A 144,179-nucleotide genomic window follows, 5' to 3' on the forward strand; every position below is an offset into this window, starting at 1 on the left:
AATCTGGTAACAGTCGAAAACTGTTGAGGTTAATAGTCATAAATAAATAACTGGATATTAAGAAAAGTGGTAACAGCACTAAATATGTCAGAATCTTTGTGTATGATTTAATGCATCATATGTGTAAAACAGTAAAATTAAGAAATTCAGCAGTTTTTCTGTTCAGTAGTATAACTAACTTACGGGGTGCCTGACCGAGGGCTCCTGAGTGAACAGCGGCATTTCGGATGGGAGTCTATGTTCGGACGCCGTTGGAGCCGATGAGGCTGTGTTAGTCTGTGTTTCAAGAAAAGTTTTATTTGAATAGCGGAGAAAGAGCCGCTAGTTCGCGCGAGTGAATTATTCATGTTGCCTACTTTCGGACACAGAAATTTTTTTGACTTCTGGTGGACTCGTTATTTTTCAGACTGCGTGTGATACAAGCCACATTTAGAATGGTTGAAATGACTCTGAACACTATGGGACTTAAGGATTTAACAATAAAATTAGGGGAAGTGGAAAAGATGTGTTTGCCAGAATTCATACAGCTGAGGCTGAATTGATGGTTGAGATTGGTTCACTTAGGCAGTTGTGTAATGCAAGGGATTAGGAGGCAGGATGTGTTCTTGTCGGATAGAAAAATTGTGGCTAGCTGTGATGAAAAACTTTACAGACAATTGGCAGGGCACAGTGGCTGCCTCAGGAAAGAAATTGAGAATGTAGTTGCTGTTAATAATAATGAAATTATAAAGGTGAATTTGTAGGGTAAGTAATTTAGAATTATGTGGTGATTCTGGAAATATAGGGTGGCTTATGTTGCAGGCTCCAAATGGTGAAACCTCTTCAGGGGAGAGTAAGTACCATGCTGTACATTTTTTTGCAGCATGCAAAGGATGTTTCATCCAGGTAATGAATAATAATGGTAAAATTAATTTTGTTAATAGGTTGTTGGAGGATTCTGCTCACACATGAACAGATCAGTGTGCTGAACAGTTCACCTCATATCAAGTGTTTCAACAAATATGTTTAAATAGATACTGCAGCCAAGTAAAGCAGAGTAGGCTACAGGTTAATTCCTATGTGGACCAGTGTGTAGGGGTGGTAAATGTTCAATGTGGGAATTTTGTCAGGAAGAATTAAGTAGGTTGGTACTGGTAGACAGACCACTGGGTGATGATTCTATTGAAAACTTTTTGGGTTTCATTGAAAGGATGGATCAGTCAATGTGCTATAACCCAGGTTCAGGGGTTGTAATATAAGGAACAGTCACAAGCATGGGGAGAAAAGGAACATTATGAGTTGGGGTAACAATGACCAAAATTCAAACAGAGATAGAAATCAAAATGGAAACTGGAAGGACAACAGAAATAGGGATAGAAATGAAAATCATAGAAAAAACAGGGAAATTTACAATGATGAAAATAAAAGCCAGAGGGTTCCAGGGGGAATGACTACCAGAATGGCAATGGCCAGTGCAGGAAGACAGAGGGAAGAGAGTGGAGATGAATAATAGGGGGCAAAAGGAACAGAATTCTTTAAACTAGGATATGGTCCAATTGGGGTCTGATCTGGGACAAAACACAATGACAGAAATAGGACTAGGTAACAGGAAAATAACTATGGGAAAACTAATGGGCGTATCAAATGAGTATGTAAGTAAGGCAGTAACAGAAGAAAGGATATATGGTATGGAGGCCATCCTAGGCCATAATGATCTATTTTGGGGGTGGTTTAATCACCATAATGAGATGAGAGCTCATATAATAAAAATTAAACAGAAAACCCTGGAACCAAGTGGTGTAAACAAGTGTTATCACAATATGGTAGATAGTGAAATAGATAGCCATGTTAAGTAATGAAAATGTATCAGCTGCTCAGTTGGATAAAGTGGATGTGTCCGGTGAGGAAGAGAATGAATGTGTGAATGAAGACATGGAAAACATTGAATTCAGTGAGTTTCAGACTATTTCAGTGGAAGGTGGTGGTAATTATGTGAAGGCAATAGTGCCTGTTTTTAATGTTATTATGGTTGGGGATCAGCAAGAAGGTATATGTTTTAGGTCTGTGAATGATAATAGTGATAAGCAGGCTGGAGACTCTCCATTAAATATTATTATTGACAGTGGTTTTGATGTGCAGAATAGGGCTGCGGAGGATAATGCTGTGATAGAAGCTGTGAGCAATTCTGCAGCATACAGTGACATAATCTCTCTTGCAAATGTTGTGACTGAAGAAGTGAAGCATCCACATTTACTTAAGGAAGCTTGGGAGAGTCAAAGTGATTTTGATGTGAACAGTAGGGTAGCCAGAGCCAAGTGGTTTCAGATCTGGGCACCTGAGGACTGGTAGCTAAGCAAGCAAGATTATGCTAGGCTAATTAGGGAATTAAATTAAGGAAATCATAAGTATAAAACTGCAATTAGAGAAATATTCAGTGAGGATACATATTCTGAGTTAGTGGGGCAAAAATGGGTGTTCGTGATAGGAAAAGGTAGTGTGTGCAATGATGATGCAGAATGTAATGATTTAATTAGTAGTAGTGATCAAGATGAGGATGAACTTAGAACCTACCTTACTCTAGTGATGAACAGCAAATGGTTAAAGGTAAGTGTGATTTAAATAATGAATGGATAAGGAATAAGAAAGAATGAGTGTGATTATGATGCTGATGATTGGACTAACTCTTCAAAGTCTCACCAGCAGTTAATACCAGACACATGGGAGGAAGAGACCTATATGGTTCCAGGAAGCTGGGGGGGGGGGGGGGGTTGAATATAGGAAGTTTAAAATTTAGAGAGGCTTTTGAAGTGACATTTACAGGGGATGAAGATACAGAACCTTATGGTGAAGACCACATGTGTACTATGACTAATGACTTTGTACATGAGATAGAACTGTTAGTTGAAACTGAATTGAAGCATGAGTTTACTGAAAATGAAGTGGAAAGGGTTTTTGAAGTGCTCTGGTGGACAATGGAAGTTCTATATGCAGGGAGGGAGGGTGTTTTTATGAATGCATTGAGAACCAGAAAACTTGATTTTTCAGTTATGGGGATGAGAATTAAGAATGCCACATGGAATTACTCTAAGCCAATAGGAAAGCAGGTGATACTAGATGTAATTATTGGATGGAGAATTATTTGTCATGCATTTCTGGTTGTCCCAAATTTGAGTATAAATCTGGTGTTCAGGACTGATTTTTTGAGGTAATATGAGGCATATGTAGACTGCAAGGATCAGGTGCTGGGAGGAATAGGGTAAAGTTTGAAGCTGCACTCGATGATGAAGTGGTGGCTAGTCTGCATGTGGCACAGTTCTTAGTGGATGAAGTGGAGGTTGAGGAGGAGATAAGGAATAAAGTAAAAAAAAATACTAACAGAATTTCTGAAATTGAGAAGGCAAAGTCATATCATTTATTAATTAGAGACAGAGATATATTGTCAGAATAATCAGAGAAGGTGATAGATTGTGAATACTCACTCAGGGTGAAACGACATGAACCCATTAAGATCAGGCCATACCCATTAGCATTAGCAGACAAAGAGGCAGTTAGAACAGAACTACGCTGGAGTGGGGAACTGTTGGACAGTGCACAAGTGAGTGTAGCAACCAAATAGTAGCTGTCAAGGAAGAATAATCTGTGCATTTGGCTCTACAGCCCAGAAGGCCAAATAAAATAATTGTAAGGGAAACAAACCATCCTGAAAATATGGATGAACTAATTATAGGTTTCAAAAATGTAAAATTGTCAACAGCTATGGGTGTGAGCACTGGATTTTGGCAGATCCCATTAAAAGCGGAAAGCAGAACATATACCGCCTTTCTGTTCAAAGGCAGGGCATACTAGTACAAAATAGTCCCGTTTGGACTTTGCGTATCTGTTGGTATATTTGTGAGGGCTCTAAGCTACATGCTGGGAAATGAGCTGATGAGAAGACTGACTACATATGTGGACGACATCCTGATTGCAACTCAACTTGGAGGGAGCACTACTGTTTGTTGTAGGCTGTGTCTGCAGCTTTGCGAAATGGTGGTATGACTAAAGTTTAAAAAAAAAAATAAACAAGGCAGAAATAAATTTCTTAGGACATGCGTTGTTGTAAGAACGTCTTACACCTCATGAAGTCAAAATAAAAGCAATAACAGAGTGTGCCCTGCGAAGGAATCGTAAGCAGTTAATGTCATTCCTTCGAATGGTGAGTACCTACGGGAAATTCGTGGGTGATTTAAGTCTAAATTCACCAAAATGTCACGCTTGCTTAATAAAAATACACCGTGGGTGTGGACAGCTCACTGTGATAGGGATTTTAATAAAATAAAGGAGAGTTTGAGTTACAGTAGTTTCCTCTATAACCCGGGCCTGTCTCTACCATTGTACCTTGCCACAGACGGCTGAGTCTATGGAATAGCTGCTGCTCCGTTTGAGAGGAAGTGAGTGGAGGGACAGATGAAACACTGGAGTATATTATTTGGCAGCAGGGTGCTGACAAAACTTTAGAGGGCCTAAGGCATATTGGGAAATGAATTACTGGCAGCGGTATGGGGATTCTTGAAATTTTGGATATATCGGGAAGAACATGAGACCGCTGCAATGACAGATCAAAAGGCTATTAGATACTTACAGGACTGTAACCTGCTGAATAAAAGGCTCATTCAGAGGGCAATATTCCTGCAAGATTTCAATATTAGGTGGAGTATGTCAAGGGCACTGCTGATGTGCTCTCATGCTTGCCAGTTGGAAATCACGGGAATAATAAGGAAGGGGAAGAGACGAAAGAGTTTAGAATGATGTACATGGGGGGTGTAGAAGAGGAAATAGAAATATATGCAAGGACATGAGATGGATACAGAAAGCTGAACCTAAGTTGAAGTTAGTAAAGACTAGTTTTGGAACCAAGACGCATAAGTTAGACAGGTTTTATAAGATTTAAAAAGGGATGTTGTTCCGCAGGAGGAATGAAAATAAAGAGGCTTGGCAACTGTGCTGACCTGAGAAACATGTACTGCCCCTCATAAATTATGTGCATCTGAGCCACGCACATTATGGGGCACAGATATGTGTAAAACGACTAGGTAGTGTTTAACAACATGGACCGTAGAGTCAAGTGGAAGTGCAGAACATTTTGCCCAAAAATGTGAGGGAACTTCTTCTGACTGATGCGTTCGGCCTGTTGCCAACCAGTAGGGGTGGGTGAAAATATATTTTGCTTGCTGCAGATGTGTTTGCTAACCATGTAAAGTTGTGTAGAATGGAAAAGACCACTAGTAGAACTATGACAAAGAAATTGGAGTCTTACCTTAAGGACCTATGTAAGCCAAAGTCATCTCGCAGGCGTGGAGCAGTCAGGTGTGATGCACGTCAGGACCTCAGTTCGGATGAATGATACATGTGCGAGCTTGGACGTTTGTGCCAGACATACTGCAGTCACAGACACACCACCTGGGGAGAATATGTAACCACAATTGAGGATGTGATGAATAGTGTGAAATGTAGTGCTATGGGGTCCACACCACATGATAGCTGTGTCAGTGATTTTGCCACCAGGTACACCTGTATCTGAACTGGAGAGACGGAAATTAATTGCGGGGCAAATGGCAAGAAGGGCATTACAGGGGCAATGCAGGCATGATTGTAGGTATACGCCAACAAAGTACGAGTTTGGTGACCTGATTCTAGCAAAAACAAAGGAACAGTCAATGGAAGTCGATGGTGAGAACAAAAAGCTTCTGTAGTAAGCTGTCCTTATCCAAATGCCTACAGGTCGGAGTACCCATAGTGACAGAGACGACTGGCACTCAGGAATGTGACTGAGGCCTGGCTGCACACGTAGCCAGTATAACGAGTGGTACATAATTCTGATGATATGAATTATACATGTTTGTTAAATTGTGCATGTCAGGTTAATATTTTAGAAGTTGTTTCGTCGTGTGTATGTCAGTTTAATTTGTTTAGTGATGGTCACTTTAGTGTCTATATGTGTGATTGACTTAAAAATTTTGGAAATGGGAATTTGTTTGTTTGCTTAAGGGGTAACATTTATTGTGCAACCTAGATTTAAGAATTTCTGAGGGGATAGATATATTGGGGGATGAGAACTGTGGAGTAACAGATGTGAGGTGCAGCTAGTGGAGAACATAAGACTGGTGCGCTACGAGGAACCGCAGTTGCGGTTACTGTGCAGCACATGAGTATTATAGGATATGGAAGAAGGTCGTGGAACTTTGCGATGTAATTTTACTTATTGTTATTTTGGAATTTGAGAAATACAGATAAATTCTTATATAGATGATTATTTTGGTCGCACCAAGCTTCTTTTTGGTGCATGGGTGTGAAGTTTGTAGTTCAGACGGGATTTACTGGTCAGAGGATGGGAGTGAAATAGTGTTCAAGTTAAATGAATAGAATAATTTTTTTTTGTGTACAGTTTTCTGTCTGTACGTTCATGTGTTACTTAGTAAGGTTAGAATGATATTCTGTATTGTGTTGTGTAATGGTATATTTATAAATTTTTTACTTTTATTCTTTTGCATAAAATTTACATTATATAGTAATGAACTGCAGTTAACTTAATGTTTGCAAAAGGAGTAGCCAAAATCGTAGCTGACACCTACCATGAAACTGGAGTGTTTCAAATGGCTCTGAGCACTATGGGACTCAACTGCCGTGGTCATCAGTCCCCTAACACTTAGAACTACTTAAACCTAACTAACCTAAGGACATCACGTACATCCATGCCAGAGGCAGGATTCGAATCTGCGACCGTAGCAGTCCCACGGTTCCGGACTGCGCGCCTAGAACCGCGAGACCACCGCGGCCGGCTGGAGTGTTTATCAGTAGCTGATGACTGCTGTATTTAGCTTGTGCGGCGATGTTTCGACTGCTCGAGCAACGTCTGTTTTAGATCTATTACTCCAAGCAGCTACACGTGACACCGCCGGCTCAACACCCCCTTACTAGCCTCGCGTAGACATCCACCCTTGCAATTCTTGTGATTTACCTATGCTGTGCACTGTTCTTCCTCGGCATCGAACTTTCTTCCGTGAAGCTTTCTATAACCAAAGTGGCTATAAAGCCAAACACTGCTTCTCTACTTAAACAGAGTGTACATCGGTTTCAATTAACCCTTCCTACTGCCACAAACTTTCACAAAAAGGTTACTCGTTACAAGGGAACCAACTAAAATTACTGTTTCAAAAAGCTTTGTAAAACTTATTTGTTTTGAAGTGTTTCAGTTGTTTCTACATGGCAGGGATGCTTATTGCTAGTTCGGCCGTACTGGAGTGTGTACGAGGGTCAAACGTCGGTATGTTTGTACGATTCTTCTGCCTTAACTATTTCACAAACGTGAAATTTAATACTTCAACTGCCAAACCAGACTGCTCAACGAGTGACTGATTGGCGTACAAAACAGCTGGTCGGCTCCATCCAACCACTCTTCTCGCCATTTGTGCGTCACCTTTGCCTTCGAGAGAGATGTGGCAGCGTGCAGTGTGTGACGGACCAAGCAACGTTAAGCTTTGTCACGAGACAGATTGTCGCACGTCCTCAACTACACACCCATAGCAAGTGATCAATATTTTGTGCCATTATTAGATTAGATAAGTACTTGTTCCATAAATCATGAATACGACACTTCGCAATGATGTGGAACGTGTCAGGTTAATAAAAGATGTCTATACTAGATATTACACTACACAGAGTATTACATGACACTCAGTTTTTTATTATTATTTTTTATTATTTTAATTTTTTTGTGGGTGTTGGGAAATTACCCACTTACTATATTCAAAAATTCATCTAATGAGTAGAAGGAGTTGCCACTAAGAAATTATTTTAATTTCCTTTTAAATGCTATATGGCTATCTGTCAGACTTTTGATGCTATTAGGTAAGTGACCAAAGACTTTTGTGGCAGCATAGTTAACCCCCTTCTGAGCCAAAGTTAGATTTAACCTTGAGTAGTGAAGATCATCCTTTCTCCTAGTGTTGTAGCCATGTACACTGCTATTACTTTTGAATTCGTTCGGATTGTTAACAACAAATTTCCTAAGTGCAGCCATTAGTCTGATTACACGCTTTTGTGCAATGAACACTCTTTTACTCAATAATGAGTTACCCCAGAATATGATGCCATACGAAAGCAGAGAATGAAAATAGGCGTGGTAAGCTAATTTACTCAGATGTATATCGCCAAAATTTGCAGTGACCCTAACAGCATAATTAGCTGAACTCCAACGTTTCAGCAGATCCTCAGTGTGTTTTTTTCCAGTTCAACCCCTCATCAATGTATACATCTAGAAACTTTGAATATTCTACCTTAGCTACCGATTTCTGATCGAAGTCTATATTTATTAATGGTGTCATTCCATTTTCTGTGTGGAACTGTATACACTGTGTTTTGTCAAAGTTTAATGAGAGCCCATTTGCAGAGAACTACTTATTGATTTTCTGAAAAACATCATTTACAATTTCACCAGTTAATTCTTGTCTGTTGGGTGTGATAGCTATACTTGTATCATCGGCAAAAAGTACCAGCTTTGCATCTTCGTGAATATAGAATGGCAACTCATTAATATATATTAAGAACAGCAGAGGACCCAAGACCGAACCTTGCGGCACTCCATTCTTGATTCTTCCCCAGTTTGAGAAATCACCAGTTTTTTGGGTTTTATGTGAATTGTTCATTTCAACTTTCTGCACTCTTCCAGTTAGGTATGATTCAAACCATTTGAGCACTGTCCCATTCATACCACAGTACTTGAGCTTAGCTAGAAGTACTCCATGATTTACACAATCAAAAGCCTTTAATAGATCATAAAAAATCCCAACGGGTGACTTCCGGTTACTCAGAGCATTTAATATTTCATTAGTGAAAGTATATATAGCATTTTCCGTTGAAAACCCCTTCTGGAAACCAAAGTGACATTTTGTTAAAACTTTATTTTTAGAGAGGTGTGAAGCTACTCTACAATACATTACTTTTTTAAGAATTTTGGATAAGGCAGTCAGAAGAGAGATTGGGCGGTAGTTGTTGACATCAGACGTATCCCCTTTTTTATGCAGTGGTTTAACAATGGCATACTTCAGTCAGTCTGGGAAAATAGCCTACTTCAGAGAGCTATTACATATGTGGCTAAGAATCCGGCTTATTTCTTGGGAACAAGCTTTTATTATCCTGCTGGAAATGCCATCAATTCCATGTGAGATTTTATTTTTGAGAGAGTTTATTATCTTCCTAATTTCAGAAGGAGAGGTGGGTGGAATTTTAATTGTATCAAATGGTGTTGATAAGGCCTCTTCCTTAAACTGCCTTGTTTCTTCTAATGAACATTTAGATCCTATTTTGTCTACAACATTTAAAAAATTATTATTCAATATATTTTCGACTTCCGGCTTGTTGTTTATTAAGTTTCCTTTCTCTTGATTTTATATTTACGTATTTCTTTTAGTTCACACGTTAAACTTGCAAATAAAATGTGTTGCATATGTATTAAAGAGGAGGAGAAGGCGGCTCGGTGGCAGAAACTGACTAGCAAGAGCCGGCGGAAAACTATCCCCTGATATTATGACACACACCTGGCCGCTCGTAAACGCAGCGGCAGCTGCGCGCGAAAAGTGTACTGTTGTTATAGGCACTAAAAACGCCGTTCTGTTGTCAGTGGTAAACGTTTCCAGAGTGTTATGGTATGAGACTACCGGAAGCGATGTTGATCTTTCCGTCATAACCCGATCATAGCTGAAACAAGATATTGAACCATAACTGATGGAAGCTACTAACATGTAAGGGCTGAGACAAATTCTGTGGATTCTATTACGTGAGATCGTATAGGCGAATGTGTGATTCTATTTGTGGACGATTTAGGAGACAATCTGAGCAGCTGTCCTAGATCGTTTGCAGCTGACGCGCTGTCGTTGATCGACTAGTAAAGTCATCAGAAGATCAAAACAAATTGCACAACAATTTAGAAAAGATATATGTATGTTGCAAAAATTGGCAATTAACCCTAAATAATGAAAAGTGCGAGGTCATCCACATGGGTGCTAATAAGGAATCCGTTAAACTTCGGTTTCACGACAAATCAGTCAAGTCTAGAGATTGTAAATTCAATGAAATACCTAGGAATTACAGTTACCAACAACTTGAATTGGAAATAACACATAGAAAATGTTGTGGGGAAGGCAAAACAAAGACTGTGTTTTACTGACAGAACACTTAGAAAATATAACGTATCTACTACAGAGACTGTCTACATCACGCTTGTTCGTCCTCTTTTGGAGTACTGCTGCGCAGTGTGGGATCCTTGCCATATGGGACTGACGGAGTACATACAGAAAGTTGAAAGAAGGGCAACACGTTTTGTATTATCGTGAAATAGGGGAGAGAACAGGATTTGGGATGGGCACCATTAAAACAAAGGCGTTTCTCGTTGTGGCGGAATCTCCTAACGAAATTTCAATCACCATCTTTCGCCTCCGAATGCGAAAATATTTTGTTGACGCCGACCTATAGAGGGAGAGACGATAATCATAGTAAAATAAGAGAAATCAGAGCTCGCACGGAAAGATACAGGTGTTCGTTTTTTCCGCTCTCTGTTCGAGGCAGAAGTAATAGAAGAATTATAGTGAAGGTGGTTCGACGAACCCTCTGCCAGGCACTTAAGTGTGTGATTTGCGGAGTATATTGTAGTTTTAGGTGAATTTAAGGAACCTACTACTATCGGAAAGCAACGTTCTTACTCGCCCGGTAGGGTAGTTAGATCGAGTTACCATACTGTGGTGTATTAAATCGTTGGGGACGATAGTAGTATAGACAGTAGCCAACGCCTGAAGAGGTTGAGATTTGCTAAAATTTCAATAACGAACAGGGTCAAAGTGACGCTGGCAATCATTTATTTGTTTCTTTAGCATAGGCTAAGTTATAGTACGATACGTTGAACAGTGAGACTCGAATTCATCAAAATGTGATGAGTGAATGGCTAATAAATTTCGTTGAGCTTATTGCTTTAAGAAGTAAAAGAATGGTAACTTTTTAAAGCTGCAACTAATCTGAATATAGCTTTAGTAATAGAATTCACTCTACTTGATAACAGTTTAATGTTGACTCTAAAAGAAAAGGCGAATTAATGTGAGAGAAAAATAGAAACAAAAAAGCGGGATCGTAGTCACATTAACGAATAACTAACAGGAATTCTTTCTGAAAGAAAACACTAGGAGGGAACAAAACTCTAAAAATAATTTTGACAAAATGGAGAGAAACAATTACGTATGTTTTATACGATATTCTCGTTCGGTATAAAGATACCTCCATGGTAGAAAGTGACTGTATCTTAAATGGTAACAACTCTAACAGAATCGGTGTTAGATCTTTGCCTTATTGCTCTGTACGTGGGAAAAGGTTTTTTTACTTGAAATTAGGTAGGCCCTATTTCATTAGAAGCTACACTGTTAGCAAGAACCTGCCGAGTCGTGCACCATCCAAAAAGCATGATAATGCGTGTGATCATTTCAAGGTTTATTGTATAGCAGCAACAGTCAGAGAATGCTTATGTAGTACCGCAGTGCGTCGCCAAAATGTTCGCGTAAAGCAAATGCCTGTAGTAAGACTTTTCCCACTAACCGTTGTTTTGGAATTCGGATGTGGAGAAATTTCCTATTGCAGTTAAAAACGGTCCTCTCTGTAAAGAGAAACGTATTAAGTAATAGGTTTCGAAACTGACATTCTCTAGCTAGTCATAGGCTTGGCACACAGGGAACAGTAGGCTAGTTACGTTACAGGGACAGCACACGCACTGAATCACAAAGGCCCCTCCACATGCTTCGCTGGCTGCTTTGTCTGCAGCGTCGTTTCCACACACCACAACGTGACCCGGTAACCTAGCAGAACACCACGCCTTTGCCTCGGTCTTGATCTGCTGCATGGCTTCTCGGACAGACTGAATTCTCTCTCTCTCTCTCTCCCTCTCTCTCTCTCTCTCTCTCTCTCTCTCTCTCTCTCTCTCTCTGTCTCTCTCTCTCTCTCTCTAACAGATACAATTGTACAGAGTGTGGGGCACTGACAGAGTTGGAGCAGATGAGAAACCCTCTACTGTGGTGGCGTTGCACCTGCTGAACTAAGGTTAGCACTTAACATCTCGTCGACTGCCGCTTTCAGTTATCACAAAATTACCCTATGAGGTAACGAATCCTCCGCCATGAGTGACGCAACTGGCCCGTCGAATTTCGGGGAATTACATCCCAAATCAGGCGAGATGCTACTCCTCTGGCCAAGACGAGCCAAAAGATTAACACTTTCTTTGGCATAAGCGGCGCCAACTCATTCCTGACGACATTTAAGCTCTATATAGTTCAAAACGGCAGATAATATTACTCGTTTATCACGATCTACTGCTTTGGCAGGTATTTTCCATTTCTGATTATATCGGACCACTGCTATAAGCAAACGAACTCAAAAAATCGCAAGCGCAAGATTCGAAACAATTCAAACATAAGTTTGTCAAAAATTGAAAGACAGTTCTAGTTTCCATTCTGGCTGTCACATAATCACTGTCATTTACACAACGATCAGCTGTTTTCGGCTGTTTATCATCTTCATGCGCGAACTCCTATAACTGCCCATTTACACCGCAGACTTTTGTGAGTGTACATGTTTGCACATCTCTTACTGCAATACGTAACTGCCGTCATAGTAGACGCAAACCATATCCGCCAACGCTTTACAACAACACAACTAACGTTGTGAGTTACACTATTGGCCGTTAAAATTGCTACACCAAGAAAGAAATGCAGTTGATAAACGGGTATTCATTGGACAAATATATTATACTTGAACTGACATGTGATTACGTTTTCACGCAATTTGGGTGCATAGATCCTGAGAAATCAGTACCCAGAACAACCACCTCTGGCCGTAATAACGGCTTTGATACGCCTGGGCATTGAGTCAAACAGAGCTTGGATGGCGTGTACAGGTACAGCTGCCCATGCAGCTTCAACACGATACCACAGTTCACCAAGAGTAGTGACTGGCGTATTGTGACGAGCTAGTTGCTCGTCCACCATTGACCAGACGTTTTCAGCTGGTGAGAGATCTGGAGAATGTGCTGGCCAGGGCAGCAGTCGAACATTTTCTGTATCCAGAAAGGTCTGTACAGGACCTGCAATACGCGATCGTCCATTATCCTGCTGAAATGTAGGGTTTCGCAGGAACCGAATGAAGGTTAGAGCGACGGGTCGCAACACATCTGAAATGTAACGTCCACTGATCAAAGTGCCGTCAATGCGAACAAGAGGTGACAGCGACGTGTAACCAATGGCACCCCATACCATCAATAAAGGTGATGGGTGATACGCCAGTATGGCGATGACGAATACACGCTTCCAATGTGCGTTCACCGCGCTGTCGCCAAACACGGATACGTGCATCATGATGCTGTAGACAGAACTTGGATTCATCCGAAAAAATGACGTTCTGCCATTCATGCACCCAGGTTCGTCCTCGAGTACACCATCGCAGGCGCTCCTGTCTGTGATGCAGCGTCAAGGGTAACCGCAGCCATGGTCTCCGAGCTTATGGTGCGTGGTGCTGCAAACGTCGTCGAACTGTTCGTGCAGATGGTTGTTGCCTTGCAAACGTCCCCATCTGTTGACTCAGGGATCGAGACGTGGCTGTACGATCCGTTACACCCATGCAGATAAGATGCCTGTCATCTCGACTGCTAGTGATACGAGGCCGTTGGGATCCAGCACGGCGTTCCGTATTACCTCCTGGACCCACCAATTCCATATTCTGCTAGCAGTCATTGGATCTCGACCAACGGGAGCAGCAATGTCGCGATACGATAATCCACAATCGCGATAGGCTACAATCCGACCTTTATCAAAGTCGGAAAGGTGATGGTACGCATTTCTCGTCCTTACACGAGCCCTCACAATAACGTTTCACTAGGCAACGCCCGTCAACTGCTGTTTGTGTATGAGAAATCAGTTGGAAGCTTTCCTCTTGTCAGCACGTTGTAGGTGTCGCTACCGGCGTCAACCTTGTGTGAATGCTCTGAAACGCTAATCATTTGCATGTCACAGCATCTTCTTCCTGTCGGTTAAATATCGTGTGTGTAGCACGTTATCTTCGTGATGTAGCAATTTTAATGGCCAGTAGTGTATGTACGCAAACATAATACCTCAGTTTCACTAGGTGGAAGATGACGCAACTCGCAGATCGAGAATTCGTATAGAAACCATGAACAGGAAGTGGGCAAATATAATCCCTGTTGTGTGGGTGCTCACAGAAACTGATAGACAAGCTGGACAAAAGAGCTTCCAGGTGTTCCAGCATCTCATTGTAGCGGCAATGCGAATGCTGGAAAATCTGAACACAAAAACGGGTAGTCTAGACAGAGCGATGACCTTAGTATTAAAGTGTAGCCACTACTTTGAAAAACATACAGTCAGGACGAGCTAAACAAGAGAGAGACTAGGGTGTGTCACATGAATTATGTTTTCAAAGAAGAAAGCTGGCTGTATAACTCGCAGGATTTCTTCATATAGTTCGTCGTTTGAGAAATGCGTTTCTGGGAATTGCCAGTCTGCATTTTATATCATCTCTACTTCAACCAAAATAAATTAAAACAAAAGTAATGGAATATACTCGAATTAAATAAGACGATGCTGAGAGAATTAGATTAGAAGTTGATACATCAGGGAATAATGGTTTTATAATTTGAGCAGAAAAAATGACTTGATGTTCACCTTATAACACTATCTATTTCGCTCGACTTGTCTTCCAAGTCCTTTGGCGTCTCTTACAAAACTACAACGTGATCGGCAGAATCTCAGTTTTTGTTTCTTCTCCGCGAAGCTTAATACCTTTTCCAAATTTCTCCTTGGGTTCCTTTACTGCCGTCTGAATGTGCAGATCGAACAAAGTGAGTAATAGGCTACAACTCGTCTCAATGCCTCCTAAACTTAAGGTTTTCTTTCATGTCCATCTCTTACAAACGCAGACTAGGCCCAGAACGAATTTTTCCTCTGCAGCGGACAGTGCTCTGATGTGAAACTTCCTGGCGGGACTTGGTTTCTTCCCGCAAATTTTCGCAGGAGAACTTCTGTTTGGAATGTAGAAGACGAGGTACTGGGGGAAGTAAAACTGTGAGGACGGGCCGTGAGTCGTGCCCGGGTAGCTCAGTTGGTAGAGCACTTGCCCGTGGAAGGCAAAGGTACCGAGTTCGAGTCTCGGTCCGGCACACAGTTGTAATCTTCCAGGATGTTTCACTTGCGGTCTAATTCCCCCACACGTCATAAACGATCTTTCTCTCCCCGTATTGTATGCCAGTATAATTTTAATTAATATTGAGTTTATACTGGTTCCTGGTGAGGAGGAAAGTTAGTTATTAGTATTTTATAAATGATCTCATTCATAAGCAGCCATATTACAGTCATCACAGTCTCTCAAGAAAGTTATAATTAAGCTTTAGTTCTTTAATCAGAATCGGACGATGACTCTCCTTGTCTGCAGTCTCGATGATTCGAAGCGATCTGCAATCCTGTGTAAATAAAATGTCTTGGTTTTCTTGCGTTGCGTAGTCAGTCGGGAAACCTCAGATCAAGCGTATAGTTTTCTTTGGTAGAGTTTAATTATCCGATGAAATAATGGAGCTCTTGGATCCAATAACTGCAGGTTCGTTTCCAATTCATCGGAAGTTCTCTTCTGATTACCAACGAAACGACACCTCCGTGCAAATTACCAATTAGAGAACACATATATAATGAAATTCCTTACACACGTTTGATGTAAAGACTCAGCATATATTTTCATGAGTAGCATACCATATATTTTCAATCCGGCTATTCGGCACGGAGAAGATCCTAGAAGTCCTCTCAACACACCAGGGAGAATCTTAGAATGAATAATTATGCGCTCATGGAATAGTAATAGTACTACACTCCTTTGCGCATCGATTCTGCGAGTATATAGATGGTCAAGTAAGAAACGTAATTCACTCATAGAATTGTGCAGGGATGATTAGTAGAATACGAGTATAAAGAGATATTATACCAGGTACCTTCAGGATCTCGAGAGAGAGTATTCCAGGCAACACTGTTAAAAGATTTTACAACTACTGTAAACGTCGGTTTGAGCCTATCTTTCAGGATAAGTCGTACTGTCAGTATTGGCTCGCGTTTTCTTACATTTGTCTGGACCACGAATTGATTTTCTTCGAAGTCAGCTTCCACTAGTTTTTCCCAGTACACAGTTTGATATACACAGAGGGAAAAAGCTGTAGGATGTTTCACCAGTTTAGTAGGTTTGAGTAGGGTATATGAAGGGAAAGTGGTGTTGCTTATACCGAATACGAGGCGGAAAAGAAAAAGGGCACGATGACAGGACTGTTTGACTGGCGAGAGGGTGTAAAAGTGAAGTTAGAACGAGCTAACCGCGTCACCCGCTGGATGAGTTGAGCTAACACCAGCCTCTCCACAGTTAGCACACTGTGGTCTCGTGTTGGCTCAACGCATATATCCACGTGACGCAGCTCTACGTGTGGTGGAGAGGTTCCTTTACGCTCCCGTTCTGTGCCAGTGGCCGTAAGCAGTCGATGAAACTTCGACATTTGAAACACTTGTTGATGGTCAATCGCCGAAATCAGCTAATTAAAGTGAATAATGAATACGAAATCAAATAATATCCATACTAGCATTATTCCAATGTATTCTGTCACTTCTCTTTCGTTTTGCCTGCTCGCCACGCAATGTTATAACATTATTCCCTAATAACTGAACCTTTAGTTCTGTCACGGGAAAAGCTACGCATAACATTAACGTGCCGTGAAACACGCTAATGCTATCCTTTGAGAGGATTTCAAAGTTCGACCGTGCATGTGTCTAATGGAAAAGAGTATCGGACTATAATTTCGAATTTTGTGAAGTTGACAGTAAAACCAAACAGGCCTTAATATTGGAAGTTAAAAAAAGTGGTAAAATTATAAGTTAATGAAAAAAATTAACGGTCGCCAGCCTAATTAGGCACTTTAATTTGCAAATATATATTTGGCAAAATTGGATATTAGTTACTGAAGTTACTTTTGTTGAGATTTCCCTTTGAATAGCAAAAAGGATACAAACTGAGACAGTGCACTCTGTACACTGTGTAGCAGCAGTTACCAACAACACACACAGTAATAAATTATGGGGGGCAAAATTGCACATACCAATGACCGCCACGATCAATAGCATTGCTTAATCAAAATACTGAAACATCACTGCGTGAAGTGCAGAACTAATGTTGGATATCATGGGCTTCTATCTTGACTGACATGAATAACACAAAGATGAATAACATCTTAAAACGGTTCACATGGCTCTGAGCACTATGGGACCTAACATCTGAGGACATCAGTCCCCTAGAACTTAGAACAACTTAAACCTAACTAACGTAAGGACATCACACACATCCATGCCCGAGGCAGGATTCGAACGAGCGACCGTAGCGGTCTCGCGGTTCCGGACTGTAGCGCCTAGAACCGCTCGGCCACTCCAGCTGGCAATAACATCTAAAATACAATGTTTAAGCTCCTCTGCATATACACTACTGGCCATTAAAATTGCTACACCAAGAAGGGCGTGTACAGGTACAGCTGCCCCTGCAGCTTCAACACGATACCACAGTTCATCAAAAGTAGTGACTGGCATATTGTAACGAGCCAGTTGCTCGGCCACCATTGACCAGACGTTTTCAATTGGTGGCATATCTGGAGAATGTGCTGGGCAGGGCAGCAGTGCAACATTTTCTGTATCCACAAAGGCCTGTACAGGATCTGCAACACGCGGTCGTGCATTATCCTGCTGAAATGTAGGGTTTCGCAGGGATCGAATGAAGGGTAGAGCCACGGGTCGTAACACATCTAAAATGTAACGTCCACTGTTCAAAGTGCCGACAATGCGAACAAGAGGTGACCGAGACGTGTAATCAATGGCACCCCATACCGTCACACCGGGTGATACGCCAGTATGGCGATGACGAATACACGCTTCCAATGTGCGTTCACCGCGATGTCGGTAAACACGGATGCGACCGTCAAATGGTTCAAATGGCTCTGAGTACTATGGGGCGTAACTTCTGAGGTCTCCTAGAACTTAGAACTACTTAAACTTAACTAACCTAAGGACATCACACACATCCATGCCCGAAGGAGGACTCGAACCTGCGACCGTAGCGGTCGCTCGGTTCCAGACTGCAGCGCCTAGAACCGCACGGCCACTCCAGCCGGCTAAATTTTTGTACTTACACTTTCTACCTTAACAAATTTACTTGGAGTAGCCCATAAACAAAACATCCAAATTTAACTATCTTTACCTTTAGCATCCAAATTTTACTATCTTTACCTTTAGCTACTCCTTTTACTTTAGACATAAAATCACTTTTAAACACATGAATGCCAGAATTGTTCATTTAAATCAGGATACTCCGTTTTAGTAGTACTTAGGTGAGGACCCTGCGCCAGTTCGTGATCAGGATTGAAGTTATGGTTTCGAACACGAATTGACGTTTTACGTGATTACTATTGAAACAGCACACATTACGTAACTGAATGCAGTCGCGAAGATTAGTGGCAGGCGAAACACCGGCTAACTCTACTCACGGCTCTTGACGCGCCAATGCTCTATAAGATCTCTTCTTGGCGTCAGATCTTCAACATACTAGAGCCATTCCATTATTCCGTGAATACCAAATAATAGCCAGATCCACATCCGAGGCAAATCCCTTCTAATGCAACTTCCAATTGGCTCTCTTAGCACAGTCGAGCTGTACCGTGCTAAGGCTAGTCACACACTGCTTGTCGTTCACACAAAGCAAACTTTTACATCGCGTCATGCCACTTTCGTTGCGGAGGGGCTTCCCTACAGTGTTTACATTTTACAAACACAAGTGCCCTAAGCGTGAACCCGCTTTCAACAAACACACTTCTTTCATAAACATATTCATATTACAATAATTTAAAATTTCAACATATTTCTTTGCATTTTTCTTATATATACATTGCAAAACATTTCTTGCCATATATCAAGGAGTTCAAACAACACAGAATGCACACATTATAAATTGCAGATACACAGTTACTTAAATAAACCTACTCCTAATCGATATAAATGTTACACGCCTCGTACAGTTCCTTCGTTGTCCCATTAGTGTAAATATCTTTCCATCTTTATCACAAGCATGATGTGCATGTCACTTTTTCCCTATCAGCTCCATGTAAATCTTGGCCGCTTTGTTCCTTCTCTTTTCACAGATAAGAAATGTCTTACCCGCAACGGATTTCTACAACCATCATGCCCGTGGCATCGTCGGACTACTTCTCTTACTTCAGCTGTTTGTACCGAAACTCGCTATGTGAATGTAGCGGAACACGTGAGACGGCTAAAGACATGAAACAGTTAGAAGCAGCTGAACTTGGTGAAGCTGCATTCTTGAATACGTCTGAAAGTTGAGGCAGCCTCCGATTATTGGGGGCCACTAATCCACAATTACGGATCATAATTTATCCATTTTGCTGCTTACTGAGCACTGCGGCTGTGGATTATGCTACTTTAAGAAACACAGAAACCTACCACTTTTTTCTGTACTTTTATTGACATCAGAGTGCGTTTGGAGCTTTCATCCATCTTCAGTTGGCGTATCAGATATTTACATTTTCAATTAGCACATCGTTAAAAACGTTGGCTGAAAATTGCATGCTGGCTGGTTCAAATGGATCTGAGCACTATGGGACTTAACATCTTAGGTCATCAGCCCCCTAGAACGTAGAACTACTTAAACCTAACTAACCTAAGGACATCACACACATCCATGCCCGAGGTAGGATTCGAACCTGCGACCGTAGCAGTCCCGCGGTTCCGGACTGCAGCGTCTAGAACCGCACGGCCACCGCGGCCGGCTAATTGCACGCGCTGCTGCCCTTATATTCTGCTTGTTGTTGCTCCGTTTTTCGGCATTTATAACCTTGGGAGAAATACTTTTTCTTTGCATGTTGCACAAAAGCAGCTACGTTCGTAAATATCGAAAACTGGAGCAGCGACAAGCTGAGTAGAAAGGCAGTTCCAGCGTCCAGACTTCAGTCAACGTTTTTAACGATGTGCTACCTGGAGATTTAGATATGTACAGTATTACGCCATCTGATGCTGGGCGAAAGCCCCAAACGAGTTTAGCTACAAATAAAAATACCTACATAATAAAGTGACGGGTTGCTGTGTGTGTCAAAGAAATGCCAGATTAATACTTGAAACAGACCTGTGAAACGCGGGACATTGTTAGAACAGGAAATGATTTAAAATGATGCAGCAGACCTATTAACTACCATGCTTGCGTAAGAAATTTTGTAAATTGTTCTAATTTTAAATGCACTTCAGGAGAAATGTGTTCAAATGTGTGTGAAATCTTATGGGACTTAACTGCTGAGGTCTTCAGCCCCTAGATTATCCTAAGGACAAACACACACACACACGCCCGAGGGAGAACTCGAACCTCCGCCGCGACCAGCCGCACAGTCCATGACTGCAGCGCCTGAGACCGCTCGGCTAATCCCGCGCGGCGTGTCATTTGTACTCCGGTGATTCATGTACAAAGGTTTCCGGCGTGATTACGGCTGCACGACGGGAAATAGTAGACTTGGTGCGCGAAATAGTATTTGGAGCTAGACGGATGGGACTTTTCATTTCGGAAATCGCTGGGGGATTCAGTGTTCCCAGTTCAACAGTGTCAAAGAGTGTGCCGAGAAGCCACATTTCAGGCTTTCACTTCACGACCGAGAACAGCGGCGTTTGCGTAGCGTTGTCACTGCTAATAGGCAAGCGACACTGAATAAAAATAAGCGCACAAATAAGCGTACGGGGTGTACGAGTTACGGATCCGTTAGGACAGCGCGGCGAAGTCTGGCGTTAATGGACTGCGGTAGCGGATGTCCGGCGCAAATGCCTTTGCTAACAGCACAACATCTCCTGCAACGCCTCTGCTGGGCTCGTGACCCTATCGGTTGCACCCAAGAGAACTGGAAAACCGTGGCCAGATCAATGAGTCCCCATTTCAGTCGGTAAGAGCTGATGACAGGGTTCGAGCGTGGCGCAGTCGCCATAAAGCCACGGACCGAAACTGTCAACGAGGCACTGTGAAAACTGGTGGTGCCTCCATAATGGTATTGAAAGGTCTCTGTTCGATTCATTTTAATTTCTTAAATCTGTTGCCATTTACGGCATACACTCCACTTCTAAATTTACTCTAGTGTTTCTGACTATCTGGGAGGAGACTGAGCAGTGGAACGTGTTACTTTTACACATAAGCAAGAACGATCTGTCACACTACTACACTTTAAAACACAGTTTATATGTAATTCATGTCACACAGTCTCATACGGAACCCACATCCGCTTTCTTTTATATACTGTATATGATATGGTACTGTCATCCCCCTTCCCTTCTGTGTGAAAGGATAAATGAACAAATGTATTTCTAGTTGGATGTTTGATGGTAGCAGACAAACCTGTCTGCTAGAGAACAGTAGGACCAACGTCGGAACAGGTAGCTAGGCTTTCTAAAAGCAAAGAGGTTTCTCTTTTTGGTATGGTCCAGTCCGTCCCTTGTCATGTTGGTACAGTTAGCTGCCCCTCTGGTCACTTCCGTTTGTATCTGTGAAGCACCCTCGGTAGGGGCCCACGGCAGTCTGCGGCGAGTGTCTGAAGTGGTAACATCTCCGGCTAAGCGCGTCTCTGCTAACTCCGTAGGACAATGGATTTCTTAAGTTCAGCCTAACTGAAAATTTAATCACCTTTATTTCAGGTTTAGCTCTAAAATATCTAATGTTATCTTAAATTCCAAAGCAGTGTAATTCGAGTGTGAAGTTCAGAAGATCTTCCAGTAGTTGCTTTGTCACTACTTTGTGAGTAAAGTGGAACCACGTGTTGAGGATCCGTAACTCTAACTAAGATCATTAATCTTAAACGCGAATGTTGCGTGAGATTATAACGTCTCGTCTTGACAGTATTTTTAAATATAGCAACTTTTCTTTATGTTTAACCCACGTGGGGTGTACTTTGTGAGGCCAGTACCACGTGCTTATACAATTGTTTGACCCGTCAGGTTAATAGTAAGATTATAGTAACCAGTTCGAGGTTTTTTCTTTGGTAAATTGCGTTTCAATGTAATTTATTTTAATTATCAAAATTACTGTGCAGTTACACTCTTTTTGTAAACCAAGTTGACCACGTGTAGCACGTGGTGTAAGCATCAAAGTAGCCCTCAGCTATTCTTTTCGGAAAGATTTCACAGAGAGTTAGTATGAATTTAGTATACCAGTGTGTGGTAATTTCATGACGGACAGGATTGCGCTACGAACGTAACTTCTTTGGGTGAAAATTGAATCGGTTGGTTGTGGTTAATTTCCTCTTGCATATGTTTCAACGTTCTTCGTGTGTTATTTTATGAATGCTGTGTTGTATGCAGTCTCCCAATCTTGGCTCCATATTTGATGTGTTCCGTAGGATTACAAACTAACATTTTCTCAATCCTAAATAAGGCACCATTTTATTTATGAATTAAGTTTAATATGATGAAACTTTAAAGGAACAATGATCAATGTTAAAATAAATGTCCAAATATAAACTGATTTATTTCTTTTTATTTAAATCCTCTTTATATATATATATATCACCGGTTGTCGTAAGATGACTATTAAAAGATTATAATTAATGTTAGTCTGCTTGAGAATTTGGTAGGCTAGACTCGACATCTGTTTTTTAAAACAGTTGCTCAGTAATGGAAGGTTAACTTCCCCAGATAGCTCACAGCTTTTAACCCGCTTTTATTATCTTGAATATCAGCACCGCTTTCAGAACAATTTAATGCATCAACATTATAGTACGGGCCGTGCTTAAATGGAATGTACTGGTTCTCTGGTCCAAATGCACCGACCATTGACTGGAAACGGTTATGTTTGGCTACTTGGAGACCATTTGCAGTCATTCGTGGACTTCATGTACCCCAAAGAACGATGTAATTTAATGGATAGCGGTGCACCATGTCACCGGGCCACAATGGTTCGCGATTGGTTTGAAGAACATTCTGGACAATCCGAGTGAAGGATTTGGCCACCCAGACCGCCCGACATCAGCCCCGCCTAACATTTATCGGACATGATCGAGAGGTCAGCTCGTGCATAGCATCCAGCACCGGCAACACTTCCACAATTGCGGGCGGCGATAGAGGCTACACGGCTCAGTATTTCTTCAGAAGACATCCAACGATTTGTTGAGTTCATGGCACGTCCAGATACCGCAGTACGCTGAGTAGAGTGAGGTCCGAAACGGTATTAGGAGGCCCCCACGACTCCTGCTGTCACCTCAGTGTACCACGCTGTGCTCCAGACGTACAGCGCATTCTGAGAAATTTCTTCCCCAAATTAGGGCTACACTTCGTTTAGCCACTAATGCCCTCTTTGCCTTGCTTCTATTGCCGTGTGTCATTTTCTAGGCCTTAATGTGCCGTTTTGTTTCCAATGCAGCAGCAGAGTCTCTCCACTTTGTGTACTTGTTGGTCACAAAGTTTATCGGTATTGGTTCTTCTAATCACTTTCGTCCCTCTTTGCTTTTCTGTCTTCCATATTCTGTGCTTATTCGACTGTTCGTTCTATTCAACGGGTTGGTGCAATTCTTCCTCACGTTCAATGAATTTTAATCCCACTCTTCAACCCTTTTTTTTTTAAATTTCCGTCATGGCTTCTTCGGTGTACGGTTTGAACAGTGTTGGTGAAAGACTACACCCGTGTCCTACAACCTTAGTAATAGTTAAAAACAGTGTCGGTTGCAATTTTATTTTTTTTATTTTTCAACTACGCGTTTCGCCTTATTTAGGCATCTTCAGGTTGATCTTAATTCTAGTTACTCACGTCCATCTAGAAAGGTTTTTACTGAGTTTAACGAAGGCGATGCCCTTCGGCTACACTGTCTAAAGGATCGTTCTAAGAAATATCAAATTAACGTCAACCCCAAGATGCCTAAATAAGGCGAAACGCGTCGTTGAAAAATAAAAAACTAAAATTGCAACCAAGACTGTTTTTAACCAATACTGTTAAGCACAAGTTTGCGGTATGCCACTTATGGATTGGAAGAATTCCTACAACCTTTTTAATTTTAGCACATCGTTCTTGCATTACTACAGTTCCCTCTTGGTTTCTGTGCGTCAGTACTATTATAAAGAAAACCAGTTATTTGCCGTTGTTTACAAAAATCTCGTTAAGTTCTTAACCGTTGCACTTCCGAATTTTCACACGATGTACAAAAAAAAAAAAAAAAAAAAAAAAAAAAAAAAAAATCTCAGAAAGCCATGGACCGGCGTACTTCAGATTTTTACACGTTATTCTGAGAACTGTGTGTTTCATAATATTTTAACCGTTGCACTTCAAATTTTTGCGCTATGTACAAAGATCTCTAAAAGCTATGGAGCGGCGTACTTCTAGTTTTTACACGTTATTATGGGAATTGTAAGTTTCATAATTTTACACGATACTCTGATAAACGTTCTGGAAGGAGGAAAGTTGTTGACAACACATAGGGCTTCGTCAGTCCATTTCAATCGGAAATAGACTACTAATTTTCGAAGCAATAATGTGCAAGTGGTCTGCCAAAACCGACTGCGAGAAAGAAAAGGCTGGGCTCCGTCGTGAAACTGTCGGTTTCGTTTTGTGTCTCACGGTTAATTTTAACGACAATGGAAGGCGTTTAACCATCAGTCAAATGGTTTCTCCTAAATATTTTCCTCCTCTTTGTATATAATGTTAAACAACAACTGTATACACAAGAATATGCTGTTTCGTTTTTTCCCTCACCAGTCTCTTTTGAAAGAAAACTGGGAAGCAGTTTTAATGGATTATTGTCTTGCGTTTAGAACACTATTACGGAAACTGAATAGTCCGAAACTTTGTAATGCTACCTATTCCCAGATAAAATTATGCGAAATACTGTCGTTGAAGGTATTATTTCCGCCGATGAAGCTGCTAGAGAGGTCTGTTTCATACCAAGGATACCAACTGATTTACTCATTTACTTATTTACTTGAAGTAACTTAAATTTCCAGTCAAGTATTCGTTTGGAATAACAGTAAAACAGTCTCAAGGACAGAGGCAATGGAAGAGGACTTGCTCAGTGAGAAAGTGGATGAGGAGGAGGGAAGGCCTAGAGAGTAGGAAGGAGGAAGTGGAGAAAGGAGGGGGGGGAGGGCAAAGAAGGAGATCGAGAGAGGAGGAGGAGAGAGAAGGAGGAGGAGGAGGAGGAGGACAAAGAGATAGGGAAGAGGTTGCGGTAGACAAAGAGATGGAGCAGTAGGAGATTGACAGAGAGGGGTTGGAGATAAGGACGTACATCCAGTTCCCATGCATATTTGGCAATTGTGTTCTATTGCTCGATTCGCTAGCCGTTACCATCCGTTCGCTATAGCCTACGTGTATTTTTTTGAGAATTAGAATCATCGTGACATTATTGGTCATGTCCCGCTTCTATTATTAAGTGTAACGTCACAACTGCCCCTCTGGTGATTTTGCCAAACTGGCCGCCGGAAGAGTTGTGAAAGTAGAAGAGCTGTGGCAACGCTTTCCGGTGTTCCCTCTGACTACCATCGCTCGCACGCCTTAGACGGCTGCGGTACTCTGTTACCAGATGACGGCGCGCCGTGCCCGTCCTTGCGGGCCGTGCGCCGCTGATCACGCATGTAGGAATGCGTGTCACCTGGTCACGCACGGCCGTGCCCACGGCGGCAGTCACGCACAGCAAACGCCCCGGGAAACTGCCTCCCCACTCGGGTACGGCCACCTGCTGGTCACACGTAAAAAAAGGCGCATGGAATGTTCTGGAACGAGAGAAGGAACAACACAAGCTGACCGGACTAAATATCAGACATCCCCGGGAAGAGAGCGAAACGGTGGCCCTGGACCGCTTGAAACGTCTCTGTAAAGTCGTTTCATAAGACGCTTGTCGAATTTGGTACAACCTATTCATTCTACTAACCTGATTTTTAGCTCAATTCATGAACTCTTCCAGAAAAGACTGAGCACTCAAATGAGGCCTATTGATTATTATATGTGTGATTCTTGAGTTTCTCCCGGCGTATTTGATAATCAAAATATACACGAGTCGAGATACTTGGACAGCGTTGTTAGAGAGGCCATCGAAATTCCCACCAATGACGACCTCATAAACCGTGACTGTGGCTATAATCTTAGCAAGGCTTGGGAACCAGAGACTGGGTTAATTAAGAGTAAATCAAGCAAACGTATGGTTGTGACGACCACGGCGGACAGAGCCATCACACCGACGTCATCTCAGACGCCGTCGCAATCTGCTCCACCGCGCTACCGTGGCGCGGGGCGCGGACGGCGGAGGGAGCGCGCCGCGGGCGGAGGGTATTTAAATCGCCCGTCTCCGCGACCGAAGGCAGTTCCCTCTGAGCAGCCATAGCGTACTGATCTCCGTGCCGGCACGTTCACAGGAGCTCAGTCCGTCAGTACAACTGATGATGGCGACATGTATGATCGCCGAAATATTGTGCCCGTTGGACACTGTAGATCGGCAGTACACCCGTGGATATTTTGATTATTATATGTGTGTTTTAACGTGGGTTTCGGTTTTGTTTTGTGGGAAACGCTGAGTTGGTCATCGTCTGCTGGGAGCAGACGATGTTGCTTCTCGTTCGAAGGAGAGCACAGGATGACCACATTAGGTTTCCAATACCTGAACAGAGAGGTTTACCGATCTTAGTCGAAGGCTGTGTCGAAGGCTGTTTTTGTGAGTGAGGTTGGTAAGGGAGGGCTACCCGTCTGGTAGCTTCTGCTGCAAGGGGGGCTACGTAATCTCCAAAGAGAAAGCGGCACTCTTTGGTGAACGCTTGGTGAGTACGGATCGTAGCATTTAAGGGGGGTTTCAGGTGATAGGAAGTAGGTTGAGTTAGGACTTCGTTATGTTTAACTGTTGAAATACTTGAGAACTTGAGCTTAACTGAAGCGTGTGAAGCGAGTTATTATTTTTTTAATGATTTTTAATCTTATATTTTGTGGAAACTGCTTTTCTCTTTGTGTGTCGATTTTGTGGCACGTGATTGGTAATCAATGACCCTTCTGATCCACCACGACACCGCAATAGGCTTTATTTTAACAGTTTGCTTGTTTAGTGAGCTACAATCTCTGCAAGAATATCTGTTCTTTCGTGCGCTTTCTACAAAGCAGCACAACAGTTCGATTCGGAATGCACCACTTGCTCTAGTTCGGCCGTTTGCAAGCAGCAGACCCAGTTAGTATGTTCAATAATTATCGCACAGCCTTGTGTATTGGTTAAACCTCTGTCCAGAAAAGTGCAAGCGTAGAATCGTAATGCAAATCTCACTCAGATATATTTATGGTATGAATGCAAAGGAGATGATAGTATAATTGTCTCCCACCCCCGTCTTCTGTGTTTCTTCTTGCTGTAGCTAAATCGTGCTCTGTTACATTCTAACGTAATTCCTACTTAAATATTTATAGTCAGGCACCTGTTATGTGTAGTTAGGATGTGCAACCAAATACTTAGATACATCAAATAATCTACGTGAAAGATAAATTTTGTGGTGTTGATCTTACCCACTTACTCCGATTTCCAATCCTGAATTAATGAAGTTGCTTCATGCACGACATGGACTGCTGTTTATCTGGCTACTTAATGAAAATTTCCATACTTGTAATTAAATTATTAAAGAAATTAAACTAATAATTTTCCAGCTCCGTCTTTTTCTAAATGGTTAGGAAAGGTTTGGGCTGGTGGCGACCCTGAATTACTGAATTTTTTATCATTATTTGTGGGAGAGAAGCAGCGAGAAATGCGAGATAAGGTATATGGCTCAATGAGAAACGTCGTAAAGATAGTAATGCGTTAGACGCTGTACACGGCGTCGATATGGTTCCAGGAGCTCGGTGGCACCTCCACTGTTTACACGGCAACAAAATGGTGAGCGTGTATCCGGCAGTTGTATCGAAGCAGTGCACTAAGATGGATCGACGTGCAGACCCGACACAACGGCACAAAGGAGCTGCTGCGTTTGGACGTGCCCGTCACCAAAGTGTGGAGGAAGTCTCCGGATTAATTACTGGGACTCCGCAGTGTGTCTGCAAGCAATGGTGTACCACTTGCAGGCGTGTAACATGGCGGACGGGCAGAGGAGGCAAAAAGATCTCTTTAGGCAGAAGCCAGTGCAAAGACACACACACGCAAACATAACTTGCCAGTTGCAGTTTTAGATGTTATAAAACCAACTGCCAGGTAACTAGCGAATCATGAACTACAGCAAACATGTGTACATGCGAAAGTACAGAATACAAGTGAAAGATACAATCACCATAGGTGGATGCGTTGTCCAAATACAGTATTTGTGTCTTCTGTTGTTGTGAAGATAGCTACATGTGATGCCTGTATAGCGTTCAGTAGCGGAAATACAGAGAAAGAGAAAGAAGATTATGGATATTGAAATAAAAACTTTAATTGCGAACTACCAGGAACTAACTTTTTTCAGCTACAATGTACCTTTTCTCAGGAAATATAAAAGCTGACACCATGAAATTTGGCCTAGTTGTTCAGGATTACTTACTGATTATCCTGTGCAGCACTTTTCCGTTCACTGACAAAAGTTCGCCCTTAGAATTCGAGAAATATACAACAGTCCTGGGTAACATAAAACTGAAATATTACACTACTTGCCATTAAAATTGCTACACCACGAAGATGATGTGCTACACTACATAGGTGAAATTTAACCGACAGGAAGAAGATGCTGTGATTGGCGAATGATTAGCGTTTCAGAGCATTCACACAAGGTTGGCGCCGGTGACGGCACATACAGCTCGCTGACATGACGAAAGTTTCCAGCCGATTTCTCATACACAAACAGCAGTTGACCGGCATTGCCTGGTGAAACGTTGTTGTGATGCCTCGTGTAAGAAGGAGAAATGCGTACCATCACATTTCCGACTTTGATAAAGGTCCGATTATAGCCTAACGCGATTGCGGTTTATTGTATCGCGACATTGCTGCTCCCGTTGGCCGAGATCCAATGACTGTTAGCAGAATATGGAATCGGTGGCTTCAGGAGGGTAATACGGAACGCCGTGCTGGATCCCAACGGCCTCTTATCACTAGCAGTCTAGGTGACAGGCATCTTATCCGCATGGCTGTAACGAATCGTGCAGCCACGTCTCGATCCCTGAGTCAACTGATGGGAACGTTTACAAGTCAACAACCATCTGCACGAACAGTTCGGTGACGTTTGCAGCAGCATGGACTATCAGCTCGGAGACCGTGGCTGCGGTTACCCTTGAAGCTGCATCACAGACAAGAGCGCCTTCGACGGTGTACTCAACGACGAATCTGGGTGCACGAATGGCAAAACATTTTTTACGATAAATCCAGGTTCTGTTTACACCATGATGATGGTCGCTCCGTGTTTGGTGACATAGCGGTGAACGCGCATTGAAACGTGTATTTGTCATCGCCATACTGGCGTATCACCCGGCGTGATGGTATGGGGTGCCATTCGTTACACGTCTCGGTCACCTCTTGTTCACAGTGGCAGCACCTTGAACAGTGGACGTTACATTTCAGTTGTGTTACGACCCGTGGCTACATTTCAGCAGGATAATGCACGACCGCATGTTGCAGGTCCTGTACGGGCCTTTCTGGATACAGAAAATATTCGACTGCTGCCCTGGCCCGCACATTCTCCAGATCTAAAAAAAGCATATGATTCGATTACTAGAGAATCTCTATTATCAGTCCTGGAAGAAATCGGTTTGGGTAAGAAAACAACTAATATTATAAAAGCAACCCTTAAAAATACATTTTCTGTAGTTAAAGTTATGGGCGAACTATCGGAACCCTTTGAAATAAAAACGGGAGTGAGACAGGGGGATGGCTCACCGTTGCTGTTCAATTGTGCCCTTGAGAAAGTAATCAGAGAATAGAACACAAATAGTAAGAGTGGTGTAAGACTGGGTTGCAAAAAGAAGAACCTTGAAGTAAATTGCATTGCTTTTGCAGATAATATGGCCCTGTTTGTGGCCACTTATAGACAAACTGCCTATTGGCTTCTGTCTCGGGTTCTTCGGCCGACTTTCGTTTGATGATTTTTCTGACGTTTCGCCAGCACGAGTAGCTGGCATTGTCAAAGCTACACCCTCCACTGCCGGTGGTGAACACGTCACTAAAATCATTAGATGAACGTCGGCCGAAGAACCCGATACAGAAGCCAATAGGCAGTTTGTCATGGCCCTGTTTGCTGAAACAATGGAAGAAGCAGGGGAGCAAATCCTTGAACTAAAGAAACAAGCAGCTAAAATAGGTCTTCACATCTCCTTTGAAAAAACTAAGATATTGACAAACATCAAGCACTCATGTAAATACCTCAAAGTTCAAGAACAAAAGATTGAAATGGTAAAAGAATTCAAATATCTCGGAGAATGGATTAGTTGGAATGCTGAGGAAAGCAAATCAATGGAATCCAGAAAAAATAAACTTTAATTGGCCTTCCAACTAACAAAAAATACATACAACAAAAAATCCTTTTCATAGGGGTCCAAAATTACACGTTACATGACAGTGGTTAAGCCAAAAGCACAGTTTGCAGCAGAAACACTAAACATGAATTTCAAAGGCCAAATGGAGAAACCTGAGCTAAAGGAAAGAAAAATTTTAAGAAAAAATCATAGGACCAAAATTTTAAGATAATACAATTATTTACATCAAAAATGAAACTCTCTGCAAGAAAACTGAAAAACGTTCAGATACCATGCAAAAAAGAGGGATACATTTTTATGGACATCTTCTCAGAATGAATTCCAATAGATTAAACAAACAAATCTTTGGCTTTTTCCGTAACCGTAAAACGAAACCCAACTGGTTTAAAGAAACTGAGAAAGACCTAGTAGAATTAAAGATTTCAGAAAATTCACTTAGCGATCTAACAGCTAAATTAATTACTGAAGATGAAACATAAGGTTCCAAGACAAATCTACACAAAAGTACAAACCCTTCATCTCGGAAGAATAGAGGAAAAGAAGATCAGAAAGAATGAAGAAATACTGGGCCCTAAGAAAAGAACAACGCACGAAGAAATGATTGATCCAGCGCACCACAAAGAGGGCGAAACGAAAAAAGAAGGAAGTATTAAGTGTGTTGCTCATGATGGCTGTTTTTACATTTTTCTCCATTTAGCTAGTTCTTTTATAAGGGCTGCAATAAATGATTAATTCGCTTTCACAGCTCTATATTCTCCTAAGTACCACTTCCACCAATATGACTGATGCATTAATAGAACCGTAAGCTTGAAAAGTCTGTGAGTTGCACTCTGCAGATGCTCCATGAGTGTCCCCGTGGACACACGACACACAAGTTCGTTTCACTCAATATTTAGTAACATTCTGTCAGTGATCATCGCAGCAAAGGTGATCAGTTCTCAGAGCTGGAGATGGGGGATGGGAAGGGGGGGGGAGGCAAGAAAACAGAGCCACGTCACCATCACCATAACGACTAACATCGATACCACAAAGACAGTGTGCTCCCTCTTGCTGGAGGATGAAATTTTCTGAAGAAGCGGTCACTTGTGGAAACAACCACAACTGTAACACATCAAGGTAAGAGAAAAACCGTCCATGCAGCTTCATCTGTGACTCTGTGCAGGAAACCTTAACCTCTAGTGAATCTACTTCATGAGCCACAATTCCATGACGATTTTCACTGCCTGCACTCTCATAATGTCGCGATCGGTTTTTGCAGGTAACTCGAAGGCGGCTTTGTTGCTGAAAGTCGGTCCGGAGGCGACAAACTCCTCTCTTGCTTTGTCGCCATTTTGTGAAGGCGCTGCACTCGTCACGGTGTCTGGGGATGGCGGTTATCTAGTGAAACGTCCGGTTTTCGGTTGCACCCGTTATTTTCATCCACAGTTCAACCTGACTGTTAAAGTCGCTTGAAATACCCGGTTTCTGAAATAAACAGTTTTCGGTTTTTTACTGCTATTCATTTCCAACAAATACGTAGACATCGCCTAAAGATTGAAAAATTTCACGACCCCTCAAGGCTTTTGGTTTATACGTTCCTAGGTACATAGTGACAAAATATGGGAAATACAAAAATAGGGAAATATAAAAATAAACTAATTGTGTTTGCATAATGCTGATCACCAAAACAACCCAGTTTTTAGTGACAAAATACAAAAAAAATGGCTCTGAGCACTATGGGACGTAACTTCAGTGGTGAGTACTTAAGCGGTACTCGGTGTTACGAATGGTTCACACGGTTTAAAAATAGCCGGACGGAAGTTAAAGGTGACCCTCGTTCAGGACGCCCTTCGACGTCTACCGACGACGCTCACGGCAGGGGCGTCAACGAAATTGTTCGTGCCAATCGAAGACTGACTGCCGGAGAGGTTGGGGAAGAATGCAACATTTCAGTGGGATCATATGATGATATTTTGACACAGCTTCTTGGAAAACATCGTGTTCAAAAATGGTTCAAATGGGTCTGAGCACTATGGGACTTAACATCTGAGGTCATCAGTCCCCTAGAACTTAGAACTACTTAAACCTAACTAACCTAAGGACATTACACACATCGATGTCGAAGGCAGGATTCGAACTTGAGACCGTAGCGGTCCCGCGGTTCCAGACTGAAGCGCCTAGAGCCGGTCGACCGCATCGGCCGGCAAACATCCTGTTAAAGCCAAGTTCATCCCATGGCTCACGAGTCAAGGCGAGAAAGACATTCGCCACGGTCTCGGCGAAGAGCTTGTGGATCGTGAAAATGAGAGCGAAATGCTCCTTAATAGAATAAGAACTGGTGATGAGAAGTAAATGATGTTGAGACCAAGGTCCAATCTTAACAATGCGTCGAGGAACGTTTTCCAACACCAAAAAAATATGAAAGCGATGCTGAAAGTTCTCTTTGCCTTTGAAGGATTAGTATCATGAATTCGTGCCACAGGGACAAACTTGTTCATGATGGCACTCTCGGGACACGTTGCGATGCCTTCGAGAACTGTGTGTGTGTGTGTGAGAGAGAGAGAGAGAGACAGAGAGAGAGAGAGAGAGAGAGAGAGAGCTCCGTCTTGAGACTACGAGTGGCTTACCAGACCATCCGACCGCCATGTCATCCTCATCTAAGGTTGCGGATAGAAGGGACGTGGTGTCAGCACACCGATCTCCCTGTCGGTATTCTTGACCGAAGCCGCTACTATTCGGTCGAGTAGCTCCTCAATTGGCATCACGAGGCTGAGTCCACCCCGAAAAATGGCAACAGTGCACGGCGGCGTGGATGGTCACCCATCCAGGTGCCGACCACGCACGACAGCGCTTAACTTCGGTGATCCCACGGGAACCGAGATATCCACTGCGGCAAGACCGTTGCCAACTGTGAGAAGCAAAAGGTCTAAAATGTAGCGAGACAATTCGTGGCTCTTGCGTCACAATAACGCACCCGCACATTCGTCCCTGTTAGTGTGTGACTATTGGACAAAAAAACGAAATCACTCTGCTGCCTTATGCTCCGTACTCTCCAGTCCTGGCCGCTGCTGAGTTACGTTTATTTCCAGAATTGAAATATCCGTCGGAAGGACGAAGATCTGCAACAGTGGACTTGATAAAAGAAAATTCACAGACGGCACTTCACGCGATCCAGCAAGAGCCTTACCGAGACTGCTTCCGGGAGTGAAAACGGCGTTGGGGTGTCTCAATTTTGGAGGTGAATGTTTTGAAGGAGACCATGCACAATAAGTAAATGGTAAGCATAGGAAAATTTTGTGGACAGAATTCCAGAATTTTTTGAACAGACCTAAAGTGCGCGTCATTTACGACAGCGGCCGAGTTTTGGTTCGTACTGCGCCTCTGACGTCACAAAACACGGCCAGCCAATGAACAGAGAACGACATTGCCAGAGTCGACTGCAGTGCAGAGCACGAACGAGTGTCTTCAGTTTTAGAAACGTTCAGTCATAAATAAAGTAATTAAACAAAAGCAATCTCTTGATAGCAGACTTTATTTTATAGGAAGTTTGGTAAAAGCCTTCTTTACAGCAGTTGCTTCATATTCTATTAACTAATTAAACCAAACAAGCAATAAGCCTCCTAATTCAGGCGATAGCAAGGAAAAGGTGTTTGTATCATTCTCAATGGCTGCTTTTTCACATACAAAGAACAGTGGTACTTGTTTATTCCTATTGTACTTCGACGAGCCAAGCGGAAGGGTATCAGTTCAAACCTTGCATAGTGTTTAATATTTTCTTTATTTAAAAACAATATCGGAGTGTCTTACTTAATGAATTTTATTCGTTTGAATGTAATTTTTTGAAATTTCTAGTGGCAACTAAAATCGACCATCGGAAAGTTTACGCTATGGACTCTCACCTCTGCAAACTCTTCAAAATTTCGTGCAATGGTTTATTACATTTAATGCTGGACAGTAACTGCGTTGAACATCGAATCAAAATTAAGTCATTTATCGGGCGAAGGTATCAGTCAAGAAGATGTGTAAAAATCAAATTTTTGGGCCAATAAGTGTGTCAAAGCAGTTGGAACACCATGTGTCTGCAGAGGCGAGCAGTGCAGTGCTGACAAAATCGCTCACAGCGCGGAATGCGGGGAGCACGTCTCTGTAGCAGCGAAAGAGTTAATGCGGCCGTGGTGGCTCTACTTCATGAGCTGCGCGCTGCCCCCCAACCGTAAGTTTGTGAACTATACTATACTATGGCGCTTCTTCTCTTGGCGCGTGCAACTGGCAACGCAGCAATCTCCCGCGTCTGGGCGGGCATGAGCGAGCCGGCGAGATAAAAGAACTGAACTGTAGGACATGGGGCGTCCTGTTTCACGCGTCGCGAGTTGAGAAGCCATGCGAGCGCCCACTGAGTGGTTGTTGGGACGGGTGTTCCGTGGCCCAGCACACCGGCGCAGTGGTACGTAAGACGGAAGAGCGCCCTTCTGGCCGCGCTCTGTATTCGCCCAGACTTTCTCTCGACTCCTCGTTAGCTGCCGGCGACGGCAGCGAGTGACCTTTCTGGCGCCGAAACGGTTTCGGCAATAGGCGCGGTAATGGTCCGATGGTGGACGTACAGTCCTGTTTGGTTAGCTGGCCGCTTGTCTCCGGCACTCACTCATCGCTGCTGAAGGCAGAACTGTGGAGTGTCAAACCTCTCCACAACAACAAGCAGATGCGGGGTACCTGAAACGTGGAAACGTGGTGCAAGTCCACTGGAACCTTGGCATCTACACTACTGGCCATTAAAATTGCTACACCAAGAAGAAATGCATATGATAAACGGGTATTCTTGGACAAAGATACTAGAACTGACATGTCATTACATTTTCACGCAGTTTGGGTGCATAGATTCTGAGAAATCAGCACCCAAAACAACCACCTCTGGCCGTAATAACGGCCTTGATACGCCTGGGCATTCAGGCAAACAGAGCTTGGATGGCGTGTACAGGTACAGCTGCCCATGAAGCTTCAACACGATACCACGTTCATCAAGAGTAGTGACTGGCGTATTGTGACCAGTCAGTTGCTCGGCCACCATTGACCAGACGTTACCAGTTGGTGAGACATCTGGAGAATGTGCTGACCAGGGCTGCAGTCTAACATTTTCTGTATCCAGAAAGGCCCGTACAGAAGGGTAGAGCCACGGGTCGTAACGCATCTGAAATGTAACGTCCACACCATCCTCGGAGTAACGTGGAAGGACCGAGTGACCAACTAAGCAGTGCTATCTAAAACTAACTGCAACAGTATTTCAGCTATCTTGAAGCAGAGACGACTCCGCTGGCTCTGACACGTCCACCGTATGGATCGTGACAGATTACCGCGTGAGGTGATGGTCGGAGAGCTCTCTATAGTCAAAAGACCTGTAGGACGTCCTGTATTGAAGTTCAAGGACTCCTGTAAACGAGATACGGGGAGCTTTGGAACCGACACAAACAGATGGGAGGCACGAGCTAGCGTGAGACCAGAGTGGCGTGACGATATATCATCTGGAATGTCGAAGCACGATGAAGGCTTGTTAGACAGATTAAGGCAGAAAAAGCTTGGCAATGCTATCACCGCTCCTGACTCAGCAGCCAGACACACTTGTGACAATTGCGGCAGGAGATGCCGTGCTGCCATTAGCTTGACAAGTCACATGAAAAAATTCAACCCATAAAGACACAGACACTGCAACAATCACCTACCAAGATGTCGTGGCCGACATATATATATAATTCTGTTATCATTTTGCCCTCCGATTGTTTTCTGAACGAAATCTGAATAATGTGTCTTTTGCGGAGTTCTTCCGAAGTTTTCAGTACCAGAAACTTTATTTCAGAGACGGGAACTATTAACGTACAGTGGTTACCGTTGCCGCAAGCGTACAGGTAGCAGTCATCTCGCGCTGGGTGAGGAGAACCCTACGTCATAATGACGTAACGCTACGCCATCGTGACGTCGATAACCTAAATCGACTAAATGAGTACGTATATCGATCTTTGTAGCTGTACCGATGACGTCAAAGCTAAATGTGAATACATGTGTACAAACGAAGTGGCACGAGTTGTGTGATATGCTCATCTCAACTGAATGAATTGTTAAATGTAATCCCAACGATTTGCGATGTTATTGTGTAGTTTTGAACATAATTAATGTCTGAGCGAAGGAGCCATAACGAAATTAAAAAAAGCTTGTCGTTCTTTTTAAATCCGATGAATCGTGCATAAATCGTGTGGACAGAAAAATGAAGTAATTAATTATTAAGCAGAAATCCAAAGAATGTGGGATGTTATTGTGTGTTTCGTGAACGTAACGAATATCTGAATGAAGGAATCATTACCATAACGAAAGTTAAAAAGTGACTAGTCATGTTTTCAATCCGATTAATATTGAATAAATCGTGTGGATGAAAACGTGAAAAAGGAAGAAATTAAAGTGTTTCGTATTTTTATAAAATCCGATGAAATGTACATAATTCATGTGGGCAGAAACGTTAAACTGAGAAATTGAAGTGGTTCTGAAGATAGTTCCGAATGTTGCTAGAAACATTAAACCATCTAGTTCCATTTAATTTTGCCTTCGTGTTGTAAATCAACTAAGAAAGAGAGTGACATCTTTCAGACTATCTCCGTGGATCTGCTCGAAAGTTCTCTCATCTCCGTTAGAGCCCGTGTTCAGAACGACGTACACGATAGCAACAGTGGACAATACGACAATGAAAGCACATAAACAAATAACAATACAGATTGAAGCCGCACACAACAGTTGATATACAGAGTGTTACAAAAAGGTACGGCCAAACTTTCAGGTAACATTTCTCACACACAAATAAATAAAAGATATTATCTGGACATATGTCCGGAAACGCTTGTTTTCCATGTTAGAGCTCATTTTAGTTTCGTCAGTATGTACTGTACTTCCTCGATTCACCGCCAGTTGGCCCAATTGAAAGAAGCAATTGATCGGCGTCTTAGGGAGCACGGAACATTCCAGCCTATCACTCGCGGCTGGGGAAGACCTAGAACGACGAGGACCTAGAACGACGAGGACACCTGCGATGGACGAGGAAATTCTTAGTGCAGTTGACGATAACCCTAATGTCAGCGTCAGAGAAGTTGCTGCTGTACAAGGTAACGTTGACGACGTCACTGTATGGAGAGTGATACGGGAGAACCCGTTATTTCCGTACCATGTACAGGGTGTGCAGGCACTATCAGCAGCTGATTGGCCTCCACGGGTACACTTCTGCGAATGGTTCATCCAACAATGTGTCAATCCTCATTTCAGTGCAAATGTTCTCTTTACGGATGAGGGTTCATTCCACCGTGATCAAATTGTAAATTTCCACAATCAACATGTGTGGGCTGACGAGAATCCGCAAGCAATTGTGCAATCACGTCATCAACATAGATTTTCTGTGAACGTTTGGGCAAGCATTGTTGATGTCTCGATTGGGCCCCATGTTCTTCTACCTACGCTCAATGGAGCACGTTATCATGATTTCATACGGGATACTCTACCTGTGCTACTACAACATGTGCCTTTACAAGTACGACACAACATGTGGTTCATGCACGATGGAGCTCCTGCACATTTCAGTTGAACTGTTCGTACGCTTATGAACAACAGATTCGGTGACCGATGGATTGGTAGAGGGGGACCAATTCCATGGCCTCCGCGCTCTTGAAAGCTCTTGTCTACCCAACCCCGGTACCAAATGTAGAGACTCTTCGTGCTCGTATTGTGGACGGCTGTCATACAATACAACATTCTCCACGGCTGCATCAGCGCATCAGGGATTCCATGCGACGGAGGGTGGATGCATGTATCCTCGATAAGGGAGGACATTTTGAACATTTCCTGTGTTTCCATTCCACGATTAATGTGATTTGAAGAGAAGTAATAAAATGATCTCTAACATGGAAAGTAAGCGTTTCCGGACACATGTCCAAATAACATATTTTCTTTCTTTGTGTGTGAGGAATGTTTCCTGAAAGTTTGGCCGTACCTTCTTGTAACACCCTTATACAGAACGCAGACAACAGTCGATAGGGCAACTCGTGAAACTCATGATGCCGCGTGCCTACGTCACTATGACGTAGGCTCTCATCGCCTAGCGTGAGATGGCTGGTACCCCATGCGTACACGCAGCCACACGCCGCGCGCCGCAGCCGTGCGCAACGGCCGACTTCCGCTGTCGCTGCCTGCCGTGCCAAGGGGCCTGCCTGCGTGTACGCACTGCGGACAACGTGTTGTTAACAGCCGCATCGGGGCTGCCTCCAGGCGGCGGCAATTTTCCAGTTTTCATATTCGCCGCAAACCGCCAACTACACAGCTTCTACGTCTGCGCCTTTACTCCACAAAACACGTAACGGTGCGTGGCAAAGGGTACTTTGTATACGGTACCAGTGTCACCCACTTTTCCTGTTCCAGTTGTGACTGGTGCGCGGGGAGAACGATTGGATTTCACATTCGCGATATTTTTGCGAGATATACGCAGGGGGAAGCATTAAGTCGGTATTCCACGACGCACCTGGCGTGTACAGGTGAAGTGCAGACGGCATGCCACCTAGCGGCAGAACGGGTGAAGCTGCCATTTCAGCAGACGTTTTATCCCCTGCGAGGAAATAAATGGTTCAAATGGCTCTGAGCACTCTGAGATTTAACTTCTGATGTCATCAGTCCCCTAGAACTTAGAACTACTTAAACCTAACTAACATAAGGACATCACACACATCCATGCCAAAGGAAGGATTCGAACCTGCGACCGTAGTGGTCGCGCGGTTCCAGACTGTAGCGCCTAAAACCGCTCGGCCACCTCGTCCGACGCGGGGAAATAGGAGCCGTTCTACACTGACATTGATCTGTGCATGCACAATAGGTGTACGGGCGCAAGCTCAAAACGTAGCATTTCGCTCGTGTTTTTCTGCTTGCATTGTTTTCACCTGCGGTCTGCAAACGAGACATACGTGACCCCCAGAGAAAGAAGGCTATTGCGCAAGATGGTCTACGCATTTTTCAGTGAGTAATATCTTATAAGTGCAGTAATAAAGCAAATGAAACAAAATCTGAATCTGTCATGAATGAGGGAAAAGACAATATTTACAATTGTATCGCCTCTGTTTGCAGCAACTGCCTGCGTTGTTATAAACTTACAATGTGCGCGCGCGCACACACACACACACACACACACACACACACACTAAACAATGGAAAATCCAGGATGGAAAGTAACGATATTTTGAGAAGATAAGCTATTAGTTGCTACTTACCATGTACCGGATATGCTGAGTGGCAGATGAGGCACAGCAAAAGGACTGTTACAGTTAAAGCTTTCGGCGGCTATAAGGGCTTCGTCAACAATAGACACACAGAAAAACGCACGCGCACACACGTGTGAAGTCTCGTTTCAGTTGCCTGAGACTGCAGTCGTGTGTGTGTGTGTGTGTGTGTGTGTGTGTGTGTCTGTTCTTGACGAAAGCCTTATGGCCGGCGAAAGCTTTAACTGTAAGAGTCTTTTCGTCGGGCCTAATCTGTTGCTCACCATCTCCGCTATATGGTGAGTAGCAACTTTTCTTGTCATAGTATATATTTAGATATGTTACCATGACATGTCCCAAATGTACAAGGTCTTGACCTCATCTAGAAATATATCGTCACACCAACAGTTGTACCCGATGTCAGCTTGAAACTCTATGTACATCAACTAATGGCACAAATTGTAGATCTGTCTGCATATTTTAAATCATTAGCCAGTGCACTGCCCCAAACCTTTACGCAGTTATTACATGTAACAGGTAAAACCTTAGGAACCCCTGCTTTGGAAAGTTTGCTCTGATCCAATCTCTGCTTCTAGTCTCTCTCTCTCTCTCTCTCTCTCTCTCTCTCTCTCTCTCTCTCTCTCTCTCTCTCTCTCCCTCCCCCTCTCACTTTCTCTTCCTCTCCCTCTGCCTCCAGCCTGTTATTCCTATCTGTGAATCTCAATCAAAATACGTATAATATTACCACTGTAGGCAGCATTATTATTGTACTTAAAGTTTGCAACATGTCACTTGATTATATAAACGAATATGAAGTTTAAGCCATATAAACTTGAAAAAAAACCTAATTTACACATTGATCACCAAACAGCTTTACAACTTTTTCTGTAATAATGTTCTAATGATATATATTTTTTGTTCTTTGTGACAATGTTTCTCTTCTGTTATATGATCCTTGCACCTAATACTTTCCAGACGTTCCACAAAATATGACAGTATATATGTGATGTGTTACGACAGTGTGAAACTTTTCCATTTGAATGTAAAGAAAGACTGTGCTGGTAAACTTCTGCGTTATTTGATACTGAAACAACTGAGTAAAACTGAAGGTACTCAGACAGTTTTCTCTTTACTTATTCTAATCATCATTAAACTAACACACAGGATTTTTTTAGGGCAACGCAATCCCACTTTCAGTAATCCCTATAAAAGACCGCCAGCTAAATAAAAGATTCTATCTACTGAAGGCAGTAACTACTGATAGGCATATAGTTAGCAAATGAAGGATTTTGATAGAGAACAAACAATGTTGTTGTTGTGGTCTTCAGTCCTGAGACTGGTTTGATGCAGCTCTCCATGCTACTCTATCCTGTGCAAGCTTCTTCATCTCCCTGTACCTACTGCAACCTTATCCTTCTGAATCTGTTTAGTGTATTCATCTCTTGGTCTCCCTCTACGATTTTTACCCTCCACGCTGCCCTCCAATACTAAATTGGTGATCCCTTGATGCCTAAGAACATGTCCTACCAACCGATCCCTTCTTCTAGTCAAGTTGTGCCACAAACTTCCCTTCTCCCCAATTCTATTCAATACTTCCTCATAAGTTGTGTGATCTACCCATCTGATCTTCAGCATTCTTCTGCAGCACCACATTTCGAAAGCTTCTATTCTCTTCATGGTCCAAACTATATATCGTCCATGTTTCACTTCCATACATGGCTATACTCCATACAAATACTTTCAGAAAAGACTTCCTGACACTTAAATCTATACTCGATGTTAACAAATTTCTCATTTTCTGAAACGCTTTCCTTGCCATTGCCAGTCTACATTTTATATCCTCTCTACTTCGACCATCATCAGTTATTTTGCTCCCCAAATAGCAAAACTCCTTTACTACTTTAAGTGTCTCATTTCCTAATCTAATTCCATCAGGATCACCCGAATTTATTCGACTACATTCCATTATCCTCGTTTTGCTTTTGTTGATGTTCATCTTATATCCTCCTTTCAAGACACTGTCCATTCCGTTCAACTGCTCTTCCAAGTCCTTTGCCGTCTCTGACAGAATTACAATGTCATCGGCGAACCTCAAGGTTTTTATTTCTTCTCCATGGATTTTAATACTTACTTCGAATTTTTCTTTTGTTTCCTTTACCACTTGCTCAATATACAGATTGAATAATATCGGGGAGAGGCTACAACCCTGTCTCACTCCCTTCCCAACCACTGCTTCCCTTTCATGTCCCTCGACTCTTATAACTGCCATCTGGTTTCTGTACAAATTGTAAATAGCCTTTAGTTCCCTGTATTTTACCCCTGCCACCTTTAGAATTTGAAACAGAGTATTCTTGTCAACATTGTCAAAAGCTTTCTCTAAGTCTACAAATGCTAGAAACGTAGGTTTGCCTTTCCTTAATCTTTCTTCTGAGATAAGTCGTTAGGTCAATATTGGCTCACGTCTTCCAGTATTTCTACGGAATCCAAACTGGTCTTCCCCGAGGTCGACTTCTACTAGTTTTTCCATTCGTCTGTTAAGAATTCGTGTTAGTATTTTGCATCTGTGGCTTATTAAACTGATAGTTCGGTAATTTTCACATCTGTCAACATCTGCTTTCTTTGGGGTAGGGATTATTATATTCTTCTTGAAGTCAGAGGGTATTTCGCCTGTTTCATACAACTTGCTCACCAGATGGTAGAGTTTTGTCATGACTGGCTCTCCCAAGGCCGTCAGTAGTTCTAATGGAATGTTGTCTACTCCGGGGGCCTTGTTTCGACTCAGGTCTTTCATTGCTATGTCAAACTCTTCAAGCAGTATCGTATCTCCCATTTCATCTTCATCTATATCCTCTTCCATTTCCATAATATTGTCCTCAAGTACATCGCCCTTGTATAGACCCTCTATATACTCCTTCCACCTTTCTACTTTCCCTTCTTTGCTTAGAACTGGGTTTCCACCTGAGCTCTTGATGTTCATACAAGTGGTTCTCTTATCTCCAAAGGTCTGTTTAATTTTCTTGTAGGCAGGATCTATCTTATGCCTAACGAAATAAGCCTCTACATCCTTACATTTGTCCTCTAGCCATCCCTGCTTAGCCATTTTGCTCTTCCTGTCGATCTTATTTTTTGACGTTTGTATTCTTTTTTGCCTGCTTCATTTACTGCATTTTTATATTTTCTCCTTTCATCAATTAAATTCAATATTTCTTCTGTTACCCAAGGATTTCTAGCAGCCCTCGTCTTTTTCCCTACTTGATCCTACGCTGCCTTCACTACTTCATCTCTCAAAGATACCCATTTTTCTTCTACTGTATTTTTTTCCCTCATTCCTGTCAATTTTTCCCTTATGCTCTCCCTGAAACTCTGTACAACCTCTTGTTCTTTTAGTTTATCCAGGTCCCATCTCCTTAAATTCCTACCTTTTTGCAGTGTCTTCAGTTTTAATCTACACGTCATAACCAACAGATTGTGGTCAGAGTCCTCATCTGCCTCTGGAAATGTCTTACAATTTAAAACCTGGTTCCTAAATCCCTGCCTTACCATTATATAATCTATCTGATACCTTTTAGTATCTCCAGGGTTCTTCCATGTATACAACCTTCTTTAATGATTCTTAAACGAAGTGTTAGCTTTTGATTAAGTTGTGCTCTATGCAAAATTCTACCAGGCGGCTTCCTCTTTCATTTCTTAGCCCCAATCCATATTCACCTACTACGTTTCCTTCTCTCCCTTTTCCTACTACTGAATTCCAGTCACCCATGACTATTAAATTTTCGTCACCCTTCACTCTCTGAATAATTTCTTTTATTTCATCATACATTTCTTCAATTTCTTCGTCATGTGCAGAGCTAGTTGGCATATAAACTTTACTACTGTAGTAGGTGTGGGCTTCGTGTCTATCTTGGCCACAATAATGCGTTCACTATGCTGTTTGTAGTAGCTTACCCGCATTCCTATTTTCCTATTTATTATTAAACCTACTCCTGCATTACCCCTATTTGATTTTGTGTTTATAACCCTGTAGTCACCTGACCAGAAGTCTTGTTCCTCCTGCCACCGAACTTCACTAATTCCCACTATATCTAACTTTTACCTATCCATTTCCCTTCTTAAATTTTCTAACTTACCTGCCCGATTAAGGGATCTGACATTCCACGCTCCGATCCGTAGAACGCCAATTTTCTTTCTCCTGATAACGACATCCTCTTGAGTAGTCCCCGCCCGGAGATCCGAATGGGGGACTATTTTACCTCCGGAATATTTTACCCAAGAGTACGCCATCATCATTTAATCATACAGTAAAGCTGCATGCCCTCGGGAAAAATTACGGCCGTAGTTTCCCCTTGCTTTCAGCCGTTCGCAGTACCAGCACAGCAAGGCCGTTTTGGTTAATGTTGCAAGGCCAGATCAGTCAATCATCCAGACTGTTGCCCTTGCAACTACTGAAAAGGCTGCTACCCCTCTTCAGGAACCACACGTTTGTCTGGCCTCTCAACAGATACCCCTCCGTTGTGGTTGTACCTACGGTACGGCCATCTGTATCGCTGAGGCATGCAAGCCTCCTCACCAACGGCAAGGTCCATGGTTCATGGGGGCAGGACAAACAATGTATTTACATTAATAGCGTTCAAAAGTCATAATATATATAAATTCTTGACATCTATTTTGACAAATTTCCTTTTTCTGACAGACGCACGTCCAGATCGTCCGCTCATATTAACCTCTCAAGACTCTGGCGTCCCTTTCCCAAATCCACCACTGCTGGCGGCTCACCTCCAATTGCCCAACGCTACACGCTCTTCACACCCAACTGCCCAACACCACACTAGCGAATATTTCAACCATGAGTCCAACCATCCACAGATTGTGAGAGGTTCCATGTGCTCTTTGGCACGTCTCCTCTCATTTTCATCAATTTTATTAATGTTCTATGTCACTGCACGATGGTAACAGACCGAATAACGTTATTGTAATGAGAGTATTTGTACTGAGAGCTCAGAAAATACTTTTCACTTGATTCCTATGCATTTTGTTTTACTTCCCTTCCTTCCTCTACCACAACCTATCGGGTACGCAACCCAGGATAGCGAGCGCTACTCGGTTTTATAAGCTGCTTCCTTCTTGCGTTGGCTGGGATTTAAGAGGACTCTTGCAACCAATCCGACTCTCGTGTCTGCCTTATCTGCGATTAGTTTTACGTAGTCGTTCGACTTTAAATCGCCCCGTATGAATATTGCCAGATACTTTGTTGACGTTACTGATTCCAGTGATTTTTCTGCGGTTTTGTGATCATCCAGTAATGGACATTTCTCTCTATTTACGAGCAATACGGTACATGTATTTACGTTCTGGCACAACTAACAATTCGTGCACCAAACGACGATTCTATACAGGTGTTCGTGTACTGCGCTACAATCCTCTAGCGTCGCGACTTCTCCGCATAGAACAGCATCATCATCCGCGAATAGCCTCATCCAACACCCCACGCTAACCACTAGGGCAGTGGCTGGCAAACTCATTAGTCAGAGGAGTCCATATATCAACAATACAACGACTGAAATCTCTTTTGAGAGCCAAACTTCTTACACCTCAACTACACTCCTGGAAATTGAAATAAGAACACCGTGAATTCATTGTCCCAGCAAGAGGAAACTTTATTGACACATTCCTGGGGTCAGATACATCACATGATCACACTGACAGAACCACAGGCACATAGACACAGGCAACAGAGCATGCACAATGTCGGCACTAGCACAGTGTATATCCACCTTTCACAGCAATGCAGGCTGCTATTCTCCCATGGAGACGATCGTAGAGATGCTGGATGTAGTCCTATGGAACGGCTTGCCATGCCATTTTCACCTGGCGCCTCAGTTGGACCAGCGTTCGTGCTGGACGTGCAGACCGCGTGAGACGACGCTTCATCCAGTCCCAAACATGCTCAATGGGGGACAGATCCGGAGATCTTGCTGGCCAGGGTAGTTGACTTACACCTTGTAGAGCACGTTGGGTGGCACGGGATACATGCGGACGTGCATTGTCCTGTTGGAACACCAAATTCCCTTGCCGGTCTAGGAATGGTAGAACGATGGTTTCGATGACGGTTTGGATGTACCGTGCACTATTCAGTGTCCCCTCGACGATCACCAGAGGTGTACGGCCAGTGTAGGAGATCGCTCCCCACACCATGATGCCGGGTGTTGGCCCTGTGTGCCTCGGTCGTATGCAGTCCTGATTGTGGCGCTCACCTGTACGGCGCCAAACACGCATACGACCATCATTGGCACCAAGGCAGAAGCGACTCTCATCGCTGAAGACGACACGTCTCCATTCGTCCCTCCATTCACGCCTGTCGCGACACCACTGGAGGCGGGCTGCACGATGTTGGGGCGTGAGCGGAAGACGGCCTAACGGTGTGCGGGACCGTAGCCCAGCTTCATGGAGACGGTTGCGAATGGTCCTCGCCGATACCCCAGGAGCAACAGTGTCCCTAATTTGCTGGGAAGTGGCGGTGCGGTCCCCTACGGCACTGCGTAGGATCCTACGGTCTTGGCGTGCATCCGTGCGTCGCTGCGGTCCGGTCCCAGGTCGACGGGCACGTGCACCTTCCGCCGACCACTAGCGACAACATCGATGTACTGCGGAGACCTCACGCCCCACGTGTTGAGCAATTCGGCGGTACGTCCACCCGGCTTCCCGCATGCCCACTATACGCCCTCGCTCAAAGTCCGTCAACTGCACATACGGTTCACATCCACGCTGTCGCGGCATGCTACCAGTGTTAAAGACTGCGATGGAGCTCCGTATGCCACGGCAAACTGGCTGACACTGACGGCGGCGGTGCACAAATGCTGCGCAGCTAGCGCCATTCGACGGCCAACACCGCGGTTCCTGGTGTGTCCGCTGTGTCGTGCGTGTGATCACTGCTTGTACAGCCCTCTCGCAGTGTCCGGAGCAAGTATGGTGGGTCTGACCCCCCCCCCCCCTTGTCAATGTGTTCTTTTTTCCATTTCCAGGAGTGTATATACGTACATACGTTGTTATTAACTTCATTTGAAAACTGCTAATCTGTTTTTTTTTTTTTTTTTCAACACACCTTCGTCAGTACTTGGCAATACATCATCTTACACTCCACAACAGTCCCTAAAATCAATGTAACAAACTTTACTTGAAGTTTTAAATCTTACTTATACCTTACATACGTTGAATAAAACTTGATATTACACTTCATAACGATATTATTTGTTGATATAATTAGATTGTAAACTTTCCACAAAATTAAATCATGACAGTGACTGAGAAAATCTCATGTGAACAACGGCCTTACGTCTGCTTGGGAAGTTTGGATGAACCAGTTTTCTATGTTGTTTTTTAATTTTATTTAAGATTTTTTTTACTTTTGATAAGGTTCATGCCTTAAGTCACCACACAGTCACACGGCAACCAGGGCCGTTATCGTCTTATGAGCACTGATAGCACTTATAAGTACTGACAGCATGCCGTGTCCGCATCCACCGTCTCTTCGTAAGTATGCTGTACTGATGGAGGAGATATTTTAATTTTAACCACTGACGACGCCTTTGGCACGATTGTTTTATGCAACTTCACAGCAGGGTGTGATTTTAGCGTATTTTTGCTTGTGATGAAGGTGTATTCAGATATACCGAAACCGTGATCAAGGATTTCAATAAATCTTAATCCTGCAACTATTTGGCTGTTATCATTTACCGTGTAAGAGAGAGATGATTATATATATACGTACGTCTGATAAACCCCTAACCCTAAAAAATGTTTCTCTCCTTCATACCTCCTCTGTGTTACCACATATTTATCAGTGATCTCATTTGTACTGCGACTGCAGTACACGTGAGATGCCTATTTGCTTCCATCGCCCGGAGTGGAACGTGTAAGTTCCGTGCGCAGAAAACAACACGTTGATCGTGAGTCCTTTATCCTGAGATGTAAGAAACCCTTAGTGAAGAACCGTTATTTTAGAAATAACTAAATTTCCAATGTTTGTTTATACGGGCTGTCACTCGCTTTTTATTAGCAGGACACGAGAAACTACACAATTACATTACACTTTAGAGTCACAATTTCTGTTCTTCAGGAAATGAATTGAGTATTTTACGTGATTACTACCATACTGTTCTCAGTTACATGTCTGAATAACCACATTGCTAATAAAGTCTTGACACTGACTGCGACACACAACATGTCCGTCCTACGAACCTACCCAACGAGCTCTCGCGTTTATAAACTGGACATTGCAAATTAGGTCTCAAATGAAACCGCGGCGGCCAAGATGTCCGTCCTCCGATACTGCCGCACCAGCTCTGATCTTACAGCCGAACCACTTCGCCCGCCATCCAATGTACGCCCGATCCGAAGATCCCCGAAGTGCTTTGTCTGCATTTTCGTTAAGCAGTTGGTTATTAAAGGGAGATTTACTATATTTTGGTTCAAAAATCGATTTTTTTAAAATTTGCATTTTTGGATCCATAAAAGTGTTTTTGAATCCATCACTGAAACGGTTTTTCCGAATACGGAAAGGAAATGTTTGCTATTCGCGGTTGAACAAAAAAATGCAGCTGCCTGAAATCGGCCTTTTTCGCGCACCAGTTTTTTTTCTTTCGGAGGACGAATTATTGTACCGGTGTTTGGGAGGAAACACACAAAATTCAAAAGAAAGTTCAGCGTGTGTTTGGAAGTTAGCCCCCAAGAATTTGCATTCTGGTGCGACTTTCCTGGCAGTGAACAGCTTCGACGAAGCGTATTCAGCAATTCTGAAGACCGTGACAACCATGGACGTCACCCTGGGACTCTCAGTTCTCCGAGCATTCGGACGACCACCGGATTCGAGCGGCGGAAGACCGTTTGTCACCGGCCGTACGAGCGGCTCTGGAGCAGCGCAGGATGGCCCAGGTCGAGCAGAACGCCCTCTGCGAAGAAGAGGAAGGTCTAGTTTATGGACCCGGAATAGCAGATTGAACCTACCTTGCATAATGTTGTATTTATATGTAGTTAAAACTTCAAACGCGTTTTCCTCTAAATGACTTTCTTTTTATAGTTCGGTGTGGTAACTTCAAATCTACTGAACCGATTGGCACGATTCTATGTTTCCGACGAAGCTAACTAAATTGTCTATGAGTTACACCACTTTTATTCTGGTCCATCAACTATAAATATTTTTACTTGGCCGACGAAGTCGGAAAATCGATGAAAAACCCCTATTATTTTCAAATGGCGGCCATTTTGTTTCCTATGGTCCAAATAACTTAAGCGAAGTACAATTTCTAAAGAATCTTATATACTTCGCTACCGTCAACTTAGTTTTGATTTCAGCCGAGCCGGCTGACCTGTGACATACCGCGCGTGGAGGTCTACATCAAAATTTTGTTTCCTTCCCACGCTACTTCTGCCTTTGGTCTTCGATATTTCCGGTCGAAAAAATTCCAGTTTGTAGAGGAAATATCAATAAACATTTTGACCAAATTTGACATTGATATCAGTAACACATCCCGAGAAAAAAATTCTGAAGGAACATGCCTTTTTCGGTCCAAAGTAAGTAAACCTCCCCTTAATACTTGTTAGGCCTAAATAGTAGAACTATAGCTCGTTATTGGGAGATGTATTAATTTGAAAGTCAAGTAAATACGCTGTTTAATTTTCGTAATAAAATCGTATAAGATTGTCATTTTGGTGCGCAACTTCCGGACGTAGAAGCTAGTCGCGGAGGAGGACCACAAATTGGGCCGTCGTTCTGACGATACCAAACCATCTGCCATCGCTACGTCGTACCACATTACGTTATCTTGCCACTTCTGCCTTCCAAAATTGCTCTAAGAAGAGCTCGTTTTACCTGAATATGATTGCTGCAAAACCAGAAATATTACAAGCACATGGTGGCTGGTTGAATGGGTTATCTCCAGAGGCATACAGATTAAAGGAAATACACTAGTGGCCATTAGAATTGCTACACCACGAAGACAACGTGATACAGACGCGAAGATGCTGCGATATGCAAGTGATTAGCTTTTCAGAACATTCACATAAAGTTGGCGACGGTGGCGACATCTGCAACGTGCTGAAACAAGGGAAGTTTCCAACCGATTTTTAATACACAAACAGCAGTTGACCGGCGTTGCCTGAGGAAGCTTTATTGTGATGCCTCGTGTAAGGAGGAGAAATGCGTACCATCACGTTTCCGACTTTGATAAAGGTCGGTTTGTAGCCTATCGCGATTGCGGTTTATCGTATCGCGACATTGCTGCTCGCGTTGGTCGAGATCCAATGACTCTTAGCAGAACATGGAATCCGTGGGTTCAGGAGGGTAACATGGAACGCCGTTCTGGATCCCAACGGCCTCGTATCACTAGCAGTCGAGATGACAGGCATCTTATCCGCATGGCTGTAACGGATCGTGCAGCCACGTTTCTATTCCTGAGTCATCAGATGGGGACGTTTGCAAAACAACAACCATCTGCACGAACAGTTCGACTACATTTGCAGCATCATGGACTATCAGCTCGGAGACCGTGGCTGCGGTTACCCTTGATGGCTGCGGTTACCCTTGACGCTGCATCACAGACAGGAGCGCCTACGATGGTGTACCTTGGACGAACCTGGATGCACTAATGGCAAAACGTCATTTTTTCCGATGAATCCAGGTTCTGTTTACAGCATCATGATGGTCGCATCCATGTTTGACGAAATCGCGGTGAACGCACATTGGAAGCATGTATTCGTCATCGCCATACTGGCGTATCACCCGGCGTGATGGCATGGGGTGCCGCTGGTTACACGTCTCGGTCACCTCATGTTCGCATTGACGGCACTTTGAACAGTGGACGTTACATTTGAGATGTTTTACGACCCGTGGCTCTACCCTTATTCAATCCCTAAAAAACCCTACATTTCAGCAGGATAATGCACTACCGCATGTTGCAGGTCCTGTACGGGCCTTTCTGGACACAGGAAATGTTCGACTGCTGCTCTGGCCAGCACATTCTCCAGATCTCTCACCAACTGAAAACATGTGGTCAATGGTGGTCGAGTAACTGGCTAGTCACAATATGCCAGTCACTACTGTTGATGAACTGTGGTATCGTGTTGAAGCTGATCTGTAGAATCCATCCAAGCTCTGTTTGACTCAATGCCCAGGCGTATGAAGGCCGTTATTACGGCCAGAGGTGGTTGTTCTGGGTACTGATTTCTCAGGATGTATGCACCCAAATTGCGTGAAAATGTAATCACATGTCAGTTCTAGTATAATATATTTGTGCAATGAATACCCGTTTATCATCTACATTTGTTCCTAGTGTAGCAATTTTAATGGCCAGTAGCGTAAAAAAGTTGACGATTCTGAACTACGCGGGACTTGGGTACAATTGGGGCAAACGCCGCATCGCGGAGTGAAGAGGTTAGGCTATGTCCCACAGGGCCGACCGCGGTCCTAGGGTCAAAGCTCCCAGCTGCCAAGCGTGATACGGCGGCCGGCGCTTGTCTATCAGGACACACGCTGCCACGCACGCACTTCCTCCGCCAGTACAACTGCCGCTCTCAGCCATAAGGTCCGCACTCATTAGCTAACACTGCTCAAGCTCATCCACTAAACGTCGGCAGAGCAGCCGCATGAACTTCGTTTCTTCTTTTCCTAATGTTTCGGCCGGAAATCTCACACTCATCTTCAGAGTGGGACAACTGAACCTACACTAAGCTACAGTACTTGTTCTGTCACTTTAAACCAAAGAAAATACAAAGTACTTCTAATTTGACTGTGTGGCTGCGCTGTCGAGCCACACTGGGCTAACGTTGTGTCGTTATTTGCTGCACAGTAGCGACCACTTTGTGCGTTTACTAAAGAAAGCGCCGGACCGCACGGTTTTTTTCGCCTCGAACCGGTATCTTTGTCAATTAAATTCTTCTCCAACTGAATTTTAACTGCTTCTTTCATCACCGAGTCCCCAACAGATGAAGAATATCGAAATTTTCATCCCGCACATAGTGTGGCTCGTATGGATACAGCGCAGTACCCACAGACGATTTATTGGGCTATTAAGATCCAGGTGTAGCTGCGATGTTCCATGCACCTTTCATGTACTGTACGATGATGATGATGATTATGATGATGAATAGTTTGTGGGGGGTTCAATTGCGTGGTCACCATCGCCCATACAAATTCCTAATCTCTACGCAGCCGAATCTAGCCACTTTCACGAATGATAGAGAAATAATGAGGACATCCAAAACATCCATACCCGTACACAGAAAATACCCAACACGGGACACCGAAATCCACAAGCTGGACTGTACGAGTCTGTATACCCGACACACAATTTGTACAATCCATAAAAGCTGCACTGAACGTCGCAGGTACAGCCAGTAAATCGGCTGTTCCAAAGGAGCACTGCATACACACCAGTCACACTACATGGGGGATGAAAAGGTTGATGTTCAGGTGTCGATTTCCTTTTTTTTTTTCAGGATTCGATGGTAAAAGAACCAGCTGAAATTCGTTTGGCGGAGAATTTGGTTAAGAAACAAAGCGGTTTGTAGCTAAACAAGCCGTGGCACCCGGCGCTTTCTTTGATATAAACTCACAAAGATGTCGCTGCAGTGCATCTACACTACTGGCCCTTAAAATTGCTACACCACGAAGAATTGCAGATGATAAATGTATTCATTGGACAAATATATTATGCTAGAACTGACATGTGATTACATTTTCACGCTATTTGGGTGCATACATCCTGAGAAATCAGTACCCAGAACAACTACCGCTGGCCGTAATAACGGCCTTGATACGCCTGGGCATTGAGTGAAACAGAGCTTGGATGGATTCTACAGGTCAGCTTCAACACGATACTACAGTTCATCAAGAGTAGTGACTGGCGTATTGTGACTAGCCAGTTGCTCGGCCACCATTCACCAGACGTTTTTAATTGGTGAGAGATCTGGAGAATGTGCTGGCCAGGGCAGCAGTCGAACATTTCCTGTATCCAGAAAGGCCCGTACAGGACCTGCAACATGCGGTCGTGCATTATCCTGCTGAAATGTAGGGTTTCGAAGGGATTGAATAAAGGGTAGAGCCACGGGTCGTAAAACATCTCAAATGTAACGTCCACTGTTCAAAGTGCCGTCAATGCGAACATGAGGTGACCGAGACGTGTAACCAGTGGCACCCCATACCGTCACGCCGGGTGATACGCCAGTATGCCGACGACAAATACACGCTTCCAATGTGCGTTCACCGCGATTTCGTCAAACATGGATGCGACCATCATGATGCTGTAAACAGAACCTGGATTCATCGGAAAAAATGACGTTTTGCCATTAGTGCATCCAGGTTCGTCCAAGGTACACCATCGCAGGCGCTCCTGTCTGTGATGCAGCGTCAAGGGTAACCGCAGCCACGGTCTCCGAGCTGATAGTCCATGCTGCTGCAAACGTCACCGAACTGTTCGTGCAGATGGTTGTTGACTTGCAAACGTTTCCATCAGTTGACTCAGTCATCGAGACGTGGCTTCACGATCCGTTACAGCCATGCGGATAAGATGCCTGTCACCTTGACTGCTAGTGATAAGAGTCCGTTGGGATCCAGAACGGCGTTCCGTATTACCCTCCTGAAGCCACCGATTCCATATTCTGCCAACAGTCATTGGATCTCGGCCAACGCGAGCAGCAATGTCGCGATACAATAAACCGCAATCACGCTAGGCTACAATCCGACCTTTATTAAAGTCGGAAACGTGATGGTACGCATTTCTCCTCCTTACACGAGGCATCATAACAAAGCTTCCTCAGGCAACGCCGGTCAACTGCTGTTTGTGTATTAGAAATCGGTTGGAAACTTTCTCATGTCAGTACGTTGTAGGTGTCGCCACCGTCGCCAACCTTCTGCGAATGCTCTGAAAAGCTAATCATTTGCATATCACAGCATCTTCTTCCTGTCGGTTAAATTTCGCGTCTGTAGCACGTCATCTTCGTGGTGTAGCAATTCTAATGGCCAGTAGTGTAGTTTCTAGGGCGCTCAACTGCGTCGTCACCAGCGCCCGTACAAATTCCTAGTCTCTACACAGCCCAATATAGGCACTTTCACGAATGATGGTGGAATGATGAGCACAAGGCAAACACCGAGTCTCGGGCAGAGAAAGTCCCCAACTTGGCCAGAAATCGAACCCGGGACACCGTGATCCACTAGCGGGACTGTAGGAGTCTGTTCTTTTTCGTACATAGGGCACACGACTCGTACAGTCCATGAAAGCTGAACGGAACATCGCAGCTACAGCCGGGTCTTAACAGAGAATAAATCGGCTGTTACAAAGCAGCACTGCGTACACACCAGTCACACTACGTGGGGGATGAAAATGTCAATATTCCAGCGTCGACTTTCTTTTTTTTTTACGATTCCGTTGTAAAAGAAGCAGTTGAAATTCGTTTGGCGAAGAATTTAATTAACAAAGAATGCGGTTTGAAGCTAAATAAGCCGTGGGATCCGGCACTTTCTTTAATACGAAGTTCACTCCAAAAGAAATCCACACTTTTTTTGTTGTTGTAAGAATACAGTTTTCATTCTGCATGAGTGAAACTTTTACAGTGTGCAGATACATCCTTCCCGCTTGTTTTCAAACTTAGTTCAACCTGTTCCCGTGAGTGGCGCCGTCACAGCATTACTTCAAGATGGGTGCTACACTGGGCATTCGTCAGAAGCAACGTGCTGTCATAGAATTCCTGTGCTGTGAAAACGATACAGTGGGAAACATCCACAAGAGGTTGAAAAAGGTGTATGGAGATGCTGGTGTCGATCGCAGTACAGTTAGTCGGTGGGCAAGCAGGTTACGTGATGGAAGCGGGCACGGCAATATTGAGGATTGTCCTCGCAGCGGCAGGCCTCGTACTGCACACACTCCAGACAATGTGCAGAGAGTTAACGAATTGGTGATTGCTGACAGACGCATCACAGTGAGCGAATTGGCACGCTACGTTGAGATAGGGAAAGAAAGTGTTTGCAGAATACTGGAAGTGCTGGCGTTAAAAACGGTTTGTACCAGGTGGGTTCCCAGGACGTTGACAGTGGCTCACAAAGAAACAAGAAAATCGGTATGCAGCGAACTTTTGGAACAGTGCAAGAATGGTGGAGATGAATTTCTTGGAAGAATTGTGACAGGTGATGAAATATGGCTCCATCATTTTTCACAAGAGACGAAGAGGCAATCAGTGGAGTGGCATCATGCAAATTCACCCAAGAAAAAAATAATTCAAAACCACACCTGCTGAAAAAGTTATGGCTACGGTGCTTTTCGATTCCGAAGGGCTTTTGCTTGTGGACATCACGCCAAGTGGAACCACAATAAATTCTGATGCATATGTGACGACACTGAAGAAACTTCAAGCTCGACTGAGTCGTGTTCGACCATATCGGCAAAAGCAGGATGTTTTGCTGTCGCACGACAATGCACGGCCACATGTCAGTCAAAAACCATGGAAACGGTCACACAACTCGGAAGGACAACACTGAAACACACGCCTTACAGTCCAGACCTGGCTCCATGTGACTATCATCTCTTTGGGAAACTGAAAGACTCTCTTCGTGGAACAAGGTTTGAAGATGATGACTCCCTTGTGCACGCTGCCAAACAGTGGCTCCAACAGGTTGGTCCAGAATTTTACCGTGAGGGTATACAGGCGCTGGTTCCAAGATGGCGTAAGGCAGTTGAGAGGGATGGAAATTATGTGGAGAAATGAAAATATTGTTCCCAAAGGATGTATCTACACACTGTAAAACTTTCAAACATGTATATTAAAAGATGGATTAAAAAAATAATGTGCAGTTCTTTTGGAGTGACCCTCGTATAAACTCTCAAAGACGTTGCTGCAATGCAGCTAAATAACGCAGCGGTAGCCCGGCATGGATCGAGCGCGTAGCCACAGAGTCAGTTTATGCACAGTCTTTGCCTCCCCATAAGCGGCTGTGACGCTTGTTTTTCCTGTAATTTAAAACCTGTATACCCTCACGGTAAAATTCTGGACCAACCTGTTGGAGCCACTGTTTGGCAGCGTGCACAAGGGAGTCATCATCTTCAAACCTTGTTCCACGAAGAGAGTCTTTCAGTTTCCCAAAGAGATGATAGTCACATGGAGCCAGGTCTGGACTGTAAGGCGGAACAAATACGGTAGAGTGCCGTACCTTCAGTTGGCTCATTCTGAAGATAGCGTGGAACATATACGGCCTGAATATTACAAAAGCAAGAAACAAATTTTATGCGGCTGGACTATCGAGATGTAATGGATGAATTACTGCGCTGCGGAAACATAAAGACGCTCACTTGTCAAGCTATTTACCAAAGTAAAGAAGGTTATTTTGAATTTCTCGCTCTAAAACTGCGAAAGTTTTCAACGTAATTTTAAGAAGTCGAGGATTTACAACTTTTTAAATATTTTTGAAAAATCGTGATGTGGCACAGTACTTGTATATCACTCTACGAAATACAGAGGAGTAAAAAAAAATCCACTGTTTAAAAGGCCGTAACTGACAAACTAACTGACGGGGTTGTCTCATCCTTGTAACAGTTTGTAGTTCCGGCAGTCGCCACACAGGCGCTGTATTGCGTTGTTTTGTTTTGTCAGATGACAGTCGCCAGGTAGTCAGTGTTTTGTTCTTAGTTACACCTAGTTACTCGAGTAAACATGGCTGGCGCAATGCTTACATTCGATGAAAGGAAGTCAGTTTTGAAGAAGTACGAAAACGTCAATGAGGTTCAAGAGCAATTGCGAAATGAGTATCAAACAGAGCCACCGACACGTTTAACGATTCGTCGCTTTCGAGACAAATGTGAAGTCGAAGGCTGTGTTAAAGGTGTAAACAAACAACGATCTGGACGACCTGTAACAGTAACAAGTCCAGCTGACTCCCGTCGGCTGTTGTAACAGTTCACTCGCTCGCCACAGAAGTCTGTGAGACAGTGTGCTCGTGAAACTGGAGTGAGTCGCTCAAGTATTCGGCGAAGTTTGAAGAGAGCAAAATGGAAGTGCTACATGCCGCGATTGCTGCGCGCAATGAACGAGGACGACCCAGATCGTAGAATGGAGTACTGCGAGTGGTTTACTAACATGGTGCGCAACGATGAAGAGTTTGTAGAGATGATTGTGTGGTCTGATGAGGCACAGTTCAAACTCAATGGTACAGGAAATCGCCACAATTCCATCTACTGGGCAGCCGAAACATCCGAACGTCCATGTAGACAGAGCCGTGAATTTGCCAGGAGTAAATGTGTGGTGTGGGTTGTCTTACCGGGACCCGATTGGGCCATTCTCCTTTGGCGGCACAGTTACCGGTGAGGTGTACCTTGAGAAGCTTCAGACATCCATTTTACCTGCCATCCGAGACTTGTAAGGAGACGGAAGAGTTTACTTTCTACAAGATGGTGCCCCAGCCCACTACCAAAATCGTGTTAGGGCGTATCTCGACGAAAATCTACCACGAAGATGGACAGGCCGTAGAGGTGCTGTGGAGTATCCTCCACGTTCGCCAGACCAAACTCCTCTGGACTTTTACCTGTGGGGAACACTAAAGGACGATCGACAAAAGCCACGCACACTGTATGAACTTCGAGAATCCATCGTACATTCGTGTGCAAATATCCAACTGACCACGTTGTAGTCAGTAGTTCGTGCTGCAGTTTGGCGGCATCGTTTGTGTGTGGGTGTTAATGGTGACCATTTCGAACACCTACAGTGATATCTTTAAGTTGGACTTTAAGCTACACTTTCACCAAAAATAAGACAACTCCGTCATTTATTTTGCAAGCTGTGGGCTTTTAAACAGTGGATACATTTTTTGGACCCCTCTGCATACCTGTTTCTCTCAAACAATTGACCATATTCAGGCTTAAGGAAAGAACATTAATTACAGGAACGCGTCCAGTCACGATTAGTTGTACCTAGGTCAACGTTACGTATTAAATGCATCTAAAGTAATGAATGAGAAAAGTACCCGTTTCATAAGTCAGACAATATGCCAACATAAGGTACACTGCTCAGCCAAAACAACACGGCCGCAGCATTCTGTGTCATCCCGCGCCACTGGTTGCAGACCAACAGCAGCCAGAGTAGAGAATCATCGCCTCCGTGCGTGGACTGCCGCTAACAGCGCAACAGAAACGGCTGTGCTTGGAGCGCTGCTCGTGGATGGTGTCGTACTGTGTCCAGTGATGAACTGCGGCTTTCGGCGAGTGTGGCAGCCATCTCGCTCGAGGTCCAGTTCTCGCAGTGTTTTGGGGAGGCACGGCTGTGCTGTTCCCGGCACCGTGGTGTGGGTATCCACCAGGTAACTACTGGCAGTGACGGAGGGAACTCTGATGGAAGCAGCATAAGTCGCAGCACGCTGTGTCGTCGTGTGTAGCCTCTCAAGCGACAGTAGCTTGGTGCCATTTTCCAACAGAACAACGCTCGTTCAAATATGGCACGTGACTGCGAAATACCTGCCTGACGATCAGTTACTCCTGTGGCCAGTAAGATCCCCAGATCTGTCGCCGAGAGAACACGTGCGAGGGCAACTGCACATCAACTACATCCCAGGGCCAGTGTCCACAATACAGAGCGTCGTTTACAAAAGTTGTGGGCCAGCTCCCGTCAAGTGAGTATACGATCCCCTCCGAACTCAATTAGTGCATCCATCAGTGCCATATTAATAAGCAGGCGCGTTCTGTGAAGTTCCTCACAAAAGTATGAGTCGATTTTGCACTGAAGAGCCAAAGAAACTGGTGCACCTGCCTCATACCGTGTAGTGGCCTCCGCGAGCACGCAGTAGTGCCGCGAAACGACGTGCCATGGACTCGACTAATGTCTGGAGTAGTGCTGGAGGAAACTGACACCACGAATCCTACAAGACTGTCCGTAAATCCGTAAGACTACGAGGGAGTGGCGATCTCTTCTCTACAGCACTTTGCAAGGTATCCCTGATATGCTCAATAATGTTCATGTCTGTGGAGTTTGGTGGCCTGCGGAATTAAGATCAGAAGAGTGTTCCTGGAGCCACCTTTTACGAATTCTGGACCTGTGGGGTGTCGCATTGTCCTGCTTGAATTTCCCCAAGTCCGCCGGAATGTACAATGGATGAAGGTGATCAGACTGGATGCTTCCGTACGTGTCACCTGTCAGAGTCGTACCTAGACGTATCAGGGATCCCACGTCACTCCAACTGCACGCGTCCCACACCGTTACAGAGCCTCCACCAATTTCGACGGCCCCTGCTCACATGCACGGTCAATCCATTCATGAGGTTGTCGTCATACCCCTACACGTCCATCCTCTCGATAAAATTTGAAACGAGACTCGTCCGACCAGGCAACATGTTTCCAGTCGTGAACAGTCCAATGTCAGTACTGACGTGCCGAGGCGGGGCGTAAAGCGTTGTGTCATGCAGCCATCAAGTGCACACGAGTTCGCCTTTCGCTCCGAAACTCCAGATCGATTATGTTTCGTTGAATGGTTCGCACGCTGACACTTGTTGATGGACCAGCATGGAAATGTGCAGCAATTTGCGGAAGGGTTCAGCGATTCTCTTCAGTCGTCTATGGTCCTGTTCTTGCAGGATCTTTCTCCGAATGCAGCTATGTCGGAGATTTGATCTTTTACCCGATTTCAGATATTCACGGTTCACTCGTGAAATGACCGTACGGAAAATCCCCAGTTTATCGCCACCTCGGGGACGATGTTTCCCATCGGTCGTGCGCCGACTATAACACCACGTTCAAATTCAGTTAAATGTTGATAAGCTGCCATTGTAGTAGCAGTGACCGATGTAACAACTGCGACAGACACTTGCTGTCTTATATAGGCGATGCTGACCGCACCGCCGTATTCTGCCTGTTTACATATTTCTGTATTTGAATACGCATGGCTATACCAGTTTATTTGGCGCTTCTGTGTCTAATAATCAGAACCACTCATCACACCCTTTCATCGCATGTAGATTCATTTCTTTCAACCTCCGTTTCTGCATGCTTCAGCTCTTTTATCAGGCAGTGTCGAGTGAAGCCATGTCTTAATTTCGTAATAACTGTTGCTGAAGATTTAGTTGGCACTAAGTCGAAAGATTTTTCAAAATTTATTAATCCGGAGCGAAGCGTTCAGCCGTTCTCATTGCTCCGTTCACGACTTGAAAATTGTTCGTCTAACTTCAGCCACTTCTAAAGCCAGCTTGTTCCGTCGCCCAGTGACAATCTAGTGTTTCTGTTGTGAAGGCGGTTGATATAAAAAGCAGTTGTCCGACACGAGTCTTTGATATCTCATAATGACAATAGGATTGTTACGTCAATGTCACTGGCTTTCGGAATAAGTTTCTCAGCCGACACTCATGCGTGCTGACGTAAATCGATCGCAAACTCAGAAGAGATGTCTTCTGGGTAGGTGTAGATTGCGCGATAAGATAAATTTGCACTTGATCAGACCATACCTAGGCAAATTAAGAAGTAATATCGGTTTTATCTTTGATATTATGACACAAAATGGGATTTCGTTTGGTATAATACGCAGAGAAACAGATGATTGATTTACAAGTCGACCAACTAGCAAGTGCCTCAGAGTATCTACTGAATGTTACAAACAAGTTGTTTTCAGTTTGTTGAGTCTTTTAGCCTTTAAACTTCGTTATCTTGATTTATAAATTGTGTAACCATACATAACATTGCCAGAAGTGTGGAACTATTGTTAGAATCAAAGATCTGTTCGTGTTTCCGAGAAATGAAAGAACACGCGAGACGCCTTACCTTAGAAGTAAAACTGAAGAAAGAATAAAATCTATGTTTATAGCATTTGTAGACTCAGAGAAAGCGTTTATCAGTGTTTCCACGCATGTGCTGGTTGAAGTTGTGAAGGTAGTAGGGATAAAATACAGGCAGAGAAAGTTAACCGGACTGCAGTTACAAGAATCGAATGACGTGAAAGGGAAAGTGTAGTGGATATGAGAGTAGAGACAGCCTTTAAACCTATTCCCAATATTGTTCAGTGTATAGGTTAAGCAAACTGTGCAGTAGCTAAATTGAAATTTGGAAAGAGAATTAAAGTCCAGGGAGAACAACTGAAAACTCTGAGGTTTTCCAGTGACATTGTAATTCTGTTTGAGACGGTAAAGGAGTTGAAAGAGCAGTTGGACGGAATGTATAGTGTCTTGAAAAGAGATGATGGGATGAACATCAACAGAAGTAAAATCAGAGTAATAGAATGTAGTCGAAACAAATCAGACAACTCCGCGGGCATTAGTGTACGAAATACGACGCTAAAAGTAACAGATCAGTTTTGCCATTTGCGCAGCAAAATAACTAACGACGGTCGAAGCAGAGAATATATACAATGTAGACTGGGAATGGCAAGAAAGAGAGTCAAAACGCCTTCACACCACGAAGGAAATACCGGAATGGGACGGAAATTGGTGATGTGATGTACATATAGAGACAAACAAATGATTACAACTTCAGAAAAACTGGATAACTTATTCAAGAGAAAAAGCTACATAACTTGAGCAAGTTATTAACGCGTTGTAGATCTTCTGATGGGAATTGTTGGATTCTTCCTGGGGGATATTGAGCCAGATTTTAAGTGGCGCGTTAGATCGTCAACATTACGAGCGGATTGGAGAGTCCTGCTCGTAGCGATCCAAAAGATCTCAGTTGGGGAGAGATCCGGCGACCTTTCTGGCCAAGGTAGGATTCGGCAAGCACGTAGACAAACAGTTGTGTGCGGGCGGGCATTATCTTGCTCAGATGTAAGCCCCTGGATGGCTCCCCACGAAGGGTAACAAAACGGGGCGTTGAACGTGGTCGACATACCGCTGGGCTGTAAAGGCGCCGCTGATGGCAGCCAGAGGTGTCCTGCTGTTGGAAGGAATGCCACCCGAGACCATCACTCCAGGCTGTCGGGCCTTACGTTGGGCGACAGTGAAGTTGATGTTCCACCACTGTCGGGGGCGACTTCATACACGTTTTTGGCGTGCAGTCTCAGGACCGAAGGAACACTGTCTTCAGTGATGAGTCCCGCTTCGAACTGAGCCCGATGAGCAGAGAAGAGGTGTTTGGAGACGCTGCAGACAGCGGTGGGATTCCAGTATGACTGTCGCCTGCCAGGAGTGGTGCTCTGGGGTGGCATTTCTTTTCACAGCAGGACCTCTTTGGTTGCCACCAGCGGCGCCCTCACAGCACAGCGGTACGTCGACGATATTCTGCGCCTCGTTTTGTTGTCCTTCATGACGAGCTATCCTCAGCTAACATTTCAGCAATGTAATGCCCTCCTGCATACGGTTAGACTTTATTCTGGTTGTGTTCGCGCGTAAAACTACCTTGGCCAGCAGGGTCGGCGGATCTCTCCCCAATTGAGAATGTTTGGAGCATTATAGACAGGACCCTCCAACCATCTCGGGAGTATGACGGTCTAGTGCGCCAGCTGGACGTAACATGTCACGACATACCTCAGGAGAACATCCACCAACTCTACCAATGAATGACAATTGCCAGCCATTGTGGCCGAGCGGTTCTAGGCACTTCAGTCTGGAACCGCGTGACCACTACGGTCGCAGGTTCGAATGCAGCCACGTGCAAGGATGTGTGTGGTGTCCCTAAGTTAGTTAGGTTTAAGTAGTTCTAAGTCTAGGAGACTGATGACCTCAGATGTTAAGTCCCATAGTGATTAGAGCCATTTTGAAAAAGTTTCAAGGAAAATGAGTCACCAACTTTTCGAGATTAGATCTTCCCACTGTTAGAGTATGCGGCCGTGGTCTGGGGGAAAGCCGCAGATGCTCGCACTGTCACTGTGCTGCGGATACAGAATCGCGCCCTGAAGACTGCTGTGCATCTTCCGAGGCGCTTCTTCTAACTTTTGGGAGACAAACGGCTAAAATATTTGTGGTCGGCAGCACCACGTTGATGTCACGGGTCGCAAAGCCAGCGACACCGGCTCGCACTGATGTTGATGATGATGTTTGGTTTGTGGGGCGCTCAACTGCGCGGTTATCAGCGCCCGTACAAAGTCCCAATTTTCGCAGAGTCCAATTTTTACACAGTCCAATCTAGCCACTGTTACGAATGATGATGATGACGATGAAATGATGAGGACAACACAAACATCCAGTTCCCGAGCATATAAAATCCCCAAGCCGGCCGGGAATCGAACCCGGGACCCCGTGATCCAGGCCGGCTCGCAACTGGTGACCCAACAGGTGGCGAAATTTGACGCCGACTGAGGTTCCGTAGACAGATCGCGCTGTGTCGGGAGCAGCAGATGGTAAGCAGCGAAGTCACGTCTGGAGTGAGCTGGAGAAAGCGACAGTTCGAAAGCTACGTCCAGGGAAAACCACGGCAGCGGATGTGCTGAGCGGGAAAGGTTCTCTCTAGTCCAGCAGGTACCGCTTTAGGCCAGCCACAGTGGAGGTGGGCACTTTATCTCACTTCTCAGAGTCCACTATTCCTTTAGCACTGAACTGAAGCCGCGCCTCGACCTCTTAGCTAGGCTGCGAACTCGCCATTTAATTTTTGGTATTACGCACGTTATTTTGAATGGAGCCATCGACTGATGTACGGGGCGACACTCGGAAGTCTGGCGGTTCGGACCTGCTTAGTAGTGACAGCGCCGTGGCGGGATTAGATCATGCTCTTCTCCATACAGGAAGCCATTTCAGTTTTAATGGAGCGGTGGGATTTGCAACGTCGTTTGTTCTTCTGTGGCAGTTTCGTTAGAAGTGGGGGAGTTTGTTACAGCTACAAGGCGAATATTTCGTGTACAACTCAATGTCGGCCGACACAGAATTGTTCTGGGTCGTAACACAGTCCTCAGATGGCTGCAATACTTCAGATCAGCTGGGAACACAGCAGATGAGACGCCGCCAGTAAATGTGGCAAGCGTAGGGGAAGCCATAGTAATAAGCGTAGCGCTGTCACCTAGGCGTCATTCGACTGAGCTAGCAATCGATCGTGAATTGGTGAGACGAGTTACGCGTACATTAAACTTCGATCTGTGCAAACTTCTTATTGTGCAATAACTGTAGCCAACTGATTTTGCTGTACGCGAAGACTTTGCTCACAGAAAGCAAATGATTATGAGTGATAATGTGATCGTATTGATGATCGATGAACATTATTTTCATTGAAACGGTACTGTCAGTAAACAGAACCTGCGTTACTGGGCTCATGAGCATCCACATCTCTTTCACCGGCGTCCTTCGCACTCTGAAAAAGTTACACTCCAGAGTGCTCTGGGCTCTTCCGGCACTTTTCGGCCGTAGTTCTTTAAGAAAATGGGGCGTCAGTCACTGTTAATTTGGCTCGATAAATCCAAGTGTCTTGAAAGGAGGATATAAGATGAACATCAACAAAAGCAAAACGAGGATAATGGAATGTAGTCGAATTAAGTCGGGTGATGCTGAGGGAATTAGATTAGGAAATGAGGCACTAACTGATGATGGTCGAAGTAGGGAGGATATAAAATGTAGACTGGCGATGGCAAGGAAAGCGTTTCTGAAGAAGAGAAATTTGTTAACATCGAGTATAGATTTAAGTGTCAGGAAATCGTTTCTGAAAGTATTTGTATGGAATGTAGCCATGAATTGAAGTGAAACGTGGACGATAACTAGTTTGGACAAGAAGAGAATAGAAGCTTTCGAAATGTGGTGCTACAGAAGAATGCTGAAGACTAGATGGGTAGATCATATAACTAATGAGGAGGTATTGAATAGGATTGGGGAGAAGAGGAGTTTGTGGCACAACTTGACTAGAAGAAGGGATCGGTTGGTAGGACATATTCTGAGGCATCAAGGGATCACCAATTTAGTATTGGAGGGCAGCATGGAGGGTAAAACTCGTAGAGGGAGACCAAGAGATGAATACACCAAGCAGATTCAGAAGGATGCAGGCTGTAGTAGGTACTGGGAGATGAAGAAGCTAGCACAGGACAGAGTAGCCTGGAGAGCAGCACTAAACCAGTCTCTGGACTGAAAACCACAACAACAAATGTATATCCTTGGAACCAAAAGCTAGAAGACGAAGAATATGTTTAAAAGCTGTCTAGTTCCAGCACGGTGGCGCTACGTCACACACCGCGAACACTTGAGTGGCAATTCGTCGTCGCGTGTCTCCTGGACACATTATCTCACGTTCTGCCAACGTTCCTTGGCCTCCCAGGACTGCAGATTTATCAGTGTGTGTCTTTTTTCTTCGGGTGTATCACAAGAGCCACGCCTATAATCAGAAACCGTGAAATTCGGACAAGGTGAAGAATTCAATCATTCAGGAAACAGCTGTCATCTCTGCGCAGACATTCGTCAGATTGATGGAAGTTTGGGGAAGAGCCTTGAATCGTGCACTGAGAGGAACGAAGAGACGGGAGTCTGAAGGCGCTACATTGCGACTGTACGGTGTTTGTGGTACGACAGTCCAGCCGCACTTTGCAATGAGTTGCGTGGTCGGAAAACTGGCGTGGGGGACTGACGTTGTCATGTTGCAGGTGAGAGTTGGTCTTCTTCTCTGGCCTGGCGTTCGGGCTTTCAGCTTAATCAGCGTCGTCTTGTAGCGTGCTGAGCTGACAGTTTCTCCAGGCTTCAGTATATGCAAAAGAACCGCACCCTGGCTATTCCAGAAGACTGTGCACGTCACTTTGCTTGTCGTCTGTTTTTTGGATGCCAGATCGAGGTGGTATCACACTGTCTCATCTCTGGTGACGATGCTATTCAGAAAATTGTCACCTTCAACTTCATATTGGTCCACCAAGTCCCGGCAAATTTCCATTTGATGAGTTTTTCATCTTCCTCTGTAAGCATCCCCGGAACCCGTCCCTCACAGGCTTTGCGATAACCGAGATGTTCGAACTTTTTTTTTAAGACATTGCAGTCGACATTCATGGTGGTGGTAGTTGGTTTGCGGGAGGGCACCAAACAGCGAGGTCACAGCGTTACTACTGCCAGTAAGTGGTCTCCAGGCTGTGAGGACGGGGCGTGAGTCGTGCTTGGGTGGCTCAGTTGGTAGAGCACTTGCCCGCGGAAGGCAAAAGTCCCGAGTTCGAGTCTCGGTCCGGCACACAGTTTTAATCTGTCAGGAAGTTTCATATCAGCGCACACTCCGTTGCAGAGTGAAACATCTCATTCTAGACCCTGAGGTGTTTGCTGAGTGCAGGAACGAACAAAGAAACAAAATAGAATATTTTCTGTACTCACAGCGCACCACACTGCACATGCTTCCACTTGCACACGTGACGGCGTACCTGCAAGCAAAAAATAAAAACCACAACTCATAATACGGTACGAAATAATGTGTGATCATTCTTACACAGGAAATGGGATCTGAAATTTTAAGGCTGCAGCACGCAGCTATTAGCTACACTGCTGGCAACACCAGAAAGGATACTAAATAATCCAACTTCCTACGTTATGAATACAGTGGCGTGTATGCACCTATCAGAAAGTAAATGAAATGAAATGTCGTGTGACGAGGGCCTCCCGTCGGGTAGACCGTTCGCCTGGTGCAAGTCTTTCGATTTGACGCCACTTCGGCGACTTGCGCGTCGATGGGGATGAAATGATGATGATTAGGACAACACAACACCCAGTCCCTGAGCGGACAAAATCTCCGACCCAGCCGGGAATCGAACCCGGGCCCTTTGGATTGATAGTCTGTCGCGCTGACCACTCAGCTACCGGAAAGTAAAAAGTGGAGAAGCCACATGGTGGAATGCCAAATGGAAATTGCCTTACAATGGGAACTGCCTCACCTCTCGTATCGTTTAAAAGCCATGCGGAGTTTTCAATGTGCACATCGCACCATTTTGGGCTCAAAAAACACTGGTTCGTCATTACAGCGCCAGACACAAATACGAAACGATGCATCTGCCTTCTGTTGAAAGACAGTGAATGTTGGTTGAACTGAAGGCAGCCATTAGGGAAAAAAAGCTGAATTAACCGTAAGCAGAACGGTGACAGTATCTTTTGAGGTCAACATCACGTGTTACTGGAATTTGTTAAGCGGAAACGACAGGGTGACGGTCGAAAAAATTTAAATTTTTTTTTATTTTTGGATTCGAATGTATAATATTGAAGAATTATTCCCCAAAATATCATACGTGAACTCCAAAAAGTAACGATTGTGTGAGCGTTTGAAATGTTCAAATGTGTGTGAAATCTTATGGGACTTAACTGCTAAGGTCATCAGTCCCTAAGCTTACACACTACTTAACCTAAAGCATCCGAAGGACAAACACACACACACCCATGCCCGAAGGAGGACTCGAACCTGCGCCGGGACCAGCCGCATAGTTCATGACTGCAGCGCCTAAGACCGCTCGGCTAAGCCCGCGCGGCTGAGCGTTTGAAGCCAAGCGTGCACGGCACGTCTCGGCGTTAGATGACCGGTTCCTACAAGTCATTATGGATGCCATAACCCGTATTTATACTGATTTGAGTAAACCTAAATTGCTGGAGCGTTTTTTGGGGCACTTTTACTCGAAATGTGAACGAAAGTTTCAATAGTCTTATTTGGAGATACGCTCCAAACCAAAATAACATCCAGCCGAAGCGAAAGCCGGCCGCTGTGACCGAGTGGTTCCAGGCGCTTCAGTCCGGAACCGCGCTGCTGCTACGGTAGCAGGTTCGAATCCTGTCTCGGGCATGAATGTGTGTGATGTCCTTAGGTTAGCTAGGTTTAAATAGATTTTAGGGGACTGATGAGTACAAATGTTAAGTCCCATAGAGCTCAGAGCCATTTGATCCATTTAGAAGCGGAGCGAAATTGTCAACATTGCTTCAGATTTGGCAGCATGTCTACTCAAAGTAGGCCATACCGCATTCATGCACGTGGCAGATTCCCAACAAATCAAAAGCGGCGACGAAGTGCACCGATTCTGTGAAGTTGAGGAATATTTTCGTCCGCCACCCTGTCGTTCCCCCTTCCACAGCTCAGCGACGCAAAAGGACTTGACGACGAAAATCAGGACTTATCAAGTCAAAGTAACAGAAAGCGGTCATTAACTAACCGGTGCGATAGTTATTACGGACCAGGCATCGATCAACCTTTGTCCCTTGTTTCATGTGACCAACATTTGTCAAACCTTAAACCCGTTTTTCTCGAAACCATGTTTTTCGGCATTGACGCGTTGCCCGTGCTACAATTTTCATCCGATTTTAATGATTTTTGGTCTCCCTTGAAGCAAATAGAATTCTCGTTATCATAGCCATTTTTTTATGTTGATATTTTCTATTTTTTCGGCCAAAAAAGAGACATCCAAAAATGCCTGTTATTCCATATGTCTATAATTTCGCCAAAACTTTTTTTACAACTCCTTACGATGAATTACAATTACACCTGTAAGGATCAGGACCATATGTGAATTTCATGTTTTAGATAACCACAACAGCTGTTACAACGACAAACGTCGATCTATCTCCTTTCAGAGCTACCTTGGGAAAATTCCAATTATTCAATGAAGGTACTAATGTTTTTCAATATAAACACACAAATAAAAACTTCCATGCGCGCTTTGCTGATTGAAGAAAATCCGATATCTCTACTACATTCCAGGTCGTTCTCCCTTACCTGTCTCAATGCAAAGGGAGAATCGTTTGGTATCATATGGCGGACAAAACTGATGACATCAAACAAAAAGTAGTTGTATGGAAAAATGAGCTTCAGGTTCGTGACATGGAACATTTCGCATAATTCAACAGTCATTTGTGGACCAGACATCACAGACAAAGTATTAGTAATGTAAGCATTTCATCACAATTTGTCAAAGAAATTCCAGGACATTGCATGACTGGAGACAGATATCGATTTGTTCGACAGGCGTTCTCGCTTTTGACTGCTAGAGTACATCATTACTTGCAGCTAGAGCTGACAGACCCACAGCATAGCACCCAGTTCAACGAACTGTTTGTCCACTATAGGTATTTATAACACTTCTATAAAACGTCACCCCAAGAGCAATATCTTTGACTGCACAAACACAGTGCTAAAGTTATTTCAACGTTTGGTTCAACACATGTGTGCAAACTTCTTCTATTGTGAAACTTATAATGTCCCACCAACATACAGGTTTAAAGTATTTTAATGTGCGTAGCTCCACGTGTTCGACTTCATCACAAACCATGTTGTAAGTATAATACATGTTACAAAATCGAAATGTATATAAATTTATAAACACCGCAGTTTAATGTTATATACCTGTACGCAAAGCTTTTTGTAGTTCTTCTTACTGTATTAGTACTATTTAATGTACATATTTAATCAAGAAATAAAAGTTATTGTTTTGGAAGAAAAATAAACGACTGAAAATAAACACCCATGATAAAATCCATTTTACAAAAGTATGCTGTAATTTTCACATTTAGAAGTAGATCTGCTGTGTTGCATACATGGCCGGCCGTTGTGACCGAGCGGTTCTAGGCGGTTCAGTCCGGAACCACGCGGCTGCTACAGTCGCAGGTTCGAATCCTGCCTCGGGCATGGATGTGTGTTATGTCCTTAAGCCGTCGGCACACGGACCGTGCAATCTAACGTTGGGCGTTGAGCGTACCGAGTTTCCGACGTCATAGCGTGGAATAGCACGTTCGGGAGTCTTTCCGAAAGTGCAGAGCAATATCTGGCATGCCAGATACTCTGAGCGTGCGTCTGAGCGTTGACCAATGGGGCGGCACAACGCCACCTACGTCACACGCACGCCGTCTCCCTTCAGTACAGCGTTGTGAGGCGCCATATTGGCATTCATTTCAAGCCTCTATATATATATATATATATATATATATATATATATATATATATATATATATATATATATATGCTTTTTCTGAGCACCAGAAAATTGAGAATCACTGAAAAACCCGTTGTTAGTTGTGTTATTCGTTCCAATAAAATAATGAGAAACATCATATTCATGGCAAAAGAACTATTGTAACTTGCGTATTATGAGAGTAGGCTGTTTGAAGGCAGCGACACACTGAAGATCCACCTAAAACTCATTTAATATAATTTGTTATAATTAAATTTCAATTAATAAGAATTATCTACAATTAACGCTTTTAGTAAGGGGTAAAACAATGTTTTAAGGAGTATCAGCCCGTTATTGGTTTAGAGGTCGGCACGGTAACTCAGCGTGTTCGGTCAGAAGGCTAGCTGCCATGTGTAATAAAAAACCTGAGTTCATCGATCAACAACGAACTGAAACGGGTATCTTTTTTAAGCCGGCACGGTAGCTCAGCGTGTTCGGTCAGAGGGTTTAACTGCCCTCTGTAATAAAAAACTGAGTTAATTAATTAACAACGAACTTAAACTGATGTCTTACGACGTCCGCCCCGAGCAGATGCAACGAGCAAAAGAGAACAAAATAAGATTTCGAAGAGCGCCGTGGTCCCGTGGTCAGCGTGACCCGCTGTGGAACCAGAGCTGCTTGGTTCAAGTCTTCCCTCGAGTGAAAATTTTATGCCCGCATCTCGTGGTCGTGCGGTAGCGTTCTCGCTTCCCACGCCCGGGTTCGATTCCCGGCGGGGTCAGGAATTTTCTCTGCCTCGTGATGGCTGGGTGTTGTGTGTTGTCCTTAGGTTAGTTAGGTTTAAGTAGTTCTAAGTTCTAGGGGACTGATGACCACAGATGTTAAGTCCCATAGTGCTCAGAATCATTTGAACCATCTAGCCGGCATGGTAGCTCAGCGTGTTCGGTCAGTGGGTTACGTACCCTCTGTTAAAAAAAAAAAAAAAAAAAAAAAAAAAAAAAAAAAAAAAAAAAAAAAACCTGAGTTAATTGATGATCAACGAACTTAATCGGATGTCTTACGACGGCCGCCCCGAGCAGACACAACGAACAAAAGCGAACAAAATAAGATTTTAAAAAAAAGAAGGCTAGCTGCTATGTGTAATAAAAAACCTGAGTTAATCGATCAATAACGAACTGAAACGGGTGTCTTTAGACGTCTGCAACGAGGAGATGCAACGAACGAAAACGAACAAAATAAGATTAAAAAAAAAACCGTAATGGATAGCGTCTCTGTCCGATAATGAGTCTTTGATAGGGCAGTGGTTCGGGTCGTAACACTCCCAAATTTTTTTTCCTAACATTCGCGTTTTTATTTATTTCTGATACTTTATTATTAGTTTAATAAAAGTATATGCTATAATATTTGATTTTATGTAAATATAAGTTCACCTTTTTTTCAGGGGTGACTTTGTTCGATTGGCTTAATTACAGGACAGCTGTTCCTTCTTCTTTTGCGCTTCGTAATTCACATATTGCAAAGATTCTGCTACTGGGTAGGAACAGTGATCAAGTAAGAATGACCTTGGGGTTTTACTAAAATGTGGGAATGATGAAATAATACTTATCTTATGCGGAGAAGTATTCCACATTTGTACCGCACTGTTTGTAATGGAACTTTCATAAGCCTGTGTCCTTATTGATTGGACACAGTACTTTCCTTTTCGTGGACGATGGAGGGAATTTGCGTTTTAATAGAGCTAACGTGGGAATTTTACGCTCGCCCGTTGAGTAAAAAGTGTGATTTACGAACTACAGAGATCCCTCAAACTACCGCTGGAGTGCGTTGTGATCGCGTATACCACGTTGGGGCCCACGTACCGTGTGGACGAGTCTCATCGTTCCTGAGCGTTCAGCAGCACGCTGAACTCGTCACGCTCAACGTTGACGTTCGACAGCACGGTCCGCGTACCGACGGCTTTAGGTTAGTTAGGTTTAAGTAGTTCTAAGTTCTAGGGGACTGATGGCCTCAGATGTTGTCCCACAGTGCTCAGAGACATTTGAACCATCTGCGAACATGTTTCTCAAGTTCGCCACACGTGCAAGCTTGAGCACGTAGCCGCCTCACTCGCACACCTGCTCCTTACAGTGTAGTGGTGGGGGAAGCTGGAGCGCTGAGCAGGCTCCACTGAGGAGCGCAGATGTTGGCCAGGCGTGCACTATAATATGGAGGATACGTCATTATATTTGCAGAAGATTTGCAGTTAAAGAGGGTGCGAAATTAAGTACACAGGGCTGCCACCTCTGGCGGCAACAACGTCTCTAATACGGCTCGGTGTTACGTCGAATTGAGCTCGGATGACACACGGGTATGTTATTGCACACTCATTCACCTCTGTGCCAAAGTTGACCAATCGTACTGATCGGTGAGTGCTGTCATTCCAGTCTCTCGGCAATCTGTGACCCCATGTTTTCAGCGAGTGAGGTACCCGGACAATGTACTGGCCACAGCAACGGCTCATCATCCTCTGTGTCGAGAGCCCGGTGCAGCACCGGCAAGACACGATTTTGTGTTACCTTGTTGAAAGGAAGCGATGCAGATACCTCACAACTAAGGGACAATTACTGTCGCTCCATTCGCACCATAAACAGGGGAGGCTCTGCTAACGGTATACTACGTCTTCCACAGTGCTGGAAACGGGTTCTAAACAACGACGGTGACTACTTTGAAGGACAGTAGCAGGTACAAAGTTGTAATTCTTTTGTATCAGTTGTGAATAAATAGTTACCACTATTTAAGTTCCAACTCTCGTATTTCAGTTCAGTTCATCTGAAACGGTCTAGGCCTCCCAGTTGTAAGAGGTTCATGTTTGAGAAATTCCACAATCAAGGACCTCTTACATAAGTGTAACCTCCCCAGAATAAAATAATATGAATAATATTCACATTTACTGTGACCTCCCAACAGAAAAGTTCCGAAACCTCCCAACAGTAAAAAATATAACTATAACATTGACATTTAGCGTAACCTCCCAATAAATAAATTGCGTAACCTATCAATAATAAAATGTGACTAATCTCTCAATAAAAAATTGTCTCTCACTTATAACCTTTCAATAATTGACCGTGAATTTAAAATGTTAAATTTTGGACGTCAGCAGCGCTGCGTCATGGCCCTGAAAGATCATTCTGAATAAAAAATTAAAATTCTTACCTCAATTGAGTCGCCGGATAACGCATATATCTGCTCCTATAAGAATTTTTTGTGGCACAGCCCAGTGCAATGCTGGCCGATAGGTTTGTAATGTATAAAAGCAACAAGTGATTTTTCTCTACAATAATCGGGATGACAATGGATTGGAGAACTTCGTAAATTCTTTAAATTGAGACGAATGATTGTCAAAGTTAATTTTTATAAAAATAGATTATTATTAAGAGATTTTTTAAACATTTCCATGGGACTTGATATAACAACACCACATATGCGCGAGGCTGCTTTTATGACAAGCCGTCTTTATTCCGTAGAATAACACAAGTATAAATACAATATATTTGTACAATGGATCACATTTAGTACGCCAATGTCCGCCACCGAGGTGGGGACTTACAGGGCGAATAAGAACAACAATATAATGTATTTAGGAAAAGGAAGAAAACACAAATAGACAGATAAAGAGAGGAAGAACAAAGAACGAAGACGGTTATTCCTCCTGTGGATAGGCCCCAGGAGTCAAGGCGAAGAAAATATCCAGCAGTCTATCCGACGCCGGCTCGTGGCATCGGCCTTGCGGTCGTCCTGACAACCTCTAAGAGGCCTAAACCCACACTGATTTTCATCCAATTGGTCCTCAACTAATACTCGCACTTTCCTTTCAACAATACCTGAGAAGATTTTACCCACAACGCTGATTAAAGAGATACCTTTGTAGTTGTTACAATCTTTTCTGTTTCCATGTTTAAAGATTGGTGTGATTACTGCTTTTGTCCAGTCTGATGGAACCTGTCCCGACTCCCAGGCCATTTCAGTTATCCTGTGTAGCCATTTAAGACCTGCCATTCCACTGTATTTGATGAGTTCTGACTTAATTTCATCCACCCCAGCTGCTTTATTGCACTGCAATCTATTGACCATTTTCTCCACTTCCTCAAATGTGATTCTATTTCCATCATCATTCCTATCCCATTCTACCTCGAAATCTGAAACATTGCTGATCGTATTTTCACCTACATTGAGCAACTCTTCAAAATATTCCCTCCATCTGCCCAAGGCATCCACAGGATTCACCAGCAGTTTTCATGTTTCATGACCTGTCAAAAATACTTGTCATTTCCTTCTTACCTCCCTTTCGAAGACTGCTAATTACATTCCAGAATGTTTTTCCAGAAACTTGACCCATAGTCTCCAACCTGTTTCCAAAGTCTTCCCAAGATTTCTTCTTGGATGCTGCAATTACCTGTTTGGCTTTGTTTCTTTCTTCTACCTGTCTACCTGAGTTCTTGTATGTAGCCATTTTTGATACGCCTTCTTTTTCCTTTTACAGGCTGCCTTGACTGTGTCATTCCACCAAGCTGTTTGCTTCATCCTACTTTTACACACTACTGTTCCAAGACATTCTTTAGCCACTTCTAGTACTGTGTCCCTGTACCTTGCCCATTCCTTTTCCAATGACTGTAATTGAATACATTGAACTAACTGGTACCTTTCTGAGATCGCTGTTATGTACTTGTGCCTGATTTCCTTATCCTGAAGTTTCTCCACTCTTATCCTCCTACATATGGACCTGACCTCCTGCACTTTCGGCCTCACAATCCCAATTTCACTGCAGATTAAATAATGATCAGCGTCATCAAAGAATCCCCTGAATACACGTGTGTCCCTCACAGCCTTCCTGAATTCCTGATCTGTTATTATATAGTCAATGACAGATCTGGTTCCCCTGCCTTCCCAAGAATACCGGTGAATGTTCTTATATTTAGAAAAGGAGTTTGTGATTACTAAGTCCATACTGGCACAGAAATCCAAGAGTTGTTTCCCGTTCCTGTTGGCCTCCATATCCTCTCCAAATTTACCCATAACCTTTTCATATCCTTCTGTTGGATTTCCAATCCTGGCGTTAAAATCACCCATGAGCAGAACACTGTCCTTGTCCTTTACTCTAACAACTACATCACTGAGTGCCTTATAAAAACTATCCATCTTATCTTGATCTGTCACTTCACAATGCGAATATACTGACACTATACGAATTTTCTTGCTAGACACTGTCAAATCTATCCACATCAGTCGTTCTTTTACATACCTTACTGCAACTACGCTGGGTTCCATTTCTTTCCTGATGTAAAGCCCTACACCCCATTGTGCTATTCCTGCTTTGACTCCTGACAGGTAGACCTTGTATTCTCCCACTTCCTCTTCTTGCTCACCCCTTACCCGAATGTCACTAACAGCTGAAACGTCCAGCCCCGTCTTACTTGCAGCCTCTGCCAGCTCTACCTTCTTCCCAGGGTAACCTGTTTACATATCTCTGTACTTCAGTCATGATGCCTATACCAGTCTCTTTGGCGCTTCAGTGTAGTAAGACATTGATAGCACACGTAAAGGAAGCGAACATTATGAGATAACGCCAGATAGATGAGCAACATGTGGAACATACAGCTAATGTGGGTACTACTTAAAACGACCAAAGCTTCTAGGAAAACCATCGTAGTCCACGCTACGTGTGATAGTCTACAGTAGCCTGCGGTAGTCCTACACCGCTGCTCGTGTCGTAAGTGGGTGATCGTGCCCGCAGGTGTCTGGCCGTGCTGCAGCCACCTAACAGGTAGCGCACACACAAGCTGCCCAGAACAGACCAGCTGGGGTAGGCCGGCTTTCTTTTGTGTCCGCCGCTTGCCCAGTACAATAGAGCACAGCAAGTTCCTCAGAGCAGACCGGCCCGGCCGACGCGCTACCTGCTGTGTTGCGCTCTCTGCCAGCAGGGGAGGGGCTAGCAGCACACCTACTGCCCCCCCCCCCCCCTTCGCCGCTAAAGCGGCGCAGGAAGCGGACGCGACTGCCGTGACGTCACAGCTGGCGTAACGGAGCCCGGTCGGCAGAACACGGTGGTTCCGCCCGCTTCACCACGCCGATCCCGCGAATGAACCACGCTGACCCCCTCACAGCTCGACTCGCATCCGTGTAGCACGACGCGAATCGTCCGCGAGACACACCGCCAGGCGTTTGCTGCGACCCTCACTGCCTCGTGGCCCTAATGACGCAGCAGACTCCGTCATAATCGGTAGCTGTGCACAAGTAAGAAGATGGGCTCTGCGCAGCTGGAGACGGAGAATACTTCGCCGCCCCGCGCTACAGCGCAGGTCCCTACCGCTGCTTGAACAGGCGGCACGCACCTTGCTGTCTGTCGTCAACGATGAGCGGGCCGGGTGCTCTGGTCCAACTGAACCGACCGTTGAGTGGAAGTGGCTATGTTGTTGGGCTCCTTGCGAGGGCATCTCCAACCACTCATGCACTTCATGTTCCCATGATTATGCTGCATGTCACTGGCTCAGAATTGCTCTCGACTGGTTTGAGGAACATTCTGCACAATTCGTACGAATGGTTTGGCAACAAAGATCGCCAAACACGCAGCCCATCAAACATTTATGGGACGTAATCGACAGGTCAATTCGTACACCAAATCCAGCACCGGCATCACTTTCGCAATAATGGACGGCTATTTGGGTAGCATAGCTCAATATATCTGCAGGGGACTTTCAATGACTTGCTGAGTCCATGTCCTGTTGAGTCGCAATACGCCGGGCAAAATGAGGTATCACATGACTTTTGTCTACTTAGTCTAACCGCGTTACGAGACACTGTCCTTTCCGGCTCTTCCATAATTAGAAAGTAATCGTCCAACTGCACATGTATTATTTCTTCAAACTTCCTGGCAGATTAAAACGTTTGTGCCGGACCGAGACTCGAACTCGGGACCTTTGCCTAACTGGCAGAAGTAAAGCTGTGAGGATGGGGCGTGAGTCGTGCTTGGGTAGCTCAGTGATAGAGCACTTGCCCGCGACAGGCACAGGTCCCGAGTTCGAGTCTCGGTCTGGCACACAGTTTTAATCTGCCAGGAAGTTTCATATCAGCGCACACTCCGCTGCAGAGTGAACATCTCATTCAGTGTTGTTTCTTGTCCCTGAACTTTAATTTCTCCCCGGTTTCCTTCACAATGTGTTCAGTGTATGAACTGAATAATATGGCGGGTAGGCTAAAGCGCTGTCTCACTTCTGAACTAATGCTTCCCTGTCGTGTCCTTTGACACTGCCATCTGCTTTCTGCACAAGTTATAACAACGTTTCGATTCCTACATTTCATTCTTGCTATCTTCAAAATGTCGAAGAATGTAATCCAGTTTACAGATGCTACTGACCAGGGAGTTCCTAACCCTGGGGTAATTACCACCCTGTCGGGTGAAGCGATCTGTTGTAAGAGTAAAAACAAAACGGTGCTATTGGTCACGAAAGTAATTTATTTAAACGATCATTACTATTAGATGACTATTCCGGAAGACTGTACTACTCACTAGAGAAGTCACTAATAATTAATTGCCGACCACGGTGGTGTCGCGGTTCTAGGCGCACAGTCCGGAACCGTGCGACTGCTACGGTCGCAGGTTCGAATCCTGCCTCGCGCATGGATGTGTGTGATGTCCTTAGGTTACTTAGCTTTAAGTAGTTCTCAGTTCTAGGGGACTGATGACCACAGCTGTTAAGTCCCATAGTGCTCAGAGCCATTTGAACCATTTTGTAATAATTAATTTCTTTCGAAATACTATCATTAACAACGAGGAGGAGGTTAAAGCTTGTGAAATGAGTGTATGGAAAAAGATTTATCTTGTTTCTGCGTCAGACTTATTTCGTATTTTGTACTGTGCATCTATGTCAGTAAAATTGAGACATGAGCACTTAAATCTTTCACAGAAATGTCTTTACTGAGTTACAGGTAGTTCTCGCAGCAGACCAGAAATTGCTTCATTATTTGCTCCGCAACAGGCAAACGAAATAATTGACAGGGTAACACAACAGTAGCAATGTAATGGATACTATACTGCTTTAGCACCTGCGCGATATTATTATTATTATTATTATTATTATTTCTTTCTTATCTCAGACGTTATGTCTGGTCAAAAGTGAAAGTAACGCAGACCTTGAACAAGCGTGACTTCCTTTTAACTGTACGGTATATGTTATATTGCATTAGGAACTTTCGGTTAACTGAACATGTATCAATAGTTGCCGATTTCTGTAGTTGTATATATACGTCTAGATGTAGCTGTATTGCGTTGGTGTACTCGTGGATATTGTGTGGTATGACTCCTGTAGTTGATAGTATAATCGGTATGTCAACATTGTCTTGATGCCATATGTCCTTGACTTGCTCAGCCAGTTGGATGTATTTTTCAATTTTTTCTCCTCATTTCTTCTGTATATTTGTTGTGTTGGGTATGGATATTTCGATTAGTTGTGTTAATTTTTTCTTTTCATTGGTGAGTATGAGCTCAGGTTTGTTATGTGGTGGTGTTTTATCTGTTATAATGGTTCTGTTCCAGTATAATTTGTATTCATCATTCTCCAGTACATTTTGTGGTGCTTACTTGTATGTGGGAACGTGTTGTTTTATTAGTTTATGTCGTATGGCAAGTTGCCGATGTACTGTTTTTGCTACATTGTCATGTCTGCTGGGGTATTCTGTATTTGCTAGTATTGTACATTCGCTTGTGATGTGATCTACTGTTTCTATTTGTTGTTTCCAAAGTCTGCATTTACCTGTTGTGGTATTGGGATCTTAATAAAATGCTTGCTGTAATATCTGGTGTTTATTGCTTGATCCTGTATTGCAATCATGAATCCTTCCGTCTCACTGTATATATTGCCTTTTCTTAGCCATGTTTGGATGCGTATTGATTTATGTGTGGCTGTGTTAGATGATATGGGTGCTTGCCATGTAGTGTTTTCTTTTTCCAATTTACTTTCTTCGTATTGATCGATGTGTGGCTGTGTTAGATGATACGGGTGCTTGCCATGTAGTGCTTGCTTTTTCCAATTTACTTTCTTCGTATCTGTTGATGTTATGTGATCTAAAGGGTTGTAGAAGTGGTTATGAAATTGCAGTGGTGTAGCCGATGTATTTATATGAGTGATTGCTTTGTGTATTTTGCTAGTTTCTGCTCGTTCTATAAAGAATTTTCTTAAATTGTCTACCTGCCCATAATGTAGGTTTTTTATGTCGATAAATCCCCTTCCTCCTTCCTTTCTGCTTAATGTGAATCTTTCTGTTGCTGAATGTATGTGATGTATTCTATATTTGTGGCATTGTGATCGTGTAAGTGTATTGAGTGTTTCTAGGTCTGTGTTACTCCATTTCACTACTCCAAATGAGTAGGTCAATATTGGTATAGCATAAGTATTTATAGCTTTTGTTTTGTTTCTTGCCGTCAATTCTGTTTTCAGTATTTTTGTTAGTCTTTGTCTATATTTTTCTTTTAGTTCTTCTTTAATATTTGTATTATCTATTCCTATTTTTTGTCTGTATCCTAGATATTTATAGGCATCTGTTATTACTATTATTACTATTACTATTATTACTATCATTATCATGGTTATTACTAGAAGTGGCAGTCAATCCAATTTCTGCCAGTTCAGAAGTTATTTATTTCTCGTGTGAGAAGAATTCTAAGTACTGTATATACAGCCAAACATACAGGGGTTTACTGACTTCAAGGTTAAGCTCCTTACGCAAAAACGAGCAAAAAATGTACTAACATGGGCTCTAAAATACATACCTTAAGAGCTGTGAGTGCTTCTTCATTAGAGGAGATGTGTTTCGTAGTAGTGAAAATGAGCAAATGCCCATAGTTCTTAAAGTATGTGTTTTAGAGCCCACGTTTACTGGATTTTTTTCTTGTTTTGTTCCATAAAAACCTCCTTTCAATATATGAAGAGCATAGAGTTTGTGGAAGAAGAAACATATCTTACAGAACCAAAGCAACAAATTTTTCTCCAAGCAAAATGGTCCAAATGGCTCTGAGCACTATGGGACTTAACATCTGTGGTCATCAGTCCCCTAGAACTGAGAACTACTTAAACCTAACCAACCTGAGGACATCACACACATCCACGCATGAGGAAGGATTCGAGCCCGTGGCCATAGCAGTCACGTGGTTCCGGACTGAATCGCCTAGAACCACTCGGCCACCACGGCCGGCTCTCTCTGAGCAGGAAAATGGACAGAGAGGGCGTTGGCACACATGGATGTTTTCGGCCACATTCGCACTTGCTGTCCTCTGATGTGAAGCCGCACCACTTATGTAGTGTATACTACGATGGTAATTGTTCATTCGGACATGTCCGAAAGAACAGATACCATCGGTGACCATGCAGCTCGTTAGAATGAAATTACAATGAAATGAACACCCTTAGCTGCTTGCAGGCGTTGACGGGGACAGATGAAAACCGGGACTCGAACCCGGCATCTCCTGCTTACATGGCAGACGCTCTATCCATCTGAGCCACCAGGGACACAGAGGATAACGCGACTGCAGGGATTTATCTCTGGCACGCCTCCAATAACTTTGGATTGGTTGGTTGGTTGGTTGGCTGATTTGGGAGACTGGACCAAAGAGCGAGGTCATCTGCCCCATCAGATTAGGGAAGGATTGGGAAGGAAGTCAGCTGTGCCCGTTCATTCCGACATTTGCCTGAAACGATTTGGGGAAATCACGGAAAACCTAAATCAGGATGGCCGAACTTAGATTTGGACCTTCGTCCTCCCGAATGCGAGTCCAACCAGTATTCTGACCACTGTGCCTCCTCGGTCGGTACTTCAGAGCTCAGCAATCGAGTGATTTACAAACTGTACACACAGTGCACACATTTTAACTTGATTGATTTTAATTGGGCGGGGGGGGGGGGGGGACACATCATGTGGGTGAAGAAAGTGTCGCTAGGGAGAGGAGTTTTGCTGACGAATCACGTTTTGTAACAAATGTCTACCTTCTGTGGTACCATAGATCGATACCATCCTCACGGGAAACGGAAACGCACGTTTCCGACAGAAGCCGATAGCGGTTGCTTGAGGTTCGGCGGAACCAGTGATGCGCTTCGGCCGCCACAGCTTCAGTGGCTGCGACTGCGAACGCCCTCCACCGCCGCGATGTAGGATGGCCGGCGGCAACCACACGGCCCCGTGTCAGTCGCTCTCTTCGACAATTTACGCTCTTTAAGTCAGCCTCTGAACAGTTCGCTCTTGCATTACTAGTGGGAGCCTCAGACTGTATGATGCTCTTCAGTTTGCTTGTTGTAATACCTGGACTTCACTACCGTTTATTCTTTTGCAAAGTTTCTTCACAACACTTGGAGAATGCCACAGGTCAAATAAAAATTCTATTTAGTGTAGAAAATAAACAATTTTTTCAGCCTTCAGTTGCAATGTAATTTTTACTCGTTTACCTAGGTTTCGATTCCAGTAATGGAATCTTCTTCAGAACCTATAAATTAAACCACATACGGACATATATTACTCACTGAAATGCATCATCAGTCTAATGATTGAGTAATAAAGAAATCGTAACACTAATAAAAAAAATTAAATTATTTTGAGAGCCAAACACTGGCCGTGTCACAGATTAAAAATTAAAACAATAAAGACGCATAATCATAAGGTTATCTCTGTCAAAATTAAAACCATTAAGGCGAACGTAGACGGAGCTACGGCCCAGCGCTGTTTATAAAAACATTTGCTGTAAGTAATTTTGAGACAGTTTGTGTCTCGCGCCTGCGGAACTGCTCGCGACGCCTAGTGGTCGCGGAAGGCGCCGTAACGGCTGTACGATACGTGAATATCATTGTACACATAAACAACATGTGAGTGATAGGTTTGTCCATTTGTAGGACGGCTTTCAGTTTCCGTGCCGCTCACGTGTGGTCCTTATTTCTGGCCACCGTAGCTCCGTCTACGTTCGCCTTAATGGTTTCAATTTTGACAGAGATGACCTTATGATTATGCGTCTTTATTGTTTTAATTTTTAATCTGCGACATGGCCAGTGTTTGGCTCTCAAAATAATTTAATTTTTTTATTAGTGTTACGATTTCTTTATTACTCAATCATTAGACTGATGATGCATTTCAGTGAGTAATATATGTCCGTATGTGGTTTAATTTATAGGTTCTAAAGAAGATTCCATTATTGGAATCGAAACCTAGGTAAACGAGTAAATATTACCTTGCAATTGAAGGCTGAAAAAAATGTTTATTTTCTGTACATTTCACGGTTACTGACGCGCTGCATTATGTTAAAGATTTGTGTATTTAGTGTGTGTGCGTGCTCGCTACTCGTTTCTATTCCTGTCTAGTTTCCCTACGACGACAGCTGCCACACCACTCTATGGTCCATCTCTCATTGTCATTGAGTCTGAAGTGGTTCACATAAAAAAAAAACTTTTTTGCGTCACCCCGATTCCCAGAACTCTTCAAGACATACGTTGACTGTTGGTATTGTATCACAGACACAGTGCCCTCTGACTGTTCAAAGACGTCACTAAACCCGCCCAACGATGTAAACAACCATACACGAGCAGCGGAGAGGGTCCGACAGCCGATCAGTCCCAGTCACTCCACCAGGAAGGAGGTACACGGCTCGTGTTGTCTGTAGTTCAACCGTGCCTAGACGGTCAACACAGCGTTTCGATCGACTCCATATTGTTACCTTGGGCCGGGAAGGGCTCGCAACAAGGGAAGTGTCCAGGCGTCTCACAGTGAACCAAAGCTATGTTGTTCGGACATGGAGGAGGTACAGAGAGACAGGAAGTGTCGATAACATGCCTCGCTCCGGCCGCCCAAAGGCTACTACTGCAGTGGATGACCGCTGCCTACGGATTACGGCTCGGAGGAACCTTGACAGCAACGCCTCCAAGTTGAATTATGCTTTTCATTAAGACACAGGACGTCGCGTCACGACTCAAACTGTGCACAACAGGCTGCATGAAGCGCAAATTCCCTCCCGGCGTCCATGGCGACGTCCATCTTCGCAACCACGACAGCTTTCAGCGCGGTGCAGACGAGCCCAACAACATGCCGAATGGACCGCTCAGGACTGGCATGACGCTCTCTTCACCGATGAGTGTCGCATATGCCTTCAACCAGACAATCGTCGGAGACGTATTTGGAGGGAACACGGTAGGGCTGAACGCCTCAGACACACTGTCCAGCGAGTGCAGCACGGTGGAGATTCCCTGCTGTTTTGGGGTGGCATTATCTGGGGCCCGCGTAGGCCGCTGGTGGTCGCGGAAGGCGCCGTAACGGCTGTACGATACGTGAATATCATTGTACGACCGATAGCGCAACCGTATCGGCAGCATATTGGCGAGGCATTCGTCTTGATGGACGATACTTCGCAGCCCCATCGTGCACATCTTGTGACTGACTTCCTTCAGGATAACGACATCGCTCGACTAGAGTGGCCAGCGTGTTCTCCAGATGTGAACATTATCGAACGTGCTTGGGATAGACTGAAAAGGGCTGTTTATGGACAACATGACCGACGAACCACTCTGAGTGATCTACGGCGAATCGCCGTTGAGGAGTGGGACAATCTGGACCAACAGGGCCTTGATGAAGCTGTGGATAGTACGCCACGACGCGTACAGGTGTGCATCAACGTGCTACTAGGTATTAGAGGTAGCGCTGTGTACAGCAGTCTGGACCACCAACTCTGAAACAACAGTACAACATGCAATGTGTTGGTTTCGTAAGCAATAAAAAGGGCAGAAATGATGTTTATGTTGAACTCTAGTCCAGTTTGCTGTAGAGGTTGCGGAACTCTCGGAACAGAGGTTCAGATGGCTCCGAGCACTATGGCACTTAACATCTATGGTCATCAGTCCCCTAGAACTTAGAACTACTTAAACCTAACTAACCTAAGGACACCACAGAACACCCACTCATCACGTTGGAACAGAGGTGACGCAAAACTTTTTTTTATGTGTGTAGTACACAGCATCCGCAATGTGGATAGCTAGCGTTCAATTCTGCCAAGGAGCTACAATTGCCATTCCTGATGCACTAACAATTACTTCATAAACGTATAACAAAAATGTTGTTACAAATAAGCTGCACCTACTGCCCGCCCTCAGTAGCTGAGTGGTCAGCGCGACATACTGTCAATCCTAAGGGCCCGGGTTCGATTCCCGGCTGAGTCGGAGGTTTTCTCTGCTCAGGGACTGGGTGTTGTGTTGTCCTAATCATCATCATTTCATCCCCATCGACTCGCAAGTCGCCGAAGTGGCGTCAAATCGGAAGACTTGCTCCAGGCGAACAGTCTACCCGATGGGAGGCCCTCGTCACACGCCATTATTATTATTAGCAGCACCTACTGTCTTATAGACTCATTAGTACATGATGATTGATCGTTCATCATTTTAAAAATAAAACGTCCAAAGAAAATTCTTTTTCATTCCAAAATTGAGTTAGGTGCTAATGTTGATGATGGGATGCTGGAAATCAGCTACTACCTGGTTGCACTCAGGAGTAATGGTCTCAGAAGTGCTGGGAACGATTAGTACAGATGGACCGGATTTCCCACATTTGATTCTGGTGACAGTCCTGGTGTTTCAGGATCAGACAGCGACGAATGTGAGGGGAGCTGTCGAGAGCACCGACCCCGCGACCACCACAGGTAGCAGCTGGCAGCTCTTACAGGTGCGGTGCGACAGCCTAGCAGCAGCCTTGGCAGAAGCGCAGGCTGGCTAGCCTTCAGGCGCGACTGCTGCGGCTAGAGTGGGCGAGGGAGGGAGGGGGGGGGGAAGGCAGGGACGTAGAGGAGCAGTGGGGGGGGGGGGGGGGGGTGGCGGCGTGTGGGCGGCAGGTGGTGGCGGCGCGCCGACAGGCAGCTGTCTCGTGTCTGCGGCAGCACGGGGGGGGGGGGGGGGGGGGGGGGGGCTGCTCTGCGGGTCCGTAGGCAGTCGGCGCAGCAGAGAATAGCTAGCGTAGGGACGAGTGGGGCTCAGTGGTGTGTGCGTTGGAGGTGGGCAAACTCGTTCATCCTCGGGAACTACTTCACTGCTGATCGTTCTTTTTTTGGGAACCCTTCATTTTTACTCGTTCACCGTTCATTTGTGCTTGTTATATGGTTCTTATGAAAAACTGAAAACTAGTAGTGTAGGTGACTCAAAGATGGGGGGTACTGAGAGGGGGCACTTGCCTCCCCCCTGGAGTTTTTATCCATTACAGAATTCTTACACACTTTTAGAAGTAATTTCTGTGATTCTGCAGAACCTGTCGTTTAGTCAACTGTAGCGTTGTGTGGGTGGCGCACGGAAAACCGGCCCCAAGTACAGATTGCCCGCCAATTACGGACGATGTGTTGCCCGTTACGAGCAGATACTACAAACAGACAAACATACAATAATTAGGCAGTGAAGAAATAACAAGCTAATGCAAGCAACAATGGCGAAACAATCGATGACGATGTGTAGAGAGCTGGAGAAGAGAACATGAAAATCTCAGGCGACGCGCATGGGCTATGGCACATGTAGTCTTGTAAACCTGTTGGTGGCTGTTTCGCAACTTAATAGACGGCAAGTGCCTTGTATAAAATTCTTCGTTTCGACTTCCACTACATAGCTATGCTACGTTGTAAACAATAAAATGTGGTTTTCTCATCATACTTGGGTCACATGCTAAGTAAAAATTAGGTTTTTATGTTGCATTATTAAAGTTAATGCAGCAATAATAATAATAATAATAATAATAATAATAAAGTTCGCACTAACAAAGTTTTTGGTTTGAAAGCTGCTCCTGAACAAATGTTTTTGAGATAATAAGTAAATACGCTTTTATGGCAATCTATGTCTTTTCAAATGGAGAGGCACCGCTTTTCCTACTGAGCCAAAATGACCCACAACGCACTTTTTTTTTTCAAAGAAACCAAAATAGCAGGTAATGCAAATTGGAAACAACCAAACTTAAAAATAATTAGAGCCTTCCTAAATGTAATGTTCTGTGTATGAAAGATACACGAAAATCGTTTTATATGAATTTTCTTACACTAAAAATTGAGCAAATTATTGAAAGTTAGCTGCTTAATCCAGTCGATGAAACCAAAAAATACACGCATAACAAAAAAAATGCCTTGTTATAAGTATGTCTTCTGCTGTTCATCGATATAATGAAGTGAGCTGATATGCCCTTTTGTTACCTGAAAATTACATAAAACGTAATTTTTATGTAATTTGCGTAACTATAAAATACTTTTTGATTACCGGTCGTGGACGCTGAATAGCCACAGCCAAGTGCAAGAACAGTTTGGAACACATGTAAAATGGGCGGGCGCAGTGAACGAAACGAGCAACTGGATACTGAACTAACTGGGAGCAGTCGGCAGTGGAACTGAGACAGGTGGTCATGCGGAGAACGACGAGTGCGGCCGAGGGAGGCCGAGACAGACGAGCACGCGACCGAGACTGGAACGAGAACTGCCGAAGTGACCGCCGCGACCGAAGTGAACCAGTGAACTATGAACTGATGGTTCCTCGTTCCCGGGAACTATAAGTAGACCGCCGCGACCGAAGTGAACTATGAACCGATCGTTCCTTGGAATTCGTTCCTCGGTCCTTTGGTTCATCTTGTTGAACCGTTCCTTTGCACCCGTTCGTTCGCGAACTACCCATCTCTTATCGAGCGTGTGGGGCGGCTGGAACCGCGATTGTGTCTCTTCAGGACACTCCCACGAAACAAAAGCAAAAAAATTCGCTGTCTCTTAATGACGTTACACACTAAAACAAAGCACCGAGAATGGGAGAAGCAAACAAAATGAAACTTCAAGGTTTGGAGGGTATGTGATAATATTTTGGTGATTACAAAATCGAGTCAAGTTTACAAACTAGCTGTACCTGGTCATGAATTGCTGTGTCTGAATCCACACAAAAAAAGGAGAAAGCACACGTTTCTCTCTGTCTTCTCCTCGCCCTCTCCATCTCTCTCCCTCCCTCCCCCCAACTTCGCCTGCCACCTCACTCTCCACCCTCTCAGCCAATCACCTCCTCCTCTCTTCCTGTGTCCATCTTCTCATGCCCCCTCCCTCTCTTCCCCTGCCACTCCCCCTGTGCACCTCCTCCTTCCCATTTTCTATTTTTCTATGCGATTTCTTCCCACCTCTCTGTCCACCTCCTTCCCCCCCCCCCCCCCTTCTCTGATCTTGAGCCTTGTTTAGATCATGAGCCTTGTTTATTGTTATTGCAAAGTGAGATTGTGTAGTACTATTCTAATCAGAATCTAATAGCCCATAATTACAAGTTTCCTGTTCGCTATATACAGGGTGAGTCACTAACGATTGCCACCAATAACTCCGAAAGTATGATAAGAGCTGAAAAGTTTGTGGGACATATGTTGCGTGGGACAAAGGGGACTATAATATGACGTTGGTTTTTTGTTGCTACGTGAGGGTGCTTCACAGATATGACGCTCAACTCAACTTTTTTGGTACAGTAGAGCGCCGATTGTCCGAAGTAATTGGGGGACATGGGTGTTCGGAAAACGGGTTTGTTCGGATAATCGAACTGTACATGTTTATTTGCCAAAAAGAACTACTGTACAGTAAATTTATTCATAAAAACAGGCATAGCTTTTAGTATTACGAAGTAACATACAAAGGCAACTTCAGTAGGAATATAATGTATGTCACGCAGATTATTAAACAAAAATATATAATATTACATACGCATTTTGCATGAACAATACACACAGTATACAAAATTAATATTCCAAAAAATCATTTATTTTGGTCTGTCTAAGCAAGCCTACACGCTTACGAGCAGCTAAGTCACGTACTTTTTTCATTACAGATATCTGAAACTGGTCACTTTCATCTTGGGCTTCAAACCATCGTAAGGCAGTATCTAAACAAGTGAACGCCTCAGAAGCTCTTGGTATACTTTCATCTTCACTTTCTGGAGCACTGATTGATGCGATGCTGGCGGCGTCATCTTTATCAGTGACGACGTTTACAATCTCGCTGTCCTGCACGATTTAGTGTCCGGGATCTGCATAATCGATATTCACCCATTCATGAACACAAGTGGTCGTAACAGAGAACAGAAGGTGACTGTTTGCACCGTGAGGAGCTCTTCTTGGGGGCCGCGCAGTTCTTCAAGCTGCGCGGAGCGGAGCGGCGCGCCTCAACTCTATGCTGGCGCAGCTGTTGTGAACAGCTTTGACACTGCCGCTACTTCCACTGCCGGTGCCGAGCCGCCAGAAGTGTGCTGATGGTTGAAACACAGCGACGGGCGGATCGGCAGGTCAGCAGCGCCTCGTGGAGGCTACAGCGGTGGCCCAGTGCGTGACGACTGAGGGGGTGGGGGGGTGACGGACGGTAGGGTGGGAGGGTAACAGGTGCGAGCGAGTACACAGTTCGCTTAAGCGGTCGTTCGGTTGACCGACGCTCTGCTGTACTCATTTACTGATAGCGGCTATCGAGACGAATCCAATGATGTGTAACAGTAAGGTCTTTGAAGGCCAACGAAGGTAACAAAGGTGGCATGAACGTCCATTTACAGAAGGCGTTCGAAGTAATGACCATTGGTATAAGTGCAGTGCTGCAATCTTCTCATCATGGATTGAGTGGTATTCCTTATCAATGCAACACTTATCGAAGCACATGATCTGACAATCCTCTCTCATATCTTCAGGTGTAGTTGCAACGACTTTATAAACAATGTCTTTTACAAATCCGCACAAGAAAAAATCCAGAGACGTCAAGCATGGCGAGCGAGCCGACCACGACACATCTCCTCCGCATCCAATTTAACAATTTGGGAATTGTCTCTGCTACTAATTTGCAGCCATCAGTGAAAAATGTGCCGGACACCCATCGTGTTGATATCACCCTCCTACTCCTTGTTCCTAAAGGTATTTCTTCCAATAACAGACGTGATGTTTCTTGCAAGAATATGGCGTCCTTCCTACCAGTAAAGTTTCCTCCGATGAAACAGGGGCCTATAATTCTGTCCTCCAGAATCCCACACGATACATTCACCGACCACGGTTTTTGGTGTGCAGCTTGCCGCAGCTAGCATGGATTTTCTGTTGTCCAGTAATGCATGTTATGCAAATTAACATTTCCAAGCTTCATGAGTGTAGCCCCGTCATTAAATAAAATGTGTCGTGCCTCTGAATCACAAGTTGAGCATATCGGCAGAATTCAATGCGACGCACACAATCCATACCAGTGGAGACTGAAATGGAAAGGATGATATTTATGGCGATGCGGAATACGAACAACACTACTCTGGCTCATGCCAGATTCCACTGCGATTTGTCGCAAACTAAGAGGATCTCGAACCACAGTGCCAAGAGTTCCAATTTCCGTTTCCTCGTTAGTAGCTTTCCTTTGCCGGATATGTTTACGATGCGTTAAAGATACGGTTGTTCTCAGTTTATCACACACATATTTAAATGTACGACGTGTAGGGTGAGTACGTTGAGGATACCGTTCAGCGTGTAAGTCTCTCTCCAGCTCTCACTGAATGTCGTTGGCATTCTCCGTAAATGAGAAGCATATCGACTTGTTCTTACAAGGAATACAACATTCACATTTGCTTCATTCGACGATACTACTCTTACCGTTTCTAACAGTGTTGTATTGCGAAACCGTCTAATGGTGTTTACACGTCAATGGCACGTTAGATGGATACGCCATATTCGGCGAATATTTACTATTCGGACGATATAGGAGAGAGAATTGTCAGAGCATATGCTTCGATACGTGCCAAAGTGATAAGGAATACCACGCAGTGTATGAGAAGAAGATTGCAGCGGTTCACTGATAACCATGGTCATCACTTTGAACACCTTCTGTAAACTGAGGCTCATGCCACGTTTTTGACCTTCGTTGACCTTCAAAGACCTTAGTGCTCAGAGCCATTTCAGTCATTTATCTGTAACACTACCAGACTTAACATCTGAGGTCATCAGTCGCCTTAGAACTACTTAAAGCTAACTAACCGAAGGGATCACATATATCGATGCCCGAGGCAGGATTCGATCCTGCGACCGTAGCGGCCGCGCGGTTCCAGACTGAAGCGCGTAGAACTCTTCGTCCACAACGGCCGGCTGTTACACATCATTGGATTCGTCTCGATAGCCGCTATCAGAAAAGAAGTACCAAACTATAGCATCCCTTAAAAAAAAAAAAAAAAAAAAAAAAAAAAAAAAAACACAAAGTTGACGTTCATATCTCTGAAACGACCCCACCTAGCAACAAAAACCAACTTCATATTACGTCCCTCATTGTCCCATTAAACATTTGTTCCATACGCTTTTCGGCTACTATCATACTTATACTTTTGGAGTTTAGGTGGCAATAGTGACTCATCTTGTACACACAAACACAAACACACACACACACACACACACACACACACACACACACACACACACACCCTGATCCGCCGGAACTTTATGACAACCGACCTACTATGGATGCAAGTCCATCCAGGACAGAGCAGCATCATACTTCAATGAGCGACTGCTGCTCAGACACACACATGGTGCATGTAGTAACAGTGAGTGTGCTGTCTGTGTCTGGAATGGGGAAAGACCTCTCTCTGACTGTGGCTAAGGGCAAAGTGTTAAGCCCCCAGAGGCACGGCACAAGCATTTCGGAAACTGTACGACTTGTCTGGTGTTCGAGGAGTCTGGTGGTGAGCGCCTTCAGGACGTCGCGAAACCAAGGTGAAGCCCCGTCCAGACGCCTTGGGGTTGGACAGGCACCTGTCGTTAGGGATGTCAGGCGTTGAAGACTGGGCAGACAGGTAAAACAGGACAGTTGGCGGTCTGTGGTGGAACTAACGCCAGACGTTAATGCTGGGCAGATTATAAGTGTGTCTGAAGACACAATGCACCGGATACTTCTAATGACGGGGCTCTGCAGCCGACAACTCATGCATGTGCCAATGTTAACACCCCGACATTGGCAACTACGACTGAAATGGCCACGTGACCACCAGCACTGGACATTGGTCCAGTGGCAGAGTGTTAAGTGCTCTGATGAATCTCGATACCTTCTTCATCATGCTGAAGCTTGGGCACGGATCCGTCGTCTTGAGGGGAACAGCTTCTTGGGATGGAGACAACCTGGTAGCGGGTCCATTATGCTCTGGAGGACATTTATGTGGGCATCCGTGGTCCAGTGGAGGTTGTGCAAGACACTGTGATGGCCAAGGAGCCTCGTATTCTGGTTGCATACCACATACACCCCTTCCTAATGACAGTAGAATTTTTCGACAAGATAATTCGCCATGACAAACGGCCAGAAGTGTTATGTGTAAGTAGGCTGTTTAGGTTTTTATGTTGGTAACGTCACTTAGCTCTCTGTATGAAAATCACTGGCTCTGCTGTGTGCAGTCTGTAGCTGGTTGGCATTGTTAGAATATTCTCTATTGTAGTGTTGGGCAGTTGGATATGAACAGCGCGTAGCGTTGCGCAGGTGGAGATGAGCTGCCAGTAGTGGTGGATGTGGGGAAAGAGATGTCGGAGTTTTGAAAGCGGACGATCTGGACGTGTGTCCGTCAGAAAAACTAAATTTGTAAGACTGAATGTCATGAACTGATATATATATTATGACTTTCGAACACTATTAAGGTAAATGCATTGTTTGTTCTCTTTCAAAAACTTCCATTTGCTAACTATACCCATCAGTAGTTAGTGCCTTCAGTATATAGAACCCTTTATTTAGCTGGCACTATTGGCGCTCGCTGTATTGCAGTAGTTCGAGTAACGAAGATTTTTGTGAGGTAAGTGGTTCATGAAGGGTATAGATTATTGTTAGTGAGGGCCATTCTTTTGTAAGGATTGTTGAAAGTCAGATTGCGCTGCGCTAAAAATATTGTGTGTCAGTTTACTGATGATCAAAATAAATAAAGAGAGAAATGTCTGAGTACGTTCAGTTCTGCTCAGCTGTTTGAAAACCAAATAACGTAAGATGTTTATCAGCACATGGGGGATGTTTCAGATGGAGTGGTTCGAGGAACACAGCGACGAGTTCCAGTTGATGTGCCGGCCCTTCAATTCGCCAGATCAGAAACCAATGGAACACATCTGGGATGTGACTGAACGTGGCGTCAGAGCTCATCGCCCCGTCCCCAGAATTTATTGGACTTTGTGACCTGGGTGTGCAGATGTGGTGGCAGCTCCCCCAGCGACCTAGCCAAGACCTCGCTGCTTCCATAGCTCGACGCGTAGCTGTAGTTATCCGTGCCGAAGGTGAACATACCAGCTATGTGGTAAATAGTCGTTCTGGATGATCAGCGTCTGGGTCTAAATATTTATTACACTAAGGAGTAAAAACTTTAAACAAATCGGAAAGGTACACTTTAAGATTTTTGGTAACAATGTTATCCCTTTACATATGAAATTCATATGTTTATATTATATAGATATTAAAATACACATATTTTAAGGAATTAGGTATCTAAAAACAGACCTGTATTTGAATTCAACACTATACCAAATTTTCAGAGCAAACGTGCAAGAACTTTCAGAGATTCACGATTTTGAAGAAACCAACATTTACATTTTTATGTATACATACTTTTTGGTATGATCCCAGATACAAGCCTGACATTGCACCCTGTCTAACCCAGATGCATGCACAGATTCTGTTAGGAAAGGTGTCAAAGCTGCTGTACCCTCTCCTGGGACAAAATGATCCACAATTTCAGTTGTAAATGGTAGTCGATATCTTGGTTATTGGCCATTGGATGGATTTAATGTCCAAATCGGTTTCACACATGTTGTATCTGGAACAGAGCTGGGAATCTTGCTGGGCATCGGAGTACCTCAAAATCATGCAGTCAGTTCATAGAGATATGTGACTTACGTGTAGGAGGAGTCTTATCCTGTTGAAACACGTCTCCAATAAATTGTTGCATGAGAGGCGATGCATGAGCACACGAGATGTCCGTGATGTACTGTTGAGCCATCAGCGTTATCTCTGTGACTATCTGTCTGACCTGAAGTCATGTCCAACTGCTCCTGACATCATGGTGGCAGGAGTATCGCTGCTGTGTGTCTCCGAAACACTGCCAGATTGGGACCTCTACTGAGGTCACTTCTGTACTCACCAGCGAAGGTCGTTCTGGTCGTCTGGTGTAGTGTGCACAGGTATTTCAGAAATGTACACACATTAGGTACAGCATTCTTCTGATGCAATAGATGCTACCATACAGTTCTGTTTACAAAAAGTCGTAGTTGACCCTATTGCGTAAAATGGGGCTAAGGGGAAATATCTTTCATCTTAGGGAATTTAAATTCTGGGAAAGAGATAAAAGAACCTGATGTTCACTGATAGCATTGTGCTATTTGTGAATAGTATAGAAGAACTTCAAATATTGGTTAGAGAATATTTTTAACTATTGCCATGCTTATAAATTAAGGATAATGCTGATACATGGTGAAACAACGCTCTGGTGGGCGGTTTGCGGTCGTCGCACACTGGCGCTGGCAGCAGTCCACATATGCAGAGGTGTGTTGGGGCATGTCACAGTACGATGCAGTTAATTAAGAGTGAAGACGTTTTCAGATGTGCTTATCGTGACTGTGTGTTGAAATTGGCTCAAAGAACACATATTGATGACTTTATGAGGGGTAGAATACTAGGGCGATTGGAGGCTGGTCAAACACAGTAGGTCATAGCACGAGCCCTCCGTGTGCCACAAAGTGGGATCTCAAGATTATGGTAACGATTCCAGCACAGAGGAAATGTGTCCAGGCGCTACAGTACGGGACGTCCACAGTGTACAACACCACAAGAAGACCTATATCTCACCAACAGTACCCGCAGACTGCCACCGAGTACTGCACGTAGCCTTGCTTGGGACCTCACCATAGCTACTGGAACAGTTGTCTCCAGACACACAGTCTACAGACGACTGAACAGACATGGTTTATTCGCCTGGAGACTGCAAGGTGCATTCCACTGATCCCTGGTCACAGGAGAGCCCTTAAAGCCTGGAGTCGAAAACACAGCACGTGGTCATTGGAACAGTGGTCACAGGTTATGTTCACAGACGAGTCCACGTATAGTCTGAATAGTGATTCTCGCCGGGTTTTCATCTGGCGTGAACCAGGAACCAGACACCAACCCCTTAATGTCCTTGAAAGGGACCTGCATGGAGGTTGCGGTTTGACGGTGAGGGGTAGGATTATGATTGGTGCAAGTACACGCCTGCATGTCTTTGACAGAGAAACTGTAACAAATGACTTGGGGTATTATGGGACTTAACATCTGAGGTCATCAGTCCCCTAGAACTTAGAACTACTTAAAGCTAACTAGCCTAAGGACATCATACACATCCATGTCCGAGGCAGGATTCGAACCTGCAACCATAGCGGTTGCAGAACTCTAACAGGTCAGGTGTATTGTGATGTCATTTTGCACCAGTATGTCCGCCTTTTGAGGAGTGTAGTGGGTACCACCTTCCTCCTGATGGATAACAACGCTCGCCCCCCACCCCCAAGCTGCTATTGTGGACGAGTACCTTGAAACAGAAGATATCACGCGACTGGAGTGGCCTAACTGTTCTCCAGACCTAAACCCCATTCAGCACGTCTGGGATGCTCTCAGTCGACGTTTCGCTGCAAGTCTTCAAACCTTCTCAACACTTCAGGAGCTCCGACAGGCACTGGTGCAAGAGTGGAGCCTATACCCCAGCAGCTGCTCGACGACCTGATCCACAGTATGCCAACCTGTTGTGCAGCCTGCGTACGTGTGCATAGTGATCAATCCCATATTGCTGTTGGGGTACATGTGGAGAAAAGAGTGGTGTTCTGTAGCACATGTACTTCCGGATAGTTATATCAACGTATCACCCATGCTGTGGACTTAGAGATCTGTGTCGTGTGTGCTCCCTATGTGCCTACGCTATTAGCGCCAGTTTTGTGTAGTGCCACGTTGTGTGCCACTACATTCTGCAATTATTCTTAATTTATGAGTATGAGTGTAGGTCAAATATGGAAGGAGACCTAAGACAAGAAATGTTTCGTCACATTAGGATGGCAAGGTTAATGAAGACACTCTTCAGTTTTGAAGCTCAAAATGTTGGCCAGGCTGAAGGAAGAAGTTTTTGACTAATGTATAGTGCCAGAAACAATTTAAGAAGCAGTTTATGAACTAAGAAGAGAGTAAGAAACTTACAAAATGCGTTAATATCGAATTGGATATGAAAAAAGCCAGCAAGAAATTGCATGACAACATAAAATGAATGTAACCAACCAGTTTAACCAGGCAATATGCGTAATTCTATGAAATTTACATTGAAGCTACGAGTGAACATTTGACTGTTTCATTATAATAATTCAGCCTATAGCAGAACTGGTGCTGGTTGAGCATACGAAAAATTAAATAACAGATACATTGGACAAACACCTGTAAACATGCTTTTTTGTTCCAGTCTCTGATCACAAATGAATTCTTTAGACGATGACCGGTTTCAGTCTGTAATGACCATCTTCAGATCTTTTTTACACCACGCCCTGAAGTGATATGGCCATAATGGCATTGTCAAAACATATAAATATATAGTCAGCATAGCATCGTCACATAGATTGCTGATTATATTTATATGTCAGCATAGCATCGTCACATAGATTGCTGATTATATTTATATGTTTTGACGATGCTATTATGGCCGTATCACTTTAGGACATGGTGTAAAAAAGATCTGAAGATGGTCATTACAGACTGAAACCGATCATCGTCTAAAGAATTCATTTGTGATCAGAGACTGGGATAAAAAACCATTTTACAGTATTGGATCACTGTTTGTACACTCAATTATGTCGCAGTCGGTGAAACCTGTAAATACGATGTAATGCAGGGGCCGAGAGAGAGAGAGAGAGAGAGAGAGAGAGAGAGAGAGAGAGAGAGAGAGAGGTAGATGATGAGAGGGGCAATGTGAAGTAAGACGAGCACTCCAGCGGGGACTCGATGTCATCGCTTGTTGACAGAAGAGCGGTCGAATGGGGCAGGCGCGGCAAGCAGACGATCGAATGGGGCAGTCAAATGCGGCAGACCTTTCGCGGCGGCTGCGGGTTCAGCATGTGGTTCGGCTAGGAGGGAGTGATCCAGTCGGCAGAGGAGTGGAGACGGAGAGGAGAGAGAGGGTCAGGGAGAGGCAGGCCGACAGCAGCTGGCCGGAGGCCAAGTTCAATAAAGCAGGCAGGCGCCTGGAATGGCGGACGGCGCGGCGCGGCTCCTGTAGCGGCGGCCTGGAGCGAGCGAGCGACCACTGTGCACGGCCCGCGCTGCCGACATACCGCCAGATTATTCCCCACCGTGTGTGTGTGTGTGTGTGTGTGTGTGTGTGTGTGAGGCGACCCGCGTAACGACCGCCACTAGCGGCGTTTCTCCTCCCCTGTTTCCCCCCCCCCCTCACCCACCCCCCCTCTCTCTCTCTCTCTCTCTCTCTCTCTCTCTCTCTCTCCTCTCTCCGCTTCCTGCGTCGTCCTAGCGGGCATGGCACGCTGCTAAACACTGTGTGCCATGCCTGTGTGTACTACGGCCGGTGGCGGTGTAACAGCATATTGTGGCGGTGGTTTCAAGCACTGTGCGCTAATGGAGTGCCTGTGTGTGTATGTGTGCACACTCGCAGCTTGTACAAGAGGCGCCTGGTAAATCTGTTACTTTGACACCACTTCTTGTTTTGTATGCAACTTGTAACAGTTTCTCTGTAAGTTTATGGGCAGCAATAAAGGAGACCAAAGAGGTAAATACGAGGAAGGAAATAAAGTTCAGGGAGCAGGAATAAATACTTGAAGGTTTACTGATGACGATGTAACTCTGTCAGAGACAGAAAAATAACTGGAAAGTCAACTCAACGGGATGCATAATTATAAATGAGAAGGACAATATTGTGTACTTTCTAATAGAGTTAGATTATTTTCTCAACTGTCTCTCGCCTGTCAAGGACGTCGTCAGAATTCAACTCAGTATGGTTTTGGAAATAGCTAAAATATTCATGAACAACTTTGGAAAAGATATTTCTCACAAGGTTGTGTCACGAACACAAAAGACATATCATCTCTGACAGTACTTTCTTAATGCAATTAAAAAATTAGAAGTTAGACATTAAATAGATGCAAAGGGAGCAAACTAGAAGCACATTAACACTAAACCAGAAAAAAGAGTACCCATATAACGGTTTATATTAAATTAACGACTAATAAAATAAGTACTTGACAAGAATACTAAAGAGTAGTGTGAAAAGGTGTTACTGCGAACAGGAAAAAATAGATTTGTTTTATGGCTAAATTCGGTATTACTTTTCGCCAAATTCTATTTCATGTTTTGCCAAAATAGGTGTTTATTATTTCCCAGATTCGTTGCTACTTTTTCAAATCAGTGAATACTTTTGCTTCATTCGTTAGTGTTTTTTGTCAAATTCGTTGTATTTTTTTTGCCAAATTCGGTATCATTTTCCGCCAAAGTCGGTGTTGTTTTTGCCGAACAGAGACAAAATGTTTTTTGATTAATTGGGTGAGTCATTTTGTCATTCTTTTCAAATATTCGCAGTTTTTTTGCCTAGTTTCGTGTTATAGTTTTAACATATTCGGTGTTATTTATTGCCGTATTCGGTGTCACTTTTTGGATTTTTTTTGCAAAATTTGATATTTATTTTCCCAGAATGGTTCAAATGGCTAAGAGGGCATATGACTAGTCTCCATCAACCGGACAACAGGTGCAAAGTGCACTGATGGAAGTGGAATGGAACGCCATGCATGAGCCCTGCACTCGTCAAACTTCGTGGAGATGTTCATCATGTGACTGATGTTAAATGACAGGACTTGCGTCCGATTCGATCATCAAAAATGGTTCAAATGGCTCTGAGCACTATGGGAGTTAGTTTCTGAGGTCATCTGTCCCCTAGAACTTAGAACTACTTAAACATCACACACATCCATGCCCGAGGCAGGATTCGAACCTGCGACTGTAGCGGTAGCGCGGTTCCAGATTGTAGCGCCTAGAACCGCTCGGCCATCGAGGCCGGCGATTCGATCATCATTAGTATGAAACGTTACCCTCAAGGACGAAAAGATTCCGGTATTCGATGGGTCATGGAATCAAACTGCTTCGGAATGCCTTCTTCATGACTGTATTGCTATCCCTGAAACAGACGCTTCTGCAGTCCATGAAGACTGCTGCCTGGAGACCTGGTATGAAGATACCCATCTTCTCGTGGCGTGCTAGATCTGTGGGGAATGAGGGAATCGGGCAAGCTAGTTAAGCGTTGGTACATTCCCCACGGAATCTGTGGTTGGAGGTGCTGGAATCTACCATTTGTTACACTGGCCTTAAAAGAGTGTAACAACAGTGTTACCCATTCTTGCCGCGTACTGGCGAGGATTATCTCCCTCCAACAATTACGAAATGAGCTCTCTCGTCACATGCAGTAGCTCCCTCATCCCCTGACTCCCAGTGTTGCTAAGTTGTTGGTCTCAAGAACAACTGCTTCTAATGACCAGTCACCAGATCGTCTGTGGACGCACTGGCGTCTATCTCACTGCCAAACACAGAAGTGAGTCTCTTCGCAGTAGTACACATAAAGCCACTCAACGACTCGACTGATCCTGTCCTGCTTTGTACACCATTCAAGTCTCTGCTGTTTCACATATGGTGTCAGCGATAAACGACGCATGGAAACTCGAGACCTCTGCCTAACTCGTCCAGTAATTTACACCCTACGATCCACAGCGACACCCTGTCTGCAACCTCTGCCAGGAACTCAGCTGTTGGTTACCCGCTTATTCGCCAGAACCAGCTGAACAATCTTACGATTCCACCCCCTTATCACTACAGCCAGCTGCCTGTGAGGTCTGTCGATATGATGCACCGACAGTACTCATCCCAACGGTTCGATCTTTCTCCAAGTCCGAAGGGTGGTGGATCACCTTATCATACTATTCTGCATTTGTAGGAATAACTTGTAGCACCGAAAAGGAAGGAAATCAAGATATCCCACCGGCATGGAAATACTGGAGTATCAGGCTGGCAGCATTTGGGCAAGGCGTTAATAGTGTTGCTGAATCATGCTTAGTCGCCGAGTTGTGGGTTGTCTAGGAAACCAGCTTTCTCTGAACGCTAGACAAACAAATCGTATTAATGAGTTTTAGTGAGAAAAGTAATTGACAATACTTGTTGTTGTTGTTGTTGTTGTTGTTGTGGTCTTCAGTCCTGAGATGATGCAGCTCCCCTGCTACTCTATACTGTGCAACCTTCGTCGTCTCCCAGTACCTACTGAAACCTACGTCCTTCTGAATCTGCTTAGTGTATTCATCTCTTGGTCTCCCTCTACGATTTTTACCTTCCACGCTGTCCTCCAATACTAAATTGGTGATCCCCTGATGCCTCAGAACATGTCCTACCTACTGATCCCTTCTTCTAGTCAAGTTGTGCCACAAGCTCCTCTTCTCCCCAATTCTATTCAATACCTCCTCATTAGTTATGTGACCTACCCATCTAATCTTCAGCATTCTTCTGTAGCACCACATTTCGAAAGCTTCTATTCTCTTCTTGTCCAAACTGTTTGTCGTCAATGTTTCACTTCTATACGTGGCTACACTCCATAGAAATACTTTCAGAAACGAGTTCCTGATAAATCTATACTCGATGTTAATAAATTTCTCTTCTTCAGAAACGCTTTCCTTGCCACTGTCACTCTACATTTTATATCTTCTCTACTTCGACCATCATCAGTTATTTTACTATCAAAAACAGTCTCGAACACAATTTATTTATTACGGTGACCGTTTTCGACCACTACTGTGGTTATCTTCAGATCTACAAGTCCTATACAAAGCTTTAATTAGAGGGCTTCATACATTAAAGAACATACATAAAGTTATAAAGCTATCAAATGATGAATTACCAATGAATAAGGACCACCTTCTGATGGAGAATCACTAATGGAGAAACCAGTGCACGTCTTACTATATATAATGGAGGCTCCGCCCACTTCTGACGGAACGATGTTATTACCAGCCAATCGTTATACGTCGAATAACAATGTAAAATTTCTTAGATAAAAGAAGATCTCCAACAAAAACGAAAGAAACACACGCTACACTTAGCTTATTTAACAGCTATTGTCAATTAAGAAGCGTTAAAAATATTTAAACATGTAGGATAAATGAACTTCGTTTTGCCAGTATACGAGTTGTCCACTGAAGGCCTGTTAGTGAACCATTTGGAACCACTGGTTGCCATGGTGAAGTTGGACGCCGTTCCAAAGATGTGGCAGCGGGCTGCTTCTTTCCACCAAAGTTGTTGTAAAGTCGATAGGCGAACTAGTGGTTGCCATGGTGACGACAAACGCCAGTGCGAGATTGTGGCAGCAGGCTTCTTTCCAACGAAGTTGTTGCGTAAGTGGAATGTCAAAGACTGCGACGTCAGACGACGTACTATTGAGCGGCAAAACGTCTTTATTGAAACGATTTTCAATGAGTAGGCTGCAATAATCATTAGCTGACATGTATATTACATGCTGCACGGATAGGATTTACTGGTGTAATAAGAGACTTTCATTTACATAGATTACATAATAATTCTTACATAAAAATGGTTGAAATGGCTCTGAGCACTATGGGATGTCCTTAGGTTAGTTAGGTTCTAAGTTCTAGGGAACTGATGACCTACGATGTTAAATCCCATAGTGCTCAGAGCCATTTGAACCATTTTTGAACAACACGCCTTGGAGTCGTCAATCAATATTTTCTTTAATGTATGTAGCCTTCTAATTAAAGCTTTTTACACGACTTGTAGGTCAGAAGACGACCACAGTAGTGGTCGAAACTAGTCACCGTAATAAATAAATTGTGGTCAAGACTGTTTTTGTCAGTAAATATTCAGACAATGTGTTTACGATTAAAGATTAGATGGCATTTAGGGAAGGAGTTCATGAAGTAACACTTTGGTAGCATTCAGACAAGACGTTCGTGGTGAAGCATTTTTGGTAGCGCTCAGGCAAATTGTTCGCGATGTAGAGTTTTGGCAAGTGTTAGTGGTGTAGCACTTTGGTACCGTCGGGCGAGGCATTCACGGTGTAATTCTCTGGTAGCGTTCGGGCAAAGTGTTGGTAGAGCACCACCTTCACTTCCGTCGCGCCGGTGTGAGCTCTCTGGACCACAACAGACCAGCTGGCAGCAGGTAGCAGAGTGCAGGCGGCCCCCGAGCCAGCAGGTCCGCGAAAGCTAGCGGTCGCCCGCGTGCCTGCAGCCACGCACCGCTTTAGTCGGGAACGGCGGCTCCGCGCGATGGGCAAAAACCCTCCTTACTCGGGCCGCCGCACTTTCTCCGCTCTTAGCCAACAGACACGGCCGGGCAAAAGCTGGTGCCGAAGTCTCGTGCAGGCGAAGGGAACAAGCGAGCTGAGCCTCAGGTGCTGACCGCGCAGTCCGGTTTACTGCTTATGCAGAGCGACGCAGCTGAAGTGGTTAACCAAAACTGTATCCAGGATGGGGAAGTTTGTCAAGCTGCAGATACCGCTAAGCTATAGCGAAAATGCGACGAACTTTAAGACGGGAGCAAGTAGTTTTTAACGTTTCTACCTGGCAAATTAACACATGGACAGCTGAAACTTCCTGGCAGATTAAAACTGTGTGCCGGACCGAGACTCGAACTCGGGACCTTTGCAAAGGTCAGCGCACACTCAGTTGGGGAGTGAAAATCTCATTCTGGAAACATCCCCCAGGCTGTGGCTAAGCCATGTCTCCGCAATATCCTTTCTTTCAGGAGTGCCAGTTCTGCAAGGTTCGCAGGAGAGCTTCTGCAAAGTTTGGCGAGGTACTGGCAGATGTTAAGCAGTTAGGACGGGGCGTGAGTCGTGCTTGGGTAGCTCAGTTGGTAGAGCACTTGCCTGCAAAAGGCAAAGGTCCCGAGCTCGAGTCTCGGTCCGGCACACAGTTTTGATCTTCCAGAAAGATTCATATCAGCGCACAATCCGCTGCAGAACGAAAATCTCATTCTGGAAACACGGACAGCTTATTCCACCCATGAACCGCAGACCTCGTCGAGATGCAATAGCTTGCGTGTCTCAGTGATACAGATAGCCGTACCGTGGGTGCATCCACAACGGAGGGTTATCTGTGGACCAGCTTCACAAATATAGTATGTTGCGACGATTATTGAACTATATGAAATGAGATTGTCACAACTTCTGGACGGTTTGCATTAGAACGTTCAAACTGCATGGTTGGCCGCGGGGCATGACGCGAATTAGTTTGCGCATGCATAGTTTTGTTCAGCGACGAAGCCCACTTTTACCCTCCGGGGTGGCCGAACGTCTAGAACCGCGCAACCGCTACGGTCGCAGGTTCGAATCCTGCCTCGGGTATGGATGTGTGTGATGTCCTTAGGTTAGTTAGGTTTCATTAGTTCTAAGTTCTAGGGGACTGATGACCTCAGAAGTTAAGTCCCATAGTGCTCAGCGTCATTTGAACCATTTTTTGAAGCCCACTTTCATTTGGATGGATTCGTCAATAAGCAAAATTGGCGCATTTGCGGGACTGAGAATTCGCATTTCGCGATAGTGAAGTCCCTTCACCCTCAACGGGTGACTGTGTGGTATGCAGTGTCCAGTCGCGGAATAATCGGTGCGATATTCCTTGATTCAGTTTGGATTCCGTCGAAATGTTGGAACACGTGAGGCAATACTGACCTTACGACTTATCTTAGAAGAAAGATTAAGAAAAGGCAAACCTACGTTTCTAGCATTTGTAGACTTAGAGAAAGCTTTTGACAATGTTGACTGGAATACCCTTTTTCAAATTCTAAAGGTGGCAGGGGTAAAATACAGGGAGCGAAAGGCTATTTATAATTTGTACAGAAACCAGATGGCAGTTATAAGAGTCGAGGGGCATGAAAGGGAAGCAGTGGTTGGGAAAGGAGTGAGACAGGGTTGTTGCCTCTCCCCGATGTTATTCAATCTGTATATTGAGCAAGCAGTAAAGGAAACAAAAGAAAAATTTGGAGTAGGTATTAAAATTCATGGAGACGAAGTAAAAACTTTGAGGTTCGCCGATGACATTGTAATTCTGTCAGAGACAGCAAAGGACTTGGAAGAGCAGTTGAATGGAATGGACAGTGTCTTGAAAGGAGGATATAAGATGAACATTAACAAAAGCAAAACGAGGATAATGGAATGTAGTCAAATTAAATCGGGTGATGCTGAGGGAATTAGATTAGGAAATGAGACACTTAAAGTAGTAAAGGAGTTTTGCTATTTAGGAAGTAAAATAACTGATGATGGTCGAAGTAGAGAGGATATAAAATGTAGACTGGCAATGGCAAGGAAAGCGTTTCTGAAGAAGAGAAATTTGTTAACATCGAATATAGATTTAAGTGTCAGGAAGTCATTTCTGAAAATATTTGTTTGGAGTGTAGCCATGTATGGAAGTGAAACATGGACGATAACTAGTTTGGACAAGAAGAGAATAGAAGCTTTCGAAATGTGGTGCTACAGAAGAATACTGAAGATAAGGTGGATAGATCACGTAACTAATGAGGAGGTATTGAATAGGATTGGGGAGAAGAGAAGTTTGTGGCACAACTTGACTAGAAGAAGGGATCGGTTGGTAGGACATGTTTTGAGGCATCAAGGGATCACAAATTTAGCATTGGAGGGCAGCGTGGAGGGTAAAAATCGTAGAGGGAGACCGAGAGATGAGTACACTAAGCAGATTCAGAAGGATGTAGGTTGCAGTAGGTACTGGGAGATGAAGCAGCTTGCACAGGATAGAGTAGCATGGAGAGCTGCATCAAACCAGTCTCAGGACTGAAGACAACAACAACAACAACATATTCCTTGATGGCACGATGAGTACGTGAAGATTCTGGAAGATGATTTCGTCCCCATTATCCAAAGCGACGCTGATTTCGACATGATGCGGTTCATACAAATCGGAGCTCGACCCCATGGAAGCAGGAGAGTGTCTGATGTCCTGGAGGAGCACTTTGGGGACCGCATTCTGGCTCTGGGGTACCCAGAGGCCACTGGCATGGGGCCTAATTGGCCGCCATAGTCTCAGAATCTGGACACATGTGACTCCTTTTTGTGGGGTTATATTCAAGACAACGTGTACGGCAATAACCCCAAAACCATTGCTGAGCTGAAAACAGGCATTCAGGAGGTCATCGACTGCATAGATATTCCGGCGCTTCAGCGGGTCACGCAGAATTTCGCTACTTGCGTGCGCCGCATGATCGTCAGAGATGCGGACATATCGAACATGTCATAATCTAAATCCGAATAACTGCAGTGACGTCTACATCTTGAATAAAGCGTGGGCAGAGCGCAGTTTGTAACTAGTTTACGCTTTTTTTGGAGTAGTTTGGTAGCTGTCACCCTGTATGTTCCCTGAAGAGGGGCAGCAGCCTTTTCAGTAGTTGCAAGAGCAACAATATGGATGACTGAGTGACCTGGCAGGGGAATCCTTATTGTAAATACCTGTTCTGCATTCTCCTAACAACCAACAGAAACCTCTCGAACACCTTGGTCTGAACTGGGGGATGGGAACTATTTGAAACAGATTTGAGGGGCAGTGTTGTTAAAGCTGTGTGTGTGTGTGTGTGTGTGTGTGTGTGTGTGTCTTTTTTCCAGTTTCATACTATAACATTCCAGCTCCTCAACACCAAATTAAAACGTTGCATTAGGAGGTGTCTGCTTCGTGCAAAAGGTCTTGAGTTCATATTGACGACAACAAGTAATTCTTCATTACAGACATTTATTTACAAACAGAACTGACAGACTTCACAGACTCAACAACTGACTCTCCGAGCTAACCGCACTGCATATACGAACTGGCCACTGACAACTCCTAGGTGTATTAATATCTTTCCAAACAATGAGAGTCTTTGACAATGTTTTGTTTACAATACGATAGCAATTCACGACTTAAAACTAAATTAGACATTACAGAATTTTAGTACAGATTAAAGTAAGTAAAAGGATCAGTACATATAAATTCTTACAAGCATAATTTCCAAATAGATTTTATAACATTTTTCTACCAGCTTCTGGATAACCTTCACCAGATTTGTACCGATGTTTCCAGAAATATCTTGACATTTGATTCTGGATATTTCTTGAGTGATTTAGAACAACTATTTATATGTAAAATGATTTAAATGGTGTTTCAAAACGTAAATAAATCTTTTTAGCAATATTTCTTTATACAAATCGTCTTTCGAAATTAGGTTATGAAACAGTTTTCACAAGTTTTCGTATTTTTGCGATCATAATATAGAATTTCTCCATAGAAAGTTCCAGAAGTGTGCATTAAAGGTTCATTTACAGACTTTCTCATTAGCTGGTGAGTTTTTAAAAGTATCTTGTCCATATTATACGAAATAATTTAGCTCAAAACTGATAATTTATACAATTAATCAGAGCTACAGCAAACAGTGAGTCTTTCTTTTACAAAATGAAATATAATTACAAAATTGAATGAAAATAGGTTACTAACACTAATATATATTTACATTAATTCTATTTTTGTTCTTTCTGTGCAAAATGTCCTAATATTGACACAGTACAATATTTAAACATCACCAAAGTTTCCCTTTACATTTTGCATATCTGTATCGACATCCCCTAAAAGTCTACAGTATCGAATACTTCAATATGTCCCAATATGTCCTGTAATGTTACAATACTTAGAGAGGAATGTCATTTATAGTTACGAATTGGGATTCCTGTCTGTTACATGATCTGTCAGTGACTGGTTAATTACTGGTTAATTATTTTCAATTGGTCACTTAGCAATAGTTTCTTTTCCGCCTTTGCTTTATATGTGTCATAGTTTTCTTGGGATGTTAGAACGTGTCTTCCATTATTTATTCTAATCATTTTCGTTTCTTCTCTCTTGTAGAAGGATTGTGAATCATTTCTGCAAAAATTGAGTGACTCGACCAGTATTTCCATGCTCTCATATGTTCTCTGTATTGGATGTCGGGTCTTTTGCTGCTTTTCCCTACATACCTTGCACCACATTTGGTGCATTGTAGTTCGTATGCTCCTGCTCTGTACCGCGGGGGTAGCCGCGCTGTCTTAAGCTCCTTGCCATAGTTCGCGCGACATCCCCACGTCGGAGGTTCGAGTCCTACCTCGGGCAAGGGCGTGTGTGTTGTCCTTAGTGTAAGTTAGTTTAAGTTAGATTATGTAGTGTGTATGCCTACGGACCGATGACCTCAGCATTTTTGTCCCACAGGGACTTACCACCACCTGTTTTCTGCTATCTGTATCATTGGTTATTTTTTGACTGTACTTTTGAATTGAACTGTCTGTTTTCAACGCTGTGTTTATGCATTGCCTTTTAAAATTGTTTATTGCTTTTACGTCTGAGTCTGTGTTTGTGTGTCACTGGTGCTATATTGCTTCTTTATTGTTTTCGTATTTTTTGTGTCATTGTTGTTCTGTCATTGTGTGCTTGTTTGTGTTGGTTTTTATTGTGTTGTTACTGTCTGTGGCTGTGTGTGTATTGTGTTTATTGGCTGTAATTAGTGCTTAATTTTGGTGTTCACTTTTGTGACTAGATTGCTACTGTACCCATTGTTTGTTGGTATTTGTGTGATGATGTCTAGTTCCTTGTGGCAGTTTTCTCTGATGAGTGGTTCTGTGTTAATTCTTTATAACTTTGCATATCAATGTCGGTATTGTCAATTGGAAGATATCTGAGCTATGTAAAACTGTATATCAAGATATACTTCAGAAGGGCATTTATGCATCACAAAGTAACTTACATAATAACAAAAATATAGTTTATGGTAATAGGGCATAGTAACACGGTTTATGATATTAGAACAGAACACGCATCATTGAAGAGAGGAAAGGATTTAAACGCTAAAACTGAAACGTCTCAATGTGAGCCGTTCCGTGTGCTCTGTTGAGTTACCTTCGGCCTTTCTATACCTCGCAGCACCTCTCTCTGTCGGTGCACCTGTCCTTTTGATCTAGGGGAGAAGAATAAACAGTCCAGTTAAGTGCATCGATTCTTGCTTTGCTAAATGTGAGGGCAACAGCTGAAGAGGGGTTCTCAGCTCTAAGATCATCTCGAATTTATGTTGTAGGCTACCGGTTCCACCGATGTGTTATAATAACCTGTATACACATGAGAGTATACTTGTCATCAGATAACAGTATCTGAGTAAGTCTGAAAATGAAGCCACCACATACACATACTTCTCAAGCTATGTTTCTTATGTAATATGATAGATAACATTACGTAATGTAAAAACGAGCAGTCCTCGAACGTGGATAAGCCAATAACGAAGTAAACGTTTCTAGTACACAATACGAATATTAAAAGTCAATGAACAAATAAATTAAGAGATATAATAGAGGGTTAGACCTGTTACTAACGAACCTACCCTTAAAAATTACGTGTAATACTAAAGTAAAATCGTCATATGTCTACTAGACAAGAAAGCTATCTGAGGTGTTTACTTGTAACATGAAATAAAATAGAGGCAATGCCATAAGCTAAATGAATGGAAATCAAAACAGACCGCAAAACCAATATTACATAGTTGGCACAGGGTAAACTGGAAACAGAAATCAATAGAATATAGTGTTATTAAATACAATAAAGTGATTTATGTTAATACAATCCCTAAATACACTGCATTTACACAACTCAGCTATATATCTTTGATAGGTGACTTGAAAGAGAATGCACTAACAAACCACAATAATTAGCGTAATCTACTGTTCGCCTTGTTATGGACAGAAAGAACCCAGAAATACCTGTATTGCGAGACACTCTACAGCAGCAGAAAATTTTAACACACAGGAGTTGTATGATAGAAGAAACCGTCTGACTATTACGTATAGCGTTACAACATAACAAGCCAGATCACTAAGAGAATAAAGTCTGTAACAGATGCAAAAATGGTTCAGTCGAAGCACACTACACTACGCAACCGCATAGCTGGGTTAAGTAACAAACTTAGACGATACGAATGATCTTACACAACGTTATCGAGGTACACGTGAGGTTTATTAGCAATAAGAGACACTTTAAAATACGTGCCCGAACCAAATGCGCAAGCTACAAAATATGCAATCGAGAATAAGTGCCTTGTGTATCTCCCATAATAAACTACGATGAGAAATACAAGTCAGTGAAACAGCGTTACAATGGTCGCTATGTAAGTTACCTAGGAACTATGTGCACAGCGTACAGAAAACCAGTCAAATCACATGTTGCGAACATCGTAGGAGGCCAAGCATGCTGCCCAAGTTGCTCTGACCTAAAGTAACGAAATTGACCCCAGGTCAGAGAAGAAGCCAATGCACAGCAATCGGAAAACAATTCTATAACGTAAAAGAGTCAATAACATCAGGGACTACAGAGAAGGAGATACTCCCAAAGACTTGTCCAGCTCAGTGGATACGATGATCGACTCGGCTGAACCAGATGCTGTGCTGGTGTTGGCAAGACCCGTTTCAGAGGATGGAATATCAATACGTCAATATGTGACAGTCACTGGCAGCATGTACAGGGTGACAGCCATCCAACTGTATGACATAAAGTCGACATAACGTCTAAACGGTTTGCCTTAACACAATCAAATTGCACGTTTGGGCCGGCCGGAGAGGCCGTGCGGTTCTAGGCGCTACAGTCTGGTACCGAGCGACCGCTGCGGTCGCAGGTTCGAATCCTGCCTCGGGCATGGATGTGTGTGATGTCCTTAGGTTAGTTAGGTTTAAGTATTTCCAAGTTTTAGGGGACTGATGACCTCAGAAGCTAAGTCCCGTAGTGCTCAGAGCCATTTGAACCCCACGCCCCAGCACGATATCCGACCAGCTCGGCACACACCTCCCTCGTGACAACATTTGTTTTGCGCCTTTCCTGATAACGCAAATCGGATACGAGGGAGAATGGAGGGGCAAAGTGAAAGAGAGAGAGAGAGAGAGAGAGAGAGAGAGAGAGAGAGAGAGAGAGGTGGGAAGGCAGACAGGGAGGTAGAGATAGAGGGCTAGCTGTCACCAGGAAACAGGTCCCCACGGTCAGCTGCTGGCCAGTCACTATCGCGGCCGGTGGAAACTTTTCGGGCGCCTGATGACGCCCGCTCGTTCCCTGGCGGAAACCACTGACAGCCGAGGGGTCCGCTACAGAGAACAGGGTGCCGGACGCCGCTCGCCTCTCAGGAAGCCGGCACGAGTGCCTTTAATTCCAGCCGCTGCCGTCCTAGCAAAGGAATAAAACTGTCTCACGCCTTATTAAGTAGGCTCTGCAGGTGTGGAAGCAAACTATACTCATATTTCAGGTTCCCTCTCTGGTCCACAATACTGATCAAACAGACAACATGTTAATATTGTTGCATTACTTTGAGGTGTAAGCGGTGCTGATAGACAATAAAAGCGGGTTAAAAGCTGTGAGATATGTGGGGACGTTAACCTTGCATTACTGAGCAACTGTTTCACCAGGCATCCACTCTAGCTTACCAAATTCCCAACCAGACTAACATTACTTATAATCTTTTAATAGTCATACGACAACCGGTGATATACATATATGTATATAAAGAGAATTTAAATAAAAAGAAATAAATCAGTTTATATTTGGAAATTTATTTTAACATTGATCATTGAAATTTCAACATATTAAACTTGATTCATAACTAAACTGGTGCCTTATTTAGGATTGTGAAAATGTGAGATTGTAATATTACGAAACACATCAAATATGGAGCCAAGATTGGGAAACTGCATACAACACTCCATTCATAAAATAACACACGAAGAACGTTGAAACATATGCAAGTGGAAATTAACCACAACCAACCGATTCAATTTTCATCCAAAGAAGTAACGTTCGTAGCGCAGTGCTGTCCGTCATATAATTACCACACACTGGTATACTAAATTCATACTAACTCTCTGTGAAATCTTCCCGAAAAGAATAGCTGAGGGCCACTTTGATGGTTATACCACATGCTTCACGTGGTCAACTTGGTTTACAGAAAGAGTGTAACTCCACAATAATTTTGATAATTAAAGTAAATTACATCGAAACGCAATTTACAAAAGAAAAACCTCGAACTGGTTACTATCGTCTTACTATTAACCTGATGGGTCAAACAATTGTATAAGCACGTGGTACTGGTCTCACAAAGTACACCCCACGTGGGTTGAACATAAAGAAAAGTTGCTATATTGAAAAATATTGTTAAGACGAGACGTTGTAATCTCACGCACATTCGCATTTAAGATTGATGATCTTAGAGTTACTGATCAACACGTGGTTCCACTTTACTCACAAAGCAGTGACAAAGCAACTACTGGAAGATATTCTGAACTTCACACTCGAAATACACTGCTTTGCAATTTAAGATAACATTAGATATTTTAGAGCTAAACCTGAAATAAAGGTGATTAAATTTTCAGTTAGGCTGAACTTAAGAAATCCATTGTCCTTCGGCCTTAGCAGACACGCACTTAGCCGGAGATCTTACCACTTCAGACGCTCGCCGCGAACTGACTGGCGTGGGCCCCTACCGAGGGCGCGTAACAGATACAAACGGAAGTGACCAGAGAGGCAGCTTCCTGTACCAACATGACAAGGGACGGACAGGACCATACTAAGAAAAGAAATGTCTTTGCTTTTAGAAAGCTAGCTACCTGTTCCGACGTTGGTCCTACTGTTCTCCAGTAGACAGGCTTGTCTGCTACCATCCAGCATGCAACTAGAAATACATTTGCTCATTCATTCTTTCACACAGAAGGGAAGGGGGATGACAGTATCTTATCATATACAGTATATAAAAGAAAGCGGATGTAGGTTCCGTATGAGACTGTGTGACATGAATTACATATAAACCGTGTTTTAAAGTGTAGTAGTGCGACAGATCGTTCTTGTTTATGTGTAAAAGTAACACGTTCCACTGCTCAGTGTCCTCCCAGATAGTCAGAAACACCACAGTAAATTTAGAAGAGGAATTAATGCCGTAAATGACAACAGATTTAAGAAATTAACATGAAAGGAATCCAACAGAGACCTTTCATACATACGGAGTATAAGAACGTAGGCTTCCGCGGCCAGTGTCATGGTGATTAAAATTCTTCCGGGTATTATGCCGCGTCATTGCTAAAAACAACAATAATAAACGAAAACTGACGTTTCGGCCGAATTGCAACGACTCGTGCCCTGGGGAAGGCCGTTGCAATTCGGCCGAAACGTCGGTTTTAGTTTATTATTGTTGTTAGTTTTTAGCAATGACGCGGCATAATACCCGGAAGAATTTCAACATACGGAGTGTTTCAGTAACAGCGAGCAAAAATGTTACGGTACATAGAGAATGCTCCACTGAACAATGTGAGGTAGGGAATCTGCGGTCGGAGAAGCCAGCTTAAACAGATACGGAAGTGAACTTGTCTACCGCTTTGTCTAGCATTACTGTTCTCCAGCTTATTTACAACTAACACGTGTAAAAGTTTACACGCACTGTGCTGCTTATTTACGTGTATGTTCTTTATTTCCTGCAAGGAAACAAGGATGACAATCCATATTTTCGTGTATAGAATTCTATCTGAGTTTTTCTACATCTACATCGATGCTCTGCAAATCATGTTTAAGTGTCTGACACAAGTTTCATCGAACCACCTTCACAATTCTCTATTATTCCAATCTCGTAAAGCGGGTGGAAATAATGAACATCTATATCTTTCCGTACGAGTTCTGATTTCCCTTAGCCGGCCGGAGGAGCGGTTCTAGGCGCTTCAGTCTATAACCGCGCGACAGCTACGGTCGCAGGTTCGAATCCCGCCTCGGGGCATGGATGTGTGTGATGTCCTTAGGTTAGTTGGGTTTAAGTAGTTCTAAGTTCTAGGGGACTGGTGACATCAGAAGTTAACTCCCATAGTGCTCACAGCCATTTCCCTTATTTTGTTGTGGTGATCGTTCCTCCCAATGTAGGTCGATGTCGACAAAATATTTTCGCATTCGGAGGAGAAAGTTGGCCATTGGAATTTCGTGAGAAGATTCCGTGGCAACGAAAAAAGCCTTTCTTTTAATGATTTACAGCCAAAATCCAGTATCATTTTTGTGACACTCTCTCCCATTTTTCGCGATAATGCAAAACGTGCTGCATTTCTTTGAATACCGTCAGTCCTATCTGGAAAGAATCTCACACCGCGCAGCAGTATTCTAAAAGGACGGACAAGCTTAGTGTAGGCAGTCTCCTTAGTAGCTCTCCTACATTTTCTAAGTGTCCTGCCAATAAAACGTAGTATTTGGTTAGCCTTCCCCAAAACATTTTCCATGTGTTCGTTTTAATTTAAGTTGTCCGTAATTGTAATACCTAGGTATTTAGTTGAATTTACGGCTTTTAGATTAGACAAATTTATCGTGTAACCGAAGTTTAACGACTTCCTTTTAGCACTCATGTGGATGACCTCACACTTTTCGTTATTTAGGGTCAACTGCCACTTTTACCACCATTCAGATATTTTTTCTAAATCGTTTTGCAGTTTGTTTTGATCTCCCGATGACTTCATTAGTCGATAAACGACAGCGTCATCTGCAAACAACCGAAGACGGCTGCTCGGATTGTCTCCCAAATCGTTTATATGCACAAGGAACAGCGAAGGGCCTATGACACTTCCTTGGGGAATGCCAGAAATCACTTCTGTTTTACTCGATGACTTTCCGTCAATTACTACGGAATGTGACCTCTCTCACAGGAAACAGCAAAACTGAGACGATATTCCATAAGGACGCAGTTTCACTAAGAGCCGCTTGTGGAGTACGGTGTGAAAAGCCATACGGAAATCCAGAAATACGGAATCGATCTGAAATCCCTTGTCAATAGCAGTCAGCACTTCATGTGAATAAAGAGCTAGTTGTGTTTCACAGGAACGATGTTTTCTAAACCCATGTTGAGTCTGTGTCAATAAACCGTTTTCTTCGAGGTAATTCATAATGTTCTAAAATCCTGCTGCATATCGACGTTAACGATATGGGCCTGTAATTTAGTGGATTACTCCTACTGCCTTTCTTGGATAGACCTGTGCAACTTTCCAGTCTTTCGGTACGGATGTTTCGTCCAGTGAACGGTTGTATATGATTGTTAAGTATGGAACTAATGCGTCAGCATAGTCCGAAAGGAACCTAATTGGTAAACAGTACGGACCAAAAAACTTGTTTTTGTTAAGTGATTTAAGTTGCTTCACTACTCCGAGGATGTTGCCTTCTACGTTACTCATGTTGGCAACTTTTCTCGATTCGAGTTCTGGAATATTTACTTTGTCTTCTTTTGTGAAGGCATTTCGGAAGGCTGCTTTGACAACAGTGTCTTCGATAGTATGACCATCGCTATCGCGCAGAGAAGGCACTGATTGTTTCTTGCCGATAACATACCTCACATACGAGCAGTATCTCTTTGGATTTTCTGTCAGGTTTCGAGACAAAGTTTCGCTGTGGGAATCGTTATAGGCACTCGCATTGAAGTTCGCGCTTAGTTTCGAGCTTCTGTAAGGGATCGCCAATCTTGGGGGATTTTGCGCATGTTTAAATTTGGTATGCTTGTTCCGTTGTTTCTGCGACAGTGTTCTAACCCGTTTTGTGAACAAAGGAGGATCAGCTCCGTCGTTTATTTGGTAATATTTGGTATAATTTTGGAGAACGCAGCGTTGGCTGTTCGTGAGAGGATGCGGATACAACATAACGGTGCACCGGCTCTTATCAGTGAAGATGTCCGCAATCATCTCAGTGCTGTATTTCCTGGTCTATCGACTGGAAGGGGATGTCCTACACCGTGGCCTGCGATGTCCCATGACCTGAACACCTTGGCTGTTTCTTATGGGGATGTCTAAAGTCACTTGTATACGAGACTCCAGTGGATACGGAGATGGAATTAGTTGCTAGAATTGCCACTGCCTGTGATGTTATTCGGAACACACCAGGGATGTTTGCCTGGGTGCGCCATAATCTTGTTCGCCGATATCGTGCTCGCATTGGGGTTGATGGCCGTCAGTTTCAGCACACTTTGCAAGATAAGGTACAGTGTGGGTGACGGTATTTGCAGTTAACTGTAACTAATGTAAATAAAGAAGTAAACGGTAATCCGATTTTATTCCTATTATGTTCTTAAGCTGGCTTCTCGGAACCCAGGTTCCCGACCCCAAATTGCTTACAGCAGCATCCTCTATGTCCTGTTAAATTTTCGCGCGGCCTTACGGAAGTACCCTGCGTGCTGGGTGTCCGTAACTGAAGTTCCAGTTTCCAAACGCTGTAGAAACAGAGCCACTGCTCAGAATGACGCCGAATTGGAAGAGCCTATTATGACGCAAGAGAAAAGGAAGTGGAAAAAAATTAACGAAAATTTCACCAATAGATGGCTTTGTAAGCGGCAGAATACGCACACCAACAGTTTCGTTCCGAGACGCCCAGCATGCCAAACTCCATGAAGGATCATGTGCTGCTATTTTACAGAAACAGTGACTGTGCACCAGTAGCCCTGTTGAATTTCCGGACACCCAGAGGCACGAAAAAATGCACTGGTCCGATGTCTACTAAGGGTCAGAAGAAAATGATTACGGAATTCGAGAAAGACAGGTTCTTTAGAAGTACAGTGTGGGAGGAAAGCAGTGGGTTCGACGTGTGTCCGAGTTATGGCCACAGCACTGTAGAGGGCGTGCAGCGGTGGTGCGAAGTCATACTGCCCGAACGTTGGACGCGCCTGCCAGCACAGTTGTAGGTAGGTATGTTCAGGTTTTTATGTTGGTAACGCCACGTAGCGCTCGGTATGAGAATCACTGACTGTGCTGCGTGCAGTCTGTGGCTGGTCTGCATTGTTGAAATTTTTGCTATTGTAGTGTTGGGCAGTTGGCTGTGAACAGCGCGTAGCGTTGCGCAGTTGGAGGCGCAGTTGGAGGTGAGCCGCCAGCAGTGGTGGACGTGGGGAGAGAGATGGCGGAGTTTTTAGAGCGGATGATCTGGACGTGTGTCCATCAGAAAGAGTAAATTTGTAACACTGGATGTCATCAACTGATATACAGGGTGTTACAAAAAGATACGGCCAAACTTTCAGGAAACATTCCTCACACACAAAGAAAGAAAATGACTTATGTGGACATGTGTCCGGAAACGCTTAATTTCCATGTTAGAGCTCATTTTATTACTTCTCTTCAAATCACATTAATCATGGAATGGAAACACACAGCAGCAGAACGTACCAGCTTTGTTACAGGAAATGTTCAAAATGTCCTCCGTTAGCGAGGATACATGCATCCACCCTCCGTCGCATGGAATCCGTGATGCGCTTATGCAGCCCTGGAGAACGGCGTATTGTATCACAGCCGTCGACAATACGAGCACGAAGAGTCTCTACATTTGGTACCGTGGTTTCATAGACAGAAGCTTGCAAATGCCCCGATAAATAAAAGTCAGGAGAGCGTGAAGACCATGGCCGGCCCGCCTCTACCAATCCATCGGTCACCGAATCTGTTGTTGAGAAGCGTGCGAACACTTCGACTGAAATGTGCAGGAGCTCCATCGTGCATGAACCACATGTGTCGTACTTGTGAAGCCACATGTTCTAGCAGCACAGGTATAGTATCTCGTATGAAATCATGATAACGTGCTCCATTGAGCTTAGACTGAAGAACATGGGGCCCAATCAAGACATAACCAACAATGCCTGCCCAAACGTTCACAGAAAATTTGTGTTGATGACGTGACTGCACAATTGCGTGCGGATTCTCGCCAGCCCACACATATTGACTGTGAAAATTTACAATTTGATCACGTTGGAATGAAGCCTCATCCATAAAGAGAACATTTGCACTGAAATGAGGATTGACAAATTGTTGCATGAACCATTCGCAGAAGTGTACCCGTGGAGGCCAATCAGCTGCTGATAGTGCCTGCACACCCTGTACATGGTACGGAAACAACTGGTTCTCCCGTAGCACTCTCCATACAGTGACGTGGTCAACGTTACCTTGTACAGCAGCAACTTCTCTGACGCTGACGTTAGGGTTATCGTCAACTGCACGAAGAATTGCCTCGTCCATTGCAGGCGTCCTCGTGCTTCTAGGTCTTCCCCAATCGTGAGTCACAGTCTGTAATGTTCCGTGCTCCCTAAGACGCCGATCAATTGCTTTGAACGTCGGGACACATCCGTTCTGGAAATCTGTCTCGATACAAACGTACCGCGCCACGGCTATTGCCCCGTCCTAACCCATACATGAAATGGGCATCTGCCAACTCCGCATTTGTAAACATTGCACTGACTGGAAAACCACGTTCGTGATGAACACTGACGAAACTAAAATGAGCTCGAACATAGAAATTAAGCGTTTCCGGACTCATGTGCACATAACATATTTTCTTTATTTGTGTGTGAGGAATGTCCACTGTTCAAAGTGCCGTCAATGAGAACAAGAGGTGACCGAGACGTGCAACCGATGGCACCCCACACAATCACGCCGGGTGATACGCCAGTATGGCGATGACGAATACACGCTTCGAATGTGTGTTCATCACAATGCCGCCAAACACGGATGCGACCATCATGAGGCTGTAAACAGAACTTGGATTCATCGGAACAAATGACGTTTTGCCATTCGTGCACTAAGGTTCGTCGTCGAGTACAACATCGCAGGCGCTCCTGTCTGTGATGCAGCGTCAAGGATAACCGCAGCCACGGTCTCCGAGCTGATAGTCCATGCTGCAGCAAACGTCATCGAACTGTTCGTGCAGATGGTTGTTGTCTTGCAAACGTCCCCATCTGTTGACTCAGGGATCGAGACGTGGCTGCACGATCCGTTAGAGCCATGCAGATTTTACCTGTCATCTCGACTACTAGTGATACGAGGCCGTTGGGATCCAGCACGGCGTTCCGTATTACCGTCCTGAACCCACAGATTCCATATTCTGCTAACAGTCATTGGATCTCGACCAACGCGAGCAGCAATGTCGCGATACTATAAACCGCAATCGCGATCGGCTACAAACCGACATTTATCAAAGTCGGAAATGTGATGGTACGCATTTCTCCTCCTTACACGAGGCATCACAACAACGTTTCACCAGGCAACGCCGGTCAACTGCTGTTTGTGTATGAGAAATCGGTTGGAAACTTTTTTCATATCAGCACGTTGTAGGCGTCGCCACCGGCGTCAACATTGTGTAAGTGCTCTGAAAAGCTAATCATTTGCATATAACAGCATCTTCATTCTGTCGGTTAAATTTCCGCGTCTGTAGCACTTCGTGGTGTAGCAGTTTTAATGGCCAATAGTGTACATACAGATATACAAAGCGGTAGGCTCATCACAGCTAGAGCGAAAGAAATTATTGCTTTATGTAATTGACAGCTAGGAACTCGAAACATATGGGCATTGTTTAGTATTGATGCTATATTAAGATACATCGTAGTATAACAACCAAAATTCATGAGAACATCATAAGCAGTGGTTGGTACTGTAGGGGGGGGGGGGGGGGGGAAGGGGCCAGGGTTGGAAGAGTGGGGGAGGGTTAGGTAGAGGGTGAAGAAGACGTAGGGAGAGATAATGTGGTCCACAATGTATAACTGTTGTACAATCATGCAGATCACTACATTACCTTTATTCTGGCCATACAGTGTAGATCTGAGGACGGCAGCTAGTTACTGTCGAAACGGGTCATGGAATAAACTGTTTTACATCAGATGATTTTGTCCTCTTATATTAAAAATTACTTACGTGACTGACCTGAAGTTAACGTCGTAATACGACGTCATCTTCAAAAGCCTGCGAGCGATGTTTGTTTGAGCAGGCCACTGTGCGTGTTCTCGTGTGGCTGGTCGAGCTGCAGCGGCGGCTGGCGCCACAAGCGCACCAGGGGAGTGGAGACCTCGTTTTGCAACAAGACGGGGCTCCGCCACGCTTTCCTTCGGACGTTCCTGATTACCTCAGTGGCCGAACTGCCTCAACGTTAAACCGGATGTCTTTCCCACCGCCTGGCTCTTCTTCTGCAGCAGCGCCCACACTCACCTGCCTCAACTCCATGTTCGTTCTTCTGGAGGGGCTGTGTCGAATACCGGGTGTTCCTGCCTCCTCTGCCACTTGGTCTGGAAGAGTGCCACGAAAGCGCAGGTAATGCGGTCGCTGCCATCGACCGTATCGTGTCGGGATGTGCACAGCAAGAGGTTGGCTAATGTACTGATCATGGTCACAACACAAATGTTAACCGTGCTCAGCGTTCGTAATGTGAGTTAAAATCTTGGTGGGCTGCTCTATCCACTGTGTAACTTTCCCGAACGAAAATGTTTTTTTGCTGTGAACTAAACCTGGACTGGCTTCCTAATGTTAACTTCGTGTGTCTGTGCTGTTGTCCTGTACAAAGCAAGTCGTGTAATTACGGAAACGCTATCTTATTAAATGAGTCACCAAAACTATCTGAAATTATATAACTGTATTTGAATGGACCTTTACCAAAATAATCAGAAAACCTGAAACTGTATTGTGAAATTCTGTGTTGTCTTTTCAGTCATTTAACACGCCTCCTCACGAGAGTTTGTTTTCTGATTAAGTGTGTCGCAGCATTGGACTGAGCAGAACGCAGTGCCGTAAAGTGAAGCATTGCCTGCTTAGAGTACTTGTAAGTCACTGCCTTGCACTGCGGAAGCCTTTCTTTGTCCCAAAAAAGGCTCTGAGCACTGTGGGACTTAACATCTGAGGTCACAGACCCCTAGAACTTAGAACTACTTGAACCTAACTAACCTAAGCACATCACACACATCCATGCCCGAGGCAGGATTCGAACCTGCGACCGTAGCGGTCGCGCGGTTCCGGACTGAAGCGCCTAGAACCGCTCGGCCACACCGGCCGGCGCATGACAGATGTTGAATCCTTCCGGAAATTGCTCAAAATGTCAATGCCGGGCCATCAACAAGTGTCAGCGTGCGAACCATCCAACGAAACATCATCGATGTGGGCTCTCGGAGCCGAAGATCCACTGGTGTACTCTTACTGACTGCACGACAATGTTGGTTTGTTGCACTAGGATAGACACGAAGTTTACGACAGATTTATTTCTTATGACCTCTATCAAAGTGTTTTTGGAAAGCCTTTAAAGTTATTAAAACGTGAAATGTGGTGAAAACGTACGTGCTGTATGCTTCTGCATGATGAAATCGCCCAGTGTTTCTGCTTCTGAATTACGTAATTAACACACTGGTGGACGTGCATAATGCAAATGTTGTTGAATTCCTTGAAAAACATCTTACACCATACCATTGTCTCTTTAATGTCAGCAGACCCATAAACATTAACAAAGCGTGGTCCAGCATAACATAAAAATTGCTAGATCTTACAATCGTAGAGATTTACAGATGTTGCGAGAGTGTTTTGGCTTAGTAATATATGTATGTGCTTGTGCAATCGAACTGATTTACAAAATGAAACAAGAAGTAACATTATTTACAATAGTTTCTAATATGATAAATGGTTAGCATTACTCATACAAAGGTTATATATAGACAAAACCAAACAATGTGTACAGTACGTAAGCAGAAAAGGTACGTTTTCTATTACAGTGATAGATTCAAAAGGTTCAAGTAGCTCTGAGCACATGGGACTTAACTTGTGAGGTCATCAGTCCCCTAGAACTTATAACTATTTAAACCTAACTAACCTAAGGACATCACACACATCCATGCCCGAGGCAAGATTCGAAACTGCGACCGTAGCCGTCACGCTGTTCCAGACTGTAGCGCCTAGAACCACTCGGCCACCCCGGCCGGCTTACAGCTATTGGGTGACAATTATTGAACTATATGAAAAAAACATAAATTAGTTACGAACTAAAGCGTGCACACACTTTATTCAACATGTGAATGCTACTACAGATATTGGGATTTAGGTTATGACGTGTTCTATTTGACTGTCATCATTGGCGATGATGTGGTGCAGACGAATAGTGAAATTCTGCGTGACCCGCTGAAGAGTCGGAATATCGATGTTGTCGATGACCTCCTCAATGAATGTTTTCAGCTGATCAATGGTTTTGGTGTTATTGCTCTACACCTTGTCTTTAATATAGCCCCAGAAAAAGGAGTGCAAGTACTGAGATTCGGAGAATATGGTGAGCAATCGAGGCCTATGCCAGTGGCCTCTGGATACCCCAGAGCTAGAGCCAGAATGCGGTCTCCAAAGAGCTCCTCCAGAATATCAAACACTCCTGCTTCGATGGGGTCGAGCTACGTCTTGCATGAAACATATCCTGCCGAAATCAAGGTCGCATTGGATGATCGGAATGTAATAATCTTCCAAAACCTTCACGTACCGCTCGCTAGTCACCGTGCCATCAAGGAATACCGCACCGATTACTCCGTGACTGGACACTGCACACCACACAGTCACCCGCTGAGGGAGAAGACACTCGATTCTCAGTCCCCCAAATGCGCCAGTTTTGCTTATTGACGAACGCTTCCAAATGAAAGCGGGCTTTGTCACTAAAGCAAACCACAGTACGCATGCTAATTCCCATCATGCCCCGCGGCCAACCGTGCATTTGAAATATCTAACACAAACCGTTCAGAAGTTATGACGAGTTTATTTCATATAGTTCAATAATTGTCACCCTGTAAATTTCAACACGGAATCTTTGATTGTACTTTACATTATAAATAGTAATGGTTTTAATACACCAGTCATAAACGTTATAATATTACAGCCACGGCTGTGAAAAAAAAAAAAAATATTTTCGACAAAACAGTGTCACCCTTTAGAACCTAATGAGTACTTCCCGTTGACCTAGTGTCGTGAAACACGGCAGGAAGCAAGGTTCGACAGAACAAGGAAACGGAAAGATAGTCTGAAACATGTTGATCTGTAGGTCTGTAATTACGAGGGTACTCCCAAAAGTAAGGTCTCCTATTTTTTATATGTACATAGACCTGTTTATTTCTATAATGGTTAACATCAGTTTACAGCTTACACATTTAGCTATTTTCCGACTCAATCACCATTTCTGTCGATGCATTTTTGTAAACCCTGAGGCAGTTTTTGTATGTGCATGTAACACCAGCTCGCTGGCATGCTGTTCAGGAAGTTACGAACCTTTTCTTTCACCTCGTCGTCGGAGTTGACTTGCTTTCCGGCCAAATATTCTTTTAACCTAGGGAACAGGTGATAGTCACTGAGTGCCAAGTCAGAACTATAGGGTAGGTGGTTGATTATGTTCCACAGAAATTTTTACAGGAGAGCAACGGTTTGCCGAGCGATGTGTGGGCGAGCGTTGTGTGGGCGAGCGTTGTCATGGAGAATGTGTACGCCCTTGCTCGACATTCCTCTTCCCCAGTTCTGAATTGCCCGTTTGACTTTTTTCATTGTATCACAGTACCTGTCAGCGTTAATTGTGGTCCCAGCGATTCAGCTCCGACGACGAGGTGAAAGGAGAGGTTCATAACTTTCTGAACAGCATCGCAGCGAGTTGGTATGACATGGGCATACGAAAACTGCCACAGCATCTACAAAAATGCATCGACAGAAATGGTGGTTATATCGAAAATTTTGATAAATAATCAGCATTGGCGGCTGAAGACTTCCGGCATAAGAAGTCAGCCTCATTCTGCCAACGGCCTTGTCAAAGAGGGCGGAGGGGCGGATAGAGGTTCAGGGCACTCTCTTGTCCTAGGGGTGGGAAATTGCCCCTAAAGGCGGAAGAATCAGCAATGATCAACGACATGAGGGTGCAGAAGGCAATGGAAACCACTGCATTAAAGACACGTAACGTGTATCCACAAGACATGTGGCCTGTAGTTGAAGAAGTGTCATGATGATCTCTCAATTGGCAAAAGATTCCGGAATAGTTCCCCATTCGGATCTCCGGGAGGGGACTGCCAAGAGGGAGGTTACCATGAGAAAAACATTTAATAATCAACGAAAGGATAATGTTCTACGAGTCGGGGCGTGGAATGTCACAAGCTTGAACGTGGTAGGGAAACTAGAAAATCTGAAAAGGGAAATGCAAAGGCTCAATCTAGATATAGTAGGGGTCAGTGAAGTGAAGTCGAAGGAAGACAAGGATTTTTGGTCAGATGAGTATCGGGTAATATCAACAGCAACAGAAAATGGTATAACAGGTGTAGTATTCGTTATGAATAGGAAGGTAGGGCAGAGGGTGTGTTACTGTGAACAGTTCAGTGACCGGGTTGTTCTAATCAGAATCGACAGCAGACCAACACCGACAACGATAGTTCAGGTATACATGCCGACGTCGCAAGCTGAAATGAACAGATAGAGAAAGTGTATGAGGATATTGAAAGGGTAATGCAGTATGTAAAGGGGGACGAAAATCTAATAGTCATGGGCGACTGGAATGCAATTGTAGGGGAAGGAGTAAAGAAAAGGTTACAGGAGAATATGGGCTTGGGACAAGGAATGAAAGAGGAGAAAGACTAATTGAGTTCTGTAACAAGTTTCAGCTAGTAATAGCGAATACCCTGTTCAAGAATCACAAGAGGAGGAGGTATACTTGGAAAAGGCCGGGAGATACGGGAAGATTTCAATTAGATTACATCTTGGTCAGGCAGAGATTCCGAAATCAGATACTGGATTGTAAGGCGTACCCAGGAGTAGATATAGACTCAGGTCACAATATAGTAGTGATGAAGAGTAGGCTGAAGTTCAAGACATTAGTCAGGAAGAATCAATACGCTAAGAAGTGGGATACGGAAGTTCTAAGGAATGATGAGATACGTTTGAAGTTCTCTAACGCTATAGATACAGCAATAAGGAATAGCGCAGTAGGCAACACAGTTGAAGAGGAATGGACGTCTCTAAAAAGGGCCATCGCAGAAGTTGGGAAGGAAAACATAGGTACAAAGAAGGTAGCTGCGAAGAAACCATGGGTAACAGAAGAAACACTGCAGTTGATTGATGAAAGGAGGAAGTACCAACATGTTCCGGGAAAATCAGGAATACAGAAATACAAGTCGCTGAGGAATGAAATAAATAGGAAGTGCAGGGAAGCTAAGACAAAATGGATGCATGAAAAATGTGAAGACATCGAAAAAGATTTGATTGTCGGAAGGACAGACTCAGCATACAGGAAAGTCAAAACAACCTTTGGTGATATTAAAAGAAACGGTGGTAACATTAAGAGTACAACGGGAATTCCACTGTTAAATGCAGAGGAGAGAGCAGAAAGATGGAAAGAATACATTGAAAGCCTCTATGAGGGTGAAGATTTGTCTGATGTAATAGAAGGAGAAACAGAAGTCGATTTCGAAGAGATAGGGGATCCAGTATTAGAATCGGAATTTAAAAGAGCTTTGGAGGACTTACCGTCAAATAAGGCAGAAGGGATAGATAACATTCATCAGAATTTCTAAAATCATTAGGGGAAGTGGCAAGAAAACGACTATTCATGTTGGTGTGTAGAATATATGAGTCTCGCGACATACCATCTGACTTTCGGAAAAGCATCATCCACACAATTCCGAAGACGGCAAAAGCTGACAAGTGCGAGAATTATCGCACAATCAGCTTAGCTTGACAGCTCATGCATCGAAGCTGCTTACAAGAATAATATACAGAAGAATGGAAAAGAAAATTGAGAATGCGCTAGGTGACGATCAGTTTGGCTTTAGGAAAAGTAAAGGCGCGAGAGAGGCAATTCTGACGTTACGGCTAATAATGGAAGCAAGGCTAAAGAAAAATCAAGACACGTTCATAGGATTTGTCGACCTGAAAAAAGAGTTCGATAATATAAAATGGTGCAAGCTGTTCAAGATTCTGAAAGAAGTAGGGGTAAGCTATAGGGAGAGACGGATCATATACAATATGTACAACAACCAAGAGGGAATAATAAGAGTGGACGATCAAGAACGAAGTGCTCGTATTAAGAAGGGTGTAAGACAAGGCTGTAGCCTTTCGCCCCTACTCTTCAATCTGTACATCAAGGAAGCAATGATGGAAATAAAAGAAAGGTTCAAGAATGGAATTAAAATACAAGGTGAAAGGATATCAATGATACGATTCGCTGATGACATTGCTATCCTGAGTGAAAGTGAAGAAGAATTAAATTATCTGCTGAACGGAATGAACAGTCTAATGAGTACACAGTATGGTTTGAGAGTAAATTGGAGAAAGACGAAGGCAATGAGAAGTAGTAGAAATGAGAACAGCGAGAAACTTAACATCAGGCTTGAGGGTGACGAAGTCAATGAAGTTAAGGAAGCTAGGCAGTAAAATAACCAATGACGGACGGAGCAAGGAGGACATCAAAAGCAGACTCGCTATAGCAAAAAAGGCATTTCTGGCCAAGAGAAGTCTAGTAATATCAAATACCGGCCTGGAGTACAGCATTGTATGGTAGTGAAACATGGACTGTGGGAAAACCGGAACAGAAGAAAATAGAAGCATTTGAGATGTGGTGCTATAGACGAATGTTGAAAATTAGGTGGACTGATAAGGTAAGGAATGAGGAGGTTCCACACAGAATCGGAAAGGAATATGTGGAAAATACTGACAAGGAGAAGGGACAGGATGATAGGACATCTGCTAAGACATGAGGGAATGACTTCCATGATACTAGAGGGAGCTGTAGAGGGCAAAAACTGTAGAGGAAGACAGAGATTGGAATACGTCAAGCAAATAATTGAGGACGTAGGTTGCAAGTGCTACTCTGAGATGAAGAGGTTAGCACAGGAAAGGAATTCGTGGCGGGCCGCATCAAACAAGTTAGTAGACTGATGAAAAGAAAATAAATCGAAAAATAGCTAAATGTTCAAGCCGTAAACTGATGTAACCGTTGTAGAAATAAACAGGTCTATGTAGTTATAAAAAATACGAGATCTTACTTTTGGGATCACCCTCGCACATTGCACAACAATATTTCTTTTTCTACTTGCTATCCGACTCCAAACTTCGTCTCTAAGGCCTTGGAAGTACGGAGACCGATATTTTACCAGTATCGGTGTCGATAACTCGCAAAAATCGTTGAGATTTTCTGTTTCCGGGATGGATGAACTGTGAACGTACATAATTACGTTTGTGCGAATCGCACACAGCGCTATTCCTTCTCGCAGTTGGCCAACTATTTCAGCATAACCACAGCGCCTAAAACCACACTCGTTCCCTCCCCAGATGTGTGTCCCGTTCCATTACGCCCTTTGCTACTGACCAAGGCGTCGTATCCTGTCGACGTGAGCTTGATAGGAGGCAGTTCCTCTTCCTCCCTGTCGAGGCAGAGACGAACGCGGCGTAAGGCAGTCGGTAAATGGGGGAACTGCCCCGTGGCGCAATCGTGGGCGGCGGGAAAAGGGCGCCACATCTGCGACAATAGGTGGGGGAAAGCAGGGGGAGGGGGGGAGGGGTACGGCGAACGCGTGGAAAAGTCTTTCAGCGGAGGACGATCACCAAACCACACAGATAGCTGGTGGCCGCGGCGCCTTAAGAACTTGTCCAATGTGCTGCCGGTATCTTGGTTCTTGCAGCCGTAGCTTTCACTGTTATTTCACACGGAAGTGTCGCGACCACGTTAGTTCGTCGAGGAAAGGAGTGGTCACGTGGAAGAACTTTTGCGCCACAGGGGCCCGTATAACGACATAATCGATGTATTCGAGAGGCAACAGAGTACAAGGAGTTAAGTCGAAAATAGTGCTTCCAGCTAGAGGGACACGTGGTCGGCAAATACGTCCGGAAGTCCCATCAAAGGACTGGTGTAAGAAAAGCAGTGTTACAAGCAGGATATGCAGGGTGATCCAGAAGGTTGCGCATAAACTGAAAGAGCTGGCAGAGGACTCAAAGTACGGTAACGTCGGAGGAGGAACTTACGGTCTTGCAAGTAATCCTGAGCCAGTGAAAACTGTGGAATGTCGGAGAAAAAAATGCAGACAGTCAATGAACTCCAGCTCGCAAGTTCATGAAAAATACTGTGCAGCTTATCCAGCAGTATTGTACGGTAACAGGAAAATTTCTCGTATGTGATCATGGCGGACTCCACCAAGTACAAATGGCATCGCACATTCCAGACACTGCAACCATCCTGAGGAGAAGTGTTTCTTTGCCGGGAACTTATGTCACGCACACGAGGCATTCGATATGTCGTACCCACCTCGACACACACACACACACACACACACACAAGGCTTCACTACATGGGAACGAGTTGGCCACGCTCTTGGACCTCCCTTTCCGATGCAGCGCCTGGGATATGTGACACTGATACGTCCACGTACTTGCACAGAAAGTTATGTAGAACCTCTTTCTAGTTGCATCCTGCAGTACGTACATAGAAACTGTAGATAATCTTCGCTGAGCTTAAGGTAGTTTCTCTGGCTCTTTACTATTTGCTTTGTTTTATTATTACTCGGTAACAACTAATATATGAAATAAAATATGTTGCTAAGAAAAGAGCCCCGAAATACCTTTTAGTGATGCTGAGCTGTGGCTTTCTTTGGATCATTAATATTCAACAAACAAAATATATTATGTTCTTATTATTCTGGATCTGGCTTTCTATTAAAGGAACATTTTTTCGTTACTGTAACTCGCTACAAAGTTCAACATATCTTCCTTACTTTACAGTTATTGAAAAGGTTAATGAAAATTACTTCGTTATCAATACTGATGTTACAGTACGCAATGATTGTTCACCGTCAAAATTTTGCAGTGGATTTTTGTTAACAGTAAAACACCGATAAGTACCACCACTAACACGAGAACATGAGACTATCGTCATAGAAAAAGATGTTTTTACTATAAGGTTGGCCACACCAGAACTAGGCACAGCAAGATTTCTTTTATGTCATGAAGGTAAATTATCTTTTTGCACTGTTAATACTATATTATCAGCAGCCCGCGTCAACCTGTAAATCACATCATAGAATCTGCTGCTCTGCTCTGCAATTCCGAAAGCTGAAAGAAATAATTTTAGTTCACTATTACCCGTCCGCTTCTTTGCGGTATAATTGGTTTCATTTAATGGAGTTGGAATGTGCCGCGGCAGCGGCTCGTTCGTTCCTAGCGCAGCCCTGCACCACGAATAATATTCAAATAGCTGAAAATGTCTTAAAGAGATGGGATAAAATACCAGGCAAGCTTATTACAAATCATAATGCAAGGTTTCACTAAGTAACTCTATTCAAAACAGTTAAACAGATGAAGTTATTACACACCTTTCCGAAGCTATGTCTAATGGCGTCCCTCTCACAATCTTGACAAAAGAATGCTACGCAAGCGTACAATATAACGTCATAGGCTCTTCCTACTGTCGTAACTCCGAGAAGACGACACAGAAATTAATGTTCGTTCTGTACTGTTTATACTAGTCACATAGTCACATATTCTCATCTTTGTTCGATATTTAATAAGTATCGTCTGTGGCGGTTTCAGTATTCGCCGACACAGATATTATCTAAAATAAAAAAAATAAAATAAAACAGTACATAATTCTATACCAGAACACAACATGACACATAATGCTTTCTCTTTATTACATAATATGTCTTTTGCTAAGAGACGTTCCAGTAGGTGTGCACTGATTGTTCTTCCTGGCATTTCAAACATTTCATTGGCTCAGGATTACTTCCAAGACCATAAGCTTTGATAACTGTGACTGAAAGTTTAGTTTCACTAAATTCAATTGTTCCTGCACATCATTCTATGACTTGTTCAGTGCAGTATTTTGATACGTCAATACATTCAAAACGACTCTGTTTACCGCGTATGAGGCCCATCCCCTACTCTACAAACAGCTCCTTATCTGCATCCCAGTACAGAATGCCTTTGAATCGTCACGTTCTTTATATGGTGTTCTGATACACCAATAATCTCAGAGTCAACATCTGTAAGCATTTTGCATAATTTCACTCTCGTATGACATACGGCATTGTATTATGGGTAACTATCTCATTTACAAAGCGTATTTGCGGCTCTGACTGTTCTAGCGATACGTGGTGTAACTTCAGGAAAATCTTGTCGACCCCAGTTCATCTTAGAAAACATTCTGAGGTCAAACCTAACGAGGGATATCTCGAACGGAACCACCTCCTCCACGCCAACAAGCATGGATTCCTACAGAAACGACTGAGAAAAATCCAACTCGCCCTTTTCTCACATGTTGTTGTTGTGGTCTTCAGTCCTGAGACTGGTTTGATGCGGCTCTCCATGCTACTCTATCCTGTGCAAGCTTCTTCATCTCCCAGTACTTACTGCAACTTACATCCTTCTGAATCTGCTTAATGTATTCGACTTTTATCCTCCACGCTGCCCTCCAACGCTAAATTTGTGATCCCTTGATGCCTCAGAACATGTCCTACCAACCGATCCCTTCTTCTCGTCAAGTTGTGCCACAAACTTCTCTTCTCCCCAATTCTATTCAATACCTCCTCGAAAGGTTCTATTCTCTTGCTGTCAAAACAATTTATCGTCCATGTTTCACTTCCGTACGAATACTTTCAGAAACGACTTCCTGACACTTAAATCAATACTCGATGTTAACAAATTCCTTTTCCACAGAAACGCTTTCCTTGACATTGCCAGTTTATATTTTATATCCTCTCTACTTAGACCATCATCAGTTATTTTGCTCCCCAAATAGCAAACGTCCTTTACTACTTTAAGTGTCTCATTTCCTAATCTAATTCCCTCAGCATCACCCGATTTAATTCGACTAAATTCCATTATCCTCATTTTGCTTTTGTGATGTTCATCTTATAACCTCCTTTCAAGACACTGTCCATTCCGTTCAACTGCTCTTCCAAGTCCTTTGCTGTCATTGATAGAATTACAATGTCATCGGCGAACCTCAGTGTTTTTATTTCTTCTCCATGGATTTTAATACCTACTCCGAATTTTTCTTTTGTTTCCTTCACTGCTTGCTCAATATACAGATTTAATAACATCGGGGAGAGGCTACACCCCTGTGTCACTCCCTTCCCAACCACTGCTTCCCTTTCATGTCCTTCGACTATTATTACTGCCATCTGGTTCCTGTACAAATCGTAAATAGCCTTTCGCTCCCTGAATTTTACCCCTGCCACCTTTAGAATTTGAAAGAGAGTGTTCCAGTCAACATTGTCAAAAGCTTTCTCTAAGTCTACAAATGCTATAAACGTAGGTTTTCCTTTCCTTAATCTAGCTTATAAGGTAAGGCGTAAGGTCAGTATTGCCTCATGTGTCCCTACATTTCTACAGAATCCAAACTGATCTTCCCCGACGTCGGCTTCTACCAGTTTTTCCATTCGTATGAAAAGAATTCGCTTTAGTATTTTGCAGCTGTGACTTGTTAAACTGATAGTTCGGTAATTTTGACATCTGTCAACACCTGCTTTCTTTGGGATTGGAATTATTATATTATTCTTGACGTCTGAGGGTATTTCGCCTGTCTCACACATCTTGCTCACCAGATGGTAGAGTTTTGTCACATGAGATACTGAAAGCTTAGGACGACGTCGATGAGATAGATGCAGAATTTTTTGATTTCGAAAAGTCATTAGATTCAGTACCACGTCTGCACTTGTTACCAAAAGCACGATCGGATTGGGTATCAAGCGAAAATTGTGATTGGATTGAAGATTTGTTTTAAAGGAGGAGTTGGCAAGTCAACTTCGATGGAGGGTCATCAGCACATGTACAAGTAACTGTGTGCGCTGTGCACATCCCAGTCTTCCATGATGACAACAGCCGCATTAGCTGGCTCCACACACACGTTCCTGGCTTGACAAAGATTCAGGTACGCCTACAGCCCTTGAACAGACCCACTAATCTAGGACTGTTTGGAACAGCGGGTGAGATATAGCAACCGACATCACTGCAGTTTAGCAGCTGTACGAGATCTGATCATCATCGAGTGTCTTCATCTGGATATGGCATAAATTTGAGGACTCTCTTCGTCGCTGAACTGAAACCATTATCAAGACTAGAGGCACTGTTATATTCTGGTGGAGCAATGTATTGTGTTATGGCCATTTTTTCTCCAGTATAATTATACATGGTTGTCAGAAACAGTCTGCAAAACTTGTAAGGGTATTGCAGGGGAGGTCGTTGCTGAGAAACAATTGTTAAGAAAAAAAATCGATACGTTGCGCCGTTTCGGAGTTATTTAACATCGAAATTAGCCAATCATGTCGTACCGTGCCCAAATTCACGGAACCTCCCAGAGACGGTCTCGCCAAAATCGTTACTCGTTTGGTTTCCTCAAACCGAACCAAAGTGGATTTTGCTCACCTTATTTAAATTGTAACCGGTAATCATAATTTGAACCAGTGGTAACTCACAGAACCGCATATGTCTGTGCATTACAGCATTTTAGCGCGTGCAATATTTCAATACTAACGGCTCAACGTACGGAATATTTTTTGTTACCAGTTGTTTCTCAGCACAACTTTCCCTGCAACACCCTTACAAGCTTTTTACACTGTTTCTGACTACTCTTTATATATTTACTTCACGTATTACGGAATGGTACGGTACTATTGAATATATAATCAGTCTCGCCTTAAGGATACCAATGTTGTAGTTATACCTATCAGATACGGTTTTTTTTCTGTTTCTTGTTTTCTTTGTTAAGCGGAGTAAGGGATAACACCCAAAGAAAAGAAAAAAGAGACTACGCGCTACAAAGAAACTATCCGAATGGTGGATGTGTACATTTTCAGCAAGTACACCAAGTCTATACACGGATTTTTTCATCATTAATAACTTTTCTACAGGAGCGTGTATACTATGTAAATGGCATGTTACTATAAACATAGCTAGTCTTGTAGGTGATAACATCTCGATCGGCGGAAGATTCAAGTCCAGGAAGGGAGGCGTTTCCACAACGAACGATGGCTAGGGTAAACGAACCAGTACCAGAATTTCCAGTAGCGACATCCAGAGTAAAATTAACCCTGCAGCCACGGAAGAATATAGGTCCATTTAATATAACTACTTGGGCTGTTGCATTTCGTCCAAGTTTATTCTCGAGGCTAATAATATATTTGTAGAAAGGCATGCGGTGGCGACGTTAACGATACACACGTCGACGAGGCATCGTGTTTCAATGCTGTTGCACATAGAGCTCACAGCGGAATGGTGCCGCTGGCGTGCACTGATCGCTTATATAGGAGATGAGTGATCTTGCTTACGCGCTACAAAGGAACAATGTGAATGGTGGATGTGTTTTACATGTACAGAAAAACAAACCAATACAGTTTCAGAAAAATTGAATGATTTATTCAAGAGACAGAGCTTCACAAACCGAGCGAGTTAGTAACGCGCTGTCTCACCTCTGGCCCCTCTGCAGTCAGTTATTCCGCGTTGCACTGATTGGTAAGAGTTATCGGATGTGCTCCTGCGATATATCGTGCCAAATTCTGTCCAATTCCTGCGATATGTCATCAGAATCCCTGCACGGTTGGGAGGCCCTGCCCATAATGCTCCAAACGTTCTCAACCGAGGAGAGATACGGCGACCCTGTTGGCCAAGGTAGGTTTGTCAAGGGCGAAGTCGAACAGTAGAAAATCTCGCCGTGTGCGGGCGGCCGTTATCTTGTTGAAAGTCCAGGGTGACTTGCGATGAAGGACAACAAACCGGGGCGTAGAGCACCCTTGGCGTACCGCTGTGCTGTAATCGTGCAGCGGATGACAACAAAACACGTCCTGCTGTGTAAAGAGATGACGCTGTGTGGCGGGCGACAGCAAGGTCTTCACACACGCCTTCGTGAAGACAGTAACTGAGATTCCACGACGAATGTGCCTGACTCCACTGCAAACGGGCTTCTTAGTGGTCAGAGGTGTATGGCAGTCGCCGTATGGGGCGTAATCCTCGTGGTCACTGACGCCTTCCTGAGAGACAATCTCCACTCATTCCAAATTAATAATACAAGTGTAGACCAGATGTGGCTTGAATTCAAAGAAATAGTATCGGCAGCAATTGAGAGATTTATACCAAATTAATTAACAAACCACGGAGATGATCCACCTTGGTACATAAAACGGGCTAGAACACTGTTGCAGAAACAACGAAACAATCATGCGAAATTTATGGGGATCTTTTACAGAAGCTCGAAATTTAGCGCCGACTTCAATGCGACGTGCCTATAACAGTTTCCACAACGAAACTTTGTCTCTAAACCTGGCACGCAATCCAAGAGATGTCGTATGTGAGGTATGTTATCGGCAAGAAACAATCAATGCCTTCTCTGCGCGATAGCATTGGAGATACTATCGAAGACAGTGCTACCAAAGCAGAGTTACTCAACATAGCCTTTTGAAATGCCTTCACAAAAGACGACGAACTAAATATTCCAGAATTCGAATCGAGAACAGCTGCCAACATGTGTAATGTAGAAGTAAATATCCTCGGAGTACTGAAGCAGCTTAAATCACTTAATAAAACCAACTCTTCTGGTCCACACTGTATACCAATTAGGTTCCTTCCGGAATATGCTGATGCATTAGCTCCATACTTAACAATCATATAGCCTACAACCGTTCGCTCGACGAAAGATCCGTACCCAAAGATGGAAAGTTGCACAGGTCTATTCAACAAAGATAGTAATAGTAATTCACTAAATTACAGGCCCATATCGTAAACGTCGATATGTAGCAGGATTTTGAAACACATATTGCATTCGAACATTATGAATTACCTCGAAGAAAACGGTCTATTTGACACTAGTCAACATGTGTTTAGAAAACATCGTTCCTGTGAAACGCAACTAGCTCTTTATTCACATGAAGTGTTCAGTGCTATTGACAACGGACTTCAGATCGATTCAGCATTTCTGGATTTCCGGAAAGCTTTTGACATTGTACAACACTAGGGGATTGTAGTGAAATTCCGTGTTTACGGAATATCGTCTCAGTTGTCGGCCCTCTGCTGTTCCTTATCTATATAAACAATTTCGGAGAGAATCCGAGCAACCGTCTTCGGTTGTTTGCAGATTACGCTGTCATTTATCGACTAATAAAGTCATCAGAAGATCAAAACAAACTGCAAACGATTTAGAAAAAATATCTGAATGGTTGTAAAAGTGGCAGTTGACCCTAAATAACGAAAAGTGTGAGGTCATCCACATGAGTGCTAAAAGGAAGTCATTAAACTTCGGCTACACCATAAATCAGTCTAATCTAAAAGCCGTAAATTCAAATAAATACCTAGGTATTACAATTACGAACAACTTAAATTGGGAAGAACACATAGAAAGGCTAACCAAAGACTGCGTTTTATTGGCAGGACACGCAGAAAATGTAACAGAGACTGCCTACACTACGCTTATCCGTCCTCTTTTAGAACACTGCTGCGCGGTGTGGGATCCTTACCAGGTAGGATTGACGGAGAACATCGAAAAAGTTGAAAGAAGGGCAACTCGTTTTGTATTATCGCGAAATATGTTAGAGAGTGTCACAGAAATGATACAGGATTTGGGCTCGATATCATTAAAAGAAAGGCGTTTTTCGTTGCAACGGAATCTTCTCACGAAATTCCAATCACCAACTTTGTCCTCCGAATGCGAAAGTATTTTTTTGACAGCGACCTACATAGAAGGAAACGATCACCACGATAAAATAAGGGAAATCAGAGCTCGTACGGAAAGATATAAGTGTTCATTCTTGCCGCGCGCTATTCGTGATTGGAATAACAGAGAATTGTGAAGGTGGTTCGATGATCCCTGTGCCAGGCACTTAAATGTGATTTGCAGAGTGTAGAAGTAGAAATACCACTTGCACGTCGGATAGACGATGATGACGATGAATCCTGGGCGCAGAGTGTTTTCTTTTCTGACGGTTGCTCGGACCTCAACTTCTGTCATCTCTCTAGGTTCCTTCTTGGCCGTCAGTTAGACCGTCAGAGAGAACGGATCGCTAGTTCTTGCTGCTACTAAGGCGAGTACACTGTTCGTTTGTTACATATTTTTACGAGCTTCCAACAGGAGGAGTGCAGTAATGGACAGGAACTGTGATTGTTGTGTACAGATGCGAGCTGAGCTGGCGACCCTTCGGTCACAGCTTGAGGCTGCGTTGGCGTCCGCCACACAGCTTGAGGCCCCTGCCAGGGGGCGTCACTCTGGGGGGATCGGAGGCGGGGATGCGAGGGACGTCGAGCACGTGTCCTCCGATCGGTCCGCTGCTGTGGCCTCCCCGGGTACTGCTTCTACTGAGGTTGACCTCTCACCCGCGGGCGAGTGGGAGATCATTCCAAAGTCTGGCATGGAGTGAAAACCCTCTACGCAAGGATGGAATTTTGATTGGTCGTTGGTCGGCTGGTTGGTTGGTCTAGGTGAGGGGACCACCAGCGACGTCATCGGTCTATTGGATTATGGAAGGATAGGGAAGGAAGTCGGCTGTACCCTTCCAAAGGACCCATCCCAGCATTTGCAGAAGCGAATTAGGGAAATCAGAGGAAACCAATATTAGGATGGCCGGACACGGGTTCGAATCGTCGTCCTGCCGAATGCGAGTCCAGTGTGCTAACCACTGAGCCACATCGCTAGGTGAATTTGGACGAGATTGTGAAGGATCGACGTGGAGAAAGGTAAAGGAACCCGGAAGGAAACGCAGTGAATGGCGTTCAAGAAACTTCGATGGAGTGGTAGAACTGTAACGGAGACAACATCCGTGTAGGAGAGGGTATTTTGGATCGAGGTTTCATAGACGTAAAAGACGATAGAGTGCTGGATTGGCAGTATTTCTTTCGTTTCCTAATATGTGTAATTTTTGTATAAAGCAGAGACGGAGGGTTCCCGAGAGCACTGCGCGCTACACGGCTCGTGGCGAGCTGTGAAGTAGCACCTGAAGTTTACCTGATGACGTCGCAACGTTTCGTGCAGAAACGGCGTGTGTCAGGCGTTTGTTTGCGTGCCTTGCCTCCAGCGCGCGATAAACGAGTAGCGGACTCGTCAGCGAAGCCCCCCACGGCCGCTGACAGCCCAGACACGTCCACGCCACGGTCTCTCGGCTCACGCTGACCGCTGCTCAACAGGCGCTTTCTCACCACCCAGTTCGCAGGGCGACAAATTACTTCTCCTGCTGCTGATCGCTTTGTGCAACATCCATATCATACTTCAACGTGGAACACCATATCTTCCTCTTTCCTGGAGGTTACACCTTCATTGGGTTTGCTCTGTTTTTCATGATTTATTGTAACTATACCTTCTCTCGGCGTACTGAATGTTCAAGTAGCTTACGAGACTGCAGGCGGGTAACATCCTCGACATTTCGAGTTGTGAACGCTTCACCATCTTCAAGTCACAAATGAAACGAGAGACTAACGTAGCGTTGTCTGCAGAAGATAGATAAACTCCGCAATAGAAAACTCGAACTGGATTTTATTACTTACAGGTAGGAGGAATTCCTATCTGTCTCCTCCCTCCTTTCTCTCTGCCCATCTTCTTCTTCATCCTCCCCCTCTCTGCCCATTTCCTCTTTCCCCCCTCTCTGATTTTGTGCCGTCTTACAGCCAACGAAGCCTTGACTGGGAACTGCAGTCGCTTAAAATACATGGGCAGATCTGTTAGGATAATTGGCATAATGCGTATGAGCGATCTTCTCACTTGCTGGACCTTTGACGATGGTATCACTCCGCTGACAGACAGGTCCACAAAGTTTTGTATGATTCAAATTCCGTAGCACTATTTTAACCACAAGTCCATAAGCTAAGATGTGGACACCGACCACAATTAATTGGTTATGAATTATGGGTTAAGACTGAAGAAACTGCAAGAAAGTGGGAATTAAGGAGATAGGACCTGCATAAACTGAAAGAACCAGACGTTGTAGAAACAGCATTAGGATTCACAAGATCAGATTCAGAAATATGTAGGTTGCAGAAGTCGCTCGGAGATTAAAGAGCTTGCACAGGATAGGATAGCATGAAGCGCTGCGTCAAATTGGACTCGGGACAAAAGACATCAACGACCAGCCCATAAGCAGTACATACTACTTTCCAGCTAAAATTGACTGCTAGACAGGAAACCTTCCCACAAACAGTACAGCACAGGATTTTCTTCCTCTCTATCGATTTTAACAGAAAACTCGTACACTGTTGTTTCAAAAAATATATAGCGTATATTCATCTGAAAGTTTATTAGAGTGTCATGCAAAACTCTCGAGTAAATCGATCTTTAAGTTTTCAAGAACTTTATATATATTTTCGAAAATTTTGCTAGCGATAAAATCAAACGTGTGTGAAATCTTATGGGACTTAACTGCTAAGGTCATCAGTCCCTAAGCTTACACAGTACTTCACCTAAATTATCCTAAGGACAAACACACACACACACACACACACACACACACACACACACACACACACACACACACACACACGAGGGACTCGAACCTCCGCCGGGACCAGCCGCACAGTCCATGACTGCAGCGCCTTAGACGGCTCGGCTAATCCCACGCGGCCTGCTAACGATATATCCACATAATAATACAACTATATGTACGTGGAACAAAATGGTCTAATTAACTTATGTCCAGAAATGCAAGTTTTCCACGCTAGATACCATTTATTCAATCATACTTTGTTACTCGAACAACTTAGCTATTGACAAACAACTTTAACGGGTATGTAAGGAAGGGATTCATGAAAGTAGATAAGAGGAACATTCAAAAAAAGTAAGAAATATTAGTTTCAACACAGATTTTTTTAAGGGCACCCCGTATTATTTCTATGTCAGTTAAATCCCGAGAATTTGCAATTCGACTTTCACGCTTGAAATAAAAGAAACTCGCCGCTACTGCACATCCCGAGATGCTAGCGTGAAACCCACGTTACCTGTAAGAGCCACGTGATTGACGTACGTAATGTTACTTTCGCTGTTATCACGTGGGCCCAAAGTAATAACCGGGTTTCCTGCCACAAACACAGATATGTAAATAATGGTTTGTCTCTTGCGTGTTTTACTTATCTACTTTAGACACTACGGAGCTGAACCGTAGTGTGCACGTTTGTATATACCACTGTTTGTGGCAGGAAACCTAAGTTATTACTTTCGGCTTCCATGATAACCGTGAAAGTAAGATTAAGTAAATCAATCACATGGCGATCGAAATGACGTGGGATTCACGATTGCGTCTCTGAATGTGCAATATCGTGCGTTTCGTTTTATTTTTTTTATTTTTATTTATTTATTTATTTTTTTTTCACGCGTGAACTTCGCTTTCCATATTCTCAGGATGTAATTGACGTATCACGGTACAACCAACGCCATTGTTTCTGTGATTTTTCATTTTATTGATTCCGTAAGAAAGCATACAGGGTGGTCATTTAAACATAAACACGTTTTATGAAACCAATACTTGTTTTTCTTTTGGAATGCCTCATTGTGTTTACTTTCGTAAGCCCCAGCCTTACTTTCATAACCGTCAAAGAAGTTTTCCAATATCAGTTATTGTTCTAGAGATATCTGCGTTCGTTTAAATGGGCCACTCTGCATAGTAAAAATATGCACTGAAGCGCCAAAGAAGCTGATGTAGGCATGAGTATTCCACAACAGAGGTATGTAAACAGGCAGAAAACGGCGCTGCGATCGGCAACGCCTATAAACACAACAAGTGTCTGGCGCAGTTGTTACATCGATTACTGCTGCTACAATAGCAGGTTATCAAGATTCATGTGAGTTTGAACGAGATGTTACAGTCGGCACACGAACGATGGGTCTCAGCATCTCTGAGACAGCTATGAAGTAGGGCTTTTCCCTTACGGCCATTTCACGAGTGTGCCGTTAACATCAGGAATCCGGTAAAACCTAAAATCTCCGGCATCACTGCGGCCGGAAAAAGACCCTGCAAGAACGGGACCAACAACGACCGAAGGGAATCGATCAACGTGACGGAAGCGCAACCCTTCCGCCAACTGCTGCAGATTTTAATGCTGGACAATCAACAAGTGTCAGCGTGCGAACCATTCAACGAAACATCGTCGATACTTGCTTTCGGAGCCGAAGGCCCACTCGTGTGCCCTTGATGACGACATAAAGCTTTATGCCTCGCCTGGGCCCCACCAACACTGACACTGGACTGTTGATGACTGGAGACATGTTGCCTAGTCGGAAGAGTCCCTTTTCAAATTCTATGGATCGAATGGAGGTGTACGAGTATGGAGACAACCTCATGAATCCATGGACCCATCACGTCAGCAGGGTACTGTTCAAGCTGGTGGAGGATTTGTAATGGTATGGGGCGTGTGCAGTTGGAGTGATATGGGACCCCTGGTACGTCTAGATACGACTCTGACAGGTGACACGTACGTAAGCACCCTGTCTGAACACCCACATCCATTCATGTCCACAGCGCATTTCGACGGACTTGGGCAGTTCCAGCAGAACAATGCGACACCCCATACGTCCATAATTGTTACAGGGTGACTCCAGGAAGACACTTATGAGTTTAAACACTTCCGCTGGCCACCAAAATCCCCAGACGTGAACATTATTGAGTGTATCTGGGATGCCTTGCAACGTGCTGTTCAGAAGAGATCTCCATCCCCTTGTATTCTTACAAATTCATGGTGTTAGTTCCCTCGGGCACAACTTCATACATTAGTCGACTCCATGGGACGTCGTATTGCGGCACTTGTGCTTGCTCGCGGGGCCCTACACGATATTTGGCAGGTGTACCAGTTTCTTTGGCTCTTCAGTGTATAAGCTGTGAAAGGATAAAGAGGCTCGATGAACGGTGTGCTCCAAAACACTGGTGCGTGCACTAGCATTGTCCTCTTTCGGCAGAGATGCCACAGATCACCGTCTGTCCTGCTTTAGAGAGCAGACAAGCCTGTGCAGAGTCGTGGGCGTCCAACCATTTAACGCCTAGTGGTAGTTTCACTGTCCTGCTACCTCTTTCCGTAGATGCGTACGACAATAGCACGTGAGCAATCGACCAGCTTCATCGTTTTCGAGATACTCGTTCACAGGCTCTGCTAATAATAATCCGACCTTCACCAAACTCGGTTATATCAATGATTTCTTCCAATTTTATTTATTTATTTACACGTCAAGTTCCGTAGGAACAAATTGAGGGGCAAATCTCCAAGGTCATGGAACGTGTCAGTACATGAAATTACGACATAAAAGTAATAACAGATAAAAATAAAATGTTTATGAACCCGAAAAAAGTCATTCAATAAGTTTAATTAAACGCAATCAACAATACAACAAGAATCAGCTTAATTTTTCATGGAATTCCTCGACAGAATAGGTGACCCATGAGGACACTCTTCAGTTTCGATTTAAAAGCGCGTGGATTACTGCTAAGGTTTTTGAATTCGAGTGGTAGGTTATTGAAAATGGATGTAGCAGTATACTGCGCACCTTTCTGCACAAGAGTTAAGAAAGTCCGATCCGAATGCAGGTTTGATTTCTGCCGAGTATTAATTGAGGGAAAGCTGCTTATTCTTGGGATTAAGATAATATTGTTAACAGGAAATGACAGTAAGGAACATATATATTGAGAGGCCAACGTCAAAATACACAGACTCGTGAACGGGGGTCGACAAGAGGTTCGTGAACTCACACCACTTATTGTCCGAACCGCCCGTTTCTGAGCCATAAATGTCCTTTTAGAATGAGAAGAGTTACCCCAAAATATGATACCATACGACATGAGCAAATGAAAATAAGCAAAGTAGACTAATTTTCGTGTCGAACAATCCCTCACTTCAGATACCGTTCGAATCGTAAAAATGGCAGCATTGAGTCTTTGAACAAGATCTTGAACGAGGGTTTCCACGACAGCTTACTATCTATCTGAACACCTAGAAATTTTATCTGCTCAGTTTCATTAATCACATGCCTAGTATGTGAAATTAAAACGTCAGGTTTTGTGTGTTAGAAACTGTAAAAACTGAGTCTTAACGTAATTTAGCGTCAGTTTATTTTCTACAAGCCATGAACGTAGGTCATGAACTGCACTATTTGAAACCAAGTCCGTGTTGCACACAGCATTTTTTACTCAGCAAACAGAAATATTTTAGAGTTACCCTTAATACTAGAGGGCATATCATTTATATAAATAAGGAACAGGAGCGGCCCCAACACCGATCCTTGGAGCACCCCCGCCCCCCCCCCCCCCCCCTCACTTGACCGTATCCCACACCACAGCCATTTTTAGCACTGAGAATATTGACCGATTTCGGTCTGTTGCTGAAGTAAGAGATGAACCAATTGCGAGCTACCCGCCATACTCCGTAATTGTTCAACTTCTGAAGTAATATTTTGTGATCACACAATCAAATACCTTAGTTACACCCAAAACTATGCGAAGCATTCGAAACCTTATGTTTAACCCATACAGTACCTCACAGAGAAAAAGAGTATATAGCTTTTTCAGTTGTTAAACGACTTCTAAAGCCGAACTGTAAATTTTCAATAACTTTAGCAGTGACTGATGGCACTGAAATTAGTCTAAAATTATCTACATTATCTCTTTCTCCCCTTTTATAATGCGGATTTGCTACCGAGTACTTGAATCATTCAGGAAACTGACCATTCCTAAAGGAAAAATAATAAATCTGGCTGAATACAGCGCTAACATGTGCAGCACAGTACTTTAATATTCTGCTAGGAACTCCATTATAACCATGATACTCCTTAGTCTTCAGTGATTTAATTGTTGACTCAATCTTCACCATGTCTGTATGACAGAGGAGTATTTCAGACATCACTCTCGGAAAGGCATTTACTAAGAAAGTTATATGATTCCCTGTAGTAATTAAATTTTTATTTAATTCACCAGCAATGCTCAGAAAATGATTGTTAAATACTATGCACATATCTGATTTATCAGTAACAGAAATATTTTGACTGTGAACTGACTTCCTTCACAACTGACCACATGGTTTTAATTTTATGCTGTGAATTAGCTATTCTATTTGCATACCACATACTCTTTTCCTTCCTAATAACATTTTTAAACACCTTGCAGTACTGTTTGTAATAGGCTACTATAGCTTGATGACTACTTCTAACATTTTGATATAATTCCCGCGTTGTTCTACAAAATTTCTTTATCCCACTAGTCAGCCAACTGGGCTGCCCATTACTGCTAGTACACCGTTTAGAACGTTCTAATGGAAAGCAACTCCACAAGAGCAAGAGAAATGTTTTAAGGAAGGCATTACATTTATCGTCTATATTATTGGCACTATAAACATCCACTCTTGTTCCTTGACAAGTTTTAAAAATCTCTGTTGCTGTTGGATTAACTTTCCTACATAGTTTGTAATTAAATGTGACATTTGTTTGAGTACTAAAGCCTTTTAGTGTTGATATTTGTGCATCATGGTCTGAAAGGCCATCCACCCTTTTACTAACACAATGCCCATCTAGTAGTGAAGAATGAATAAAAATATTGTCAATGGCTGTGCTATTGTTCCCCTACACCCTCGCTGGAAAAAACACATTCTGCATCAGATCATATGAATTTATGAGATCTACCAACATCCTTTTTCTTGCACTATCACATACAAAATTAATATTGAAGTCACAAGATATAACTAATTTCTGGTAGTTTCTACAGAGTGAATCAAGAACCCTCTCTAGCTTGAGCACAAATGATCGGAAATCAGAGTTAGGGGACGTATAAACAACAACACTTAGAAGTTTAGTTTCACTAAATTCAACTGTCCCTGCACAACATTCAAATATCTGTTCAGTGCAGTGCCGTGATATGTCTACGGACTCAGATGGAACACTGTTTCTGACGTACATAGCCACTCCCCTACCCCGCAAGGAGCTCCTTAAAAAACAGCCAGCTAATCTGTATCTTGGTAAAGGAAGCCTCTGAACTGTCAAATTATTTAAGCTGTGCTCTGATATACCAATAATTTCAGAGTCAACATCTATAAGCAGTTTACTAACTTTATCCCTAACACCTCTTATATTTTGATGAAATATGCTAATTCCTTCTCTACTTGGAAACATTATATCCTCAGAAGGTGAGCCCTTATTTAGAGGGACTTCCTTTAAACAGATATACCTATCAGCTGACAGCAATCTAAAAAAAGGTGCAGCTCTAACACCAACTACTACAGGAATTTTCCCACCAGCACCCACTACACTGTCACCTATAAGCTTAGCCAGCCTCCCCTTCCCACACCTGTTAAGGTGCAGGCCATGTCTAGTGAAACCCGGTCTACTGACCCAATTGGCACCACTGAGATTTCACCCATGCACTCTGACATCAGTACCCTCTCGATCCTCATGTTAACGCGCCTAAAAGCCCCATTACGATGAGGCCAATCACGACGCTGAAACAGTTGCATCAAATACAAGTTAGTGCCACCACTTTGACTAGCTATCTTTACCAGGTCACCACCTACGTCATATTTCCCGTCCCTATCAAGACTGTTCCCTGCTCCACCCACTATCACTACCTGATCCTCCTTCGTCAAATTCCTATATTTGGAACCCATGTCTTCGCTAATGGCCGCTGTGGCCGAGCGGTTCTAGGCATTTCAGTCCGGAACCACGCTGCTGGTACGGTCGCAGATTCGAATCCTGCCTTGGGCACAGATGTGTGTGATGTCCTTAGGTTAGTTAGATTTAGGTAGTTCTAAGTCCAGGGGACTGATGACCTCAGATGTTAAGTCCCATAGTGCTCAGAGCCATTTGAACCATCTTCGCTAGGGTGATCCCCCTTTTATGTCTGCTCTGCTTACATACACTATGTGATCAAAAATATGTAGACACCTCAAAAAACATACGTTTTTCATAAGAGATGCATTGTGCTGCCACCTACTACCAGGTGCTCAATATCAGCGAATTCAGTAGTCGTTAGACATCGTGAGAGAGCAGAATGAGGCACTCTGCAGACTCACGGACTTCATACGTGGTCAGGTGATTGGGTGTCTCTTGTGTCATGCGTGTGCACGCTAGCTTTCCACACTCCTAAACATCCCTAGGTCCACTGTTTCCAATGTGATAGTGATGTGGAAACGTGAAGGGACACATTTAGCACAAAAGGCCGAACTCTCTTAAAAATGGCTCTAAGCACTATGGGACTTAACATCTTAGGTCATCAGTTCCCTAGAGCTTAGAACTACTTAAACCTAACTAACCTAAGGACATCACATACATCCATGCCCGAGGCAGGATTCGAACCTGCGACCGTAGCGTCGCGCAGTTCCAGACTGAAGCGCCTAGAACCGCTCGGCCACTCCGGCCGGCGGCTGAACTCTCTGTTGTCTAACAGAAACCGCCGACAGCTGAAGGGGGTCATAATGTGTAACAACCAAACGTCTATCCAGACCATCACACAGGAATTCCAAACTGCATTAGGATCCATTGCAAATACTATGAAAGTTAGGTGGGAGGTGAGAAAACTTGGCTAAGCCACACATCACGCCGGTAAATGCCAAACGACGCCTCGCTTGGTGTACAGAGCATAAACAATGAACAGTTGAACAGTGGAAAAACGCTGTGTGGAGTGACGAATCACGATAGACAATGTCGCGATCCGATGGCAGGGTGTGGGTATAGCGAATGCCCAGTGAACGTCATCTACCAGCGTGTGTAGTGCCAACAGTAAAATTTGGAGGCGGTGGTGTTCTGGTGTGGTCGTGTTTTTGATGGAGGGGGCTTGCACACCTTCTTGTTTTGCGTAGCACTATCACAGCACAGGCCTACATTGATGTTTGAAGGACCTTCTTACTTCCTACTGATGAAGAGCAATTCGGCGATGGTGATTCCATTTTCCAACACGATCGAGCACCTGTTCATGATGTGGCGGAGAGGATACAACACAATAACTTCCCTGTAATGGACTGGCCTGCAGAGAGTCCTCACCTGAATCGTCTAGGACAGCTTTGGGATGTTTTGGAACGCCGACCTCGTGCCAGGCCTAACTGACCGACATCGATACCTCTCCTCAGTGGAGCATTACCGATGGAGGGCGCCACGAACTTTTAAGTCATTTTCAGCCACGTGTCCTTGTTCTCTTGATCACATGGTGTACATTTGTTACTGTGTCACATCTCCGCAGTGCCATCAGGCTACATCCAACGTCGTCGTGGGCAGGTACACTTCTGCAGAGAGTCCGAAGACAAGATAAGGCAAATTACGGCTCGCACAGAAACCATCCTTCCAGCGCTCTATACGCTATTAAAACGGGAAGAAACGGTAATACGAGTACAAAGCTAAGTACACTCTGCCACGAACTTGACAATGATTGGCAGAGTATAGATTTCGGGATATGTCTTCATAATACGGTGTTGACTGCGTGTTTATGGCGAATGTCACAGAAAAAAAATTGGAAGAACCTGAATAAGTGCGAACTGGCCTTGCGCATCGGAGGTTCCGTTCAAACTTAGTAACGCACTATACAGACAGTTCATCCGAGCCGGGAATCGAGAACTTTGATGAGTTCTGCTTGTTATCGATATCGATATTTGCAATATTTATAAAACTGTGTTACATAAATGACCATATCCTTTGGCTGCATTAGCGGAGAACCTTAAGTTTTTTTACACTGAAAAGGGACCATGGACCTTAGTAGGCGAGACAAGTTGCAACTTGATGCGTCTATCCGTTAAGAAAAAGAGATCTCTACGGCCTGATGGACGAACAGCTGTTAACAAATGAGGAAGGAGAGTATTTCTTCGTGTGATATTCCATGATCTACATAGATGCTCCGCAAGCCACCGTGCGGTACGTCAC

Source organism: Schistocerca gregaria, chromosome 9 (genome assembly GCF_023897955.1).
Source record: "Schistocerca gregaria isolate iqSchGreg1 chromosome 9, iqSchGreg1.2, whole genome shotgun sequence".
NCBI classification, from domain to species: Eukaryota; Metazoa; Arthropoda; class Insecta; order Orthoptera; family Acrididae; genus Schistocerca; species Schistocerca gregaria.